Source organism: Leptodactylus fuscus, chromosome 6, assembly GCF_031893055.1.
Source record: "Leptodactylus fuscus isolate aLepFus1 chromosome 6, aLepFus1.hap2, whole genome shotgun sequence".
Lineage (NCBI taxonomy): Eukaryota > Metazoa > Chordata > Amphibia > Anura > Leptodactylidae > Leptodactylus > Leptodactylus fuscus.
In genome coordinates, this window is record NC_134270.1 from 114,047,401 (window position 1) to 114,191,579 (window position 144,179).

The 144,179-nt window shown below is 43.0% G+C and overlaps 5 protein-coding genes across 8 annotated transcripts in view; 4 read left to right on the top strand and 1 right to left on the bottom strand.

The window, feature by feature from the left end:
• The first annotated feature begins 35,220 nt into the window (after positions 1-35,220).
• On the top strand, positions 35,221-41,837 carry PRR29 (proline rich 29). The gene is made up of 6 exons (XM_075278646.1): positions 35,221-35,289; positions 37,751-37,841; positions 38,163-38,278; positions 39,504-39,703; positions 41,636-41,706; positions 41,806-41,837. Exons 1-6 carry the CDS (start codon positions 35,221-35,223, stop codon positions 41,835-41,837), a joined length of 579 nt encoding a protein of 192 aa, XP_075134747.1.
• An 8,297-nt stretch (positions 41,838-50,134) lies between these two features.
• Positions 50,135-57,121, top strand: TACO1 (translational activator of cytochrome c oxidase I). Its single transcript, XM_075278647.1, has 6 exons — positions 50,135-50,215; positions 51,603-51,878; positions 51,961-52,067; positions 53,119-53,252; positions 54,631-54,808; positions 55,911-57,121. Exons 2-6 carry the CDS (start codon positions 51,623-51,625, stop codon positions 56,109-56,111), a joined length of 876 nt encoding a protein of 291 aa, XP_075134748.1. The 5' UTR covers positions 50,135-50,215; positions 51,603-51,622; the 3' UTR covers positions 56,112-57,121.
• Positions 57,122-58,740: 1,619 nt separating this feature from the next.
• On the top strand, positions 58,741-90,373 carry MAP3K3 (mitogen-activated protein kinase kinase kinase 3). The gene is made up of 16 exons (XM_075277084.1): positions 58,741-58,956; positions 68,640-68,761; positions 69,388-69,428; positions 77,206-77,305; positions 78,326-78,439; positions 79,261-79,378; positions 79,589-79,722; positions 81,408-81,481; positions 83,929-83,996; positions 84,495-84,587; positions 84,827-85,018; positions 85,475-85,623; positions 85,819-85,950; positions 86,852-86,981; positions 87,212-87,389; positions 88,119-90,373. The coding sequence occupies exons 1-16, from the start codon at positions 58,848-58,850 to the stop codon at positions 88,345-88,347; spliced, it is 1,983 nt and encodes a 660-aa protein (XP_075133185.1). The 5' UTR covers positions 58,741-58,847; the 3' UTR covers positions 88,348-90,373.
• An 11,887-nt stretch (positions 90,374-102,260) lies between these two features.
• On the bottom strand, positions 102,261-132,265 carry LIMD2 (LIM domain containing 2). 4 transcript variants are annotated; one of them, XM_075277082.1, is made up of 5 exons: positions 132,239-132,265; positions 109,699-109,777; positions 106,810-106,854; positions 106,579-106,718; positions 102,261-104,968 (listed from the first exon to the last, which is right to left on the bottom strand). In XM_075277082.1, the coding sequence occupies exons 2-5, from the start codon at positions 109,738-109,740 to the stop codon at positions 104,806-104,808; spliced, it is 390 nt and encodes a 129-aa protein (XP_075133183.1). In that variant the 5' UTR covers positions 109,741-109,777; positions 132,239-132,265; the 3' UTR covers positions 102,261-104,805. The 4 variants fall into 4 exon arrangements, with proteins under 4 accessions (XP_075133183.1, XP_075133181.1, XP_075133182.1 ...); XM_075277080.1 differs by lacking the exon at positions 132,239-132,265 and adding an exon at positions 120,825-120,941; XM_075277081.1 differs by lacking the exon at positions 132,239-132,265 and adding an exon at positions 119,652-119,738.
• Positions 132,266-132,360: 95 nt separating this feature from the next.
• RNF113A (ring finger protein 113A) overlaps positions 132,361-144,179 on the top strand; it is a 16,361-nt gene continuing 4,542 nt past the window's right edge. Inside the window, exons 1-8 of the mRNA XM_075277090.1 lie at positions 132,361-132,523; positions 138,892-138,974; positions 140,720-140,821; positions 141,101-141,208; positions 141,600-141,709; positions 142,089-142,195; positions 142,576-142,665; positions 143,078-143,171. Of these exons, the coding sequence (XP_075133191.1) occupies positions 132,376-132,523; positions 138,892-138,974; positions 140,720-140,821; positions 141,101-141,208; positions 141,600-141,709; positions 142,089-142,195; positions 142,576-142,665; positions 143,078-143,171 (842 nt within the window). The 5' untranslated portion in view covers positions 132,361-132,375. The remainder of the gene's footprint in view (positions 132,524-138,891; positions 138,975-140,719; positions 140,822-141,100; positions 141,209-141,599; positions 141,710-142,088; positions 142,196-142,575; positions 142,666-143,077; positions 143,172-144,179) is intronic.

Below are 144,179 nucleotides of genomic sequence, written 5' to 3' on the forward strand. Positions count from 1 at the left end.
CCCACCCTGGGAATCATATCTTATGTATAAAACTGTATATAAATGTAATGGAGGTACTTTTGTATTTACACGCAGAGGGGAGGTTCTTGTGCCCTCTTATAGGGCCTGCCACGCATTTGATTGGCTAATTAAATATCCGCCTGTCCTACCAGCACACAGGGGCAGAAATACCCCACATTGTGCCGCTGTTAGGACTAAGGGAAACAAGATTATCTTCATAATCACTCGTTCTCAATAGCAGCTTGCTGCCTAGCCCTTACCTCTATTTTTTTCAGTCCTGGAGCCCTTCTGGCTTTTGCTTTGAACTAAGTCCCTCTTACCTCTAAATTTTGGATATGTGTTCACACAGCAGAAGTCCTCCAGCAGCTGCAGAATGTTTGGTGATGGGGCCCCTGCCATGTGGGAAAATGGGGCCCAGGAAGGAAATATACTGGTTGACCTGACTCTGCACCTAGATGCCATCTCTGTCACCCAGTGTGTCTACAGTATAAAAAAATAAACTTGGAAGTTTTACAATTAATATACCAAGTAAATCCTGGTTGAGATGTCATACAATGAGTTTTTGTGTGATGTACCATGAGTGTACTGTGCCATCCCGGGGTGTGCAGAGGGCCCACGTGGATTAGGGGCCCACCAGCGGATTCACCTATTTACATGTGGGCCAGTATGAGCCTGATGGGCACTAAAGCATTTGGATCCTTTCCATAAAAAATCTTGCATTTGCCCTTGAGAACATCAGTGTATATATGCATACCTCCCAACCGTGCCGATTTCCACGGGACATTCACGATTTGGGTGACATGTCCCGCGGTCCCGGTTGGAGGGAGGTATGTCCCGATTTCAACTCAGATCTGCGTCCAGAGGGGACATGAATCTGGGGGCAGAGATGGGGGACATGAATCTGGGGGCAGAGATGGGGGACATGAATCTGGGGGCAGAGATGGGGGACATGAATTTGGGGGCAGAGATGGGGGACATGAATCTGGGGGCAGAGATGGAGGGACATGAATTTGGGGCAAAGATGGAGGGGACATGAATCTGGGGGCAGAGATGTGGAGACATGAATCTGGGGGCAGAGATGGGGGACATGAATCTGGGGGCAGAGATGGGGGGCATGAATCTGGGGGCAGAGATGGAAGGACATGAATTTGGGGCAAAGATGGAGGGGACATGAATCTGGGGCAGAGATGGGGGGACATGAATCTGAGGGCAGAGATGGGGGGACATGAATCTGAGGGCAGAGATGGGGGACATGAATCTGGGGGCAGAGATGGGGGACATGAATCTGGCGGCAGAGATGGGGGGACATGAATCTGGGGGCAGAGATGGAGGGGGGACATGAATCTGGGGGCAGAGATGGGGGGACATGAATCTGGGGGCAGAGATGGAGGGGGGACATGAATCTGGGGGGACATGAATCTGGGGGCAGAGATGGAGGGACATGAATCTAGGGGCAGAGATGGAGGGGACATGAAACTGGGGGCAGAGATGGAGGGGGACATGAAACTGAGGGCAGATGAAGGGTGTATATGAAACTGGGGGAGAGATAGAGGGGGGACATAATTTACGGGTGACTGTAGGAGGATTATACTGTGTGTGGGCACATGAAAAATTAACGAGTAGGCGGAGTCAACGCAAAAGTGGGCGGGGCTAAATTTGCCGCAGCGCGCTACACGCGCCGCACATTTTGTCCCTCTTTCAGTTTTTCAAAAGTTGGGAGGTATGTATATGTATACATCATATTGCACGTGTACAGCTTTAGTACTGATGATATACATGGAATATTCCTTTGACATTACAGCTGCATACACTGTATCTTAACCGGCTGTCAAAATATTGTTCTGCAGTCTCTGTAGAGCTGGTACATGCTGAAATTCCTAAAAAGTTCAGGCCTGAAGAGCCAGCGACTGGCAAGACAGACAGGTCACTGATTTGTATTATAACAGCTGCACATGATGCTGGTCTGCCCAGTGGTAGTCGCTGCCCCTTGCAACTTGTAATAACAGATTGTTAGTCCTTAGAAGATCACAAAAAGCTGCAAATACCTTGTATTGTAAAGTATTATTCAGCAGATTAAAAGCAATGGTGGGATCACTAATATCATAATTGTACATGTTCACATCCATATTCTTAGATTCATAGGGGCAGCAGTGGAGGGTAGCTAGGGAGTCTGTTTATCCCTAAATGTCTGTACATTACAAAGTCATCCCATTCATTTCAGTGTACACAATGTAATACTTTATTTTCCCTGTGGTAGTGCTGCAGGAGAATTAACTCAATGTTCCAGGTTCCCCCGAGATTACAGATGATCCCTGGGAAAACCCTATGATCAGCATGTTTTTAGGGGACCCATCTAACAAGAAAGGTTATACCAAAGAGCCCAATCCGTTTCACCATACGTATAGGGCATATCAACAAGACACATATTCCTAGTGTTGAAATTGGCCCATGTCCTACATTAGTTGTGTTTATATTGGTTTACACATTCACTAAGTGATGTTCTTATGTTAATATAGGGAGAACTAACAAACCATGTGTTTTGAGGAATCCTTGTACATACATCACTAACTAAAAGACGAACCAGAGGTGTTGTCCATAAAAACCAATCAGATTTCAGCGGCCACCTTTCTAATATAGTGCAATGTCTACATCTCCTTGATAGCATTCCTTCAGGAGACTCACACACACACACACACACACACACACAGTATTATATGCTCCTCAGTACACACCTCCACTGTATTATATGCTTCTCAGTACACACACCCCACTGTATTATATGCTCCTCAGTACACCCCTTCACTGTATTATATGCTTCTCAGTACACACCTCCACTGTATTATATGCTCCTCAGTACTCCCCCTCCCACACAGTATTATATGCTCCTCAGTACACACCCCACTGTATTATATGCTCCTCAGTACACCCCTCCACTGTATTATATGCTTCTCAGTACACACCTCCACTGTATTATATGCTCCTCAGTACTCCCCCTCCCACACAGTATTATATGCTCCTCAGTACACACCTCCACTGTATTATATGCTCCTCAGTACTCCCCCTCCTACACAGTATTATATGCTCCTCAGTACACACCTCCACTGTATTATATGCTTCTCAGTACACACACCCCCACTGTATTATATGCTCCTCAGTACACCCCTCCACTGTATTATATGCTTCTCAGTACACACCTCCACTGTATTATATGCTCCTCAGTACTCCCCCTCCCACACAGTATTATATGCTCCTCAGTACACACCTCCACTGTATTATATGCTCCTCAGTACTCCCCCTCCTACACAGTATTATATGCTCCTCAGTACACACCTCCACTGTATTATATGCTTCTCAGTACACCCCCCCCACACACACTGTATTATATGCTCCTCAGTACACCCCTCCACTGCATTATATGCTTCTCAGTACACCCCCCCACTGTATTATATGCTCCTCAGTACACCCCCTCCACTGTATTATATGCTCCTCAGTATTCCCGCCCGCAGTTTCATGTCCCCCATCTCTGCTCCCAGTTTCATGTCCCCATCTCTGCCCACAGTTTCATGTCCCCCCATCTCTGCCCCCAGTTTTCATGTCCCCCCATCTTTGCTCACAGATTCATGTCCCTCCATCTCTGCCCACAGATTCATGTCCCCCATCTCTGCCCCCAGTTTCATGTCCTCCCATATCTTCCCCCAGATTCGCGTCCCCCCATCTCTGTCCAGTTTCATGCCGTTCTCCCTCCCCCTTCATCTTCCCCCAGTGTCATGGGCTGAGAAACCAAAAAAAATTGATCCATCACTAGGAATCCGTAGTGAAAAATAAGTTAAAACTTCATCTTTATTGAAGTTTTATCTTATTTTTCACTACGGATTCCTAGTGCTGGATCAATTTTTTGGTTTCTCTTCTTATGCAACCAGCGCTGCCGAGGGAGCTTTGTTCCATGCACTTGCTTAGAGGATCCTGTTGAAGCAAATATTTCCGGTACGCCGGCATCTGACATGTGAGTGGTGTTACTTTGTCTTTTTTGGATTTTCATACAGTTTCAAACTGTGAGCAACTTTTCTATTAGTGTCATGGACCCCCTTCATTATGTTCCCCTCAATGTTTAACACAAAAAACACTTATACTCACCTACCAACCTATCCCCCGCCGCTCTCACCGTGGTCACTCACATAGTTGTAGGCGTGATGTGACGTCATCACATCGCGCCTACACATGCAGAAGCTGGAGCGCAGCGGTAAGGCAGGAGCTGAGCTGTGACAGCTCCTGCTTTACTCGCTTATGTATTCAACTCATCGGCGTCCTCCGGATGCTGATGAGTTGAAACCGTGACATACCTCCCGCTGACTGAGACCGCGGGACAGGACACCGAATCCGTGAATGTCCCATGGAATCCGGGACGGTTGGGAGGTATGTTTATCACCACCTGGAAGGAAGCTCCCTATATATCAATGTGCAGTTTTCCTGCAATCTAGTGATCTAGCCAATTTAGAATATCTTATACAAAAGGAAGGAAGACCCATCCTCAGACCGCTGTTTCAAGGCAATCGTCTCTCACCAGTCCAAAACTGTGGCACTACAGCAAGGTCTATTTTTTCTACCAAGAATTACATATCTGCAATTATTATATACTACTGCAGTTAGTTCATTGCCTCATAATCTGTGTTGTTACCATTACACATATACTGTAGGATATATCATCAATAGATATAATAGGTTATTTGTCAACTCTTGCCCCTAGTGCTAGACCTTTGGACCTCTTTATTTGATCACAGTCAGGGCCTACTATATTTTCATCTGGTGCTCCAGCTCAACCTTGAGTATAGTCATGATATGACAATTAAAGTATATTCAACTAGAATTTGGCCATGGTTTAATAATCCAAGTGTAATGGGCTGATTACACAATGAGAAGTTCTGTTTTAGTAAATGGATTGAGATTATTTTACAACTCTGTTTCTTTATGCCAGAAAATTGGCATAGATCGATATAGTTTTGGCACATCTTTCATGTACATCCTTCTTTTTGCACCAAAGATGCACCACTTTATTTCTATGAAAGTGGGGGGACCAGCGCTAAAATTAGAATGGTCTAGGGTGGGAAACAAATTTACTGTAACCCATGCTGGAAAACTGTTGTAAACTATATCAGAAATCTCCATTAGTCTTTGACTAGAGTAGATTTTAATTGTGCCAAATGGGACTGACCCAGAATTATTAAGAGGCTCTAAACAATTCATATTTATTTCGTACCAGTAAGGAAATTGATAAAGACTGGTCAACGAAACACCAGTCTTCTTAAATTCCCCGTATTATCTGTAGTCTCTTACATATATCAGACCAAGACATCCTAGGTCATGTATCAGGCCAAGGTCCATGCTAAAGACTCACCACAATAATGCCCATGTTTGGCAAAAAAACTGGCGTACATGATATGATAAATTCCCCCAATGTATATAAGAATGTTGAAGAACTTACAATAAAATATGTAACTGTAGGGTTTTTTTTCTAAACAGGTCCAAATTTCTGTGTCGATTAATATTATTTGTCTTTATAAAGGTCAGAGCTCCTTTTTTCTAATACAAACATTCAAAATGGAATGGCAGACATATATACAGAGGCATAACTACCGGGGTAGCAGCAGTAGTAGATGTTTTTTTTAAGTACGGTTGTTACTGACTTGAGTAACTTGGGTAACTTGGGTCCTATATGCATACCGATGCTGGATCCCGCACACGGCCGCCTGCGCTTCTCCTTATGTGGAGGCCACTGTGAGCAGGAGTCGGGATTTCTAAGTAAGGCTGCAGGCCCCACTAACACTATTATTATACTCAGAGTCTTTTCAGACCCCGTATATAATGATCAGTGGCCCAGGGGAGGTGAGAGAACATAAAAAACAGTGTTACTTACCTCTCTGGGCACTCCAGGCAAGCTTCAGGCCTACTTGAGTGATGTCTCTGACGTCACATGGCTGGGGCATGTGTCCTTATGTTTAACGACGCAGGCCCGGGTCAAATTATGTCCCAAACATCATTGAAGATGGCTGACATCAGCAGGGACTGAATTGGAGCCAGGGAGAGGTAAGTAACAGTCTTTTTTATGTTTGTATCCTCCCCTGGATTTCTGATTAGTATACTCTGGGGTCTGAAATGACCCCAGACTATAATAATTGTACATGGGTGTCCACAATGGGGCATAATACTGTGTGCAGAGCCCACTATGGGGTCCATGCTAAAGACATGCTAATACTGTGTATGTAGGAGACACTAGGGGAAATAATACTGTGTGCAGAGGCCACTATGGGGCAATAATACTGTGTACAGGGGCCACTATGGGGCATAATATTGTGTGCAGGGGCCACTATGAGGCATAATACTGTGTACAGGGGCCACTATGGGGTGTAATACTATGTATGTAGGAGACACTATGGAGCATAATACTGTGTGCAGGGGCCACTATGGGGCAATAATACTGTGTTCAGGGGCCACTATAGGGCATAATATTGTGTGCAGGGGCCACTATGGGGCATAATAGTGCATGCAGAAATGCTGGTGGTTCAGTTGGTGGGGGTCTTCGGTGTCGGTCAAAACTTTGCCATGGGGCCCTGCCATTCCTAGTTACACCACTGCATATATATTATATATCTATTATATATTGTTCATTTATTTTTATCAGATTCTGCTGTTAGATTTTTTTTTCTTTTAAATCCTGGAATAACCTCTTTATCTAATGTCAGTTGGCTGTCACTTTTAATTTTAATGCTACTAACCTAAATGTATGAGCTCCTTCTAGGAGCAACTGCCAGGGCCAGGGTCTTGTAATTTCCCTTGTGATTCTGTATTAGAGAAACAAAACTCCAATCCTTATAGAGAGATACTACGAAATGAATGAGTAAAAATACAAATTCTCTTGGTCCTTTCTTGGAATTACATTGTAATTTATCTGCACTCCCCAAACATTTATGTGATTTAACCATTTAGCCTATATGGGTATTCCCATCTTGAACATTTGCTTAGCAACTTGATTAGCTCCTATAGATTAGAGTGAAGAACTGTGCATTCATGACTACCAAATCCAATCTATTCCCCTTGTCCTCAAGATAGTTGCAGATCCTAGAAATGGAACCTACATCTATGAAACACTTAAGGGCTAGTTCACACGTGAGTATAAGGGGAGGTTTTTGACAGCGGAATTCGCGTCCAAAACCTCCCCTTATAATGGTGGTCTATGGAGACCGCCGGGCTTCTGTTCTCCGCTAGCGGCGAGCTGCTGCTAGCGGAGAAAAGAAAGGACATGTCCTTTCTTCAGGCGGAAGCCGCGCTGTCTCAGTCGCGCGGCTTCCGCCCCCCGCAGCTCCCTCCTATGTCGGCTCATTCATTTGAGCCGACAACAGAGGGTTAAGCCGCGACAGCGATGGTCGCGGCGAGCGGGTTTTGACAAGAGAGAGACGCGGCTCGCCGCGTCTCTCTCTGTGTCAAAACCCGCGCGGGCAGTTCACGTGTGAACTAGCCCTAAGAGTTCCCACAATGCACTGGTAAAAAGAGTCATGCAAAATTCTGAAATTATCTTTCTATCTGAATAGGGAATCAAAGAACTTTTTATGTAGTCATGTCGATAAATTGTCCAAAGGTGTTCCCTTTAAATAAAGTATCATAGTCTCATAGATATGCAATAGCTTGGTGCATAGGGTTTGAATTGTTAATACAGCGGTTACATATTAACACTGCACGTGTTCAACAATCATTTATGCAAACAGTACATGGGAAGGTTTGTACATATGAGTGATAACAGAAAAAGGGATTATTCCCAGGAGACTTACACTATACTATAAATAACATCATTATATATATATATATATATATATATATATATATATATATATATATATATATATTGAGGTATATATCTCCCAGGTTCCTCACATATGTCTGGTGATTGTGTGGCTGGTCTCAGCCGAGGGACGGCTGGACTCATCACTGGCCCAAATCAAAAAGCTGTGGAGCCTTTATTATGGGCTGATCCTTGGAGACAGTGGAGGTGCCTGGATCTGTCCAAGAGGATTAGTGTCTGGTGAGAGCTGTATGCTATTTTCTTTTGTTTGTGTGGCTGAAGCAAACCACAAGTATAGTTAGGTCTGTCTTTGTATTAGAGCTCAGACGAGCAATTTTGATTTGTGTTTTGCGTGAAGTTAATGCTTTATTTTGTTTCTCTGTTTTTCCAAAATAAACATAATGGGGCAAAAACCGTTTGCACCAGATTTTATGTCACTGCCTCTAACTGTTTGGGTCGGCTCTGCTGCTGCTACAATGTTATTCTCCCAGAAGATAGATATATATAATTTTTTTTAATTTTTTGTCAATTTTGTCAACAAAACGAAGTGAAGGAACTAAAGAGAAATCAAAGTTATATTAATATTTGGTGTGATCGCCCTTTGGAGGAAGTCCTGGAAGTGGTGAACTGGCCCTGACAGAGCCCTGATCTCAACATCATCCAGTTTGTTTGGGATTATATGAAGAAACAGAAGAGTTTGAAAAAGCCCATATCCACAGAAGATCTGTGGTTAGTCCTCCAAGATGTTTGTGTGAACTTTAATTGTATTGAAGTATTTAATAATAATTATCGAAATGGCATAGTCATATAAAAGAAAACAAATCTAGAAGGGGAGTGAATAAATGCAGTAGTAAGGTAGTACAACCAGAGGAATCCAGTAATAAGAAATCAGAGATATCTGACTACCAGAAAATATAGAGAACATGCAGGATATGTAGTTGTGAAAAATATAGTAAATTAAGACACAAAAGGAAGGAACATGGGGGGACTAATAACTAAAATTGTACATCCCACCATATTACTTATGGTGACATTTGTTCTCAGGAAGTTTGAGATTGTCAATACGTATCCCAGGGGTGCCAAATCAGTTGGAGCTGTTCCAAGGAGTGATTAAGAGATGAGCCTACTGGGGTGTGGTCATTGAAACATAGTAACACACAGCTATTCTTTAAGAATTCATGTCCTTTTTAATACATATTTATTTGGTGTTTATTCTGATACATAGATGTTCAAGAGATGCAATTAGTGTGGGGGGGGGGGTAGTGTAGTTATCTAGTCCTACATCCAATTTTCCCATCTGAAACAGTTTTGAAATTAACCCTTGTATCAGCATTTGTAATGGAGATGCTGTTGTGGTTTTAATATTGAGATTTAATAAAAGTTATATTTTATTTTTATTCGCCTTCACTGTGATAGTACATAATACAGAGGACATCAGAGTCTTGGCACATCACATTTACTGTGTATCTGATACAAACGGGGTCATTATTACTGTGTAGAGGCAAAAAGGAGACATTATTACTTTGTCAGAGGCATAATGGGGAACACCAATACTGTGTGGGGCCTAAAAGGTGCACTATTACTATTTGCAATCACAATATTATTTTGTGGGGAATAAAAGGTGGTACCTTTACTTTGGGACCCAATGGTCCCCCTTTTACTGTTTTTGGGAGAGCTGTTTCTGTGTGAAGTTTAGTTATGACATCATTATTAGAGATGAGCGAACACTAAAATGTTCGAGGTTCGAAATTCGATTCGAACAGCCGCTCACTGTTCGAGTGTTCGAACGGGTTTCGAACCCCATTATAGTCTATGGGGAACATATACTCGTTAAGGGGGAAACCCAAATCCGTGTCTGGAGGGTCACCAAGTCCATTATGACACCACAGGAAATGATGCCAACACCTCTGGAATGACACTGGGACAGCAGGGGAAGCATGTCTGGGGGCATCTAACACACCAAAGACCCTCTATTACCCCAATATCACAGCCTAACAACTACACACTTTACACATTCAAAAAAACCTCTATCAAAGTGGGAAAATACCTGGAAACCTTCTTTACTCCCCAAATGGATGGACACAAACCCCAATTTAAGCTCAACAAACAGTAACAACCACCCCTTTAAACCATGACAACCACAGATGGCATAGGCAATGGGAAATCCTTTAGTCCTCACCCACAACTGTCATTGTGTGTGTGTGTGTGTGTGTGTGTGTGTGTGATGTGGTAAGACCTTCCAAAATTGACTTTTCTAGCCCTTAACATGAGCCCTTCCAAACAAAGTTACAGGACCTTAAGCTGAGCTAACAGCAGCAGAGATTGAGGCCCTTGGCATGAGTAGAGCCTTGTACCAGCAGTGTTTTTGGCCCTTAGGGTGAGTTGAGCCTTGTACCAGCATGTGTCCCTTAACATCAGGCGGGCCCTAAGTTCTGCGCTTTGGACAAAAGTTCCACATTAACTAGGCTGAATGGTACAAACCTTAGTAGGTCCGAGAACCAGGAACAGGTCTTGCAATGGCTGTCAGATAACGCTTAAAGCACATTGTCCACCAGCCAGTCAGCCTCTACCTCCTCTCCTCCTCTTACCCAACAGTCTTGTCCTCCTTCCACCCAAAATTCCCAATCTTCCCAGAACAATAACCCCAACTGTCCCTGCTCCCCAGAGCTGTTCTCCCTTCCTTTGACTGTACCGCAACCTGCCCCTCCATTTCGCGATTCCACGGACCTAACAGATGAGTATCTGTGTCCAGATGCTCAAACACTGGAGTCTCCTCCATCTCCGTTCGATTTGGTGGCGGATGACCAGCAACCCACCCTCATCGACAACGATGAGACGCAGTTGCTGTCAGGGCAGCCAGTTGACATGCGCATTGTGCAGGAGGAAGAGGCGAGACAGGAGTTGGAAGAGGAGGTGGTGGACGACGAGGACACCGACCCCACCTGGACAAGGCGGATGTCAAGCTGGGAAAGTAGTGTGGATGTTGAGGCAGGTGCAGCACCAAAAAGGGTAGCTAGAGGCAGAGACATGTCCTGAGGCAGAGGTCAGCTGCTTTGCCGAAGCCAGGCCAGACCCGGAATGTCCGAAGATGTTCCCTTTTGTACCCAGCCCAGAAAAACTCCCCCATCGAGGGCACATTTCTCGAAGGTGTAGAGTTTTTTCAAGGAATGCACCGAGGACAGATATAGTGTCGTCTACACAATTTGCCTCTCGAAATCGAGTAGGGGCCCTGAGAAGAGCAACCTGTCCACCACTTCAATGCACCGTCATTTGGAATCCAAGCACTGGAATCAGTGGCAGGCAGCAACGGCAGGACAAACGTCGCCCGCCGTTCATGCCACTGCCTCTGCTCACAGTGCTGGCGATGCACTCCAGAGGATGAGCCAGGACATCACTTCATCTGCCTCCGCCACTTTGTTGACTTCTCCCTCATCCTCCCCTGTTTCTGTCTTATCTCCTTCTCCTGCACCATCAAAGGCACCATCAGGTGCTTCTTTACAACAACCCACCATCTCTCAGACATTGGAGCGCCGGCAGAAATACACCGCTAACCACCCACCCACGCAAGCCTAGAACGCCAACATCGCTAAACTGCTGGCCCAGGAGATGTTGGCGTTCCGGCTTGTTGAAACTCCCGCCTTCCCGGACCTGATGGCAACTGTGGCACCTCACTATGCCGTCCCTAGCCGTCACAACTTCTCCTGGTGTGGCGTCCCCGCTTTGCACCAGCACGTGTCACTCAACATCAGGTGGGCCCTTAGTTCCGCGCTTTGCTGCAAGGTACACTTGACCACCGACACTTGGACAAGCGCCTGTGGTCAGGGATGCTGCTTATCTTTAAGGACAGGCAGGGTGAATGTGGTGGAGTCTGGTCCCGGGGTGCAAACTGAGGTACCCTATCTCCTCTCCCTGGCCAAAATTCATGGCAGGAGTAGACTGAAACCCTACGACACTGCAACCTCCACCCCAGCTACTAGCGGCAAACGCTAAAACACTGGTGTGGGGAGATGTCAGCAGGCGGTGCTGAAGCTCATCAGCTTGGGGGACAGACAGCACAGTGCCTCCGAGGTCAGGGATGCCATCCTGGCTGAGATGGCATTTTTTTTCCCTGCTACACCTGGGGCCTGGCATTTTTATGCCTGTGATAATGGCTGGAACCTGGTAGCGGCTCTGGAGCTTGCCAGCCTCCAACACGTTCCATGTTTGGCCCACGTCTAACTTAGTGGTGCAACGTTTTTTGAAAACATACCCAAATGTACCGAAGCTACTGTTGAAAATGCGACGCTTGTGCGCCCACTTTTGCAAGTGTACAGGAGTCGCTGCTAGCCTAAAAACACTCTAGCAAGGCCTACATCTGTCCAAACACAGGCTGTTGTCCGTCATTCACACACGCTGAAACCGTACAATACCATATCTTGAGCAGGGTGTGTGAGCTGCACAGACCTTTGATAGAGTTCCATCTACAAAACCCAAGGGTTCCTCAAAGTCAGCTCCCAAAGTTTCTGCACCATGAGTTTCCAGGGGTAGCAGAGTTATGGCTAGGGGCAGAGGCATGGATAGGGATGATGTCTAGGGGCAAAAGCAGTGTGGATGTGGAGGCAAGCTAAGCAGAAAAAACTGGGGGTACAAGCAGAGGCATGGACTGGGGTGATATCTAGGGGCAAAAGCAGTGTAGATGTGGAGGCAAGCTAAGCAGCAAAAACTGTGGGTACAAGCTAAGGCATGGACTGGGGTGATGTCTAGGGGCAAAAGCAGTGTGGATGTGGAGGCAAGCTAAGCAGCAAAAACTGGGGGTACAAGCTAAGGCATGGACTGGGGTGATGTCTAGGGGCAAAAGCAGTGTGGATGTGGAGGCAAGCTAAGCAGGGAAAAAGGTGGCTAGAGGCAAAGGGATGTCCAGAGGCAGAAGACAGCTGCATGACAGAAGCTAGACCTGAGCCAGCAAGGCCCAAGATGCCCTCTTTTCTAGCTTCCTTAGAAAAATTCCCCCATCGAGGCCACGTTCCTCGCTGGGGGAGATAATTTCTAAATGTATAGGTCGAGGACAAACTGAGTGTGGTTTACACACTTTGCAATGCGACTCCCCATCTCCCAGGCCTTTCATTCCAGGCTAAAGTACAGCACAACCCACCCACATGCCCAAGGCTTCAACAGCCTCATCTCAAAAATTCTGGCCCAGGAGATGTTGGGGTCCCGGCTTGTGGACACTCTGCCCTTTTTGGGCCTGCTGGCTACTGCGCCACCTCACTGTGCCGTCCACACCAGCACTTTTCCCCAAACATGAGGCGGTCCCTAAGTTCAGCGCTTTGCCCAAAAGATCCACGTGACCAGCTACGAATGGACAAGTGCATGCGGACAGGGACGCTACCTTTCAATCTTGGCACAGTGGTTGAATGTACTTGAGGCATGGACCGGGTCGCAAAATGTGGTGGACTGACTTGTCTCCCCACACAACATTCCTGGGAGGAGGGCTGAAACACCACCCTCCTCCTCCGCTGTTAGATTGACCCCAGCTACGAGCTGGAAACGCTGCAACACTGGTGTGGGGAGACGTCAGCAGGCTGGGCTGAAGCTCATCAGCTTGGGGGACGGACAGCACACTGCCTCTGAGGTCAGGGATGCCATCCTGGATGAGATGGCAATTTGTTTATCCCCGCTGCCCCTGGGGCCAGGCTTTTTTGTCTTGTTGGAGGGCTCTGGAGCTTGCCAGCCTCCAACACGTTCCATGCCTGGCCCACGTGTTCAATGTAGTGGTGCAACGATTTTTAAAAACATACCCCAAATTAGCTGAGCTAAGGGTGAAAGTGCGGCACTCGGACACCCACTTTCCCAAGTCTACAGTACCTGGAGCTAGCCGCAATACACTCCAGCAAGGCCTACATCTGCCTGAAGCACCTACTGTTGTGCGAGGTCACCACATGCTCTAACCCTAGATACCGTATGTTGAGCAGGGTGTGTGAGCAGCAGAGACCTTTGATGGAGTACCAGCTACAAAACCCAAGGGTTCCTCAGAGTCAGCTCCCTCACTTTCTGCACCATGAGTTTCCATGGGTGGCAGACTTATGGCTAGAGGCACAGGCATGGATAGGGGTGATGTGTAGGGGCAAAAGCAGTGTGGATGTGGAGGCAAGCTAAGCAGCAAAAACTGGGGGTACAAGCAGCCGGTGGCATCATCACTGACAAGCACAGCTGTCTGTCAGCTGACAGGCTGACTTTCACCAAAATGAACAGACAATGGATAGACTCATCATATACATGTCAGTTACATGACAAATTTAGTGCAATTTGCAAGTCCAAGATGGGTTGGAGATCTGCAGAGAGGAATCTCACCACCTCTTGCGGGTGCCATCATTTGGAAGGCAAGCCCTGGGCTCAGTGGGTGAGAGCAAGCGCAGGATAATCGTCGTTTGGCCTTGCGGCCACTGCCTCTCCCACTGTTGACAGGGCTGGCGCTGCAGTCCAGACCAGCAGCCAGGACACCTCCACATCTGCCTCTGACACTTTGGGGAGTTCACCCTCATCCTCACCTTTTCCTGCCACTTCTCCTTTTGCCCGCGCCATCATGCGCCTCTTCCCAGCAACTCCCCATCTCCCAGGCCTTTCATTTCATGCTAAAGTACAGCGCAACCCACCCACATGCCCAAGGCTTCAACGGCCTCATCTCAAGAAATCTGGCCCAGGAGATGTTGGAGTCCCGGCTGGGGGACACTTCCCTTTTTGGGCAGAGTGTCTACTGCGCCACCGCACTGTGCCGTCCACACCAGCACTTTCCCCCAAACATGAGGCGGTCCCTAAATTCAGCGCTTAGCCCTAAAGTTCCACGTGACCAGGTACGAATGGACAAGTGCATGCGGACAGGGACGCTACCTTTCAATTTTGGCACAGTGGTTGAATGTAGTTGAGGCGTGGACCGGGTCGCAAAATGTGGTGGCCTGACTTGTCTCCCCAGACAACATTCCTGGGAGGAGGGCTGAAACACCACCCTCCTCCGCTGTTAGATTGATCCCAGCTACGAGCTGGAAACGCTGCAACACTGGTGTGGGGAGACGTCAGCGGGCCGTGCTGAAGCTCATCAGCTTGGGGGCCAGACAGCACACTGCCTACAAAGTGAGTCATGCCATCCTCGATGAGACGGCAATGTGGTTTTTGCCACTGCACCTGGGCCCAGGCATGTTGTCATGTGTGATAATAGCCGTAACCTGGGATCGGCTCTGTAGCTTGGCAGCCTGCAACATATTCCATGCCTGGGCCACGTTTTTAACTCATTGCTGCTAATCTTTTTAAAAAGGTACCCCAATGTTCCTGAGCTACTGGTGAAAGTGTGGCGCTTGTGCGGATACTTTTTAAAGTCTATAGTTGCCGCTGCTAGCCTCTATGCACTCCTACAACGCCTGTACCTGCTGGAACAACGGCTGTTATGCGACGTCTCCACACTGCTGGCACTAAACATATCATGTGTTGAGCAGAGTGTGTGAGCAGCACAGACCTTTGATGTAGTTCCAACTCCAAAACCCTCGGGTTCGTCAAAGTCAACTCCCTCAGTTGCTCAACCATGAGTGGCCATGGGTGGCAGACTTATGTGAAATCCCATCCCATCCATTGCACTGGACACAAAACATTAGCATGCGCTCATCACAACTCCGGATATGGCATCTGCGTTAAGCAGGGTGCAGGGTACAACACAGACCAGGCCCGAGCACCAGGAACAGGTGTTAGAAATACTGCAGCATCCGCCATTTCCTTCCAATTTTGGGGTTTTGGACCCGCCACCGACTTGTCTGGACCTCAGTGGGGATCATGAGACACAGTTGCCATCAGGGCAAGCTGTGGTCATGTGCGGTTTGCAGTAAGGGGGCAGTGCGCAATTGGAAGAGGAGTTGGTGGATGACGAGGCCACCGACCCCACATGGACAGGGGTGATGTCTAGGGGCTAAAGCAGTGTAGATGTAGAGGGAAGCTAAATCAACAAAAAACCTGGGTAGAAGCAAAGGCATAAACTGGGGTGATGTTTAGGGGCGAAAGCAGTGTAGATGTGGAGGGAAGCTAATTCAACAAAAAAACAGGGTAGAAGCAGATGTATAAACTGGGGTGATGTTTAGGGGTGAAAGCAGTGTAGATGTGGAGGGAAGCTAAGCAGCAAAAACAGTGGGTAGAAGCAAAGGCATGCAAAACTCTACCCTGTTGGAAGACTTATTCCTAGGTCTGGAACACGTTAATGGCCCCCCTGGACAAATTACTGCCACTCAGGGGCCTAGTGTCACCAGGAGGGACAAGTATAGGCGCATGTTGTGGGAATACCTGGCCGACACCAGCTCTGTCCTCTCCGATCCCTCTGTGCTCTACAGCCTACACTTATTTTCTCATCTTTTTTTCTGCACTGCACATCTCTTGCCTACTTCCTTTGGGATCTTAGAAGTAGTGGTCCACTTACACAGATGGTAACTTCAGTGCTGGAGTTGTCAATAGACAGTGTAACGGGAGTAGCTGAGGGATCGCTGTCTTAACCACTTTTTGGCACAAAATTAACTTCCAAAGCCAAATATGGTGCAAGTATATGATGCAAGGACACCTACACACCTATCTCTGACACATTGGGGAGTTCACCCTCATGCGCCCTTTTGGCCTGCACCATCATGCGCCTCTTCCCAGCCACTCCACATCTCCCAAGCTTTTCATTGCAGGCAGAAGTACAACACAACCCACCCCCATGCCCAAGCCTTTAACAGCCTCATCGATAAACTGCTGGCCCTGGAGATGTTGGTGTTTGTTTATGCTTCTGGATACCCAGGCCTTCCGTCAGCAGATGGCAGCTGGGGCACCTCCCTATGCTGGGCCTAGCCGTTACTACTTCTCTTGGTGTGCTGTCCCTGCCTTGCGCCTGCATGTGTCCCATAACATCAGTCGGGCCCAGAGCTCTGCGCTTTGCTGCAAGGTCCACTTGACCACCGACACATGGACAAGCGCCTGTGGTCAGGGATGCTGCAGTGCTTATCTTTAATGACAGGCAGGGTGAATGTGGTGGAGTCTGGTCCCCGGGTGCAAACTGGGGTGGCCTATCTCCTCTCCCAGGCCAAAATTCATGGCAGGAGTAGACTGAAACCCTACGACGCTGCAACCTCCACCCCAGCTACTAGCGGCAAACGCTGTAACACTGGTGTGGGGAGATGTCAGCAGGCCGTGCTGAAGCTGATCAGCTTGGGGGACAGACAGCACAGTGCCTCCGAGGTCAGGGATGCCATCCTGGCTGAGATGGCATTTTTTTTCCCTGCTACACCTGGGGCCTGGCATTTTTGCGCCTGTGATAATGGCTGGAACCTGGTAGCAGATCTGGAGCTTGCCAGACTCAAACACGGTCCACGCATGGCCCACGTTTTCAACTTGTTGGTGCCATGTTTCTTTGAAACCTACACCATTGTGCCTGATATACAGGTCAAAGTGGGGCCATTTTCGTAACTGAGAACTAGCCTCTGCTAGGCAGAAAACATTCAGAGCACACTCCTCTCATCTTCACACCGTTGGCTGGCGGAGGAAGACGAGGGGGTTGGAGTGGCATCTGATGTCCCTGTCCCACACGAGGCTAGAGGGTGCACTTCAGTGCATCCCATTGCTTCACCACAAATGGTGTGAAGGGGAGTGGAAAATGGAGGAAATGGAGAGTGACCCTTACATTTGGGGCCAGCAAAGGCATGCCAAGTAACACACTGGCACACATGGCTGGCTTCATCTTGGGTTGCTTTTCAACACATATTTCACATAATGAAGAACAAATAATACTGGATTTTTACAAGCCTCGAACCCCGGTCTAGGTCTAATGTCTGTTCCTTTCTTATATTAGGGGAGAGGGAAAAAAAATTACTTCAGTGATGCGTTTAGCGTACATAGACTGACTATTAATGTGTATCCCACTTAGTGTTGTTAGGGTTACACACCGTCACAACCTGGCTAAAGCTTCTATAGCTGTTAATAAAGTCAACATAACTTTACGGTATCCAAAAAGACAGCTGGTACCGACAGAGAGCAAGACAAATGTCAACCAAAGCTGTGGGCTCTGAACACCCACAGTGACTTTGGTGTCATCATCATTATAAGGGAGCGGGTGGTAATAAATAACTTGGCAGTGCCTAAAACCCAAAAAGCTTATACAACTATATTTACACTAAGATACACAAATGACACTTTTTAGTAGCATGTCATGAGACAAGCTGATAAGATCTTCCTTTGTGCAGTGCTATTTGAAAGTTAAACGCTGCCTTCATTTTAATTCTGGAGAAGGTGCAGACATTAGATTTAGAACATGTTGTCTTCATTGTCCAAATCCTCTATATAGGTAATGTGTTTTTCGGGCCGAGCTGTCTGGGAACAAGCTGGTACAGCACTGACAACCAGGGTGAATATGGCAAGAGCCTGAGATGTAGGGTGAATGAATCCCCAAATTATTTGGGGAATTTCCACTCATAAACTGGCACTATATGGCAGTGGCAGGACTTGAAGGTATTTGTAACACCAATACATTCTTTGAATTCCCAGTCAGACAATGGCACTATATGGCAGTGGCAGGACTTGAAGGTATTTGTAACACCAATATATTCTTTGAATTCCCAGTCAGAAACTGGCACTATATGTCAGTAGCAAGAAATGAGGGTATTTGTAACCCCAATATATTCTTTAAATTCCCAGTCAGAAACTGGCACTATATGGCAGTGGCAGGACTTGAAGGTATTTGTAACACCAATATATTCTTTGAATTCCCAGTCAGAAACTGGCACTATATGGCAGTGGCAGGACTTGAGTGTATTTGTAACCCCAATATATTCTTTGAATTCCCAGTCAGAAACTGGCACTATATGGCAGTGGCAGGACTTGAGTGTATTTGTAACCCCAATATATTCTTTGAATTCCCAGTCAGACAATGGCACTATATGGCAGTGGCAGGACTTGAGTGTATTTGTAACCTCAATATATTCTTTGAATTCCCAGTCAGAAACTGGCACTATATGTCAGTAGCAAGAAATGAGGGTATTTGTAACCCCAATATATTCTTTAAATTCCCAGTCAGAAACTGGCACTATATGGCAGTGGCAGGACTTGAAGGTATTTGTAACACCAATATATTCTTTGAATTCCCAGTCAGAAACTGGCACTATATGGCAGTGGCAGGACTTGAGTGTATTTGTAACCCCAATATATTCTTTGAATTCCCAGTCAGAAACTGGCACTATATGGCAGTGGCAGGACTTGAGTGTATTTGTAACCCCAATATATTCTTTGAATTCCCAGTCAGACAATGGCACTATATGGCAGTGGCAGGACTTGAGTGTATTTGTAACCTCAATATATTCTTTGAATTCCCAGTCAGAAACTGGCACTATATGTCAGTAGCAAGAAATGAGGGTATTTGTAACCCCAATATATTCTTTGAATTCCCAGTCAGAAACTGGCACTATATGGCAGTGGCAGGACTTGAAGGTATTTGTAACATTAATATATTCTTTGAATTCCCAGTCAGAAACTGGCACTATATGGCAGTGGCAGGACTTGAGTGTATTTGTAACCCCAATATATTCTTTGAATTCCCAGTCAGAAACTGGCACTATATGGCAGTGGCAGGACTTGAAGGTATTTGTAACCCCAATATATTCTTGGAATTCCCAGTCAGACAATGGCACTATATGGCAGTGGCAGGACTTGAGTGTATTTGTAACCCCAATATAGTCTTTGAATTCCCAGTCAGAAACTGGCATTATATGGCAGTGGCAGGACTTGAAGGTATTTGTAACACCAATATATTCTTTGAATTCCCAGTCAGAAACTGGCACTATATGGCAGTGGCAGGACTTGAAGGTATTTGTAACACCAATATATTCTTTGAATTCCCAGTCAGAAACTGGCACTATATGGCAGTGGCAGGACTTGAAGGTATTTGTAACACCAATATAGTCTTTGAATTCCCAGTCAGAAACTGGCACTATATGGCAGTAGCAAGAAATGAGGGTATTTGTAACCCCAATATATTCTTTGAATTCCCAGTCAGAAACTGGCACTATATGGCAGTGGCAGGACTTGAGTGTATTTGTAACCCCAATATATTCTTTGAATTCCCAGTCAGAAACTGGCACTATATGGCAGTAGCAAGAAATGAGTGTATTTGTAACCCCAATATATTCTTTGAATTCCCAGTCAGACAATGGCACTATATGGCAGTGGCAGGACTTGAAGGTATTTGTAACCCCAATATATTCTTTGCATTCCCAGTCAGACAATGGCACTATATGGCAGTGGCAGGACTTGAGTGTATTTGTAACCCCAATATATTCTTGGAATTCCCAGTCAGACAATGGCACTATATGGCAGTGGCAGGACTTGAGTGTATTTGTAACCCCAATATATTCTTTGAATTCCCAGTCAGAAACTGGCACTATATGGCAGTGGCAGGACTTGAAGGTATTTGTAACACCAATATATTCTTTGAATTCCCAGTCAGAAACTGGCACTATATGTCAGTAGCAAGAAATGAGGGTATTTGTAACCCCAATATATTCTTTGAATTCCCAGTCAGAAACTGGCACTATATGGCAGTGGCAGGACTTGAGTGTATTTGTAACCCCAATATATTCTTTGAATTCCCAGTCAGAAACTGGCACTATATGGCAGTGGCAGGACTTGAGTGTATTTGTAACCCCAATATATTCTTTGCATTCCCAGTCAGAAACTGGCACTATATGGCAGTGGCAGGACTTGAAGGTATTTGTAACCCCAATATATTCTTGGAATTCCCAGTCAGAAACTGGCACTATATGGCAGTGGCAGGACTTGAAGGTATTTGTAACCCCAATATATTCTTTGAATTCCCAGTCAGAAACTGGCACTATATGTCAGTAGCAAGAAATGAGGGTATTTGTAACCCCAATATATTCTTTGAATTCCCAGTCAGAAACTGGCACTATATGGCAGTGGCAGGACTTGAGTGTATTTGTAACCCCAATATATTCTTTGAATTCCCAGTCAGAAACTGGCACTATATGGCAGTGGCAGGACTTGGGTGTATTTGTAACCCCAATATATTCTTTGAATTCCCAGTCAGAAACTGGCACTATATGGCAGTGGCAGGACTTGAAGGTATTTGTAACACCAATATATTCTTTGAATTCCCAGTCAGAAACTGGCACTATATGGCAGTAGCAAGAAATGAGGGTATTTGTAACCCCAATATATTCTTTGAATTCCCAGTCAGAAACTGGCACTATATGGCAGTGGCAGGACTTGAGTGTATTTGTAACCCCAATATATTCTTTGAATTCCCAGTCAGAAACTGGCACTATATGGCAGTAGCAAGAAATGAGTGTATTTGTAACCCCAATATATTCTTTGAATTCCCAGTCAGACAATGGCACTATATGGCAGTGGCAGGACTTGAAGGTATTTGTAACCCCAATATATTCTTTGCATTCCCAGTCAGACAATGGCACTATATGGCAGTGGCAGGACTTGAGTGTATTTGTAACCCCAATATATTCTTGGAATTCCCAGTCAGACAATGGCACTATATGGCAGTGGCAGGACTTGAGTGTATTTGTAACCCCAATATATTCTTTGAATTCCCAGTCAGAAACTGGCACTATATGGCAGTGGCAGGACTTGAAGGTATTTGTAACACCAATATATTCTTTGAATTCCCAGTCAGAAACTGGCACTATATGTCAGTAGCAAGAAATGAGGGTATTTGTAACCCCAATATATTCTTTGAATTCCCAGTCAGAAACTGGCACTATATGGCAGTGGCAGGACTTGGGTGTATTTGTAACCCCAATATATTCTTTGAATTCCCAGTCAGAAACTGGCACTATATGGCAGTGGCAGGACTTGAGTGTATTTGTAACCCCAATATATTCTTTGAATTCCCAGTCAGAAACTGGCACTATATGGCAGTGGCAGGACTTGAGTGTATTTGTAACCCCAATATATTCTTTGCATTCCCAGTCAGAAACTGGCACTATATGGCAGTGGCAGGACTTGAAGGTATTTGTAACCCCAATATATTCTTGGAATTCCCAGTCAGAAACTGGCACTATATGGCAGTGGCAGGACTTGAAGGTATTTGTAACACCAATATATTCTTTGAATTCCCAGTCAGAAACTGGCACTATATGTCAGTAGCAAGAAATGAGGGTATTTGTAACCCCAATATATTCTTTGAATTCCCAGTCAGAAACTGGCACTATATGGCAGTGGCAGGACTTGAAGGTATTTGTAACACCAATATATTCTTTGAATTCCCAGTCAGAAACTGGCACTATATGGCAGTGGCAGGACTTGAGTGTATTTGTAACCCCAATATATTCTTTGAATTCCCAGTCAGAAACTGGCACTATATGGCAGTGGCAGGACTTGGGTGTATTTGTAACCCCAATATATTCTTTGAATTCCCAGTCAGAAACTGGCACTATATGGCAGTGGCAGGACTTGAAGGTATTTGTAACACCAATATATTCTTTGAATTCCCAGTCAGAAACTGGCACTATATGGCAGAGGCAGGACTTGAAGGTATTTGTAACACCAATATATTCTTTGAATTCCCAGTCAGAAACTGGCACTATATGGCAGTAGCAAGAAATGAGGGTATTTGTAACCCCAATATATTCTTTGAATTCCCAGTCAGAAACTGGCACTATCTGGCAGTGGCAGGACTTGAAGGTATTTGTAACCCCAATATATTCTTTGAATTCCCAGTCAGAAACTGGCACTATATGTCAGTAGCAAGAAATGAGGGTATTTGTAACCCCAATATATTCTTTGAATTCCCAGTCAGACAATGGCACTATATGGCAGTGGCAGGACTTGAGTATATTTGTAACCCCAATATATTCTTGGAATTCCCAGTCAGACAATGGCACTATATGGCAGTGGCAGGACTTGAAGGTATTTGTAACATCAATATATTCTTTGAATTCCCAGTCAGACAATGGCACTATATGGCAGTGGCAGGACTTGAAGGTATTTGTAACCCCAATATATTCTTTGAATTCCCAGTCAGAAACTGGCACTATATGTCAGTAGCAAGAAATGAGGGTATTTGTAACCCCAATATATTCTTTGAATTCCCAGTCAGAAACTGGCACTATATGGCAGTGGCAGGACTTGAAGGTATTTGTAACACCAATATATTCTTTGAATTCCCAGTCAGAAACTGGCACTATATGGCAGTGGCAGGACTTGAAGGTATTTGTAACATCAATATATTCTTTGAATTCCCAGTCAGACAATGGCACTATATGGCAGTGGCAGGACTTGAAGGTATTTGTAACCCCAATATATTCTTTGAATTCCCAGTCAGAAACTGGCACTATATGTCAGTAGCAAGAAATGAGGGTATTTGTAACCCCAATATATTCTTTGAATTCCCAGTCAGAAACTGGCACTATATGGCAGTGGCAGGACTTGAAGGCATTTGTAACCCCAATATATTCTTTGAATTCCCAGTCAGACAATGGCACTATATGGCAGCAGCAAACATAGTGGGTGTATATAGCCCCAATTCTATTGCTAGGGTACTTGCAGTGTATTTCTGGGGTGAAGGTGGGGGGGCACACCTTTGGAACGGGGATCGGGGGTATATATAGGGTATACGGGAATACACTGTCAGTGTATTCCATTCAGGATCCTGGGAAAGCTGGGTTGCGGCGATTGAGCCCGTCAGTGCCACGTTACACTGACAAGCTTCTCCCTGGAATTTAGCTCTTATAAGAGCTGTTGGTTGTCTTCTCCTTCCTATCCTAGCCTGTCCCTGCCTACCCAGAATCTAAGCCCTAGCTAAATGGACGGAAACCTCCGTCCCCGGTGAATTGCAAGCTCAGAATGACGCGAACCTGGGCGGCGCTGTTCTTTTAAATCAGAGGTCACATGTTTTCGGCAGCCAATGGGTTTTTCCTACTTTTTTCAACGTCACTGGTGTCGTAGTTCCTGTCCCACCTACCCTGCGCTGTTATTGGAGCAAAAAAGGCGCCAGGGAAGGTGGGAGGGGAATCGAGTAATGGCGCACTTTACCACGCGGTGTTCGATTCGATTCGAACATGGCGAACAGCCTAATATCCGATCGAACATGAGTTTGATAGAACACTGTTCGCTCATCTCTAATCATTATATTAGAAATGCAGTTCTACTTTTAATTTTGCCCATGGCCACACGGGGGAGTTCACATGGAGTGACATGCCGCGTGATGTGGCACGTATATGCCGTGTGAGATTTTGAGTGCCGTATACACTCCCATTGATTTCAATGGGAGCCGTGATTGTATACGCGGCGCTAATTTGCGGCTGTGATTTTGCGGCCACAAAATCACAGCCGCAAAATAACGCAGTGTATACAATCACGGCTCCCATTGAAATCAATGGGAGCATATACGGCGCTCAAAATCTCACACGGCATATACGTGCCACATCACGCGGCACGTTACTCCGTGTGAACTCCCCCTATTCTAAAGCCGGCCCCTACAAATGCTATCTTAAAGCATACACCCCTTTAACAACCTTCACCAAACCAGGGGCCAATTAACTTAAGTATGGCCAGCCTGGCAAAGCTGCAGAAAGCTGGGTCATTTATTAATCTACGTGAGGATCATGCAGCTCTAAGAAAGGGATTTTACGTAATAATCCTTAAATACAAGGAATTTTTGTGCCTCTCTTGTACCTTTCACACTTTCACCTCGACATGTGTCAATTTTGGCATGAACATTGTAAGTAAAGTAATGTTCACTTTATTCCAGCCTCAGTTTTAACAACTGGTTATATTTAACCAAGGTGGCACGTGACAACTCTGACCACACTTACAATACCTGTGATAAAAAGAGGCATCAGGTGTATATGCACCCTAAAATTGCAAATATCTTGTCTGCCAATATTAGCTGATTTCATAGTAATATGGTTGTTATAGGTCTTTCTGTTGATAATGAAGGTGACCACGCAACCCCAAATACACAGTGCCCCCTGCAATGATATACGTCGGGCTGAGTGTGAACTATACGAGGTAGTAAATATCGCAGAACCCCTAAATCAGGACACTCACAGGAAGATGTATAACCAGTCCCAACTGTTGGTGATATCTGTTTGTCCTCTGATGCCACCAGCATTTGATTCTTCTTATTTGTGAGAACAAGAAAGTTTAATTTGACAAGTAATTCACAAAAAATGATATAGAATATAAAATTTAGAATATAGAATATGGATCCTAGAAAACACTCATTATCGTTTTATAAACATAAGGAAAGTTCAATTAGGTAAAAGGAGGCTTTGCAGATAAAATAATATCTCTTACAGAACGAATGAATGGATATACATGCTTAGATGCAATCTGTCCCCTTGTAGATCAAGGAATGTTATCCAAATTCAGATAAGCGCATACGCCAGGAAAATCAAGATGTTACAGAGGGAGTGTGCCTCCTATAACATACTATTATTTCCAAAATAAATTGCTCATATACTGAGTTATGTATCTAATATATTGGTATGATCTACAATAAGGAGATCCATCCGTCTGTTATTACATCTAACCCAATATGCGGCTTAAAAAGTATTTCCCTAAATAAGGACTCACAGAGTGTAAATTCATCCCATTAGGGATACGCTGTGAAAACGTACTCCTGAGACAGTGTTTCCTACGCTAAATATTGCTTGGTATCCTTCAGGCATTGCTCCTAGCTCCAACACGTTTCCTCAGCCATACAAGGAATATCAGGGAGAAGGCATAACTGCCAGATTTAATAACAGACGGATGGATCTCCTTATTATAGATCATACCAATATATTACATCGATAACTCAGCATATGAGCAATTTATTTAGGAAATAATAGTGTTATAAGGCGTGCACTCCCTCTGTAACATCTTGATTCTGTTGGCGTATACTGATTGCATCTAAACATTTATATCTATGTCATTATCAATACAATTTCAAGCTTTTATTATATCGGTTTCCATTTTATATCTAAAAAGCCTCCTTTTCCCTAATGAAGTATACATAGATAATGAAGGTTTTCTAGAATCCATATTATTTTTAATGGCATTTTGTAAAAGTTAAATTTTCTATTCTATATCTTATTTTCTGAATCACCTGTCATATAAGGGCTCGTTCACACGGGGGGCAAATCTTGGCACCGAGAGTGACACGGGGAGCCGCGTCACTCTCCGGTCAAAACCCGCTTGCCACAACCGTCGCGGTTGCAGCTTCCTCCTCCGGAGTCAGCTCAAATGAATGGGCCGACTCCGGAGGTTGCTGCCGCCTAAAGAAAGGGCAGCTCGCTTCTTTTTTCCGCTAGCAGCAACATGCTAGTGGTCTCCATAGACCACCATTGTATGGAGGCGGATTTTGAGGCGAAATCCACTGTCAAAATCCGCCTCCTTCCCCCCGTGTGAATTAGCCCTAAAGCTTTCCTGTTTTGGCTTATTTTTTATATGCTTCTGCTGAAGGTGTGTGTGATATTTTGACCTCTATATAAATCTAAATTCCTCTTTGTCAGATATCAAAGGTTTAGAATCACTGACTATTCTGCATTCACCACCTAGTGATCAGTTCTGCCATTGGCAAATGTTTATCCACCATAGAATCCCACACAATATTATATTGCTTCTAAAGGTTTCCTCTTAGTCAGGGCCAGACATCGGGGTGGAGTAAAGGGTACATGCCATGAACCTTCACTCCCCACAAATATCTCATTATTATTGAGGGTACTGTTCACATGTTTTGAGGGGCATTACCTGTGTGGCACTGTAATTTTTAAGGATATGAAAGTACTACTAAATATGAAAAGCCAGCCATTGTACTGTGGGCACCTGAAACAGATCAGAAGATAATTTTGCATGGAAGGTTAAGATTTGCTGCAAAATTGAGAAGCAAAAGATGCCTCGGCAATTGTACAGAGGTCAATGGTCTCTGGGAGAAGTCTTCACTAGGACTCTCTTTTTGTATGGGTGGTGTAGGCAATGGTCATCTCTAGGACATCCACCTCTCAGGTTTCCTTGCAAGAGATGGGCTATGACAATTCCCCAAATGTTCTATGTGTAATGTAATGCAGATAAAGTCACAATAAGTGAGATGGCAATGGAGCAGTTCTGTGCAGTAACTAGAGCAAAAGAGGCACAGTTCTTATAACATTACAAATACAACATTAGAGCTAAAGGATAAGTTTATTGGAGAAAACTGTACAGTTAAAAAGAAGCTCTAGCACCATTTTGGTCTGCCTCTAGCCTGGATACAAAATGAGATATGGTAGGGCATGTAGGGATACAGGTTCTGCATGGTATCTTCTGGCATATTTACCCACAGATGTTACACTTACAGTTGCAAAAGCCAGTGTCTCAACTGGGCCCATAAATGCTCGATCGGCAATAAATTTGGTGACCAGACAGGCTAGGAAAGTGTTGCAGTCTGGCGGAGATATTCCTGGGAAAGCTTTGCTGTGTGTGGGCAGGCATTATCCTCCTAAAAAATGCCATATGGAATTCCCATCTTAAGAGGCAACACATGCAAGCTGCAGAAAGTCCTGATCATATTGCTGACGCTGGGTTCACACCAGCATTCAATCTCTGTTTTCAGGTATCCGTCTTCTGCATGCAGAAGACGGAAACCTGTCATGCCGAGTCCGGCCATGAGCGCCGGTGAGCGTATTATTTGCTCTGCAGCGAAACCGTTTTTTTTAAAACCGGACACAGAGTACTGCATGTCCGACTCTGTGTCTGGTTTAAAAAAAAAAACGGTTTTGCCGCGGAGCGCATAAAACGCTCACAGGCGCTCACGGCTGGACACCTTTCAAACCCATTCAAATGAATGGGCTTGAAACATGCCGGCAGGTTTCCGTCTCCTGCCTCTGTTTTGTGCAGGAAACGGAAACCTGCATAACAGAGTACGGACGCAGATGTGATCGAGCCCTGAGCTGACTTTGAGGAGGCACATCATTGGTCCAAGAGCAGGAAAATGGTGTTGGAGCAGTGGTTACATACACACGGCGAACAGGCTCCAGACCGACCACCAGTACAGAGAATTGTTCAAGCACAAGCAGCTATAACAGTTTTCTTGTCCATCATTTAGACACATGTTGCATCTTCTTTACATGCCCCTATCTCTGCCTGAACCAGATACAAGAGCATAGCAGAAGCAAATTTATTTACAATGCCTTGAGCTGCTATGTCTGGAACCATTTTGTCTTTAGCAACAAATCAAGGTTGACTTAGTGACTTGTGCTGGACATCCTGTGGCTTCATACTGGCATTTCTCAAAATAAAAATATTAAAACTCACTCAACCTTCTTTTACATCAATCACAAATAAAAATACAACAAACAAAGACAATTTAGCCATCCTTGTGTGAATATTGCCCAAACTAGAGAAATATTTATCGTGTATGGTGAAGATCACACCAGTACAAAAAAATACCAGAATTGTCTCTCAAATATTGAAAAGAAGTTATAAAAAATTTGGAAATTCCCCATACTAAAAACTACATCTTGTGCCACAAAAAAAGCCTTACACACCTCCATACCAAGGAACATTATTAAAAAAAAAAAAAAAAAGGTACAAGTGGTGAATAAAATCATTTTTGCCAATTTTCAAAGTTTTGGATTTTTATAAGGGTATTAAAACATGACAAAAACCCATATAAAAAGTTATCACTGTGATCATGCTGACAAAAAGAACATGTCATTTTTACCACACAGTGACCACTGTAAAAACAAAAGCCTAAATTTGCTATTTATAGATAGAAGACAGGCCTGGTTCACATCTGCGTTCAGTATTTCATTCGGGGAGTTCGCTTAGGGACCCCCCGAATGGAAAACCGGACACATTGACAAGCGGTGAGCAATGAAAGCACACGGACCCCATATTATAATGGGGTTCGTGTGTTTTCCATGCAGTGTCCTCATCAGTCATGCGGAGAGGAAAGTAGTTCATGAAGTATTTTTCTCTCTGCATGTTCTGTGTGGAAAACACAAGAACCCCATTATAGTCTATGGGGTCCGTGTGCTGTCATAAGCTCACCACTTGTCAATGCGTTCAGTATTCTGTTCGGGGGTCTCCAAGCGGACTCCCCAAACAGAATACCAAATGCAGATGTAAACCGGGCGTTACAGTAATGGTTTTTCTGCTAAAATAGCAACCTCTTAGCATTATTATGCCTACATATTATTAATTCTCATTACTGGGAACTTTGTTCTCCTCCGTGGCTAAAAAATGTAGTGTGACCTATGATACACAATGTGCGAAATAGGGCTGTATTAATCTGTATTCCCACAAATATATGGTACAGATAACACACATCTTCAACCTGGAGACTGGTCCCACTGACCTCTGATATACTACTAAATTATCCTAATGCCCACTATTAGGCTGAGACCTCAAGTCGCGACGCACAGAAAAAAAACGCTGCTGGAAAAATGTGGCAAAAACGCATCACATTATGCCTTAAGGGCTAGTTCACACGTGGGCAAAGGGGCGGATTTTGACAGCAGATTTCGCTTCAAAATCCGCCCCTTTACAATGGTAGTCTATGTAGACCACCTGGCTGCCGCTAGCGGAGAAAAGAAACGACCTGCCCCCGGCAGCTCCCTCCTATGTCAGCTCATTCATTTGAGCCGACAGCGGAGGGGAAAGCCGCGACCGCGATGGTCTCGGCAGGCGGATTTTGACAAGAGAGAGACGCGGCTTGCCGCGTCTCTCTCGGTGTCAAAACCCGCGCGGGCAGTTCACGTGTGAACTGACCCTTAGAGAAAACATCAGATATACTGTAACTGACATACTGCCATTTTCAAAAACTCTTCTAAAGAAAAACTGTAATTATATCATGACTTCCAAATTCTGTACAATACACTCATATTAGCTAAATATCCACATTTTCATAGACTGATTAATATACAATGAATGTATGCAGAGCGAGTTTATATTTACCAGGCTGCACCATCAATATTTAACCTAAACTATCACAAGACCATAAAGTTAATCTTAAACTAAAATGTTCTTAAATTTTATGCTTTTACTAGCGAACATCCTTGTTAATTTATTAGGTTAGAGATATACTTTGTATTTTAGATCCTCACTATCTTCACAATCTCTGCTTGCAGTCACTGAACAGGAACATTGCTGGTTACATTCAGAGCCTGACGACCTGTACAGACCCAATAACCCTCATAGCTGAAGCTTTGCTACAGCCATACCCCATCTAAAGAATTCTGGATGAGATAAATAGAAAACAGTACTAATCTTTTTTTGCTTTGACCTGAGAGTTCGCTACAATGTATCAGTAAAGGTAAAATGTATTATCCTGGAATCTGGCCTATTATTTTACTGGGGTTTGCTTGGGAATTAATGTAAATGATGAATCTATAACTCATGAGAGTCCATATTTTACCATCATGTCCTGTATTGTTCAACATTTGCGTAAGTTGTAGGGTATAGAGGCAGGTAGGGATCAGCCTATGACATCTCTTATTGGTGCCCATAAAACATTGATTGTGAGTTTCCGAGGGATTGCCATTGCAGTCAGAGATTCTCTAAATATAAAATTCTGAATAGAAAAAAATAACATTTTTTTGTTACAAATTAAAATTTTTGTAAAAGGAATTAAAAAATTGAACATCTGGACAATAAAATAAAGATTGTAAAAAATAAACAAAAAATTGTTAACATTGCTGATTCTTGTAGATCCCACCTTCCAAAAATGCAACAAAAATTGATCAAAAAGTTGTATGTACTAAGGATGGCTTCAGAAAAAACTACAAGTTGTCCCACAATGAACAAGTCCTCACTCAGCTCTCTGGATAGAAAAGAAAAATGATATGGTCTTTGAATGCAGTATCAGAAAACAAATTCTTCAAAAAGAAAACTTTACTTATTTATACCAAATACTGAACACATTTCAGCAGCTTTTTCCCCTGTGTTCCACCTAAAAGTTATACAACATATTATATGTACCATAATTTAATTTAAAATACAACTTGCCCTCCTATTCCCCAAAAGAACAAACCCATATATGGTTGTGTTAACAGAAAATGTAAAAGTTGTGGTGCTTGAAATTAGATAACAAATTTAAAAAAAAAAAAAAAAAAAAAAAAAAAAGTCCTTCATTGGTTTAGACCCCTAAGGTCAAGTACGGTAATGACACATTGTCTTACATTTACAGAGACACTTTGAATTTTAATGAGTTCAAAGACACTTATTGCAACAGAAGGTGTCTCATTAGAGGTCGTAATAGTTACAAGAAATGTGTTAAAGTTTAAGTTTTTCAAGACATCCTGTGACCAGAGAGTGGAAATTTCCATCAGATCTCTAGTCGGAAGAGCTGGAATATCATACTGATTCTAAAGGATCCTCAACACCTTATATGACACCAGATTGAAGTAGTAACAAATCCTAAAGTAAACCTTATAACTATCAGGCATCTCTCTTTTGCAGGGACAGACCCTATTTTAGACTTTATTATGTCTATATTCATATAACGTTTGTGCTAATATTTGAGTAAAAACTATTCAAGCATATAAATATGCAAACAAATTTTACATGTTCACCCAATGAGCTACAAGTGTCCCTCTTGACAGTCCAAAAAGCTATGAGATATGGTTATACTGTATACTGAGAATGGGATTATTGTATATAGACTAGTACTGAAAGTAGAAGACACCAATAAGCCTGTAAGACGCCCCCTACCATATTTCTTTTATACTGCATTGGGGGGTAGTAAAAGTGAATGTGACTTAGTACTTAGATACTGGGGGGTGGGTGGCAACAATCCACTTTAATGGGACTGAGCAGCTGCTAAATCACATGACTGATGACAGTGATATCAATGGCACAGAGAAGGGTCTGCAACATTTTGTAATGCCGCAGCCTCGTCACACAGCTGATCGGCAGAGGTGCTAGGTGTCAGACCCCCACTGATCACATACTGTTGACCTATCCTATGGGTAGGTCCTCAATATTTAAGTCCCCAAAAACTCCTTTAAAATACCAATATCCTCTTGCAGAGGGGCCAAAACTACGCCCTCTAAACCAGCGGTTCTCAACCTTTGGGTCGCGACCCCGGCGGGGGTCGAACGACCAAAACACAGGGGTCGCCTAAAGCCATCGGAAAATACATATTTCCGATGGCTTTAGCCGCTGAGAAGCCGCGCTGCCTTTGCAGCAGGGTAGCTCCTAGTGGGCTGAAGGACCTGTGATGATGTCATGACCATGTGATCGGACTCTGGTGTGGGCGGAGCTATTCAGTACAGTGCCGAGTTACACAGGAAGGGAAGGCTGCAGTGAGTGGAGACTGGAAGGTAAGATGGAGAGAACAGACTGCATGTGTAAGCAGGAGGGGGGGTGCAGGCTGTGTGTGAACATGATAGGGGGGTGCAGGCTGTGTGTGAGCATAATAGTGAGGTTCAGGCTGCAGTGAGTGGAGACTGGAAGGTAAGATGGAGGGAGGAGACAGCATGTGTAAGCAAGAGAGGGGGGAAGGGGATGCAAGCAGTGTGTGAGTATGATAGTGGGGTTCAGGCTGTGTGTGAGTATGATAGTGGGGTTCAGGCTGTGTGTGAGTATGATAGGAGGGGTTCAGGCTGTGTGTGAGTGTAATAGGAGGGGTTCAGGCTGTGTGTGAGTGTAATAGGAGGGGTTCAGGCTATGTGTGAGTATAATAGGAGCGGTTCAGGCTGTGTGTGAGTATAATAGGAGGGGTTCAGGCTGTGTGTGAGTATGATAGAGGGTTTCAGGCTGTGTGTGAGTATAATAGGAGGGGTTCAGGCTGTGTGTGAGTATGATAGGAGGGGTTCAGGCTGTGTGTAAGTATGATAGGAGGGGTTCAGGCTGTGTGTGAACATGATAGAGGGGTTCAGGCTGTGTGTGAGCAAGATGGGGGTGTTTCAGGCTGTGTGTCAGCATAATAGTGGGGTTCAGGCTGTGTGTGAGCGTGATAGGAAGTTCAGGCTGTGTGTGAGCAAGATGGGGGACATGAATCTGGGGGCAGAGATGGAGGGGACATGAATCTGGGGGCAGAGATGGGGTACATGAATCTGGGGGCAGAGATGGGGGACATGAATCTGGGGACAGAGATGGAGGGACATGAATCTGGGGACAGAGATGGAGGGACATGAATCTGGGGGCAGAGATGGAGGGACATGATTCTGGGGCAGAGATGAGGGGACATGAATCGGGGGACATGATTCTGAGGATAGAGATGGGGGGGACATGAATCTGGGGGCAGAGATGGAGGGACATGAATCTGGGGACAGAGATGGAGGGACATGATTCTGGAGGCAGAGATGAGGGGACATGAATCGGGGGACATGATTCTGAGGACAGAGATGGGGGGACATGAATCTGGGGGCAGAGATGGAGGGGACATGAAACTGAGGGCAGAGATGGAGGGGACATGAAACGGGGCAGATGAAGAGGTTATATGAAACTGGGGGAGAGATAGAAGGGGGACATATAATTTACGGGTGACTGTAGGAGGATTATACTGTGTGGGAGCATGTGAAAAATGAATGAGAATGGGCGGAGTCAACATAAAAGTGGGCAGAGCCAATTTTGTTGCGGCGCGCTCTGCCTCTTTCTGCTTTTCAAAAGTTGGCGGAGAGGCATACTGCCGCTCACGGAAAAAAAAAGTGGGCTGCCCTTTCTTCAGGTGGATTCCACAGCTCGGTGACCCCGTGGCGTCCGCCTGGCGGTAGCAACCTCTGGAGTCACCCCATTAATTTGAGCTGACTCCGGGGGGGAAGCCGCGACAATCGTGGCAAGCGTGTTTTGACCCAAGAGTGACGCGGCTCCCCGCGTCACTCTCAGTGCCTAAATCCGCTATAGATCCGCTATACCACCCCCTGTGTGAATTAGCCCTTACAGTTATGAAGTAGCCACCAAAATAATTTTTTGGTTTGGGGTCACCGCAACATGAGGAACTGTATTGCGGGGTCACGGCATTAGAAAGGTTGAGAACCACTGCTCTAAACAGTTACTGACTCGGTTTTCGTATAGGAGGAAAAGCCATAGGAACCTGCAAGGATGAAGAGGGAAATAAGGTTAAATTACATCCAACCATCGCAAGACAAAGCCACATAGAAACCTAACCCTGTCATTCATCAGGTCTCATTCCAGAGCATTTAGGTGATAAAAAATGCAGATGTTTATTTCAATATCCCTCTATTGCTCACATCACTGATATTATACATTCAGCCAACGAATATAAACAAGATTTCACTGACAGTATAGAGAGCAGAAAATGGTGAGAAATGAGTAACCAAATTATAAGTCAAAGGTGCAATCATAGCAACAGTGGACTGGGTAATACTAGAGGTCTACCACTAGATGTCACTGCTAGTACAATATAACTCGCCTTTAGTATACACGGCAAATCTAGTTCTGATACAATTAAAGGCTTTCATTCACCTGTAAAGTATGGTTGGAACTATAAATAATCAACCCCCATTTTCTCTATTACACACAAACTCCTACACCCATACTCCAGTGAGAAACTACTGTGAGAGCTCTCAATACATAAACAAAGGAAAGAATAGAGATGGTAAAGGGATTCAATTATTTGGATCCCATTTTTTGTCCCTAACACATAGTAGGTTTTTGCTGTCCACTTGAAAAATCGGACATCTTTGTGAACGGACAGTTAAGGACACCCAGGGACAGTAAACGAATGCACCCGATGTCCATTTAAATCAATGCAAAATGTCATGGAAACAGCTAGTGTCCGATGCTAATGTCCGTGCAAGATTTTGTGCGGACATTAGCATCGGACACTAGCTGTCGGACACCGATGGTAGTGTGAACGCTCCCTAACTCCCCTACTCCACAGCGCTCCCTGTGCTTTTAGTCTCTGTGAGAAAGGCGCATTGCAAATGGTTGTCATTGTTATGCATAACAAAGGTATGTTGTTAAATTGGTATGTTGCATGGGAGAGGTTGGTGGGCCTTAAATTCCCAGTGCTAAATTAAAACAAATTTGTGTCTAATACATTCTAACCAAGCTTTCTCTGGCTCCTGAAAAGCAAACTATTTTTCAATTGCTCTATTATTATGCTCCTTAGATAATCATACATTTATCAGTGTGGAAAGCCTGTTGAAGCTGTAGCTGAAGTGTAGCCATATTGCATATCACCCAGCTTTCCCAGGACCAAGAAGCATATGGATAGAATTTTAACATAAGAGGACGGCTCAGGGATGTACAGTGGAGATGTGTGTGTGTAGTGTAATCTGAGCACACAAGTTTTGCTGCATGTGTATACACCATCTCCCTAGAAACCACTTACAGCGGCGCCAGCCTCTACCAGTCTGCTCAATGCTACTCATTTGTTCTGGATTCCCCTCTGACAGTCCTGACTTCCTTCTCCTAGTTGTGTGCCTTAGTGGGTTACCTCTGTGACCAGTATGTTTCAGCCAGGGCCTGCGGATACCCCATACTATACCAACCCCGGAATACAGATTATCTCTCCTCCGGTGAGTCCAGTGAGCCCCTATGTAAAATCTGTTACTGAGCCCCACACCTACCAAGTGTCATTTATAATACTGGTTTCTTCCTTTGTGGGCTCTTGGATCCTTTAAGGAACCAGTACCTGGGGGCTGCTCCGCATCTCCTGAAAGCTACATTCCCAAAAATACTTGTTAATCATGAAGAGGCGATGGCCTCAGTCTCAGCTGCTTCTTCTATCTCAATAGGTGAAGATTCTTCCTGAATACCTGCTCGGGGCTCCGCCTTTCTGCTGGGTTATGTTGGCTTTTTCTACTTTAGGGGCACCACAAGGGTATCTTAGTTTGATTAATTGGAATTTACCCCTCTAGGTCATGACAGAGTATCGTCCTTCACCTCCAGCTTCATAACTTCAGTAGGCAAGACTTCATGTTTGCTACAAGTACACATAAGATGGCACCCTGGTCATAAACAGCACTAAGCTATCTGTCAGACATGAGCACTAATGGTCCATATAGGAGTTTTTCCCGCAGCGCTTTCAGCTTCGATTATACCTATAGGGAAAACGCTGGTGTTTTCGTAGTTAGAATTGACTTGCTGCGATTTCCAAAACCATAATATTTTCGAAATTGCAGCATTTTTGCAATTTTGTGTTGATGGGATTCACCATCCACTTTGCTGGGACTGTAAAATGTTGTGGTTTCGTCTCTGCATTTCTGCCGCGGCCATACCACATCATTTATGTCACAGGGGGCCCCGGCCTAAAAGTGCCTTTTTTCTGCCTCTTTTTTAAAGTTTTATGTATGCGCAAGATTTATTATGTCTTTGTACCTATTTTGAAGGTTTAATCACAGGGCTCATCATTTCACTTTTTTTCGGGTCGGGGGAGGAAAGTGGTTGTTGTTTAGTAACATGTACACTGCATTACGTAAGAAGTAGAGATGAGCGAGTACTGTTCGGATCAGCCGATCCGAACAGCACGCTCCATAGAAATGAATGGATGCACCTGGTACTTCCGCTTTGACGGCGGCCGGCCGCTTAACCCCTCACGTGCCGGCTACGTCCATTCATTTCTATGCGAGCTCATCTCTAGTAAGAAGCAATTGTACTCAGTACATGAGCATTTCACCAGAATTAGTAGAATTGCTAAGTAAATCCAAAAGTAAACTAGAAAAATTAAAACTCAATTTTATTGATATGTACTAAAACCTGGGTAAATAGGAAATATCTCAATATTTTAAATGGGACTTTACACTCACCAGGTATCAAAAAGACTAGATTCACTATAATACTAGTTGGAATAAGTAAATGAATCTAATATCTAAGAAATGGGATATTCTGGTATCAATGTATTCTTCCCAGATTAATCCTCTTTATTACTACTGGGTGAGTGCATTTGGTCTTTGTAGATTCACAACTAAAGGCCAAGTAAAACAATAAAATTTATCTCAAACAGATAGTGGTTGAGATTTAATAAAGATACACTCCTTTCTCCAAACATGGAACAATTCAAACAGCATATAGGTTAGAAACACGCTGCTAATTGTGACTAACAATGTTTGCATTTCACCCAATTATAGGCAGTAAAACCCAGAATCGGGTGTGAAAAAAGTTTAAAAAAAAGAACAATCAAATCTAGATGTCTATCTTAGTCTTAACGCGTTTCACTCAACTTAATGTAGTTCCTCAGGAGACTAATATGTAAATTGCCTAACATGGTATAATAGCATGCTGCCGCTGGTGTCTACAGTAGCACGCTACCGCTCCGGCATTTAGAGGCCGCAATACTAATTTTTTGGAAGTGAATCTTATCTCCCAATCAATATTTATGGAGACACTAAACCCTATATTAGCACGACCTCAAAAATCGGTAATTATGGTAAAAATATCGTAATCCTGCACAACTAAATGGCAACAAAGTATCGTACTAGCCCTGATTCACTGGCTTAGAAGTACCGTGCCCTGCGCTATAACAGCCTTAAGTGCTATCACGCATAATAGCGTGGCTATTCGTTCACAGATGATGGCGGTAAAAACCACTGTTCCCCGTGCCTGGATGGTAGGCACAGGTACTTAGTACACAGCCGGAGGCAGAGCGCTGCAGTGGGTCCCTTTATACCAGTACATGAGCAGCATAAAAAAGACCTGAAATACCTAACAGCAATAGAAATACAATTTCCATGAGCTGAGCAGCAATTTTATTAATTTAGGTGCATAGAATGCTAATGCATAAAAAAAGCACATGCCAAAAAAAAAGGTGCAAAAAATTGTACAAATGATAAACCCCAATATGTTGAAAATCTTGATAATGAATATGGCACGACTGGTGGCCTCACCCAAGTTCTGCCAACCTTCAGAAAAATTTTAACGCCGGTGCAAAATTTCCAATATTTTAATCACAAGTGGAATCAAACCACAGATTTGTTAGGCCACAGAAGTGTTGTAACATTAATGATGACTTCCCCCCATGTCTTTCCTTTTATTCCTTAGGTTTCTCAACAGCCAACAATCATCCAACAGCTTCCAACAGATTTCACCTCGCCTTTGTCTCATCCCATCCGATATGGTCGTGCCAAAGAAGGTGAGATGAACTGAAAAGTAATATACCGCATAAATCCTCTGGTTATCTCACTGAATGTTTCCTATTATTCTATGTTACATGGAGTAACATGGAATAAGTGCATGTATTTCCCTGCTGAACATAACCCTCAATCCTGAAGCAGGTAAGTCTAATCTTCATTCTGATCCCTTACAAAAGCCACATCTGGTTTCCAAACTTTTGTGTTCACCATTGTGGAGTCTTGATGGGTACATAAATACTGCTACCTAAATAAAAGAAGAGCAGTCAGATTTGGTACATCACCTGGTTTTGACTTCTCTCTTGTTCATGTTTTACTCACAGATTTGATAGAATTAATGATGATCCAGAATGCCCAAATGCATCAGGTTATCATGAACAATATGACGATGGCAGCTCTTTCCAGCTTTGGATACGGATCTACATCACCGAGCCCAGTGGTAAGTATCTTCTAAAGCAGAATATTAAAGAATATGTCGGGCCAAGGCATCCCTGTCCCATCCCACTCTTTGCCCTGCTCAGCTCAGGCTCAGAACGAGCAATGTGTTGCATCTTTGGTGCAAGAAAGAACCAAAGATGCACCACATGATCACCCATGCCTGAAAACTGACGTAGATGGGATTATAAATTATCTCATACAAATAAAATGTACCTACCCAGCTTTCCAGGCTCTATTATACTATAGAGCTGCATTCATAAAGTTGCTAGATTCATAATAGAAATTTCCCAGCAGGGACCTGCATTTCGGGATTTGTTCTCAACAATAAGTGTTGTAGTTATATAACTGCCCTAAATTATTGGAGCTCAGCTACATTGCTTGAGGTGTGTATGTCTAGGAGTTTCCAATCACAGCCAGCAGAATTGTGAATCCTGCTCTGGAGTATAATAAAGCCTGTCTGGATCAGTACAGGAAAAGTGATGTAATGTATGTATGTACAAAAGAATAATGCACAAAAGAGGTTAATGGAGTGATGTTACAGAACAGGGAAAACCTACTCACTGATGTCAAAGCACAGACATACAAACAGTAATGTCACAATAGAGGGATAATCTACTCAGTAATGTTACAAATCACACATTATACAATGATGTCATTATGTACACCATGATATCACAATAAAGGAATGTACATAAAATTGTGCAATACAGTGATGTCACCAAGTAAAAAATAATGAAAAAGTAATGCTACATAAGGGAGAGAGTGTATACAGCAGGGTAACCATGGGACTTCATAGTAACTAGCTTAAGCACATGTATCAGTGGAAATGCCTGCTATTCTATCCTGTTAGTTGCACCCATGAATGTAGTGTGTGTACATATTGACTGTACCAGCAGTACTGCTATGGAAAGTACCTTTACCTACAATGTTTTTATAACAGTAAAGTTATGGAAACAGTGTAGCTCAGATGTGCTTTGCTGTTTCTGTAGCTGTTTCCAATCTTGGCAGTGACTGCTGAGAAGGGAATAACCCTTTAATTTGGGATCAGTGCAAAATAAGTAAAGAAATGTATTCACAAAGTTAACTGATTCATTGAAAAGGACTGAGCAGTTCTATCAGGCACAGCTACAATCAACTTTACAGCATAAGAATAAGCTATCAATATAACAGTCCTGGAAAAACCCCTAAGAAAGTCATCTAGTTAATTTCTTTTATGTTTCTTATAGCCAAGTATCTTGCCAGTAGAAATTGAAGAGGAAGAACCGACAGTCTACCACCATCATTATGAGTCATACCCAGCCAGCTATCCAACATACCCAACATATCCCACTCTACCTCCAATGGCGCCTGTGCCACTGCGTGAACCAACCGTTAGACACATCAATCAAGACACGCAGCCGATGTCACCATTACGCAACGCAGACCAGTAAGATGCTAGTTTGATTGTAAATGATTGAAGTCTGTCCTGCTAGTTATCATGAAGACATGAATATAATCTTACATGAAAGGGAATCTGAGGTAGTCTGAAACCCTCCCATAGGCATTAACCTCAGTAGATGCGTAATGTTCCTCACAGTTACTTATGTCATATTTGAAAAAGATACCAGTATTATAAACAATACATGGTAGTTTGGAGGACCATGTTACACATACAATTGTGTGTGTGTGTCAGGTTCGTAGTAGAATGGCACATGGATGACATCCGTATGCCGCCCATGCTGCCATGGACCTATTCACTTCCTCTAGTTAGCCCGGGGCACAAAACAGACAGCTATAGGACTCAGGCTCACTGCCATATGCACAGGCCCATGATGATACATCGACATGTGTACGGGGCCATAGAGACAAATGGGTCAGTGTGCTAGCCGTGAAAAAAACACAGCTAGCAAACTGTCAAAGCACACAGTTGTGTTCATTAAATTGGAGACTAGGAGTGTCAATTTACACGTCTGCATGAGGGGCACCATTAGGTCCACCAGACAATTTATAGGTTTCGAACTCTAGCTACACCATATTAAAGTCCACCTATAGTCAGTCTATACTGCTATTAGTGGGCTCGCAGCCTCATAAAACCACTAGAACCTGGGCTGAGTTGAAGATCCTTCTGTGTATGGTGAACCAGTCTAAAGCTCACCATAAACCTTGGACTTTCCTTGGCTGAAATGGATAATTTCGGCTAATGATTGGTTATAGAAATGCCATGAACATGCATAAGAATGGTCGGCCACTTTTGATCAACCATAAGCCAATGTGAGCAGACTCTCTTTTTTAAACTGACCCGATTATACAAACCAACCCACCATTGATCAAATCCCTGATGTCTGAAATCGAATGTATATGGCTAGTTTAGAATAAGTCATTCTTATATCACAGAAAGAAACTAATTGTGTAAATTGAAATGGGTCCTATTAGAAGTATTGGAAGTATATGGTTTTTGTACACAGTGCTCTTAAAGGGGACATCCTTTAAAGGCTCGTTCACATCTGCGCACGGAACTCCGTTCTGCAGGTTTCCGTTTCCTGCACAAAACAGAGCAGGAGACAGAAACCTGCCGTTATCTTTCAAACCCATTCATTTGAATGGGTTCGAAAAGTGTCTGGCTGTGAGCTCCGGTGAGCGTTTTATGCTCTCCGCGGCAAAACCAGTTTTTTTTAAACCGGAGACAGAGTCAGACATGCAGTACTCTGTGTCCGGTTTTAAAAAAAAAAACGGTTTTGCCGCAGAGAGCATAAAACACTCACCGGCACTCACGGCTGGACTCAGCATGACAGGTTTCCTGACGGAAACCTGATAACGGAGTCCAGACGCTGGTGTGAACCCAGCGTAAACCTCCAAGTAAGGGCTCGTTCACATCTGTGCCCAACTGGGCAGGAAACGGAAACCTGCAGGCATTTTTCAAACGGGTTTGAAAAGTGTCCGGCCGTGAGTGCCGGTGAGCGTTTTGTGCTCTCCGTGGCAAAACCGTTTTTTTTTTAACCGGACACAAAGTCGGACATGCAGGACTTTGTGTAAGATTTTTTTAAAAAAACGGTTTCGCCGCGAAGAGCATACAATGCTCACCGGCACTCACGGGCGGACCCGGTCTGACACGTTTCCATCTTCTGCCGGCAGAAGATGGAAACCTGAGTACGGACACCGAACACTGGTGTGAACCCAGCATGAGGCTACTTTCACACCACATTGAATGTAGGCCAAAAGAATATTCTTTTAGCATCCATTAATATAATAAAACGTCTGTGCACCAAGAGCCTTTCCATTACCTGCGTTAAGCAGACAGGAAGCAACTCTCACTCATAATAATGCATGGACACTAATAATCCCTTTAATATTAATAACAAATTCTAATCTGTCCTTACAGACGGGCAGTGCCACCACCGCCACCTCTGAGTGCCACCGGCACAGTAGGAGCAGACATCCCTCCAGCGTCAGGTACATTAGGCTATAAGACCAAGAAGATGACATTTCATACTGTGTGGAGGGGGCAGAGGCCATTCACTTCTCTAATACATCTGTTTTCTGTTCTTTCAGAATATTATGACCTGACTGAAACAAGAATGTGATGTATCCTGAAGACATCGTCTAAAAATATATATTCTATATTTAATGTCTATATTCAGTTTCTGTAAATATTTTCTGTAACATTGAATTCATCCATTATATGCAATATTTTACTTATTATACAAACACATACACTCACCGGCCACTTTATTAGGTACACCTGTCCAACTGCTCGTTAACACTTAATTTCTAATCAGCCAATCACATGGCGGCAACTCAGTGCATTTAGGCATGTAGACATGGTCAAGACAATCTCCTGCAGTTCAAACCGAGCATCAGTATGGGGAAGAAAGGTGATTTGAGTGCCTTTGAACGTGGCATGGTTGTTGGTGCCAGAAGGGCTGGTCTGAGTATTTCAGAAACTGCTGATCTACTGGGATTTTCACGCACAACCATCTCTAGGGTTTACAGAGAATGGTCCGAAAAAGAAAAAACATCCAGTGAGCGGCAGTTCTGTGGGCGGAAATGCGTTGTTGATGCCAGAGGTCAGAGGAGAATGGCCAGACTGGTTCGAGCTGATAGAAAGGCAACAGTGACTCAAATAGCCACCCGTTACAACCAAGGTAGCCAGAAGAGCATCTCTGAACGCACAGTACGTCGAACTTTGAGGCAGATGGGCTACAGCAGCAGAAGACCACACCGGGTGCCACTCCTTTCAGCTAAGAACAGGAAACTGAGGCTACAATTTGCACAAGCTCATCGAAATTGGACAATTGAAGATTGGAAAAACGTTGCCTGGTCTGATGAGTCTCGATTTCTGCTGCGACATTCGGATGGTAGGGTCAGAATTTGGCGTCAACAACATGAAAGCATGGATCCATCCTGCCTTGTATCAACGGTTCAGGCTGGTGGTGGTGGTGTCATGGTGTGGGGAATATTTTCTTGGCACTCTTTGGGCCCCTTGGTACCAATTGAGCATCGTTGCAACGCCAAAGCCTACCTGAGTATTGTTGCTGACCATGTCCATCCCTTTATGACCACAATGTACCCAACATCTGATGGCTACTTTCAGCAGGATAATGCGCCATGTCATAAAGCTGGAATCATCTCAGACTGGTTTCTTGAACATGACAATGAGTTCACTGTACTCCAATGGCCTCCACAGTCACCAGATCTCAATCCAATAGAGCATCTTTGGGATGTGGTGGAACGGGAGATTCGCATCATGGATGTGCAGCCGACAAATCTGCGGCAACTGTGTGATGCCATCATGTCAATATGGACCAAAATCTCTGAGGAATGCTTCCAGCACCTTGTTGAATCTATGCCACAAAGAATTGAGGCAGTTCTGAAGGCAAAAGGGGGTCCAACCCATTACAAGCATGGTGTACCTAATAAAGTGGCCGGTGAGTGTACATATACTGTGTATACACTGATCAGCATAATCATTAACCCCTTAAAGAGGACCTTTCACCATATCCAGACACAGGCAGTGTTATATACTGCTGGAAAGCTGACAGTGCGCTGAATTCAGTGCACTGTCGGCTTTCCCGATCCGTGCCCGGTGTAAAGCGCTATCGGTCCCGGTACCGTAGCGCTTTACAATCAGAAGGGCGTTTCTGACCATTAGCCAGAGACGTCCTTCTGCCTCGCCGCGCCAATCGCGCTGTGCTGTGGAGCGGGGAGGAACGCCCCCTCCCGCTCCTGATAATACTCGTCTATGGACGAGCTGTGTGAGCAGAGGGAGGGGGCGTTCCTCCCCGCTCCACAGTACAGTGCGATTGGCGCCGCGAGGCAGAAGGACGTCTCTGGCTAATGGTCAGAAACGCCCTTCTGACCATAGAAGAGCTACGGTACCGGGCCATAAGCTCTTCACACCGGGCACAGATCGGGAAAGCCGACAGTGCACTGAATTCAGCGCACTGTCAGCTTTCTGGCAGTATATAACACTGCATGTGCCCGGATATGGTGAAAGGTCCTCTTTAAGCACTCTGACAGTTTTTTTTCTTGGCAGAACTCAAAAAGCCACTTTTTTAATTTTACATCGGTGTAGCTGTTTGAAGGCTAGTTTTTAGTGGGATATCGTATATTTTTCAATGCAAATTTTTTGGGTGGCAATAAGTTATTTGACTAAACTTTATTAACACTTTCCTGGTGGGCTAAAAGAGCACTAATTCTAAGGGCTAGTTCACACGTAAATTACGTGTGGTTTATTTTGGTCCTGAAAAAAACCGCTTCCTAAAGTGTGGACCTTGCCACGCTTTTTGGAGCTTTTTTTGTAAAAAACCGCTTCAAAAAACGCCAGGCGGTTTTACCCTCCCATAAAGTGAATTTTTTGCAAAAAACCGCAACGCTTTTTTTTTTGCAAAACCTACACGGAAAAAAAACGTGTGTTTTTCGCCTTCCATTCACTTATATTGCTTTCTTCAGGCGGAAAACACCTGAAGAAAGGTCATGTCGCTTCTTTTTTTTTTTCTAGCAGCGAAAAACTGCTAGCAGAAAAAAAAAAGCTAGCGGTCTACATAGACCACTATTGTAATGAGGCGGATTTTGAGGCGAAATCCGCCGTCAAAATCCGCCTCTTTGCCTCCGTGTGAAATAACCCTTGCAAGGTTTTTTTTTTTTTTTTTTATTACAGACCTTGCGTCATACACTGTACTCTATAAACAATATATAATTCTCATTGTATGAAAACCGTTCTACTGCATACCATTTTGGAGTACATACAACTTTTTGATCACTATATATTTTTTTTTCCTTTTTTGTGTGGCATTTCTGTCATAATTATTTAGTTGTGTTTTTTGTTTTTGTTTTTTTAAACCCGTGTTTAGCATGTTGGATAAATAATATTTTATTGTAATAGTATGGGTCATTATTACTGATACTAAAGGTATTATTTTTTACTGTAATTTGTTGTTTTTTAATTATTTGAAGCATTTCACATTTTTGAACACTTGTTTCACTTTTTACATTTCTTTATTTTTTTTGTCCCATTAGGAGACTAAACTACTATAAGATCTCCTGATTCCTGAAAGAATACACTGCATTACAAATGTACCATCATTCATTATGACTGTCAGCACATGGCAGTAAGGTCCTGACCTATGCACAGGAGCACTTGAATAGAAGTGGTATTGCACACGCTCCCCAACTACTAGCAGCTTCTGGCACCTTGAGGTTGTTACAACTGCTGATCTGTGTGGGGTCTGGGTGCCAGACCTTGACAGATAACAAACTGACTATAAACGTGGACAACCCCTTTAATCATTCTTATGATTATGTGGGTGCCCCTTGTACCACCAAAGCAGCTCTGAGCTATGGAGGCAGGTGACTGTATGTGTCCTGTAGTATAGGACAGCAAGATGTTTGCAGCAGATGTATTAAATATAACTTTTCACCACCTTCACCAACTTTATGCATCGTTCAATAGCAGCAGCTGTACTGATTCTGCTGAAGTTGTAATTTTTTTTTTCGTCCCCAAGCAATCGGTGTTGTTTGTTTCAGCACCCAATATTCTAATTATGCTTTCTATTGTCAGGTAAGCGGTCCCAGGTTGTCAGTCCTAGCCCAGAACCACGCACCTGACAATACAGAACCTAATTAGCATATTTAATGCTGAAAGTAAAAGCACTGATTGCTCAGGAATGAGCAATCAGTGATGCAATGATGCGGGCTAGAGAAAAAAATTCACATTTACTAAAACCAGAGTAGCTGCACCCAGATATTGCAGCGTTACACAGTACAGGCAAAGTGGATGGGATTCTAGTGAATCCCATGTCCACTTTGCAGTACAAACCGCCGTGCGGACATGCCGCGATTTCCGAAATTTTGGAGTTTGCAGTATGTCAATTATATCTACGGAAACGTCAGCGATTTCCCCATAGGTAGAATTGTAACAGAAAGTCCGCAGAGGACAACTCCACGAACTTTCTGTTTAACGTGCTGCAGGAAGAATTGCTATTCGTTCCCGCTGCACTTTATTGCTGCGGGACTTCCTGTGGGGGCTTAGCCTTAAAGAGGTTGTATAGGCAAAATAAATATTTTTAAAATAGGCTGAGTTAGGAAAATATGAAAAAAAAAATCATACTTACGGTCCGGTCCTGCTGCTCTGGTGTTTGTTTTCTTAGGATCCATTCACACAGAGGCGCTGAATTTGGTGCTGAATTTTCCCGCGCTGAAAAAAACGCGAGACGTTTTTTCCGTGTGTTTTTTTGCGCGATGTGTATTTTGATGCATTTTTTGTCAAAACGCATTGCGGCAGAAAATCTTGTGTAAAAAAATGACTCACTTTTTTTCAGCCCGGAAAATTCAGCGCCAAATTCAGCACCATTTTCCTCCGTGTGAATCGACCCTTATAGTGAAGCTGTATGGCAGTGTTAGAATAACCTATAGAGAACACAAGGTATATACAGTACAAAGCCATGCACCGAGAATTGAGAATCATACCTCCTTTTTATCCAGTTCCAATAAGTGTTATAGATGTATGGGGACAGAGAGATCATAAGCCAGAAAGAGATATACAAATAAATCCTTGCCCCTATAATCAATGTCATTATTTGTGTTTTCTATGGCGTTGCTGCTTGTGTATGGTGTTGCTGTGTTTTACCTATTTTTAGCACAATGTAAGAGAATTGCACAATGCAGGCCTGCTTACAGAGCACAAAATCATCATTCAAGTGCCATAAAGTAACATGTATAGGTGTGTAGTGCTTAAGCAATGTGTTTACCTGATCATAAGTGCTCTACACACATCTCCACCCATCACCAGCATAATACTCATTAACCCTTTCACTGCTAGGGGTTTTCAGATTTTATTTCTCCTCTGGATGCCAGGGCAATTTTCATAGTTTTGAGATGGACAAATAAAACCTAAATTGCAACATTAAAAAAAATCTTACTAACTCCCCATATTTATATATTTTCTTGAAGTGGACACCTGCAGCATTGTCAAAATGCCACTTGGTACTGTATGCGAATGTTGGGGGTCTACACGAACAAGAACCTTCATGCAATTTTGATTTAAAGTGAATGTTTTATTAAACAAAATATGGAAACCAAAAAAAAGTTATATGCACCAAACCTCCTAAAAATAAGAGTTCAGCATGTGCAGAGTTCATTCATATCACAGGTCTCGTTTACTTCTGTGTCAGGAATCCATACGGGGTAATCCGCATGGGGACGCCCACGAAAGGACTACTGAACGCATTTGCAAGCGTTTGCTTGAAGGACATCCTTCCATAAGAAGAAAAGTTGTATCCCCTGTAGTGTTGGAACATAGAGAGATAAGATAATCTTTTAATAGTCCCAACATGGGAAAATTCTGTGTGCTACAGCAACATAGATAATACAATAATAATCTAAAATAGAAATACAAAAGTTCCACAGTAGAGGTATTACAGTGACCATAGGTACAGATAAAAAGGTAAAAAATAGTAAAAGGAATATCATAAACTTAAGGATCTTTCAGTTCTCTGTATGGAATGATGTCCACTTAGCTCGGTTTTGGTTGCACAGCCTAACCGCAACGGGGAGGAAAGACTTCCGAGTGCGCTTCTTCTCACACTTAGGAAGATGATGTAGGGTGATGTGAGGGTGCAAGGAGTACTGTGTGGGGTAGGAGAGATGTGTGGTGCAGGATGTACTGTGTGGGGTGCAGGGTCAATTTACAAGTGAGTGGAGCCAAAATTACTGCGGCGCGCATAGAGCGTCCACATTTTGTCCCGCTTTCTGTCATTTAAAAGTTGGAAGGTATGTTTTTATAGGCAGTGCTTAAATTGGGCCGTAACTCATTTCCGGCATAATTACAAACTGTCTTTCAGCATTCCAGTATAAAGAAATCAAAGCCTCAATAATCAAATGTGTCTGAAGTGGAATACCTTACTAGTGACACACACCGGTGAACTGATTTTCATTAAAAGTGTTGGCCCTCCAGCAGGGGCGTAGTTACAGGGGTAGGTGGAGTAACTCCGGCAGGTAACGGGTCCTATTTACTTACCGATCCTCGCTGCCGCTTCCCTTTTTGCCGAGGTGACTATGAGCAGGATCCAGGATCGGTAAGTAAGGCCGCGGGTCCGCGAACCCCACAAGCACTGCTATCATTATAATGGGGGGGGGGGTATTTTCAGACAACCCCCGCGTCTAATGATCGGAGGGCTAAGAGAGGTGAGGGAACATAAAGAACACTGTTAGGCTTTGGGCCTACTTGGGTGATGTCCCAGACGTCACATGGGCCAAGCTTGTGTCCTTATGAGTCACAACGCAAGCCTGGCTCAAGTGATGTCTCTTCCATCATTGAAGATGGCCGACATCAGCTGGGAGTGCGCCAGAGCCAAGAAGAGGTAAGTAACATTGTTTTTTATGTTTGTATCCTCCTCTGGGTCTCCAATTATTATACTGTGGGTTGTGAAAAGACCCCAGAGTATATTAATTGTACATGGGTGGTCCAAAATGGGGCATAATACTGTGAGCAAGGGCCACTATCGGTCATTATACGTTGTGCAGGGCTCACTATGGGGCATAATACTGTGTGCAGAGGCCCTAATGCAGCATAATACTGTGTGCAGGGGCCACTATGGGGGATAATACTGTGTGCAGGGGCCAATATGAAGCATAATACTGTGTATAGGGGCCCCTATGCAGCATAATACCGCTTGCAGGGGCCACTATGGGGCATAAACTATGTGCAGGAGCCAGTATGGGGCATAATACGGTGGGCAGGGGCCACTATGGGGCATAATTGTGTATGGGGGGGGGGGGGGGAGAGTCGGCCGGTCAGTCAGGGTGGTTGTTTGGGGGAGGGTGTTAATTATTCCAAAGTTCTCCCTAAATTTTTTTCACAATTTAAGCACAGTTTATAGGGACCCTGGTTGTCACTGTGGGGGTACTCTTTCTGGTCACTATGTTAGGGAGCGTTCACACTACCGTCGGTGTCCGACATGTAGTGTCCGCTCCTAGTGTCCGCTCAAAATCTGTCACGGACACTAGGAGCGGACACTAGATGTGTCCGTGACACCTGTCATTCAAATGAATGGGCATCGGGTGCGTTCTTTTGCACTCCGTGCCCGTCCTTCCCTGTCCGCAAGAGAAGATGTCCGACTTCTCAAGCGGACAGAGGAACCCTGCATGCAGGGTTTTTCTGTCCGCTTGGGAAGTCGGACATCTTCACTTGCGGACAGGAAAGGACGGGCACGGAGTGCAAAAGAACGCACCCGATGCCCATTGAAATAAATGACAGGTGTTAAGGACACAGCTAGTGTCCGCTCCTAGTGTCCGTGACAGATTTTGAGCGGACACTACATGTCGGACACCGACGGTAGTGTGAACGCCCCCTTAGGGTCTGTTAACAACCATGTCCGTTTTTTCAAGTGGACAGAGAAATCACACATGCAGGATTTTTTTGTCCGTTTGAAAAAACAGACAGAAAGTGTCAGGTTTTTTTTAACATTGAGGTCTATGGGCAACGGACATATAACGGACAGTAACTGATGGCCATCAGTTAAAGTCCGTTTTTTTCTGTCCGTTTATTTTCTGCACATGCTCAGAAATCATAAACAGCAAAAAAGAAAAAACGGACAGTATAAAAAACGGACACCAACTGATACTAATGTGTCCGTTTTTTTTTAACTGATCCATTAAATGGATCAGTTAAAAAAACGGACACATTAACATCAGTGAGGGCTCGTTCACATCTGCGTCGTCGGTCCTTATTGCAGGTTTCCGTTTCCTGCATAAAACAGATGCAGGAGACGGAAGCCTGCAGGAAACTTTCTCACCCATTCATTTGAATGGGTGAGAAAGCTGTCCGGCCGTGCGCGGCAGTGAGCGTTTTGCGCTCTCCGCCGCGAAACCGGGTTTTATAATCCGGACACAGAGTCGGACATGCAGTACTCTGTGTCCGGATAAAAAAATCCGGTTTTGCGGCGGAGAGCCTAAAACGCTCACCGCCGCGCACGGCCGGACCCGATCTATGGTTTCCGTCTTCTGCCATGCAGAAGACAGAAACCATAGTACGGAGACCCCAGACGCAGGTGTGAACCCACTCTTAGCATCAGTTAGTGTCCGTTAATGTCCGTTTTGATAGGTGTCCGTTTTTTTCTTTTAAACGGACACCTTTATAACGGACACCAACGGTAGTGTGAACGCCCCCTTACTGTGGAAGGAACCCCGAATGATCACTGTCTTTAGAGACACTCTTGCTGTGACTATGGGGATTTATAGTTTGTCAGCCATTGTGGGGGCACTCTGCCTCCTCTCTGCTGTTATCGGGCTCAACATATCTGAAAATCAAGCAGTGAGCACCTTGATCGATAGCAGCGGAACTAAATCACACCGAGCGTGTTTCCCGGAGGGCCGGTGCACTGGCTGCACACTTCCCCCGTGTGACCCGCACACCAGCTGCTCAACAAGGGGAGAGCAGGGAGAGGAAGATGTGAGCTGGGAGGTCAGTGGCCTGTGTATAAGGGGATTGTACAGCACAATGTGGATATTAGGCTCAATGTACATGAAATCAGAAGACGTGTATAGGACTCTAGGCAGTAGGACTGCGTATAATAGTCACATGGTCAGAGTATAGAGAGGACAGCAGCATCACCTTGTCACATGTCTAAAGACAGACTGGTGGTGTTCTTTAACTGAAGGGGTTAATAGTGTCTTGTGAAAAAATGTTTCCTGATTTACAAACTCTCTGCAGTTCTTGTGCCATTGAGGTTCAGGCTACATGATGACTTTGGCTGTGACCTCTATCAGACAGCTAAAGATCATTGTGTTTCCCTGGAACCTCTTCAGTGGATGGAGTACCACAGCGGCCCAGATAGAGCTGTAAAAAAATGGAGCACATTGGTGAAGGAGTAGCAGGGGAATATTGTCGATCTTGGGTAGCAGGACCAGCCAAGCTCACCATGTAACTGTATCCTGACTGAATGCAGTGGTCCCTGATGTGATCTACCAGGTTTGGCAAAAGTGCAAGTCTGGCACATAGTTGAGAGATGTAGTTTTGCAAAAGCCGGAGATCCACAGGCTGGAAACCTCGTCCCTCATGAATGATTATTTGGGCTTCTGTTTGCTAAGCATCCATCTAAAAGGTTTGCTGGTGCTTAATAATCTAGGCCATGGGTGATACATTCACTATACGCTATGATGTCACACTGTGTCACTCCAAAAAGACAAGCATTCTGGATAAAAAATTAAAAAAAATCCATATCATTTTTTTTTTGTTTGGTCTGTATCTGTGAGCTGCAGAATGCATCAGCAAAACCTCTTCTTCAGAGATGCAATTTATTTCACTGGCCTCTATCTTATATCAATTATGTGAATAGCAGACACCGCATGTCTATTTTTTTTCTGGCAGTAAAGCAGCACAATTTGTCACCACAAATACCATTATTTTGTTTTATTTTATTTTTTTCTTATATAACGCTAACCTATTCTGCAGCACTTTACTACAGACATTGTCATCGCTTAGTGTCCGAAGTAGGGCTCACAATCTAAATTCCCTATCTGTATGTCCTTGGGGTGTGGGAAGAAGCTAATGTACCCAGAAGGAACCCATGTAAATGGGAAGAACATACAAACTCCATGTAGAAGATGTCAGATTTGAAACCAGGACCCTAGAGCTGCAAGGCAATGGGAGTCCATGTGGCTGTTCACTATTATGTGGGACTTTGTATCTTGTACACACGGTTATGGGGAATTTATAGCTTTATTAGAGAACCTTTACAGTCAGTAAAAACTATTTGTCACTACCCATTACTTATGTCTATGTATTGTGTGGCACACTAAGGTGTTCCATCAAACAGTGTTTTGACTTTTTTTTTCTTTCATGTTCACAGGGTAAGCTGATAGTGGTACTATGTCTCTAGTGTTGGGCAGGTTCTGTTTCTCCTTCCGGAGCCGTCTCTGGAGGTCATTGCCTGGATGTCAAGAAACGTTGGATAGACTACATTGTCCTGGTATTGGCCCTCAGGTGGCAAGTCTTCACGCATCTGCCGTTGCCTCAGCTGGACATAATAAATGGTCAAAAGTAAAGCATATAAAGGGTCCAAAGGATGCAGCCAGAGCACGTCTTTTTGCCAAGCTAACCATGATGATCAAAGTGGCAGTTAAAGGTAAACATAAGAATATAAGGGATCCAATATCTGAGATTGATTGAGATGGACACAACATGATATTTTCGTGTTCTCCTTACAGAAGCGGGGCCAAACCCTGACTTCAATCCATTCTTGTACCAATTAGTTGAGCAAGCCCGTCAAAGAAACATGCCGAAAAGTTCCATTGAGGCTGCTATTAAAGGAGAGGTAAGAAAACAGAGTCTGAATCAAGAAGTCCTGACTCATCACATCTCTCATCTGAATTTTAAAGGGAGTCTATCGTGTCCAAAATGAAGGTTGAGATGAACCTATATTCAAATAGCCGTTATGAAGGCTCCATGAACCATATTCATTCTGGGTGTGAATAAGCGCACAGCGCATTGGTTAGATTTTGATCATGCCTACGTCAGGAGCTGCTATTGATGCAGCTAAGAAGATAATCCCCCTGTACACTGTGGAGCTCACTTACATATCAGAAAATAAGGAATTTACAACAAAACCACTTGGAGGATCATCAAACAAAAATTTTGCCTCAAATAGCCTTCCTAAATGCTATTTGAACATATTCTTGTCTCACTCTTCATTTTGGTAATGATAGACTGCCTTTAAAAATAACTGAAGGAGACACAATGAGAGCAGGCTGACTAGTTGCTTATGCAACCATATAATGAGGAAAGCCTCTAATACAAAGCGTGTTTTTGTCAGTCAGTAGAGGAAGAGATGGGTCATTAGACTGCACTATATTCTTTAGCCCTTCTTCTTGTAGGTCCCTTCCATAGAAATGAGTTGGGTAGAGTTGGGATACCACACACACACACTCAGGGTGTGGCTTTAGTGTTTTTGAAAACGATTGTACCTATGTTACTTTTGCTCTGTTAAACCCCTTAAGAAGTTTTTGTGATTAGATTTGGATGACGGTACATCTATGGTTTGTTTCATCTATCTCCGGTGACCCCAATAAAATGAATAGAATGGTGCGTGTTGTGTGATCAGCCGTTCGATTCAAAATTTGGTTACAAAGAATTTAAATTCTTGTGATTGGTGGGAGTCCCAGCAGTCAGCCCTCTACTGATCAGCAGGTTACCCTTTATTCAAAGATACAGAATAGGGGGTAACTTGCTCTGATGGGAATACGCCAGTAGTTGGACCCCTACCAATCGGCAAGTTACCGCCTATGCTTAGGTTGCAAGGTATCTTCCTCTGCGTAGAATACCCCTGTGTTCATTTGTACACTTTTTTTTTCCCTTATACCCTCCAGGAAAAATCGAAACCTACATCCTATGCGCTGTATCAAGCTAGAGGACCCGGAGGATGTTCCCTAATTATTGAACTCTTGACTGATAACACCAATCGTTCTTTTGCAGAATTGAGACTCCTGCTCAACAAAAATGGGTACGCTACTGTAAAAGCATATTAACTATATATATAATTAATATCAAAAATGCTAATTTTTATTATGATCATTGTTAAAAGAGGACTTTTCCTATCCTCTAACATTGTGTTATATACTACTGCAAAGCTGATAATTTGCTGAATTTATCACACTGTCAGGTTTGCCAGTGTCTGCCCTGGTTGCAGAGATTATGATTTTGGTACCAATATCCCTGCACTCTCAGAGGAACCAGACTCACAGCTCATGACACTGTCAGCTTTGCCGTGGTATATAACAATTACGATGTTAGAGGACATTTCATTACATCCAACAAGTCCAGCTCTTTACATATGTCTGATACAGTTTAGGCTCTATACTGTCACAGGATCAAGTAAGGAGGGTAATTCTGAGCTCTGCCTCTGAATCACTGAGAAAATTCGATCAGTGTTAGAATCAGTTGAGCAGCGCCTATTTACAGATACTAAGAACTAGAATTGGTGGAGGTGGTAAAAGGTTCTCTTTGAATGGGTTATCTGTGTCCCTTGACAATGAGCTCATCGCTAAGTATCCCACTGCTGTGACTCTCAGTTATGACCAGCTGTTTGAAAATCTGGCAGTAAGAATTCACATTCCCTGTAGCGCCACAGGGAAATGTAACCATTACACAGCGCACATTGAAATCAATGGGATGTCCATGTATTGCAGGACAGAGCTGAACAGGTCTTTCATCTTGAGAAATGCTCTTTGTAATCGCTCTTTACTGTAGATCTTACATAAAACACCACTTTTTATTAGCTGAGATCCTCTATTAGAGTATATAGATAGTTTAGACAACCTATTCAAGGTTTGTGTTTATATTTCTTTTAAGGAGTGTACCACCACCAAAATGCTTCTAAACGACTAATATGCTGTTAGGATAGTGTTGGCATACTATGTGTAGCAGAGTAATCATACCTCTCTTGTCTCAAAGTGCTTACCATTGAAAAAAAATTTACTTTTATAAAAATTTTCAGAAGTTATATTCACCTTCTGGACCTTAGCCACTCTGTTTCTGGTAACAGTCTCTGTCCACAAGATTCAGCTGACATGATACTAAATTTCACCAGCTACAACTGTTCACATTGGAAGCTATAGTACTGTTTGTAAATGCAGCTGTACCTGATAAATCCTATATTGGGGTTCATTGTGGTTTCTGTCAATTTTATGTCAAGAATCCTGCATACTGAGCGACAGTTGCCATCAACCTTGACAAAACTACTGACAGAACCTACAAAAGTAGTGTGAACACACCCATTCATTGCAGGTTTACATGATCTTCGTTGTATTACATCTATCAAGACTTTTTTGAACAGTTTTCACTTTGCATCAAAAATTGTTGTCTTTTTTAATGGTTTACAGAGGGACTCACACTGATGTTTTGCATTGCTTTGACAAAAAAGGAGTAGTGACTATCCAGACCCAAGACCGAAACGGCAAACCTGTGCAAATGGAGCAGGCTCTTGACTGGGCGATACAAGCAGGAGCTGAGGATGTCCAAGAGGTGCAGGACGAGGAGGAAGAGAATGATATATACAAGGTAGGAACACAAGATGTCCTACTTATGGGACAATGTTGCTAAGTTTTATTGAATGGACAGAAGTACATGAAATAATGGGAGAGACAGAAACAAAATTTAAGTAGAAAAAAATATATTGGCTACGGAACATAAATGATGGCTATATATAACCTGGCAATGGGAAAGTAATAAAGTGGATAAACTAGGGCTGGATGATTATGAGTTATATAAAAATTGTAATTCATCAGGCATTTTACCTAGGTTGCGATTAACAATGATTATTTAAGCCACGCCCTTTTAAGCGAAGCTTGCAAGATTCCTCTCACGAGGTTCAACCAGTGGTTTTGTTCAAACACATCCAGATCAGTATTATGTATTATTATACTCTTCTGACCCCTGAATATAATATGCTGAGGCCCATGGGAGGTGAGCAAACAAAAAAAAAAGGTTTTACTTACCTTCCCTGTGCTTCAGCTCTGTTCCTGGTCGTCTTTTGCCCTCCTGAATGGTGTCAGGGACAGCTGAGGCCTGTGATTGGGACCCCGGAGTATAATAGCAGTTCCAGATGTTTCAGTCTGAATGAACCTACAGTTAAAATCTTGCAAGTACTGTAATAACCAAAATAACCTACATGCACAAATTCAGGTTGGTTTTCCAGATTGATGGTCAGTCTTGTTTTTGTTTTTTTTTTTATTGACTAATTGCCCAGCCCTAGGATAAACCATTCCCAAGAACTAGATTGGTGCATGCAAAATTGAGTAGACCACACCATATTAAACTAGTTGTGCAGAATAAAAAATATTTTTTACCCCCCCCCCCCCCCCAAAAAAAAAAAAAAAAAAAAAAAAGAAACTGTGAGTCAGTGTCAGTGAGGTGTATATGGTATTGCAAGACAGTTGTTTCCATGAAGTTGAGCTTCTGTGGTTAAGGTCGGCCTTGTTCCTGGAAGAAAGCAGCCATGTTTTTTTTTTTTTTTTTTTTAAATCCTGGGAAACCTTAAAATAAGTCAGAACCTTTACTCCTGAATATCATCATTGTTCTCAAATTTGTAAATGCTGATAGAGCAATAGAGGATCTGGAAATTCTTGTTGGTGATGTTGATGTGTTTTTTTTTTTTTTACAGTACATCTGTGATTTATCTTCACTACGAGATGTCCGCAGCCAGCTGATCTCCTTTGGATTAGTGCCAATCTCTTCTGGGCCAGAGTATTTGCCGAACATCACTGTGCAACTCTCAGACACTGATAAAGAAAGGGTCTTCAAACTCTTGGAGTTGATTAAAGACCAACCAGATGTCATGCGGGTCTATGACAACATAGAATAGCAAGAACCCCAGGATGTGCAGCCGGCTGTATGAGCCAAGTGTAAGGAACATTAAAGCCAAAAATCTAATGACTTATAGTGTGAACTAAATGGATTACAAGTTTCATTGCTTACAAAGATCTACATGGACACCATTTTGAACTGTCGATTGGCAAATGTGCAGTTATAGCTCAGCAAAGTTACTATACGTGGAAAGCTGATTGGTGGCTGTGTTGGTGATCAAATTAAATGTCACCCTGCTTTCCAGCCCACAGATATAATTACAAGGAGTAGCTGAATAGGATTTCAGTCCTATCAGGAGAGACTGACTCAAAAACTTATGTGTTGGTCATTTCTAAATTATAACACATTTTTAACTCTTTATAGATGAGACCATCTGAAAGTTGGTAACAATAAATTAAAAGTGCACTATGTCCATTTACTATACTTTATACATCTCAATGCTTCAGGATCAAGTAGTAAACCCTCATCTTTATAGGACTGTCAAGAGATATTGTTCAGCTTTTCTTTGGTAGTCCCATAGAGATCAAAAGTGGGGAACACTGAAACCTTTTCTCTTGATCATGGGGTTGGATAGGAGGATTACTTGAATGCCCATTTAACAACTTGCCAATTACCCACTGAGGAAATAAATACATGCAGGCGGTGGTTATCTCTGCAGAGATAATAACTGCATGAGTGTGGAGTTGGCTGTTAGTGACAGCCAAACTCTCTATAGAGAAGGCAAGGACGATTTATTACTGCCCCTGCCTCCTCAATTGTTGTATGAATAGCACTTCATGAACGCTGTGTGTACAGCCATGGAGTCGCTAGGATGCAGCTTCCTGCTGACACAGAAATCATAAGATCTGCAAGGCACTCAGGTCAGTTGTGCAGCTGTACAATAAGTGCTTGGAGGTTGTATTCCTCCAGTAACCGAGGCTAAAGTATCAGCTCCAGTTACAAGGAAAAACAGCAAAAAAGTGAAATGCAGCAAGGAAAAAAAAAAACGCTGCGGTTTAGAGTACCAGCTAGGTGAAAAAGGTTCTGGTTAATCTCATCCACACATTGGCCCATATTTACTAGAGATGAGCGAGTATGCTCGATCGAATACCTCGGCCGCATAGCTCCCGACGGCAGGGAAGGTGGGAGGGACAGTAAGAATTCGAAGCCCCGAAAGTGTTTTTGCATCAGAAGCTATGCGGCCGAGGTATTTGATCTAGTATATTCGCTCATCTCTAATATTTACTAATACTGTCTAAATGTTAGACAGTGCAAACTCAGACTACGGTCACAACTGCATTGCGTGACCATTCGGGGATTCTGTCCCCCTTTCTGCTTAGAATATGCAGAGAGAAAAATACTGCAAGCAATCTGGGGTCCATGGGTAAAAGCTTTTTAAGCAGATAGGGTTTCTGTTTTTTGGGTCCCCAAGCGGACCCCAAGAACGGAAACCTGAATGCTAGTGTGAACCTTGCATCAGACTAGACAGTCTTAAACTGCACCAGATTAATCAGTGTCTGATTCTGTTTGATAAATCAGTCTAGTCTAAGTTTACGCCTCCTATTAACTGGTTCTTGGTGCACTTTTGTCACACAGAGGCGCAATTTAGGCCACGGTCAAGTTGAAAAAGTATTTAAAACACTTGAAAAACCTGGCCCACAGCACGCTAGACAGTTTTTTTGGTGCAAAATGTGCCAGAAATCTGGCACATGTTTCTTAATCATTCCCATTGTGGGGAAAAACAGGTACAGAAAAGCTTAATTTGCAAAAAAGCACAGTACAGAGGACGGCTTCCCGGAGGTCAGTTTTAAAACCCATTCATTTGAATGAATTTTAAAAGCAAACCACCGGTGTCCGTATGCAGCCTCTCCAGTGAAACCATTTTTTTGGCTGGACACAAAGTCCTGCATGTCCGACTTTGTGTCCGGCCAAAAAAAAAATGGTTTCCACACGGAGAGGCGGCATACTGACACTGGCGGTTTGCTTTTAAAATCCATTCAAGTGAATAGGTTTTAAAACTGACTGCCGGGAAGCCATTCCCTATGCAGTTTCTCTGGGGAATAGGACGGAGACCCAGTGGGTGGACACGGGCGTAAGTGTGAACGCCCCCTTCCATGTGTTTTTTTCCTTAGTAGTTTTTAGCTGCGGTTTGCTACTTGGGACCTCAGAATAAGACCCGTTTCATAAATCTTCTGCCATTACAATGCCCACCTCTTAACACTATATCTGCAATAATAATAATAAAATAGGACAAAGACAAATTGCATAAAACTGTTTCACAAAAAAGAAAAGTAAAAATGATTTAAATAACCCGAATGATAAAAGGTGTTTAATTTTGTGGTCTTAATTAACAGTCGCGTCTGAATCACCCTTGTTGTTCTGACACTTGGGAAAGCTGGGTGACAGTCTCCTAGGCGCCATAACGAGATAGGGTTTGTAGACTATGGTTACTTTGCTGTCGCTATGGTGATACAGTGACCGCCCAGTGTCAGAGAAACCTGTCATCGGAAACCCCGCCCACTGCCTGCGCTGCGTTCCATATGCGGTCCATGTAAAGATGCGCGCTTCTATTGGCTGCTTATCGTCCCGCACTCCGGTGATTGACAGCTCTATAGTCCTGTACTAAGTACTTTTGTGCGCATGCCTGAGGCCTTGGTATCTCGAAGACTGAGGACACCCGGATATGAGGTGACCCGGAGACGCCCGCGGGTATGACAAGACACCCGAAGAGAAGTTTGGGGAGTTTAGGCCTTTGATGTTGTCAGTGCGTAGAGCATCTCGTGAAGACCTGGGACCTCTTACTGAAGGCCTTAGGCGCCGGGACGCGGACAAAGCCCGGGACGTCGGCCCCTGTACCGCCATGGGTGAGTGCGGAGCTTCCTTGGGCACTGAATTATGCCAGTTACTTGCCCGACTCTATTCTGTGTTATATAGTAGGTACCTGGCGGGCCTTACACTGTGCTGTGCCTGATGTGTCTGCTGATCAATGCCCCAACCTCTGCCCTGCAGAATCCTGCACTCCTTCCATCTATGCCCTGCAGAATATTTCACTCCTTCCATCTATGCCCTGCAGAATATTTCACTCCTTCGTCCTCTGCCCTGCAGAATACTGCACTCCTTCATCCTCTGTCGTGCAGAATATTGCACTCCTTCATCCTCTGCCCTGCAGAATATTACACTCCATTATCTTCTGCCCTGCAGAATACTGCACTCCTTCAATCTGTGCCCTGCAGAATATTGCACTCCTTCATCCTCTTCCTCCTTCAATCTGTGCCCTGCAGAATACTGCACTCCTTCATCCTCTGCCCTACTGAATATTGCACTCCTTCATCTTCTGCCCTGCAGAATACTGCACTCCTTCAATCTGTGCCCTGCAGAATACTGCACTCCTTCAATCTGTGCCCTGCAAAATACTGCACTCCTTCATCCTCTGCCCTGCAGAACACTGCACTCCTTCAATCTGTGCCCTGCAGAATACTGCACTCCTTCACCTTCTGCCGTGCAGAATACTGCACTCCTTCAATCTGTGCCCTGTAGAATACTGCACTCCTTCATCCTCTGATCTGCAGAATATTACACTCCATTATCTTCTGCCCTGCAGAATGCTGCAGTCCTTCATCCTCTGCCCTGCAGAATACTGCACTCCTTCAATCTGTACCCTGCAGAATACTGCACTCCTTCATCCTCTGCCCTGCAGAATATTATACTCCATTATCTTCTGCCCTGCAGAATACTGCACTCCTTCATCCTCTGCCCTGCAGAATATTATACTCCATTATCTTCTGCCCTGCAGAATACTGCACTCCTTCATCCTCTGCCCTGCAGAATATTGCACTCCATTATCTTCTGCCCTGCAGAATGCTGCAGTCCTTCATCCTCTGCCCTGCAGAATACTGCACTCCTTCAATCTGTACCCTGCAGAATACTGCATTCCTTCATCCTCTGCCCTGCAGAATATTACACTCCATTATCTTCTGCCCTGCAGAATGCTGCAGTCCTTCATCCTCTGCCCTGCAGAATACTGCACTCCTTCATCCTCTGCCCTGCAGAATACTGCACTCCTTCAATCTGTGCCCTGCAGAATACTGCACTCCTTCAATATGTGCCCTAAAGAATACTGTACTCCTTCAATCTGTGCCCTGCAAAATGCTGCACTCCTTCAATCTGTGCCCTGCAGAATACTGCACTCCTTCACCTTCTGCCGTGCAGAATACTGCACTCCTTCAATCTGTACCCTGCAGAATACTGCACTCCTTCATCCTCTGCCCTGCAGAATATTATACTCCATTATCTTCTGCCCTGCAGAATACTGCACTCCTTCATCCTCTGCCCTGCAGAATATTATACTCCATTATCTTCTGCCCTGCAGAATACTGCACTCCTTCATCCTCTGCCCTGCAGAATATTGCACTCCTTCAATCTGTACCCTGCAGAATACTGCATTCCTTCATCCTCTGCCCTGCAGAATATTGCACTCCTTCAATCTGTACCCTGCAGAATACTGCACTCCTTCATCCTCTGCCCTGCAGAATATTATACTCCATTATCTTCTGCCCTGCAGAATACTGCACTCCTTCATCCTCTGCCCTGCAGAATACTGCACTCCTTCAATCTGTACCCTGCAGAATACTGCATTCCTTCATCCTCTGCCCTGCAGAATATTACACTCCATTATCTTCTGCCCTGCAGAATGCTGCAGTCCTTCATCCTCTGCCCTGCAGAATACTGCACTCCTTCATCCTCTGCCCTGCAGAATACTGCACTCCTTCAATCTGTGCCCTGCAGAATACTGCACTCCTTCATCCTCTGCCCTGCAGAATATTACACTCCATTATCTTCTGCCCTGCAGAATGCTGCAGTCCTTCATCCTCTGCCCTGCAGAATACTGCACTCCTTCATCCTCTGCCCTGCAGAATACTGCACTCCTTCAATATGTGCCCTAAAGAATACTGTACTCCTTCAATCTGTGCCCTGCAAAATACTGCAGTCCTTCAATCTGTGCCCTGCAGAATACTGCACTCCTTCACCTTCTGCCGTGCAGAATACTGCACTCCTTCAATCTGTACCCTGCAGAATACTGCACTCCTTCATCCTCTGCCCTGCAGAATATTATACTCCATTATCTTCTGCCCTGCAGAATACTGCACTCCTTCATCCTCAGCCCTGCAGAATATTATACTCCATTATCTTCTGCCCTGCAGAATACTGCACTCCTTCATCCTCTGCCCTGCAGAATATTGCACTCCATTATCTTCTGCCCTGCAGAATACTGCACTCCTTCATCCTCTGCGCTGCAGAATACTCCACTCCTTCAATCTGTGCCCTGCACAATATTGCATTCCTTCATCCTCTGCCCTGCAGAATACTGCACTCCTTCATCCTCTGCCCTGCAGAATACTGCACTCCTTCATCTTCTGCCCTGCAGAATACTGCATTCCTTCATCCTCTGCCCTGCAGAATACTGCACTCCTTCATCCTCTGCCCTGCAGAATACTGCACTCCTTCATCTTCTGCCCTGCAGAATACTGCACTCCTTCATCTTCTGCCCTGCAGAATACTGCATTCCTTCATCCTCTGCCCTGCAGAATACTGCATTCCTTCATCCTCTGCCCTGCAGAATACTGCACTCCTTCATCCTCTGCCCTGCAGAATACTGCACTCCTTCATCCTCTGCCCTGCAGAATACTGCACTCCTTCATCCTCTGCCCTGCAGAATACTGCACTCCTTCCTCCTCTGCCCTGCAGAATACTGCACTCCTTCCTTCTCTGCCCTGCAGAATACTGCACTCCTTCCTTCTCTGCCCTGCAGAATACTGCACTCCTTCCATCTCCAATGAAGCACTGCCCCACCATTTGCTCTAAATGAAAAATTAGCTCAAAAGGTTCTAGCCAGTGTGCTACAGAATGTCAGGCCAGCCCAGCTGTGCCTTGCAAAGCCTTGTGTTGCTCCCATCATTTACCTTGTCGCACAACTCACTAGTCCAACCTGTGCCCTGCAGAACAATGCTCAAGCCAAGCCTGTGCCCTGTGGGGCAATAGACTAGGCCAGCCTATGCCTTGTGAAACTTTAAACTGTGCCCTGCAGGATGGTACTGTTCCCCAACTTGTCCCCTGCTGAACCTTGCCCTACCCCAACATGTTCCAAGGAACATTCTGTATTAGGCACACCTATGCTTTGGAAGATGGTGAGCTGGGTCCCAACACCTTGGGCTTCGTATTCAGTTTTGCTGTTCTAGAGTTGTTTGCTTTATATGATCCTAGCAGTTTTATTTGAGTTCATGCATCGGGCCATGTTTTATCTTATAGTTTTGCTTATATGGTGTGTTACTGCATATTATCTCTGAATTCTGATCTACTGTAAATGAGGTCACTGGTTGTGTCTTTGTGTCGCTCAGGTATACAGTATAAATTAGGGCAATGGTTGTGGCTCATTATATACTATAGGCAGAGGTCAACCTACATTTTTTTGCGAGTAAAAGTACTCCTTATTATTGTTGAGCATTTTTCACCATTTGCACTAATGGAAATAAATATATTGGCATACAATTGTAAGCAGGGGAACCAGTGCTATTCCTGTCTTCCATGTGTCTGTAGTGAATTTAAGGTTTTGTTTTTGCACTGTTCACTGTGCAGTAAAAATGACACATTCTGTGTATTCTTTGGGTCGGCCTGATCACAGAATACAACATTTCTATTTGTTATGCTTTAATGTCTGTACAAAAATGGAGGTGTGTTAAGGCGTTTTTTTGTTTTTTTCGCATACCATTTTGGTGAACGTCTGACTATTGATCACTTTTTGTTCAATATTTTGATCTGTTACCACTACAGCATTCATCATATGGGATAAATATTTTTATAGTTTGGACATTTAGAGGCACAGCGATGCTAAATTTATTTATTTTTATTTAAGGCCAAGGGAAACAAAGAGTGATTTGAATTTTTAGATATTTTATTTAAAAAAACAACTTTAGGGGCCGGAAATGCCGCTGGGAAAATCACGGCGTTATTCAGTACTTGCAAAGTGGATGGGATTCATGCAAATCCTATCACCACTGCGGAAAAAATCCCAGCGCATACACGCTGCGATTTCCAAAACCGTTGAGGGTTTGAAAATCGCAGCATGTCAATTATATCTATGGAAATGCCGGCGGCTTTCCCGTATATATAATGGTAACAGGAAGTCAGCGGAGGAAAATGCCATGAACTTTCTCTTCAAAGTGCTGCGGGAACAACCGCAATGCGTTCATGCAGCGGTTCTTCCCGCAGCACTTTAGCGCCGCTTTTCTGGCCTGTGGGCCTTAACCTTACAGTCTATGGCTGTGTTCACACTGAGTTTTTTGGCAGCGGATTTTGACGCAGAATCCTCCTCAAAATTTGCCTCCAAAAACGGCTCCCATTGAGCAACTCTTAGTAACAGATGCTAAATACATTTTGCACTGATTTATTTTGTATGTTGTTTGTGTGTATGTCCATAAGCGTCATATGATTATGTGTATCTCATTTTGGATATCAGTGGAAAAACCTGTGATCAGTTGTAATGGATACCTGGAGTAAAGCTGTATCTAATCCTTCCCCGTGTACTACTGTGTTTAGACGCAAGTATCTAATCCTTGTTGGTGTGGTACTGTGTGCAGATGCATGTATCTAATCCTCCCCCATTTGCTATTGTGTGAAGAGGCGCGTATCTAATCCTCTGGCAACTGAAACTGTGTGCAGACGTGCGTATCTAATCTTACGGCGTGTGGTACTGTGTGCTGAGATGCGTATGTTATTCTCTGACATGTGGTATTGTGTGCAGAGGCATGTACCTAATCCTGCCCCATGTGGTACTGTGTGCAGACGCAGGTATCTAATCCTCACCTATGTGGTATTGTGTGCAGTGGCGCGTATCTAATCCTCTGGCATGTGGTACTGTGTGCAGAGGCACATATCTAATCCTCCCCGTGTGGTATTGTGTACAGTGGCGTGTATCTAATCCTCCGGTGTGTGGTATTGTGTGAAGACGCATGTATCTAATCCTCCTTCGTGTAGAACTGTGTGCGCGTATCTAATCCTCCGTGTGGTACTGTGTGTAGATGCGTGTATCTAATCCTCTGGCGGTGGTACTATGTGAAGACATGCATATCTAATCCTCCGGCATGTTGAACTGTGTGCAGATGTGTGTATCTAATCCTCCCATGTGTGGTATTGTGTGAAGAGGTACGTAGCTAATCCTCCCCTATGTGGTACTTTGTGCAGACACACGTATCTAATCCTTCAGCTTGTGGAACTGTGCAGACGTTCATATCTAGCCCTCGGTCATGTGATACTGTGTGCAGGTGCACGTATCTAATCCTCCCCTGTGTGGTATTGTGTGAAGAGGCACGTATTTAATCCTACGGCGTGTGGAACTGTGTGTATATGCGTGTTTCTAATCCTACGGCATGTGGTACTGTCTGCAGACGCGCGTATCTAATCCTCCCCCGTGTGGTACTGTGTGCTGAGACGCGTATCTAATACTCTGGCTTGTGGTATTGTGTGCAGAGGCATGTATCTAATCCTTCAAAGTGTGGTACTGTTTGCAGACACACGTATCTAATCCTCCCCTTGTGGTATTGTGTGAAGAGGCGCGTATCTAATCCTACGGCATGTGGAACTGTGTGTAGACGCGCATATCTAATCCTACGGCATGTGGTACTGTGTGCAGACGCGCATATCTAATCCTACGGCATGTGGTACTGTGTGCAGACATGTGTATCTAATCCTATGGCGTGTACATCTGTGTGCAGACGCACATATTTAATCCTCTGGAGTGTGGAACTGTGTTTAGACGCGCGTATCTAATATTACGGCATGTGGTACTGTGTGCAGACGTGCATTTCTAATCCTCTGGCGGTGGTACTATGTGAAGACATGCGTATCTAATCCTCCGGCATGTGGAACTGTGTGCAGATGCACGTATCCAATCCTTTGGCATGTGGTACTGTGTGCAGACGCATGTATCCAATCCCCCCTGGCGTATGGTACTGTGTGCAGACGCGCATATCTAATCCTCCGGCGTGTGAAACTGTGTGCAGATGCGCGTATCCAATCCCTTGGCATGTGGTACTGTGTGCAGACGCGTGTATCTAATCCTTTGGCATGTGGAACCGTGTGCAGACGCACGTATCTAATCCTTCAGTGTGTGGAACTGTGTGCAGAAGCGCGTATTTAATCCTCTGGTGTGTGGGACTGTGTGCTGATCTGTGTATCTAATCCTCTGATACGTGTATCTCAGTTTGGATATCAGTGTTGTATTGTGCATGTGGCGTGACCGTGTGTATTGCAGTTGGAATATGAGTGAAAGACTTGCAGGTTTGTATTGGCTAAGGGGGGGGGGAAGGAGGCATTGTGTTTAGAATGCTGTATCTAAGCAACAGTACGTCCAAGCGAGTTGGAGTCTCGTCTTTAACCTTCCCGGATATCTGAAGTATCTCTGTACCAAATTTGGTGAAGATCGGTCTAGTCGTTTGGTTTGCAATAGAGAACAGACAGACAGAAATTCATTTTTATAATATAGAGAGATTTCATACGGGGCCACACGGTGGCTCAGTGGTTAGCACTGCAGCCTTGCAGCACTGGAGTCCTGGTGTTCAAATCCCGCCAAGGGCAAAAAACCATCTGCAAGGAGTTTGTATGTTCTCCCCGTGTTTGCATGGATTTCCATCCCATATTCCAAAGACATACTGATAGGGGAAAAAAAATGTACGGTACATTGTGAGCTCTGTGTGGGGCTCACAATCTACATAAAGAAAAAAAAAAATTTTTTTATAAAATGTTGGCTTCTTTTTGTGAAATCTTGCACTTTTTCATTCTTTTTCTTGATGTTGTACTGAGAGCAGTACAATGCTTGGTATATACCGGTAGGTGTCCGGGCCTGTGTATAATACGCAGAAGGTAATGCTTTTGGGTGTCATTTCAAACAGACATATCTCATGTAATATAAAACCTAGAGAAGTGCTTTTTGTGTCATATGAAAGATAAGATTCTCCTCTCAAAATGTTTGTCTTTGTTTTCAACTGGTGATATCTCTGAAGTTAATACATTGTCTGGGTTAGCATATGTATATGCAGCTGTGTTTTCTACTAGTGATATCTCTAGAAATAACACAGATAGAACTGCAATCTCCTCTTTCATATGGTGTTAAAAGGCCCAACGTTGTGGAAACACAGCAGAAAAAAACCCGCTGCGTTTCAGAGTACCAGCAAAGTGACTGAGATTCTGGCTAATCCCATCCACATTTTACCTGTGGAAACTATTTCACCAATAGATTTAACAGGGGAAGAAAAACTGCAGAGAAAAATGCAACAAAAATACTACGGGGAAAAAAATAACACATTCCGTTTTTTTTCCCCACAGCGTTTTAAATGCGCCTGCAACATGGGGCTTTATCCTAAAATCAGTTTTGATAAAGCTCCAAGATATAACTGCTTGAAGTGACAACACCCCCTTCCCCGCAACCTAATCTTCCCTTCATTGTGCAAGGGCCGATTCCTCCAGTAAAATCATTGTATAGCTCTCAGGTCTTAATAGAAAAATAAGGGAAAAAATCCTGATCCTCCAAAACTTGTTACTCAAGTATATTACTACATTTATTGATGTCACAAATGCCGGCAGAAAATTGTTCAAAAGTTGTTAGAAAATTTAAGTCCTCTTTACTAGAAGCAGAAACACACCTTAGTAGCCACCAATGAAGCAATGCAAAAATAAGCAGCTTTTTATTGATATGCAAATTAGGCTGCGTCGGCACAACCATTAATGTCCGTTGCTGTCATCCTTCAAAGGATTGTAACAGTGGATGTTAGTTGTAGCAGGATAACGGATATAGACACAGCCTGTCCGCCGGTGTCCATCTCCATTGACTCTATTGTAAACAGCACAACAAGCATTTTTCCACCACGTTGTTTGCTTTTGTGATGGAAGAAAAAGTCCTGCAAGCAAACATGATGGAAGAGAGCTTGAATGCAGATGGACACACAACGGAGCGGCTCTGTCTGCATCTGCCATTAATGTCCGTTGCTCTCATCCTGTGAAGAGCATGGAGCATTAAATAATGGTATTGTGAACCCGATCTGTCAGATTTGCCTTCAAATAACTTGCTTTTAAAAATTTTCTGAGATAACCCTTCTAGAAGTGCCCTCCATAGCGGTTGGAGCTAGGTTGATGACGCTAGGTACCATTGTGACTGACTCAATAATTTGATATCTAGAAAACAATCAAAAGGTAAGGGCCATTTCAGATACTCCAGCTTTTGACCATGTTTACTAGCCCAATGTAGCTCAGCTGAACACTGCATGTCCATTCTGTTCAGCCAAGCCATGGTCAGACCACTAAATGGGGCTGATACAGTCAGGAGCGCCCTTCCTCACAGTAGCATCTATTGCGCTGTAATGTGAGAAGGGGCGTTGCTTACCACCCAGCCGTGACGCTGAGCCCCCCAGTACTCGTCTATGGACAAGCACTTTCAGGAGGGGAGGGAGGTGGTCCTCACGGCTCTCACAGTACAGGGCTATAGATGCTATTGTGAGGAGGGGCGTTCCTTACTGACTGTCAGGAACGCCCTTCTGACGGTGAAGAGATACGGTACCAGCACTGATAGCTCTGCACCTGGGGCACAGAACATGAAAGCTGACAGTGTGCTGAATTCAGCGCACTGTCAGCTTTCTAGCGGTATATAGAACTGCATGTGCCCCTGGAGGTGAAAGGTCCTCTTTAAGGCCAGAAACCCTGTGGCAAAAAACTGAGTTTATCAGTACCTGTAAGTTCTGGCTAATCTCATCCACACATTGCAGAAAAGCTGTGGTTTGAAGAACACTTGCACACAAATGTCAATTATACCTACGAAAATGCTGGTGTTTTACATACAGGTATAATAGGGGCACAGAGTCCACAGAGAAAAACTCTGCTACTTTCTGTGAAAAACACTGCGGAAAAAAGAACACGATTTGCTGCTTTTTCCCACAATGATTTTTTCGCTGCAGCCTGCTACCATTGCACCCTGTAAATATAGAAGGTTATTGTCTGCTGTAAAGGCTAACTCAATTTTGTAGTGACCCAGATATTGACCTTAGAATACATGCCGCCAATGCCTCCATGGCGATAAGAGAGGGCACCGTGACAAATTCCATTACACGGAGGGAGTGTGTCTGATATATGCTCATTTACCCTACTCTAGCAATCACATTAGCATACAATTCAGCAGTTGTAGCCATTTGATAAAGATAGGGACAAATCCCATTCTAGTTGCCTTTGTACTATTCTCTCTCTCTTTTTTTTTTTTTTAAACACGTAATTCAGTTTTTTTCCAAAGTGGGGTTCTCCAGCTGTCGCATACCTGCAACTCCCATCATGCTCTGAAACCTTAGGCTCTGTGGCCTCCATACAACAATCTAATGTTTCCTATGCTTATTTACAGGTTATCGATTAATTCTAAGTTTCCATGTAGTGGGAGAAGTATTATCTATTTATAGGTTATGGATAACGTTTGTTGCATGTGATAATCGGCTTCCCTTTTTGTCTCCCCTTACAGATGAGCAGGAAGCTCTTAAGTCCATTATGAAGGACTTGGTCGCCCTTCAAATGGGAAGGCGACATCGAACTACAGGAATCGAAGGGGTGAAAACAAAGACGAGCAGCCTCCCCAATAAACAGGTGAGACTTCGCAGACAGTATCGATGGCTAATGAGATTGCAGAAAGGGGTCTTAAATGGGACTAAGCGTCAATACCAAAGCCTATGGACAAGAGTGGAGCTATTTCTGGAAATAAAGCAGACCCTTTTATCATGACCTCCTATCTGGAAATGGTATAAGTATTGTAGTCATTGATCAGTTATGTTGTAGGGGGGTGGGTGTACTAGTGAGAAACTAATTCACCTCATGGTCTACTGGCTTCAATGTTCCTGTTGTACACCCAGAAGAAGTGTCAGTGTTGGTCAACCCATCAGTGATACCAACAGCTTGATGGCAGTGCCAAGGAGAAGTGATATGTAGCCTGCTAGTAGATACTGTAGAAGGAGGTTCCAGTTTGGTGATGACGTCCTTTTATTCATGGCCAGGAGGAGTTACTGATGATATTGTAGTTGAGAGTCAGTTTACATTACAAGGGTTGACTTATTTAAGTGGCTCCCTTTTAACGTAAATGGGCTCAATGGATTTTAAGAGCTTCACCTATAGGAAAGATGAAGGGAGGGTCCATTTGCAATGCACATTACAACCTATTGACACAAGACCATAAAATACAGAGATGTGTCAGTAATTCACATTTGTTTTCATTGTAGACTGATGTTCGGATAAAGTTTGAATACAATGGAGAGAGACGGTAAGTAAAATTCTTCTTTAAATATGATTTGGCACAAAAACAGACCCTTACGCTGTTGAGAAATACAGGAGCCCTGTGTGGATATAACCTGGTTATCTATCTTTCTGGAATTCACAAGTAATATGAATTTATAAGTTAAATTTGCCATTCAGTAGTCACTCTGTCATTGATCTAATGATTACTCTGTTGCCTTCAACAAAACAATTGATAGAAAAAAATAGGCCATCAATGTTAGAATCCAGATAATCCCCTTAACCTTTGCCAGAAAAGGCATGTAAGTTTCTAATATATTTTGAGGGACTTTCTCCTTGGTTTTGCCTTGCTCCCATTTTCTTTTAATTCTTCCTCTTTTTAAAGTTTTACAAATTTTTAAGAACTCTCTTAAAAACCTGCCCTGATCATGCTCCATTGTCCCAGAGTATTAGCGGTAAATAATCAGTACAGGCATCAAAATGGTAGCGTGACGCTATCCTAAAGCATTAGAATGTATTTTAGAAAGCAAAAAAACTAAAACTTAAAAATCGCGCTGCTTGTGCAGGAGGACGTTCCTGACAGAGTGTCAGAAAGGCCCTTCTGACTGAAAAGAGCTAGGTACCGGGACCGCTAGCTCTTCACCCGGGGCACAGATCGGGAAAGCTGACAGTGTGCTGAATTCAGCACACTGTTGGCTTTCCAGCAGTATATAGAACTGCCTGTGCCCCAAACCATGAAAGGTCCTCTTTAACATCTCATTTTTTTTACCACATGCTGAATGCCATAACAACACCTTCAAACCCCCCCCCCGATGGCAGGATTGCATCTTTTCCCATTCTATCCCACTAGTATTTGTTTTACAGTTTTGTAATACATTAAAAACATCTAAAACATTTAAAAAAAACTAATTGCTGTCATAGTTATGTTAATAGAAAATGTATGGCTCTTGGAAGGCATGGAAGATAAAGATGGAAAATGGCTTAATCCTTAAAGGGATCTTATCATTAAAATGCAATTTTTTGTGACTGACACGTAGGAATAGCCTTTCGAAAGGCTATTCTTCTCCTACCTTTAGATGTCTTCTGCGTGCCGCCGTTCGGTAGAAATCCCGGTTTTCTTCAGCATGCAAATGAGTTCTCTCACAGCACTGGAGGCGGTCCCCAGCGCTCAAACAGCACTGGGGGCAGCCCCAATGCTGCGAGAGAACTCTCCAGCAACGCCTCCATCTTCTCCAGGAACGGCCTCTTCACACGTCGTCTTCCGGCGCTGGAGTGAAACTTCTACGCACGCGCAAGTCGGCTCTGCTGTCGGGCCTCGGGCAGAGCCACCTGGTTTTAAGCGGCCATTTTCTTGTGGCCGCTTACACAGTAAGAGGGGTAAGTGGCCACAAGAAAATGGCCACTTACACCAGGCAGGCATGTGCAGTCGGCTCTGCCCAAGGCCCGACAACAGAGGCAACTTGTGCATGTGTAGTTCACTCCAGTGACGGAAGAAGACGTGGCGCTGGAGAGTTCTCTCACAGCTTTGGGGACTCCCCCAGTGCTGCAAGAGAACTCATTTGCTTACCGAAGAAAAACGGGATTTCTACCGAACAGCGGCGCGGAGAAGACATCGAAAGGTAGGAGAAGAATAGCCTTTCTTACTGCTATTCCTACGTGTTAGTCACAAAAAATTGCATTTTAATGATAGGATCCCTTAAAAGGCACATCAGAGACTGCCCCTTTCCAAATGCAGACACCAGAACGATCTCTTGCTCAAAGAGAATGGGGTCCAGGGTAGTGGTCTCTGTATAAGATGATATACTAATGGGGGTTGTCAGTATGAGAGAGCCCCTTTAGGTCCATGTGAATGATAAGAGAGTATTAAGGAGTTGCTCTGAATGCAGCTCTCCAGTATATTAGTGTAAGGTCACCAAGTGTCTGTGGGACAACCTGAACATATTCGGGGACTGTAGAACTGCTTCCTCCTGTAGCTTGTGTTAATGCTTTTCCTGTAGTAGCAGACACCACTAAGGTCTGCCAACTCTGTATATTAGAGTAAGCCACACGGTGTGGGGTCTTTTAACCCATTTTGAGATTTTATTGCTTCCCCCATGTTAGCACTTGCAAGCTGCGGTGATATTGTCATTTGGTAAATGATAGTTTGTGTGTCCAGCCCAGGAATGTTCACAGCACTGTCAATGGCCTAATTGTGAACCGGCCCTGGCTCCCTCTGATCTCTAACCTGAGTTTCCCTCATCTTAAGGGTCTCTCATTTACAGACAGGAGCCTGGAAATATCCTAGTGCCTGCCAGATCTGACCACAGCTATGCGATGGCCTGAGGCTGAGTAGCAAGGATTTATAGGAGGCAATGGGATAGCGCTTAGTGCTGGCTGAGTGAGGGCCACGAGGAGCGAGCTAAAAGCTTCCTACAAGCGGTGGAAGGTTCAGCCGACTATTAGCAAACACTGGCGTGCTCTGTGGGCCGTTTGGTGCTGGATATTCTAGGAATGTCCCTTGTGGTTTCCTCTCCTTCCAGAGTAACATATCTACTAACAGCCTAATGAAACTCCAGAGCCGTCCACATGACAGCCCATGAAAGGCATTCAGATAAAAGTCCTATAGAGTTGCCAGCAATGTTCTGGCCAAAAACACAGAATGTCAGACGAGGCCTCACTCTCAGTGTCTGCTCCAGGCCCGAAAATCATTAGAGGTTCAGCCATTACACCTTCTGCTCATTAATATTTCCCACCAAGTAGTTGGACTCTTCGGGAAAGGAGGGGAATGAGTAAAAGTAACTAAAAATAACCAAAAAAAAGTTGTACAAATGTGAGCAAATTAAAGAAATACTAAACCCACATTTAAATCTTATGTGCCTATACTGTGTAACAGAATATGAGCTATTACTCCATGGGATCAACCATTTTGTGTTGCTGATGTGGAGTGTAGTCTTCTGTAGTTCACTTGTCCTGTCCCCATAATCCCTTTATATCTCCAGGCCTAAGAACCACTCAATAACTCACTATATGCTGTTCAGTGTAAGGCCAGGGGGCACCTGTTGGATGGGGCTGGTCACTATAGATAGTATCACAGTAGTGTAATTCTATACCATTTTATCTGAGTGTCCCCCCTGGAATTTCCTGCCTTGTGCCACTGGTATTGTATGCAAATGAGAGTCTTCAGGCCTTCTGGTCTTTAAAGCAACATGGAGATTTATATTATATGGAGCTGTATGCCAGAGAATACAGATACCATGTGGATATATAATAATATGGAGCTGTATGCGGGAGAATGTAGCTGCCGTGTGGATATATGATAATACTGCCCACGACTTCGTCTGAGTTTTGTTGGCGTCGATGATCCGCCTATATTCAGCAAATTGCTGCCATCGATGGTTTACTTGCTCCAGTGTTTCAGCACCTCTTAAAGGGGCTCTATCACTAGGTAAAGTCATTTTTAACTAATCACACCTTTGCATCTCCCTTAGAAAGTCTATTTCACACCTACCTTTTGTATGTAGATTGCCTCAGTGGTTTCTGAATAAGTCCGTTTATATTCATATGCTAATTAGACTGGTGCACACCTCTCCCTGCTGTTTTCTATGGGAGGCTGCTGCTGCTGCTGATGATGACTCAGCTTCCTGTTTGATTCACAAACATAGGAGATAATGGGAGAGAGGAGGCTGCTGGGAACTTCCTGAGCTGGCTGGAGGCTCATTAGCATATGAATAAAAACGGACTTATTCAGAGACCACTGAGGCAATTTACATACTAAAGGTAAGTGTGGAATAGCCTTTCTAAAGCCTATGCAAGGATGTGATTAGATAAAAATGACTTTTCCCAGTGATAGAGCCCCTTTAAGCTGTCCTGCTGCTGAGCTTGTTCCTCATGCCGTGTGTCAGCACTGGATGGAACACAAAGCATACAAAAAACCACCAGGCATAAATTGATACAAAAATACAAAATCTTTAATTCAATAAAAATACACATATAACAAAACAATACATATAGAAGATACAGGGAAACTAATATACCTAAAAGCAAAGGCACAAGATGGTATGGAAAGATGTTACAACGAGTATTGTAGCAGCAAACAATGACACAGAGTACATACAATTAGCTGGGTGTGCAAGTGGGATAACCCTGAAACCCCTTGAGACAGATATATAATGACCCATTGAAGTGGCCCTGTGTAACAGTTGGTAATGAAGGGTTAATTGTGCAAAAAAGATACCTGCATGTTATAACCAGAAAGGTCAAATACTTGCCCCCCAAAAATTTTAATTGTCCAGTATATATGCCTGCATGCAGAAAGTAACTCACATGAAAAACCTCATAGAGGGGTTAACTGTGCAATGCATGTGACTGCATGCATGAACCTATAGACAAAAGGACTTTTGCCCAACAATCCAGGGTTAATTATGCATTCTATGTAACCCTATGAATGGGTATGTGAGAGATTCCCCAAATAACTTCCAGGGGTGAACTGCCAAGTTGCATAATCACCACACATAACCCTGCTACACAGTAACCCAATAACCACCATGGATCTAATGTATAAATAAATGTATGAACGCTACTGCTACATACCGTACTGTACCAACTATGCCTGACACCCGACGCGCGTTTTGCCTAGACGGCTTTGTCAAGGGATATGACAACATTTTTGGGGGGCAACATTTTTGGGGGGCAAGTATTTGACCTTTCTGGTTATAACATGCAGGTATCTTTTTTGCACAATTAACCCTTCATTACCAACTGTTACACAGGGCCACTTCAATGGGTCATTATATATCTGTCTCAAGGGGTTTCAGGGTTATCCCACTTGCACACCCAGCTAATTGTATGTACTCTGTGTCATTGTTTGCTGCTACAATACTCGTTGTAACATCTTTCCATACCATCTTGTGCCTTTGCTTTTAGATATATCAATTTCCCTGTATCTTCTATATGTATTGTTTTGTTATATGTGTATTTTTATTGAATTAAAGATTTTGTATTTTTGTATCAATTTATGCCTGGTGGTTTTTTGTATGCTTTGTGTTTATACACACCAGATGGTCTACCTTTTTGAGGTAGTTTGTGTGACATATACTGGATGGAGCACATCAGATAATATGCAAATGCATGTACAAAATGGACTGAGCGTTAGGCTGGTCTTACATGGCCGTAATTTAAGTCCACAAATGGTCCACAATTGAGGGTTTTCAATTGCGGACACATTATATTCAATGTGGCCTCTTACACCACTGGATATTTTATCCGTGGTGTGGTCGGGTCGCAACCGTGGTCTGCAATTTATAGGACATGTCCGAAATGGCCGTGAATTGCGGCACTGCACAGACTTGCCCATAGAACTCTATGGGTGAGTGCGGCAGGACACGGACATCTGTGGAGCCTATGTTGCCAATCAGCAACTAGTGTTGCTGATCAGCAACTTGTGGACCGTACATTCAATACGGTTGTGTAAGACCAGCCTTAGAGAGATAACAGACCTGGCTTTATCAGAACCTGAGATAAGCTGCTGCAGGAGCAGTGTAATATAGTATGTGAACATAAATTCATAACAGTCGAGAAGCCAGGTCATTTACCGGGATAAAAAGTAGCCTATGTGTTAATCGAGGTTACAAACTATCTATGTGCCAAATTTCATTTTGAAATTCTGTCAGCCGTTTTTGCATGATTGAATAACAGACATCCAAACTTTCACATTTATGATATTAGTAGGGTAGGATGGAGCTGTACACAGGAGAATGCAGGTACCATGTGGATATATAATAATATGGAGTTATATGCAGGACAATGCAGCTGCCATGTGGATATATGATAATAATGTGGAACTGTATAGAGGGGAATGCAGCTACCATGTGGATATATAATAATATGGAGCTGCCATGTGGATATATAATAATATGGAACAGTTTGCTCTGTGGGATAATAATATTTCTGATATCGGTATGTTAGTTTAATGTATCTAAACTAGTATTTTTATGATTGAACAGCTCAGTAATATTCAGTGAACAGTGATGATACTGAAGTAAAAATAGTAGAATGTAGTATATATTCTATAGTAAGGTAACAGGACTCTTTTTAACCAATAAAAAAGTGTGACTATGTTCTTCTTATCCTTAAAGGAGTATTCCAACGAATATAATTATATCTATATTTGTAGATAGTTAAAAGCTAAACCTTTTTGCAAATATAAGTAGTTAAAAATTCTGCAGAGTTTTAAAGATTTCCTTTTAGCCATCTTAGTGATGACATCTGTTGTCTTGGATCAGTTGCCAAAGGATACGACCTCAAATGCAGAAACTTCCTACGGTCTTACCTGTATGTAGTAAATAGTAAGGTGAAACCTGTCCTGAAGAAGAGATCAGTTTGGTATTGCAAAACGTTTTTGTGCACAGCATGTATATACACTCACCGGCCACTTTATTAGGTACACCATGCTAGTAACGGGTTGGACCCCCTTTTGCCTTCAGAACTGCCTCAATTCTTCGTGGCATAGATTCAACAAGGTGCTGGAAGCATTCCTCAGAGATTTTGGTCCATATTGACATGATGGCATCACACAGTTGCCGCAGATTTGTCGGCTGCACATCCATGATGCGAATCTCCCGTTCCACCACATCCCAAAGATGCTCTATTGGATTGAGATCTGGTGACTGTGGAGGCCATTGGAGTACAGTGAACTCATTGTCATGTTCAAGAAACCAGTCTGAGATGATTACAGCTTTATGACATGGCGCATTATCCTGCTGAAAGTAGCCATCAGATGTTGGGTACATTGTGGTCATAAAGGGATGGACATGGTCAGCAACAATACTCAGGTAGGCTTTGGCGTTGCAACGATGCTCAATTGGTACCAAGGGGCCCAAATAGTGCCAAGAAAATATTCCCCACACCATGACACCACCACCACCAGCCTGAACCGTTGATACAAGGCAGGATGGATCCATGCTTTCATGTTGTTGACGCCAAATTCTGACCCTACCATCCGAATGTCGCAGCAGAAATCGAGACTCATCAGACCAGGCAACGTTTTTCCAATCTTCAATTGTCCAATTTCGATGAGCTTGTGCAAATTGTAGCCTCAGTTTCCTGTTCTTAGCTGAAAGGAGTGGCACCCGGTGTGGTCTTCTGCTGCTGTAGCCCATCTGCCTCAAAGTTCGACGTACTGTGCGTTCAGAGATGCTCTTCTGGCTACCTTGGTTGTAACAGGTGGCTATTTGAGTCACTGTTGCCTTTCTATCAGCTCGAACCAGTCTGGCCATTCTCCTCTGACCTCTGGCATCAACAACGCATTTCCGCCCACAGAACTGCCACTCACTGGATGTTTTTTCTTTTTTGGACCATTCTCTGTAAACCCTAGAGATGGTTGTGCGTGAAAATCCCAGTAGATCAGCAGTTTCTGAAATACTCAGACCAGCCCTTCTGGCACCAACAACCATGCCACGTTCAAAGGCACTCAAATCACCTTTCTTCCCCATACTGATGCTCGGTTTGAACTGCAGGAGATTGTCTTGACCATGCCTACATTCCTAAATGCACTGAGTTGCCGCCATGTGATTGGCTGATTAGAAATTAAGTGTTAACGAGCAGTTGGACAGGTGTACCTAATAAAGTGGCCGGTGAGTGTATATTGTCCCATAGAACACCCATGGATGACAAGCATTATTAATAAAAGTGGACACTGAGACAGAGACTCCAGCATAGATATGAACATACCTTTAATCTGCACAGGAAACTCATCATGATAAAAAAAAAAATACAGTAATCTGTACAGTTCACTAATTCTTTTTGCTTGTATTGATGTGTCTCTGCAGGATTCTGCAGTTTCCCCGGCCTGTAAAGTTTGAGGATGTAGAGCAAAAAGTGAAATTTGTCTTTGGGCAGCAGATGGACCTACATTACATGAACAATGAGGTAAGTGTAGCCTGAAGTACAAGCACTGTTATTTCATTAACCCAGTGTGAGCTAATGCAGAAAGTTTCGTAATCCAGAAGGTCTAGTAATCCAGCATAGCTAATGTTGAACTTTAATGATCCAGCACAGGTTAGAAAGTAGAAGAACTAATTGTCTATGGCAACTGCCTAAACTTTTTGCCAAAGCTGTTTGTTATTCATGATGCCAGTTATCACTACCATTAGCGGGCAGAGCTGATCTGTACATTATGCCTTGCCTCCTTTTTAGTCATTTTAGTTTGTGGGGATGGTTGGCTAAACAAAGCATTAAAGTATTATGTCCTGACAGTATATGTGTGCATAAAGTAAGTAATCACTAAGGGGTCATTCACACTACCGCTGGCGACCATTAGTAATGTCCGTTGCTATTGTCTGTTACAAGATTTTAGAAAGGGACACTAGCAGAACAGACACAAATCCTATAAAAATTCCATGGGATTTTATCTGTTGTCCATTAGTGTCTGTTTACACCAAATCTGTCAAAAGTCCATTATTTTTCATAGACAATTCTGCATGCAGGACCTTTGTGTCCATTAAAAATAATGGCTTCGTAACAGAGGTCAAGCGCTGTTATTTGTTAACATTGAAGTCTATAGGTAACAGACAGTAACTGATGGGCTTCCGTTATAGTGTCCAGCACTACTGTCCCATTTTTTTCTGAGCATGCTCAGAAATCAGAAAAAAAGCAAAACAAAGAGGACAGTATAAAAACGGTCACTAACTGACATAAACTGATGCTAAAGTGTCCATTTTTTGTGTCCGTTAATGTCTGTTATAATAGGTGTCCATTTGGGGGGGGGGGGGTTTTGGGGGGTTTTTAACGGACACTATCAGAACGGACATCCATCGGTAATGTGAACCCGCCCTGAGAGTGTTTAACAAGGCTGTGATCGCTGGTTCAGAATACATATTGCTATTTGTTGTGTTTTATGCCATCTGATGCTTCCAGCTCCTGGCTGACATCCCTTCCTCCATTTTGCAGCTCTCTATACCCCTCAGAATTCAGGATGATCTTGACAAGGCCATTGATCTCTTAGATCGAAGTTCCAGTATGAAAAGTCTTCGGATTCTTCTTCTCTCCCATGACAGGAACCATGTATGTTCTTATAATGTTTTTTATATGTTGTGTTGTCATTACCGTGCTCAATAAAGGATCACTGACTGAATACAGTTAGGCTTTGCTACAACATGTTCCTGTTTTTCAGGGTGGTATGCGACTTGTTCCTTTATCTGAACAGTTTTTTCACGGGGGCCTGTCAGGTCTATGTGTAAAATTAAACCACCCACGGCTCATTGTGAACTGGTGGTTTAGTGTTCCAAATAGCCCTATTCAAACCCTGTCCGTGGCAGCACAAAAAAATATCTTTATATTTGCCCAGTTTCTGTAGACCCGGTGACCGTGCAGTTCTGCATTGAAGCTGGAGCAGTGCACCTATGAGCATATGTGCAATGAAGTTGAGGTATAGAAACTGCCCAGGTGACATGAGCACCAGAGAGAAGTCCAATGACATCAGAATCATCTGGGGTTTTTCGTTTTTTTTTTAGGACATGGCTTTTTAGGACACCAATCCTCCATAAGAACATGTAGGTGGTTTTGTGTTCCCCCAAAACACCTGACAGGTTCCGTTTAATAGGAGTTTATGTTCCTGTGTTAGTAATCTCCAGTTGTTGGAAAACCACTCTTCTCAGCATGCCCCAACTATCTGCAGCTTGGGAAAGCAGATTAGTTCTGGAATCTGGGTTCTGGAATTAGTTCTGATCCCCGCTGTGACCGGAGAAATAGATGTGCGCGCATGTCGGTCCCATAGCAAGCCCTATTAGCATGTCTCCTTTTAAAAGACCATTTCTACCCATAATGCATCAGTCCAATTGAAGTTTCATTTCACAATGATTTTTTCTTTTTTTTTTTTCTTTTAGACGTCCTCACCACACTCAGGGGTCCAGAAACAAGTGCGAATTAAGGCCTCACAGTCATTGGGTGATGTTAATGCACCATATCATCCTGCGGAGACCCGAAGTCGACACCTGTCTGTCAGTGAGTAACCACCAGGGATTTATTCATCCATTTTTTTTTTTTACTTACATGATGTCCATTTAGGTTCTTACCAGAGAACCTACCATATATTTTCTTTATATACATTAGGTCAGTTTCTGTTACATCATGTACTTCACAACCCATGTAAAATGTCACTTTGAACAAATGTCATATAGGAACGCACGTCTTTGTTTTGTCCTTTGCACACAGGTTCACAGAATGCAGGTCGCAGCTCTCCACCACCGGGCTACGTCCCAGAGAGGCAGCAGAGGATTGCACGACAGGGCTCTTATACCAGCATCAATAGCGAGGGCGAGTTTATTCCTGAGACCAATGATCAGTGTGTAAGTCTGAGCCTGACTCGGAGGCTCGTGTTTGGAAACTGTCAAACTGGTATTTTGGTAATATGCTTGTCTGTGGAAATTTTTGTCATCTTTGGATTAAAGGGGATATCAAAGACTGAAAATTACTGCTGTATCCCCTAAGAACCTCCATTTATCAGCTGTTCTCTTTACACTGTGCGGTTACTTTGCTGCCTATTGCAGCTCAGCTCGTATTTATTTGGATAGCAAAGCTACTACACAGTGTACGGAGTTGACTGCTGTCATTTCTGTACCCTGTAAGGAGGACAGCTTATCGAAGGGGGTCCCAAGTGTCTGCCCCCTTCTAATCTTAAAAGAATGACCTGTCATAACAATAGGCCTTTCACTTTTGGTCTCAAATAACCCCTTTAAATAAATACTAGCTTTTACCCGCGACTTCGTCTGCGGTGAGTTGAGTATTGGGCGGACACAGACGTGTGAAACTGTAAAAGTGCTTTAAAAAGTTTGGTGGGCTAGCAAATGTGATTTGATGTGTTATATTGTGTATGTTGTGATACAGACAATGTGATGTGTTATACAGCCTGTGTACAGGAGTATATATGTATCAGGCACTGTATATAGCAGTGATAGGAGATACATGTAATATATAGTATATACAGCCTGTGTACAGGAGTATATATGTATCAGGTACTGTATATAGCAGTGATAGGTAATACATGTAATTATATAGTATATACAGCCTGTGTACAGGAGTATATATGTATCAGGTACTGTATATAGCAGTGATAGGAGATACATGTAATTATATAGTATATACAGCCTGTTTACAGGAGTATATATGTATCAGGTACTGTATATAGCAGTGATAGGTAATACATGTAATTATATAGTATATACAGCCTGTGTACAGGAGTATATATGTATCAGGTACTGTATATAGCAGTGATAGGAGATACATGTAATTATATAGTATATACAGTCTGTGTACAGGGGTATATATGTATCAGGTACTGTATATAGCAGTGATAGGTAATACATGTAATTATATAGTATATACAGCCTGTGTACAGGGGTATATATGTATCAGGTACTGTATATAGCAACTGTATATAGCAGTGATAGGAGATACATGTAATTATATAGTATATACAGCCTGTGTACAGGAGTATATATGTATCAGGTACTGTATATAGCAGTGATAGGAGATACATGTAATTATATAGTATATACAGCCTGTTTACAGGAGTATATATGTATCAGGTACTGTATATAGCAGTGATAGGAGATACATGTAATTACAATGTGATGTGTTGTATTGTGTATGTATAGTGGAAAGCTATATGTAAATGTGAGTGAGTAGAGTGAGGGCTACTCCTGAGGTGACAGTAAGGAGTGTGCAGGCAGGTTGAGGCAGGAAATGCCAGGCAGTGTGTGTGAGTCTATAGCTGGGGCTAGGAGTCCTGCTTTTGTGAGTCTCCTGCTAGGAAGCCATGTTGTTTAGTGGCACCAAAAGTAGCCTGCAACTCAATCCTGAGGGAAAACTATGTTTGTGGAAAATTGCACGCAAATCCGTCCAGGCGTTTTAGCGTGATTGAGGAACAAACATCCAAACTCACAAACATCCAAACACACAAACTTTCACACTTATAATATTAGTAGGATGTGCAGTGCCGATATGTACCAATAACTTAATTATTTTGATCCAGATGCTGGACCCACTGAGCAGTACAGAGAATTCAATATCTGGAAGCTGCCAGTCCCTGGACCAATCAGAGGGCAGGTATGCATTTTATCTAACCATATTTCTTGATAGAGAAATTTGTGAATGTATAGGAAGGGGATTTATTATAGCAGAAGACTAGAGATGAGAGCAATGGAGAAATGTGATGTTGGTATCATATGATAGCTGAGATTCCTATGCTGCCTAGATTGCAGAAGCAGACCTGTAGATAGAACTAGTTAAAAACAGTCGGGAATGTGAACTGATGCATATAGAGCTCAAGTTCCTGTGTTTTTAACTAATAATATATCAGGTTGTTTTAGAGCTAGTACTGCAATCCTGGCAGCTTATGAAAGCTGAGAATCACTCGGTGGCATAAACCCAGAGTTACAGGCATTTGAAGTGACTATCCCCTTTTGATAAATGACATGGCTGTACAAACTGGCAATACCAATGCGTACAGATTATCCTTGGCAACAGCTCAGTTAGAGGGTTGTTAGAGAAATTTAGAACCCGTTTACTACTAAAAGGAAAAGAAGTCAATGTGTATTACATAAATATAGACCAGACCCCCTCCCAACACATTAGCAAACAAATGGATAATAATATGGGAGTTACACTTCTTTTTAAGGCTGGTTTCACAGAACCACTGCACATTTCACTGAAATCCGCTGTTACTATTTTACATACCGTTTTGCTACAGAAGTGGGAATTTTTGAAATCCACAAAAGAATTGAGATATTGCAGTTTGTTTTTATTGTATACATGTTTTCTAAATCCTACTGAAATGTTTTGTACAGGGGTTAAGGAATCCTAGGTATGATTGCGAGAAAGGACAATATGTGCATGGAGTTTGTATGTTCTCTCCTGTGTTTCCTTGGGTTTCCTCCCACACCCCAAAGACATACTGATAGGGAATTTAGATTGTGAGCCCTATATGGGACAGTGACTATGACTGTAAAGTGCTGTGGAATATGGTGGCATTGTACATTTAAGAGAACTGGACTAGTGGTATATAATCTGCACCGCACATCTGCTGCATCTACCAAAGAGAATCAGTTCTTCCATTGTATTCTGTATATTGACCATGAAGATTTTTGTGTCATCTTTCCCTCGATAAAATGGATATTGGGAGGAAGGTGGCAGTGACAGACCCTTGGCTGTGTGCTGCTGTCGGTGGTAATAAGAAACCTACAGGTCACATTTTGAAGGGGTTATGTGGTTCTTTAAAATTGATGGCATAGCCTTAGTATAGGCTACCAACATTGTGGAGTCCAACTCTTGACACTTCCAGCAATCAGCTGTCTGGAGGGGACCTTGAGGTTCCTGCAATCACCACATACGCTTAAGACAGCCCATCGGTTTTAAAGCGCTAGACACCCTCTTTAATTTTTCTTTGAAATAGAGCTGGGCAATTAGCCAAATGAATTCAATTAACTCTACTTTAATAGGATTTTGTCATGAAATCAATTAATTTAGATGTCAAACTAGTGCTGCCAAGCTCAGCTAGTAGAATAAAAAAAAAAAAAAACGCCCCCTCTGCTCTGCTCTGCTCCTTCTGGTGCTTCAGAGCAGGAAATCTTCAGTTAGTTCCCGCTGTCTGCCCTGTGTGCAAACTGGTCACCACCGAGTATAGAGAAAAAAATATCTTGGGTTTTTAATGAGCGTAAATTGATCATAGCGCTAGTAACTTGTTTCCCACCAATGGTTGGGGAACAGATTAACAGTAGCTGGAATTGGTTAACCCTTTCCTATCATCCACTGCACTACTATGTCATATATTTGAATACATCACCCATTCAGAAGTAGAATATGTGCTGTAACCTCCAGGTCTCCACTATATTAAATTAATCGGTAATGCCATTCTCTCTGTATGCAGGCATAAGGACTGCCAAATCTCCCCCCCCCCCATTCCATTGGCATTCTCATCCTCTGCGTCCACCCCACCTCCCCTTGCCGCCTTCTGCTCTTACCTTTTGTTGCTGGTGCATCTTTCCCATCACAAGACCACGGAACCGTCCAGTTAGTATGACATCCAGGAGCCTTCTGAAGGCTCTCGGACCTGTCATAGCAATATAAGTATTGAGGCCTTTGGCAGGCATGCAAGAATTCATAGACTGCAATGCAATTGTATTGCGGCCTATGGTATAACCTCTCATGATCGCAGGTTCAATTCCCTATTGTGGCTATAAAAAAAAAAATAATTAAAAAACAATAAATGAAAAGAATTTAAAAATATTTATAACCTATCCTGGAGAATAAATTGCTGATAGGTGGAGGTCAGACACCTACCAATCCTGGCAACTGGGGTGTTTATCCCCTATTGTGAATGTGGCTGTGGTGAATGCAGGTGCTGGAAATAGCTGAAGTACAGTACTTCTCTAGTGGTCAAAGTTCACAACAAGGAACAACATGTAATATGGTTTCCCCGATAGTTTATGGGATCAATTATTACCACTGGTACGTTTGCTGCTTTTGAGCTGTTTCTACCTTGTGTCTCTTTTTAGCCCTTCGTTCAGGAAGTCCCGAATGTCGAGAGCTCAAAGTAATCCAGACAATAGGCAGGATTTCTCAGGTACTAGGATAAGTCCTTCATATATCACACCTTAAAGGAGTTTCCCAGACTTCTAACCTTTGGATAGGTTATTAGTCAAGGATCAGCAGGGTCCGCTAAAACAGCAGTTATCCGCAGACTCCATAGACTATAATGGGGTCCGTTGGGTTTCTGCCATTTTTGTACTAAAACAGTCAGAGAGAAAGGACCTCCTTGCAGGACTTTTATCTGACAATTTTCAGCGGAATCTGCTTGAACCTAACCTTACAGATTTTGCTGCGTTTTTTTAGCCCAAGTCTGGAATGGATTTAGCAGAAATGAGAACTACAAAATGCTTCCTTTATATCTCCCATTCCTTTTAAGGCAACTCTTGGCTTTGGCTCAAAAAACCACAGTAAAATCTGCAACAAAACAAAATAGTTTTTCCACAATATATATGTGGCCTTTGCCATATCTAATATTATAATATTACTTTTAAATGTATGTCTTTCTTTTTCCCTCCTGATTCTTTCATTACAGATCGGGAGAATCAGTTTTATGACAAAGCAGGGAAGGGTGGAACATACCCTCGAAGGTATCATGTATCTGTTCACCATAAAGATTACAGTGACGGTGAGTTCTGTCAGTGATTTTAGTTTTGTATGGCCACATGGACATGTAGCCAGTCTGTAATGCAAGTGTAAATTTTACCTCTCAGGTGTCTGGTAAAGTTTGGTGTTTGTTCCTTTGAGAGCTGTAATATCTGTCATGTTTGCTGACTCCCAACTTTACGACAATTATTTATAGAGAAAAAAATGCTGCGTTTGTATGAGCATTCTGTAAGTTTTAATTCAACCCTTATATACTCTTAGGACGAAGAACGTTCCCACGGATCAGGCGCCCTCAGGGCAATCTCTTCACTCTTGTGCCATCTAGCCGCTCTTTAAGCACCAATGGGGAAAACTTGGGCCTGTCTGTTCAATATATGGAAGCCCGCAACAGACTTCGCAGTGCAGACAGCGAAAACACCCTGGGTGTACCGGAGAGGAATGTGCCGACTAAATGTAAGATATGTATAGGCTAGAAGGGTTGTCTCTCATTGATGTGACAGAATAATTTCTATGTGACTGTAGATGGTTGCAGGATGTATTGTACACCACACCTTTGTTCATTATTGGGAGTTTATACCAGGCATTATGCAGTGATCCGATGAAGGTTATTCTTCCCAGAAGGTAGGACACTATAGTTCAGGGACGATATTACTATGCCCACAACATCCCATTTACTCTGATGTTGACAACTCTGGAAGAGCAGCTGCTGGTATTTAGAATTTGTGGCACCCACTGTTTCCATAAATCTGTATTATAATAAATGTGCATTCTGAAATGGGGGTGGGGGGTGAAGAGTCATCTGAGGTGGATGTGTGAATTTAGCCAAAGTGTTAAACATGTTTAGTGGCCCGTGCACAGTATATTGTGAAGGCTTTCATTATGCATCTGGTTTTGTTGCATCTTTTTCAGCTCCCAGTGCTCCTATAAACTGGCGTCGGGGAAAGCTCCTGGGTCAGGGAGCCTTTGGTCGGGTTTATCTGTGTTACGATGTGGACACAGGACGGGAGCTGGCAGCTAAGCAGGTTCAGTTTGATCCAGACAGTCCAGAAACAAGCAAGGTAATTAGAAATCTCTCCTTATTCGAGTTCATGGAGTCAGGCCTTGCTCACACAGTGCAGTTTTATTTATACCTTTTTGGACAGGATCTATTCATTATCTAACACTGCAGCAAACTGTGCTGTGTGATCTTGGCCTGTTACTCTTAAACCCGGCAGGATTTTCTTAATGTGTTTCTTTGTCTGCTGGTCCTGCAGGAGGTCAGTGCACTGGAGTGTGAGATCCAACTTCTGAAGAATCTGCATCATGAAAGAATAGTACAGTATTATGGTTGTTTACGGGATAAAGGAGAGAAGACGCTGACGATTTTTATGGAATATATGCCAGGGGTGAGTGGCACTTATGTGCAGTCATGCTTACATGCATTCTGCTGCCTTTTTGGAAATCATGTTTGCAAACTAATTCTGAATTAAGAGGGAGTTTTTCTTGAAGTCCTGGCACATCTGCAGGTTCCCTGGACAGCCCACTGATTTTAATGAGCGCTTTGTAATGCTGAATTACTCCTGTGGTGGCGCTGCAGGAGTATTGAACACTTGCTACACAGTTTTCACAGAGATTATAGCTAAATTCTCGGAAATCCAAATGGGTTGTCAAGCGCAATATGAAATTATAAAGTTAAGCTTCCATTCAATGAGACACCAAACTCAGCCAATGGATCAGGCTAACACTGTGTGTAGAAGAAAGCTATATTCTCCTAATCTCATAATCTCCTGACTAGAGATGAGCGAACACTGTTCGGCACAGCCGTTCCGAATAGCACGCTCCCATAGAAATGAATGGACGTAGCCGACACGCGGGGGGTTAAGCGAACGGCCGCCGGCAAAGTGTACGTGCCAGCTGCTTCCATTCATTTCTATGGGAGCGTGCTGTTCGGAACAGCTGATCCGAACAGTGTTCGCTCATCTCTACTCCTGACTAGTTAAAGGGTCATCTCTTTAGAAACAGCTGCAGTCAGGGCTGATCATCTTGGGTTCTAGTGGCACTTCTTCCTATCAGTGCATTATGCCTGTGCAAGCAAGGCCACATCACTTGGTTTTTAGTGGTAGCCATTCATATAAATGGCCGTACATGTTATACAAAGATTGGGAGAGACCCCTTCAAAATGAAGCAACTCTCCATCCTATTTTATAGGGGGACCTCATGAGACCATTGCTTTAATATATAATTTTTTTTACATTTTTCTGCATGAAAATCTCTGACATTCAGTCTTTTTTTTTTTTTTCTTTTCAGGGATCAGTGAAAGATCAGCTGAAAGCATATGGAGCATTAACGGAAAACGTTACTCGTAGATACACCCGGCAGATCCTGGAAGGAGTTTCTTACCTGCACAGCAACATGATTGTACACAGGGACATAAAGGGTAAGATCCTGCTGCTGTGTATATTTCTATAACTAATAAAGATGTTTTCATACTACAACATGATATGTTATATCACTAGCCTATGCCGTAATATATACAATTGCCAGTGTACATGTGATCATGTAACTGTATCCGTTTTATATATTCCACCATGATAGACATGGGCAATGATTTAGCTTCTTATCTTTCTTTCATTCCTTTCATACTTACATATTTTTCTTTTCTTCTAGGTGCCAACATTCTCCGGGACTCTGCAGGGAATGTTAAGCTGGGAGACTTTGGGGCCAGTAAGCGGCTCCAGACGATCTGCATGTCAGGAACAGGTATCCGTTCTGTGACTGGAACGCCATACTGGATGAGCCCAGAGGTGATCAGCGGGGAGGGTTACGGGAGGAAAGCTGATGTCTGGTAAGTCACTACCACCTTTTTTCAATGTCATACCAATGCAGAATAGAGGATATTGTTAACAATGAAAGTAGTGCACACGCTTTACAAATTTGGTGTATATTTGCTAAATATTAAACTGTGCCACAAGACTGAAAGTGTCAGACACATGGTAAACAATAGTGGCCAGATGCTGTATAAATAAATGCTCCTCTAGCCATAAGGATGGAGCTATGTCAAATCTGAACATGTATTCTAGCCACAAGGGCCAGGCTTATGTATCTGCCACCATTCTGCTACTTGTTACAACTACAAACATACCATCTTGGCTTTTGTTCACATCTTTTTTTATATTTCACATTCGGTATATTCGCCAGAAGTGGTCCCAGCAAACATGCCAAACTTATCTGTAACCTCATATCTTTGTCCCCATGCACACTTGTAATCTGCTACGTTTCCTATGCAAAGAGTTAAAAAAAAAATAAGTATACCAGTTTATACAGTTTATTCTTCTACAGTGGGAATAAGTTGCTAACATATGTCACTGTATGGTCATATAGTACATATATTGGAAGCTTTCATCAGGGATGGATGTTGAAGAAATATTCTTGAGGAAGCAGAAAACTAGATGTGAACAGATGCTTAACCAGACCACCCTTACCCCTTAAATCCTCTTACCTTGGTTTATGTGTAAAGGAACAGAACTATTTTTAAGTTAGTTTTTAATTCCTCTCCTCCATATCCTTACTACAGGAGCCTGGGTTGTACAGTGGTGGAAATGCTAACAGAGAAGCCTCCCTGGGCAGAGTATGAAGCCATGGCTGCCATTTTTAAAATTGCCACCCAGCCTACCATTCCTCACCTTCCACCAAGCACATCAGAGCAGTGCCGGGACTTTGTAAAGCGGATACTGGTGGAAGCACGGCAGAGGCCATCTGCTGAAGAGCTTCTTCGACATCCCTTTGCCCAACTCACTTATTGAGTCTCCATCAGAATGTTGTCTTTCCCTTGACCATGGATATTCTCCAGAAAGATGAACGTTGACTGTTGAGGGAAGACTCTAGAGCATTTAATGAGACGCAATGACAATCTTCCCTCCGTCCTTTTCCCACCCAGACTGCCTACTGCTGGCTGAGTCTAGAACAGGTTCTAGATCCAGTACAGGGTTGGGTCTCTGTCAGTGTTAGAGCAGCAGAACAATGGATTATTTTTTTACTTAGAAGTGACTGACTCCTGGAAAAGAGTTCCTTATGCTCCAAGCCAGAGATACAATATAGAGGAATGGTGCGTAATGACTTTCAGTAAAAAAAAAAAAATCTGCACCGTGCTCATCCTCCCATCATGAAGGAGTTCTTCCATGTTTTAGACAAGTGCCTTAACACGTCTTCAGCCAGGGAGCATGATAACCATGGCCTGATGGCTTCTTTCTTTTGTCATGAAGGAAAGTCCAAGCATTTCACTGATGGTGAGATAACCAGATGTTAGCAGTATGTATTGAGAGTTAACTCAATATCATGGCGTAAAGTAAGTGTCCTCTTTTGAACAACTTTGGGGCAGATTTACAAATATTGTCCCAATACACTAAGACAGGTTTAAAACACCAGGTTTATCACATTGGCAGATGCTGGATGATAAATCTGGGGTATTATTAGACTGTCTAGTCTAAATTGACACCACCTATGAGTTGGCTTATTTTCCAACAAAAATAAATGCACCAAAATTTTGGCACAGGGTGGCACATTTTACACTTTGCCCATTATTAGCAACCCTGTCACAAAATGTCTAAAACCGTTTACAAATATGTAAAGATTATGCAGCAAGTTTTTTATTGGCACCAATTGTGCCAGAGTTCTGACACACTCTCAATAGTAAACCTGCCCCATTGTGTTTTCATGTCCAAAATTCTTTGATAAGCTTTGAAATACATCTTTATAGGGTGTTGTCTGCCTGCAGCCATCACTGAGGCTTAGGAACTAACTGAATACTGTTTTATTGAGTACAATGCAGACAGTATATCTGAAGCTCCCTCTAGTGGTCACTGCAAGAAGGTAGAATTTAAAATGTAATTTTGTCTGGAAATTGATATATCTCAGAACGACAACGGCTATAAAGATATATTAAGAATTTTGGATCTTTTTAAACACAAAATGGTGTTTGAAGGTGAGACATTTACTTTAAACTTCCTGACCAACCTAACATAATTAGAATGACTTACCTGCAGCCTGAAAGGTAAGTACACACAGCGTGCCTTAGTGACAGGTGTGTGATATGTTTACAGTCCTAGTCCACATGCCAGTTTAACAAGGTATTTTGTGAGTAATGTGTATTAGACCAAGCGTTTTTTATACTTGCACATGAAGTTTTAGTCTATTCTTTGACCATCATGAAATCAAACTACAAAATCACTCTTCCCTTTTGTCACACAAGTGACATGCACACACTGCATTTGCATTGAGCTTCCTGTGGTTGCCATTCCTAGCAACTGTACTGTATGTAGCTATCTTAAAGGGGTGTTATATAAGTAAATGGGTTCTCTGCATTGTTAGATGAGTCTCCATATCATAAGTTTATTCCACAGGGTGCCTTGATGCTGGAACCACAGGGATGAGTTGCATAATGTAGGAACCGGGAGAAAGTGTTCAATCCCCCTCCAGCACCGCACAACAGGGAAAATGAAGTATTACACACTGTCCTGTAATGCACAGATCTACTCTGTAGTGTGACGGTCCTCCATCTTTTATTAACTATAAGTACCCTAACAGGGTATCTTTAAAATGGTGCTTAAAAAATAAACCCTTTAATGACTGTGTTGTAAAAAGTTCTGCAACTTTTTAATACACGTGTTTTACTGTTTCTCCATTTTCAAGATCCCTGCTGTCGGCAAACAGGAACATTATCCTCTGTACACAGCACATACAATACTTCTCATGACTGAGGGTTTGCTGCAGTTGTATCCATGCTGACTACTGATATGCTCTGATACATTGTAGCAAAGTATATGGAAAAGAGAGAGATGAGTGTTGATGAGATATATATATATATATATATATATATATATATATATATATATATATATATATATATATATTTTACAGAGGATTGTGTATGTAATCGGCCTGGACAGATTTCACCCATTTATTATGTAACAAGAATGTTTCTATTCACTGACAGCAGGCAAAAATCTTGAAAATGGTAAGAAAATGAAGCACAAAGTATGTCGCACTATCGTCTCTCGTGGTTTGTTTACATTAGAATGAATTGAGATGGAGGGAGCTCTATCTGCATCAGTCATTCTATCAGCTTTTAAGTCCATTGCCCTGATCCTACTACTGATGAGAGCAATGAACTATAATGATGGTAGTGTGAACCTACCCTTAGAACGTTATACATTGTAGATGTAAAATCTGCACTTACCCTATATGGGAGGAGGGGGTTAATAATCAACCAAAGCGTTTATTATAGGGGGGGGGCAGATGTTAATAGCTTTTATTTCTATGTACATTGAGTATATATGTGAATAGAGATTGGTTAGCTCAGCCTGAGAATCCCATGTGTGATCTGCCTAGTGGTGATACCCAAGGTCTTGCCAGTCTTTAGAGATGCCTATTGCCTATGACATATGCTTCAAAGGAATAAAACTGATTTACTGAATTAAGAAACCCATACTCCTAGGAACGCTACAGATGTAGCAGACATAAGATTGTCATTTTGGGACTGTAATTGAGAATATCAGTCACATATCTTGTCTGACAGGTAAGCTTAGTGCATTACTCATAATGGCCCAGATTTACTGATACTGTATAATAGCTAGACAGTGTGAACTCCGACTAGAAAGTCTTAAACTGCACCAGATTTATCAAAGTGCCTGATGCTGTGTGATAAGATGGGTGTATTCTTAGACCATCGAGTCCAATTTTACACCTCCTATTAGTTAGCTTAAAATTTCTTAGCGCATTTGTGGCGCACAGAGGGGAAGTTAGGCCGTGTCTTTTTTTTTTTTTTGGACAAGTCAGAAAAGTGTCCAAATTGCTTGATAAACGTGGCACACAGCATGCTAGATAGTGTTTTTTGTCTGGCCCCCAGTATGGGACACTCTTGTCACATGCTGGATTAATATAGTATTAATATACTATATACCATAGTGCAAATGTAGAAATCCTTTGACACTGCCTTGGTGCACCTTCTGAGCATCAATAAGTAAGCACTTGTCTTCTGCTCGGCTCCCTTTGCACTTCCTGTATATTTCTGAAGACGTTGTAAGAATCTGCTTCCTGTTTTGCAATGTGGTGTGCACAGATGTATAGAGATTGTTTTTCTGATATACGGTAAAACTTCTTTAACCTGGCATTGCAGCTGCTGGATTATCATTGCGGATTACTGGCCCAAAATAAAATGTGAATCTAAAATTTGCTGCTAGTGCTTTGTTTTTAGAAATCAGAAAAGTCTCAATGGTTAATAGATCTCATCCTGGTTTATGAGGTTCCAGATGATTCGAATTTCTAGATTATAAAATGCCAGATTAAAGGAATTTTATTGTATACTTTATAGTAACTACACGGACAAGCCACATAATGAGGACAGTAAGCATTATAGACTGAACTGGTTGGCTGTAATGCCCACTAGACCAGGCCGGTCTACACATCTTCCACTCAATCTAAATACTCACTATATTACTTAGCCTGTACTGATCCTGAGTTGCAGCCTGTATTACACTCCAGAGCTGCGCTCTCTCTTTTACAATGTGCACTATATGAGTTAGGTCTGCATGGGGACCCAAAAGACGGGAATCCTATCTGCTTAAAAAGTGGGTTACATGCAGAAACGTGTGGACCTTATAGACTATAATGGGATTTTATCATGAAATTGGCAGAGAGAAAGGTCCTCCTTGCAGGACTTTTCTATCCACCAAGTTTGCAGACTCAGCGGCGGAGTGCTCATACTCCACTGTGCTAGTGTAAACTGAGCATAATACATACTGTAGTTCAAGATTAGTACCAGATATTATGAAAAGTATCTGTTCTGTATGGGGGTGATTTTCTGTCTCTCTAGAATCATGTAATAAGTAGAAGCAGGGTAAAAAATATGCAAATCTATTCTCCAGGATGTAATTAGGAGAACAGTGCCTCTGTATGCTGCCATCTAGGGGCAGCACCCTTAACATCATGCATGACTCAGTTAAAAAGCCTACAGACATGATGCGGGGTTTATTGCCAAATCAGTATTTCTATTCCAAAAGGAATAGATTCCCAGCTATGGACACACTCTCCCTAATGTGTATGATTATCCCCTGACCCTGGTCTATAGTCTCTCACTCTGCCAAATTAGTATCCCTGCGCTATGGTCTATGAGGAGGTCCAACAGACCAAAACAGCGCTGTCCATAGCTGGGAATCTGTTCCTTTTGGAATAGAAATACTAATTTGGCAATAAATCCCGCATCATGTCAGTAGGCTTATTAACTGAGTCATGCATGATGTTAAGGGGACTGTCCCTAGAGGGCAGCATACATAGGCACTGTTCTCCTAATTACATCCTGGAGAATAGATTTGCATATTTTTTACCCAGAATCTCTAGCGGAGCAGGAATGACTTGTAAGTCTCCGTACGCCTATATAGGCACACACTCTCCCTAATGTGTAGGATTATCCCCTGATCTAAGTAGAAGCAGTAAATTAACGGAAATTGAGAGGGGCCTATGTGGACAGTTGTACTTTTTTCAGGTAAGTGCCTTTATTCAAAAGCTTTGTCCATTGGCTTCTACTCTGGAGGAAGAGACTAGTTAAGGGGATCCCCTGCTGGTGAAAGGTTCTTCAAAAAAAAAAAAAAAAATGACGGTACAAGGCTGGAAACTGTATTTAACTATTACTGCAACTTGCCATTTTAGATCTAAAATTCTGTGGCAATTATTTGTACACACACGTGTGTGTGTGTGTGTGTGTGTGTATAAAAGTCATATAACCAAAATATTATGGGTACTTCTTGCTTCCACTAGAGGGGACTATTGCAACTCCTATTTAGGGGGCTTGCCACTGGGACCCCACTGATCACGATCAGAGTTGCAGCCACTCCATTTATTCTCTGGGACTGCCAGAGATAAAAGTCCTTTTGAATTAAGTGAACCAGCATTGTCTTCAAGACAGTCACTTCATTCAGAGGAGGGTACAGGGGACACCTGTTCTTGTGATTGGTGGGGGTTCCAGTGGTCAGATTCGGCTAATTTAGTACTTATGCCCTATACTGTGGATAGTAAAGGAGAATATAAGAACTTTGTAATATATCTGAGCCATGGAAAATACTCAGAAGGCTGTTTCCTTTATCACTCAAAAAGGTTTTTGCTAGTTGATCAATATCATATTGGTGAGGGTATGACGCCCAGTACCCTGGAGGTGGCTCAGATTATGTAGCTATGCTCTCTTGAAGTACACGGCTCTGTACACTGTGTAGTAGCCACCTCTGGTTACTGCAGCTTCATTCCCATTCATTTATATGCAGTCACCAGGCATGACCATGACACATAGCTGTGTACTTCTGGTGTCTGTCTAAAGATGATATTGATGACAAATCCTGAGGGTAGCTGATCAATATCTAGGCCATCCCACATCTAGCTACCCCACTTTGCAGATTTTGCTGCATATTTTTTTGAGTCAAAGCCAGGAGTGGATTGGATAGAAGGGAGAGGTATAAGAGCCTTCTATATATTCACCATTCCTTCTGTAGCTTCTCCTTGGTATGTCTAAAAAAAAAAGAAAAAAGATTTTAGGGGCATCATGGATCTCAGCTGTAAATTGAGAGAAATTCGGAGCTTCTTATTGTTTTAATAATTAATCTAAGCAGGATTTTAGATCTAAAATAAGATTGCGTGGAAGATGGTGCAACAACCAAAAGTGAGCAGTTGTAGTCGTATTACCTGGCACTGCCTGCTACCAGCTAGGAAGTCGACTCCTTCTATAGTCTTTGGCCATAATGCAACTGTGTCTATATTTGGCCTTTCTACAGGTCTTATGGCACAGACTATGATGATCTTCGGGATGCTCAGCCAAGACTTGTGGCCATAATATGGACATTACAAGGAGGCCATGTGCATGTGTAATCTCTTCGCTTTATCTCTCTGTGTTATGGAATGTAACAATCTGATAACCTTTTATGTTTTGCAGTCAATGGCAGCTCTGAAAGTAAGGGGTCTTCATGTTGTTGGATGAGTTAACAATCTATGTTTTGCTTGGAACCAAAAAGGTTACCTTTTTCCTTAACCAATTAGGCCTTTAAAATGGAGATGTAAGAAAATCTTTATTTTCTTTAATCCCTGCAGTTGCCTAATCTGGCCTGTAGGAGCAGTATTGTCTGAGAATGTTGCCTAGGCTTCTCCATTAAACTATATTAAACAGGTTTGGTCAGGAAGCAAGGTGTAGGGCTGAGGTCTGTAATTCAGGTCCCTTAAGCTGTTTTAGGACCCAGCTATAACTCCCGGCATGGGACAGCTAAAGGGAAACTGGTTTCTGACCACTAAGAGAAAGAGTTAATGGAACAACAGCCATGATGGGTCCATTGGGCATTTTACTGCCAGCACATTGCTCCCTGGCAGAAGAAAGGGTTACAAGGTTGGTGCATCTGTTAAATGAATATATATATATATATATATATATATATATATATATATATATATATATATATATATATATATATATATATTTTGTTCCTTCATGTGTGGGAACCTGTGCCAAAGGGAATATCCTATTTACTGTATAAATCTCTATAAATATATATATACTGACTTGGGGCTTGCAGTGCAGAGCCCTCACAATGTATCCCGTTTTTATTTGTAATAAATGATCATTTATATTAATATACTTTGGTGTGATCGCGGTGTTCATTTCTACATAAATGTCCGGATGTCAATAAGGAGACCAGCAAAGTGCCAACCAGCTACAAGAATACATTCAACAGAACAAGCTCAGTCAGGGAATAAAATATTACTTTATTATATATAAAAAAAACTAAATATCTTCCCATAAAATGAAGAGGCGCCTTCTTGGTAATCCATTAAAGCCGGTGGATAAATTAACAAACGCTAAACATCCATTAACCCCTTCCCGCCAACAGTATTTTTTGTTTTTCATTTTTGACTCTTTCCCCACTTCCCTTTCCAAACCCCATAACTTTTTTTATTTCTCCGCTCCCAGAACAATATGAGGTCTTAATGTTTGCGGGACAAATTTTTCTTCATGTTGCTACCATTATTTATTCTATACAATGTACTGGGAAGCAGGGAAAAATGCAGAATGGGGGGATTTGAAGAAAAAGGGCATTTGTGCGATTTTCTTACAGGATTCGTTTTTACGGCGTTCACTGTGCAACCAAAATGACATGTCATCTATATTCTATGTTTCGGTACGATTCTGGAGATACCAAATTTATATGATTTTATTTACATTTTAACCCCTTAACAAAAATCCAAAACTGTGCCAAATTTTTTTTTTCATTAGTCGCCATATTCTGACACCCGTAACTTTTTATACTTCTGTGTACAGGGATGTATAGGGTGTCTTTTTAGCAGGGCCGGGTGTACTTTTTCGTTCTATCATTTTGGGGAATTGCTTTTGCTTTGATCATTTTTTATTCAAATTTTTATCAGAGGCAAAATAGTGAAAAATGGCGGTTTGGTTTTTTTCCCGCTATGGCGTTTACCGTACAGGAAGAATATTTTTATAGAGTTGTAGAGCGTTTTCGGACACAGGGATACCTAACATGTATGTGTTTCACAGTATTTAACTACTTTGATATGTGTTTTAGGGAAAGGGGGTGATTTGAACTTTTCAACGGCAAAATGGCAGCGCCCATGCGCTTCCGGGAAAATGGCACCTCGCGCAGCTTTGACAGAGGTGCCAGAAGGGTTAATGCCCACGATCGGTGTGGGCACCGACCATGGGCATTACCGCATGTTGTCTGCTGTATGATGCAGCTGACACCAGATGGCTATGACAGCCACCTGACTCCCGGGCGGCTGCCATAGTTAAACACCTGGTGTCTGCCGTACTAGTACAGCGGATGTCGGGAAGGGGTTAAATAGATATATGAAACCTCTTTGACGTGAGGCTCATACCTGTGTCCGAGGTTCTGTTGGAGAACCCCTGAACAGAAAACTAATCCGCTTTTAAAAAACAAACAAAAAAAAATAAGAATCCTTTAAAAAAACCAAAACCCATAGACTATAATGGGGTTCGCTGGGTTTCCGTGCTCAGTTTGCAGCATTGTTCTCTCTGCATTTTTCAAGCAGAAAGGGGAACACAATCTCCTAATACAGCGGTTCTCAACCTGTGGGTCGCGACCCCGGCGGGGGTCGAACAACCAAAACACAGGGGTCGCCACATACCTCCCAACCATCCCGGTCGGTGGGAGGTATGTCCCGGTTTCAACTGATCGGCGCCCGGAGGATGCCGATGAGTTGAAAACACAGGTGATTAAAGCAGGAACTGACACAGCCAGCTCCTGCTTTAACGCTGTGCTGCGGCTTCTGTATGTGTAGCCGCAATGTGATGACGTGACGTCACATCACGGCTACAACTATATGAGTGCTCAAGACTGAGCAGGCGGCGGGGGAGCGTTGGAAGGTGAGTGTAAGTGGTTTTTTTTGTTTGTTTGTTTTAAACATTAAGGTGGAACATACTGAAGGGGCAGATGAAGAGGGGACGGCATGACATTGGGGGCAGAGATGGAGGGACATGAAACTCTGGGCAGATGAAGGGGGGACGGCATGACACTGGGGGCAGAAATGGAGGGACATGAAGCTCTGGGCAGAGATGGGGGAACGTGAAACTGGGGGAAGAGATGGGAGGGACATGAAACTGGGCAGATGAAGGGGGGTACGGCTTGACACTGGAGGCAGAGATGGGGGGAGACATGAAACTGGGGGCAGAGATGGAGGGGGGGACATGAAACTGGGGGCAGAGATGGAGGGGGGGACATGAAACTGGGGGCAGAGATGGAGGGGGGGGACATGAAACTGGGGGAGAGATGGCGGGGGGGACATATAATGTACGGGTGACTGTAGGAGGATTATACTGTGTGGGAGTACATGAAAAATGAATGAGAATGGGCGGAGTCAACATAAAAGTGGGCGGAACTAAATTCCCTCTAATCTTCAAAAGTTGCGAGGTATGCCTAAAGCCATCAGAAAATACATATTTCTGATGGCTTTAGCCACTGAGAAGCCGCGCTACTGTCTGCAGCAGCGCTATTCAGCTGGAACGCACACCGTTATGGACGCTTGTTCCAAACTGAATGGGGTCACCGCAACATGAGGAACTCTATTGCGGGGTCACGGCATTAGAAAGGTTGAGAACCACTGTCCTAATAGAATTCGAGCACTGGTGTGAGCCCAACCTGACCACACAAAATTGAATTAAAAATTGATGCTCTAGGGGTGTGTGGTCTTCTCAAGTAAGATTGGCAGTATGGAAAACTGAAAATTTGACACAGACTTGTGTGTGTAAGAAGGTGGACTTTGAGAGGTTTCACTGTACTCTATGTTACTTCCAAGAAGCATAAAGCCTCCAACCAGTCCCTCCTGGTCCTTAGTATGGGGAATTAGACCAATAACAATGTCCCACTTTAATACATCTGCTAATCCTTGGACAGATTATCAAATAGTAATGAGATTGGAAATCCACAAACAAGTGTCACTTGAAGATAACCCTACAAGTCTCGCTACCAACTGATGCAGCAGCATGACAGTCTGGGTCCTCGCTATCACATGTATAAGGGTCCAGATGTCCCACTGTATGGCTAGAGTCACACTCCAGTGAATACTGACCGTATAATATAAATTTTACTGTCTTAATGGGGGTTATTCACATGACCATTTATTTTGACATTCCATTGTCACGGACCATCAAAATACAGGTCATGTCCTATTTTTGGCCGTTTTTATGGATCCAGAAAACTGGTGCCCCTTGGATGTTTTTCATGCCCGTTTTCACCTCTTTCGTGACAATGTAGCCTAAGTTTCTCTCAAGACAAAACTCAGTACCATGGGCTTTGTATCTCAGAACAGTTCACCTTAAAGGGATTCTACCATTAAAACTCTTTTTTTTCTAGATAACACGTCGGAATAGCCTTTAGAAAGGCTATTTGTCTCTTACCTTTAGATGTGATCTCCGCCACGCTGTTCCTTAGAAATACCGGTTTTTACCAGTATGCAAATTAGTTCTCTTGCAGCGATGGGGGCGGGCCCCAGCTCTGAACATGCGATGGGGGCGTCCCCACTGCTGCTCCAGAACAGGATCCTGCGACGCCTCTATTTTTGGCTGGATCCTCCCCTTCTCTGTCGCTTTCCTCCTGCGTCACCTCCGACGCCTGCGCAGTTGACTCTGCCAGTGAGACACCAGCAGAGCCGAGTGCGAATGCCGGCCGGTGGCCATTTTTGGGAGGCTGTTCCTGCATTGAACTTCAAGAGCAAGAGCGGCCTCCCAAAAATGGCTGCCATTCGCACTCGGCTGTGCTGGTGTCTCACTTTCAGAGCCAACTGCGCAGGCGTCGGAGGTGACGCAGGAGGAAGACGACAGAGAAAGGGAGGATCCAGCCGAAGATAGAGGCGTCGTAGGATCTGTGGATTTGTCCAATATTCTTTTGTCAGTGTCCCAAGTACTCTGTAAAATATTCTTAGTGTGCTTGTATGATTCTGGGTGTTGGGACAGCAGTCTCCGGTCCCCATTCTCCTCATCACTAGGGGACCTGGCGGTCTGACCCACAGACCCCAACGATATGACACACTGTGGATAAGAGGTTATGTGTCTTGATAGGGAATACCCCTTTAATGACCTTACCATTTTTTATGTTCTTCCACATCACATACCAAGAGCCATAACTTTATTTTTCTGTCACTGGATCTGTAAGGGGCTTAATGGCACTATTCTGTTATTCTATTAACGGTTTCTGGGAAAGACAAAAAAAACAGCAATTTTGCAATTGTCTTTTTATGCTGTAACATTTTGCCCCATTCATTGTGTAGTTTAAATAAGGAGATTAAAGTTTTAATCACTGAGTCGCTATTAAATTAATACCAAATTTATATATTTGCAATATAAAAACCCTTTTCTATTTTTTTTCTCTAGTGCAAGGAAAATAAAGTTGTATTGTATACATTAGTTAATATTTCTGTCTTTTTTACTACACATTTTGGGATGGGGGGGGGGGGATCTTCTTATCGCTGACATAATACATAGCAATACCCTATGTAGTGCAATGTATTATATTGTCAGCCAGTCTATTATTGATGCATGTTTGGAAGAGTTTGTGATTTTGGTGGATTTACTTGACTGGTAATAATACAGCTCTTCATTAGTTATATGAAAAGTCACTGTAGGAGTAAATCTAATAAAACATAACCTTCAATAAAGTTTTTTTAAAAAACATTTTTTTGGCCTTAAAAAATTATAGCACTAATGCAATATGACTTCAAATAGATGTAGGCAATCAGTCACTTTTGTGTTGCCTTTCCATACAGTCATTTGCAACATTTATCCCTGTGCAGCTAACAGATACATTAACAGCCACACACCGTTAACCCCTGATGTCTGGGTTATACACTTGCAAAGGAGTTAGTCAGGTAGCAAGATATTCCTCCCTATGTAGATCACAGTTAATCTTTTCAAGAGCCGCACCTTTGTACCGCGTCCTACCATCAAGGGCGTGGGAAATGCAGTTTTAACTGCAAAATACATCGATCCCGATATACTTACTAATCCTCCTGATGAGCTAGTATATCTAGCGAAACGCGTAGAGGGGAGACCAGGGACCTTACTCTTAGGATGGACCTGGTTTAATGAGCTATAGGAGTTAGCCTAGTCATGGATGGCTTTTAGCTTAGCACTATAATACTCTGGTGCTGACTTAGGGACGGCTAACTAGTACTATACCGTTCCCATATGTGTGTTAGGGATGGCTAATTTCTACTATATTCAGGGGGAATGATACTACGGCTTGTGGAAAGATTATAATTAAAACTACACTGTTTAGACCACAGAGCTTTCATCACCTGTTTAAAAACAATGGCTGCCTAACTAAATAAGATATTCCCCTTGCAAGAGCATTATCCAGACATCAAAGGGTTAATGTGCGGCTCTTGAAAAGATTAACTGTGATCTACATAGGGAGGAATATCTTGCTACCTGACTAACTAACTCCTTTGCAAGTGTATAACCCAGACATCAGGGGTTAACGATGTGTGGCTGTTAATGTATCTAATGTTAGCTGCACAGGGATAAATGTTGCAAATGACTGTATGGAAAGGCAACACAAAAGTGACTGATGATTGCCTACATCTATTTGAAGTCATATTGCATTAGTGCTATAATTTTTTAAGGCCAAAAAAATGTTTTAAAAAAAAACTTTATTAAAGGTTATGTTTTATTAGATTTACTCCTACAGTGAGTGATATATATATTGAGTAAATTACCCGTCAGTGACTCTTCATTAGTTATGCCCTTTTTTTTATTCTTGTATTATAATCTAGAGCTATAGTCAGCACCATTGGAAACAGTCACCTAGCTTGTAGTCAGACATGCCCCTAACCGTAGGAGAGTTTATATAATTTCCTTACATGAAATTACTGCACCGCTCCTAGTATGCCAACAGTAGTTTCCAGAATGCAAGAACAAGCTCTCCAGATATTGAGTTTTCAAAGAATGCTGGGAGAATTTAGCTCTAAAGGGTACACAATTGTGACTGCAGCTCTGGATCAGTAATACACTTAAGACTGTTACATCCCTGTCTATATGTTTGCTATGAAATGGCATACAGTCCTTTAAAGGATAAGGCCCCACCTAGCGTCCTATAAAAAAAATGCTTTCTGTGAAAAGTGCTGCGGGGAAAACCGCGATGCATTGTCGCCGCAGTTTTTCCCACAGCACTTTTCACAGAAAGTCTGCAGAGGTTTCCACTGTGGACTTTCTGCCTCAATTATATCTATAGAGAAAGCACAAAATCACAGCCGCAAAATAACGCGGCATATACGATCCTAACTCCCATTGAAATCAATGGGAGCATTTTGAGCACGTCACCTGCCGGCACACGTGTAAACGTGCCAGATTGCCACTCCCCTTAAATGCCACTTTTTTTTTTTAAATCAGTGGTGTTTTGGCCACAGGCAAACTGCAGTGTTTACATGACATGGGGCCCTGCCCTAAAGGGGTTTTGCAGGTATTATTAATTGATAACCTATCCTTAAGGTAACTCTTTAAGTGGAGATCAGCAGAGGTCCAACAGCCAGGACCCCTATAGATCAGGTGTTTGCAATGCACTTGTGCTTCACAAGCCATGTGATGTCACATTCATCAGCCACATGGCCTGCGGAGCTGTAATAACAAGCACAGCGCTGTCTAAATGTACAACAGTCTGCTTTGGTTTTCAGTGCAGAGGCCACAGTGCTATCCTATAGATAGGTCATCACTTAATAAGATTAGAATACCCCTTTAAATGGAAGAAGACATATTGGTACAATAGCCAGACATATACCAGAATAGATCTTAGCAGAGAGTAGTAGTATGTAGTTTTACTTCCTGCCAAGATCTACTCCTGAACAAAGATTATGGACTTGGCGCACAACTGCAACCATGAGAATGAGCCCTAATACACAAATAACTGAAAACTTCTCACCCCGCAACTCCTCATGGTCATACACTTAGGGTCCATTCACATCGAGGAAAATGGTGAGGAATTTGGAAAATTCTGCTAGTGAAAAAAAAGCTAGCAGCACCCATTGAAATCAATAGGAGGCTTTTTTGTCAGCGTGGAAACTTCCTCGCCATTTTCCTCCGCGTGAATGGACCCTTAGGTGTACACTTTCACATACACAGACACTGGACACACAATGAGGAATAATAAAGACAAACACACAACGCTAAAGCAACTAAAGAAATACTTTATATCATTACCCTGTATTACAGAATAGTCACATTCTGAAGAGATCCTTGAGTTTTGAAGAGATTGAATGCTTTGGGGTGTTCCATACCCTTACAGGTAATATGAAGGCCCTTGCGTAAAGGACAAGACAGGAAGATACCCTGCTGCTAGGCTAAAACTTTGAGGCAGATGCTGAGCCCTGAGTTCAAAAGCTGCTGAAACTTGGGAGAATCTAGAAGCTGAGAGAATGAAGGCAAGTTCGGCCATTTGGTCTATGGTCATATTTACACACTGCTTTTTGGATCCATCATCAGCATGGAAAACCTAAAGGTGCATGTTCTTGGCATGAATGCTCCTTGAATTAGGACAGACTTTCCACAACTGGGATCTGCTCCTTTTCAGCAAAAAAAATATCAGTCCCTACAGGGACTATTAATACGGTGGTGGACAAATACTAAAGGATCCCACCCATTAACAAAGACAGGTTAATGAGCTGATAGGGGTGTGTGTAGCCGTATTCAGGCCATATACTGCGCTCATCCCAAATATTCCCTTCAGTGGACCTTATCAAGAACATTAGCTCATATGGACATCTGTGCTTTTTATACACTTTAATATGGTGTCCTTCCACCATCTCCAGGTCTGCTCCGATTACCGTACAGTCTGAATTATTTTCTCCAGCCCACACACTTCCTAAGTAATCAGTGCAGTCATTTTGAGTGTTTGATATGCTAATTAGGCTCTCTATTGTCAGGTGGGTGGTGTCAAGCAGGAGCAGGCAATCCACCACTGATTAGAGCTCTGAACCACACCCCCTTGTCTGTACTAGCACTTACAAGAAGGCATATCTGGCAACAAAACTAACTGCACTTATTTCTTGGATTAAAAGTGGGGGCTATGGAGAAAAAAAAAAGCCTTCCTGTAGCGGAGTAAAAGATCCACAGAACTTGAGGTGGTGAAAAGTCCCTTTAAATCTAAATATGAAAGTCCCCTCCCCTTTCATATAATAAAAATTAAAAAAAAACAACACATACACCAAAAATCAATGGCTCAGATTTACTAATAGTAGTGCAAACACAGTGACGCAAGTGTACACCACCTTTTACTTGGCTTACTTTGATCCAGAATCATTTGTCACTATTTTGGTGCATTATGATATTTTGCAGCCATGCCCCCTTTTTCCTGAGAATCCACACCCACATATCTGGCATGTCAAAAATTTTCATTCAAGGGGCAACATGGTGGCTCAGTGGTTAGCACTGCAGCACTGGAGTCCTGGAGTTTGAATCCCGCCATGAACAACATCTGCAAGGAGTTTGTATTTTCTCCCCGTGTTTGCGTGGATTTCCTCCCATTCTAGAAAGACATACTGATAGGGTAAAAAAAAAAAAACTGTTCTAACTAGATGCACCACAGTGCACCATGTTTAAGCCATTGTCTAGTTGTAACCACAATAGTAAATCTGGGCCACTGAGACTGTAAAATTTACTATAAGGAACCAACTTCCACTAAAGCCATCATAAATTGTGGTTGCTCCTCCTCCTACCTCATACCTAAGAAGACCTAAAGATCGCTAGGGAACGGTTTTGAAGAGCTGAGCTCTTTGTCAGGGTAGAAGTAAAGCGAAAGGTTGCAGTTCATAACTACAAACACAAGATGGCACAGGAAATCCTACAGAGGCTTTTATTGTACAATCAAGGCTCAGGGATATGTTAAAAACAGTCCGTAAACAAAACCCAATCCCAGTGCAGAATATTGGCAACTCTTCACCTGACAGAGAGAGTCAAACATCCTCGGCCAGCGGTGAAAGAGTTAAGGAATGTTGCAGGTTCTCTTTCCAGCAAAAAGAGAGAAAGTGGTGATTTTTTTTTTAAAAAAAAGGCCGGAAGGAGGTGAGTGATAGGAATCACAAGGTGCCATCTTGACATTGGTATCAAATACCCTGAGGTTGCCGAATAGAAATAGAGAGCACAAAGCTGTCATTATCACGTGCCCCTATCACGGTCAATGCCAAGTCTTCATACTAATCTGTCCTAAGAAAGCTAGAACCCTGGGGAATGAATAGTCAATGTCTTGCTGTGCGATGGGTACAGCTTAGCTCCCTGCTATCCCCCTGAGATTTGCAAATTAAAAAGGCAGCAGGTGTTGGGGATGCCCCCTAACCACTGAAACATGCCCATGCAATAACCTACCATTTACTACTGTGGATAATTTTGTTTATTAATTTGCATACCCTCCTTCACCCACCTCCCACCAGACACATTCAAGAAGCCACCTGGGCCTAAAATTTAAAGGGACAACATGTCTATGCAATGTGAGAAGCAAAGCGATCCTTTTAAGAAATTCTTGGTCCAGGTGGAGTCTTTCACATCTTGCAGTTAAACCCTCCCACCACAAGGAGGGACTAACTGCTTAAGGTAATCGTACAGAAAGTGCCTTTATCTGCCTTGAACCCCCCTCCCCCACTGAGGCACATCAAGATTCCACCCCAAGTGCATTGTGGACGAGAAGTTAAGCCCCTAGTGAGATGACTATCCTGCACCCTCAAGGTGCCTTGTCTCCAGGAGCTTCCTGTTCTTTGTGGGTCCACAGATCCTTATGCGGTCGACGTCCAAATCCTTCATCATAGTTCCCTTTGCTTTTGAAAAGTTGCTGGAAGTGAGGCTTGCAGTAAAATTCTCCGTGCAGGGCAGCATAGGACCCCAGGCTATGACAGATAGACAAGAAGAGGAATAGGATTAAGTCTCTGCTATTTTATGAGCTACTATGCAATCTTAGAAACACCCTTTAAATTATTCCCATCTACGCCAAGAAATTGGTGTAGATGGGAAGAGTGGTTACACATTTTTGGTGGAATGGCCTTTTTTTGTGCCAAAGCTGCACTACCTTCATCTTTCTGCACCGTTTGACACTTTTTACAAAAGTGGGCAGAGCGGTGCAAAGACGGCTGAACCTGACAAATCTACTGTAATTCACACCATAAAATTGGTGCGAGATATACAGCAAGTCTAAGCTGGTCTATGAATGGCATAGATCTCGAATTATTAAGAGACCAGCACCTCTTAATTCAGGCGCAGTTAGCAACGACAGCCTTCAGAAAGGTGCAATAAACCCCCTCATGTAAAGGGGTTGTGCAGGACTTTGAAAACATGGCTGCTTTCTTCTTCACAGGAAGTGACATCATGTCCTTTGGTAATATGGCCATGCTGCAGCTCAGTCCCATTTATTTTAATGGAATGGAGAGGTGACATTGACATGTGACGAACAGACATTAGGTCAACTTGCTGAGAAGAAGAAAGCAGCCATTTTCTTAGAAGTCCTGCACAACTCCTTTAACCAGAGATGTCTATGGGGTGAGGGGGAAGGAGAAGACTTAGGGTGCCTTCACACTGAGTTACGCTCCAAGCATTTTGTCCATTTTACACGTGTAAAATGTAGTAAGCCATGGAGTTCAATGGCTTACACGCGTGTAATTTTGTGTCCGCAAAATTACGCACGCAAGCCATTGAACTCAATGGCTTACTACATTTTACACATGTATTTTTACACGTGTAAAATGGACAAAATGCACGGAGCGTAACTGTGTGAAGGCACCCTTAGTGCTGGAGGAGATAGAGGGAGAGCGATATTAGACTAAGTGAAGAGATAAGATGAGTAAATAACCTCAGAAATTGAGAAAAGAGGCATTTATAATGTATCCCATGAAAGAAAAAAGTTCCTTAGATTACATTTCTGAAGACTTGTTTTAGAACTGAAAGTATAGATTTAGGTGCATTTTATTGGGTGAACCATAACAAGGCCTTACAGGGGTTTACAATTCCCCTCCCATTGTCCCAGACCTTATTGCTCAGTTGAAGGATGTTCGCAGCATGGAATACCTGGCTGCCTCCCTTAATCATGCATTGTATGCCTTTTGGGCTGTGTGGTCATCCTGGGACGCATAGTGTCCTCTGCATGGTCTTTGACTCTTTCCTCCGCCGCCCCCCTTCTTTCTTCCCTTATTTCCCCTCCCCCCCACCTTTTAGTCTGTATTGCTTGTCAATTGACTCATACTTTGACTTGCACATGTTCAGTTCCTTTTTTTTTTTTTTGTAAAATTTACAAAAATGTTAAATAAAAATTACAGTTACAAAAAAAAAAAAAAAAAAGTGACCTAGTAACACAGTGGTCACTAACCGCTGGCCCGCCAGTGCTGCAAAATGCAAGTCTTTCATGGTAAGTGTTGCTATTTTACATGTTGAAGAATATATTATTTAATCTTCAGAGCTGGGAAATAATTCACCTTTACTTTAAGCCATTCTGCAAACATGTACTCACCTCAGTTTGGTACTGCAGTGCTTACAGCAGAAGCATCGGTTGTGGAAGATGTGTTTGTCGGCGACCAACCTCTCCATGGGGTAAACGGTCGTCTGGCAGGATGAGCACAGTTCTTTAACCGCAGGCTTCATACTAAAAGACTGTGCAGTGATAGAGAACGTATTTAGTAAGTGCCAAATAGTCAGCCTAACATACATAAAACATGTCAGGAAAAGGAAGACTTCTGCTCACCTTTGACCTTTGTACAACGCTGGATCCTGGGTTGCACGGAGATTCCTAGAAAGAAAAAAAAATTGAACATACAAAATTAGGAGCCGATTAGATGAAATGTACATCATGCACATCCTGTTTCCTACTTACTCTACTTTGGAAAGGAATCATTCAACTTTTTCATCTTAAACTGAAGGCCCACCATGTTGTATCTTTGGTCAAAAAAATCTGGGCTCAGTAAAAGGTTTTCCGGGCAAAAAAAATCTTTTTTTTTTTTTCTTTAACCACTTCAGTACTGGGCCAATTTGTGGTCCAGGACCAGACACATTTTAGGTTTATTTTGTATGTGTGGTTTTGAGGTCTGTAACATTTTTTTCGCATGTCTCAGTCAACTAATTTTTGCGTCTGTTTTCGGGGACACATAGGGCTTTATTTTTATGTTATTTTTATTTTCAAATGTATTTTAATTTTTTTTTTATATCCGGGAAAATATAAACAAAATAGGAGGGAAATTGTGTCTGGTTTTCAATTTATTATTATTATTTTTTACAGCACAGCAATCGAGATAGCAGGGGGGGGTAATAAATCTGCCCTGCTATCTCTCTGGGAGCTCCGGCTGAAGTTACAGCCGGCTCCCATTGAAGTCAGCTGCACGATCTCCATGCAGCTACTGTGTTCTTACTGGACGAACTGGTACGTCCTGTCAGAACAAGGCAACCACTTCCCGGACGTATATAGTCTATGGGCGGTCCGGAAGTGGTTAAAAAAGGTCTGTTAGTGCTATTAATGGGTTAATACGTGCACCCAAATACCGTTAGCAATGTTTTGAGTGATTTCTGGGTTTTCTGGGAGCTCCTGACATCTTCTACATTTGTTTTCCAGTTATTTTATCCTGCAACTACCATAATGCTACAGGGTTGGATGAGATTAGTGGCTACTACGATCTCCCGGACTTTAGCCACGCAGTTACTTTTTGTTCACACCACTTTAGCGCGAGTGTTAAAGGGGCTCCATTAGCAAAATTATGCTGTATGAGCCTCACATATGCCTGAATAGCCTTTAAAAAGGCTATTCAGGCACCGCTAATCTTATTTTAAACCCCCCTCCCATTTTAAAATAATACCCTAAAAACGAATATGCAAATAATACTTACCCGTGCACAGTGGGCGGTCCTGCACTGTCCGACATCATCTTGCTGTCATGCCTTCCTCTTCTTTCTTCTTCCAGCGACGTCCTCCTGTCCTGGCTCTTCCACGCCTTGATCTTCTGTTCTTCTGGAATGAAGAAGTTCGAGAGCGTACTGCGCGTGTAGTTCTAAGGGGAACTTAGAACTACTACAAAAATGGCCCCGGAGCGTACGCAGTAGCTTTCCGGAGGGAGAAGTACTGTGCACGCGCAGTATTTGAACCAAACCCGTCGGAAGAACAGAAGATCAAGGCGGGAAGAGCCAGGACAGGAGGACGTCGCAAGAAGAAGAAAGAAGAGGAAGGCGTGCCAGCAGATGACGTGCACCAGTGCACGAACCGCCCACCGTGCATGGCAAGCATAATTTGCATATTCGTTTTTAGGGTATTATTTTAAAATGGGAGGGGGGTTTAAAATAAGATTAGCGGTGCCTGAATAGCCTTTTTAAAGGCTATTCAGGCATATGTGGGGCTCATACAGCATAATTTTGCTGATAAAGCCCCTTTAGGGTGCGTTCACACGATGTAAAGTAGAGCGCAATCTAGCATGTATACACGTGTCAGCAGATTGCGCGCTCAAAAAGATCCCATTCATTTCAATGGGAGTTACGAGCGTATACGCCGTGTTATTTTGCGCCCGTGATTTTGCAGGAAGCCTGTAAAAAATACCATATATACTCAAGTATAAGCCTAGATTTTCAACACAGTTTTTGTGCTGAAAAAGCCCCCCTCGGCTTATACTTGAGTCAAGCAAACTATTATTTTTTTTTATTTTTTTTTATTTATTTATTTTTTTTTGGGAGGGGGGGTCTATGACCAGCCACAATAGTAATGTATAGAATCTCACATAAAATAGTGAAATTTAAAAAAAAAAAAAAAAAAAAAAAAAAAAAAATATAATAAAAAAATAAAAAATAAAAGTTCTAAATCCCTCCTTTCCCTAGAATACATATAAAAGTATAAAATTACTGTGAGACACATTCACATTAGGTATCCTTGTGTCTGAAAGTGCCCAGTCTACTGAATATAGGGTATCTGCAGTGCTCCTGTTCCGTCGGGAAGGGGTTAATAGGAGCACTGCAGATACCCTATATACAGCCAGGCTGAATGCCAAGTGGGGGAAGAAAATACAGTCCTCAAGTTCAGGGAAGGGGCAGACAGACAACCAAAACACCCCCTCCCTTTTCCCAGCCCCCAGCAACTACTGCACCCAAAAACTCCGACCATTTTAATTTTTGAAATTTTCCAGTAGCTGCTGCATTCCCACCCACACCCCGGCTTATACTCGAGTCAATAAGTTTTCCCAGTTTTTGTGGTAAAATTAGGGGCCTCGGCTTATATTCGAGTCGGCTTATACTCGAGTATATACGGTATATCTGATGACATCTCACTACCTTTTCTTTCATAAAAGTGGCGTGGGTGGCAGAAAAATGCCAAATTGTTACAGTTACTATCGCAACTGGCATTTACAAAAGTGCAAACCCGAGGTCTGCGACTTTTAGTTAACAGAAATCTGTCACAGCCACTGTAATAAATCTCCCCCGATAGGTCTCAACACTGATGACTAACACAGTACTTTGACATTTGTGTTTTTTGCAATCTGTTTTATGTTTTAGGTCTAACCTTTACAAGACAAAATGTAATTTCTGAGTGGTATATGCACAGTCACTGAACAACAACGTCTTTGTCAGCAGTGGGCTGCAGTGAATGGATGGACTGTACTTACATGGCCTGTGGCCGCTGTGGTAGGAATTTTAGCCTGAAACATCTCTCTGGTTTTCAGCTCAGGTTTATTTAACTCTCATCTGCAAAGAAAAGAAAAATTCAGGATAGGTAGTACATAACTTTTGTACACTATATTCTGTATCGCTCCCCTGGGGTCTACACAGGAAACGCTCCATATGTTGCATCATGTGGTATCCATCACATGGAGTATATCTTATGCACGCTCCAAGATGGCTTTTCACTAAACATGGTCATCGGCCAGAATCAGAACTGGTGAACTACAAAGATTAGTGATAGAGGCAAAAAATATAGGATTGAAAGTGCATATCTGTAACATAGGCGGAAAAAAGTATTACTTTCTCAGGGAACTAGTATAAAGGGGTTAATGGTGCTTGTCAAAGTCACCTCTGTCATTTCCCGTCACCCTGTGGCTTTCAGCATTTCCTGACAGATTACACCATTCTCTTGCACTCATAAACATGTATTCTATAGAACAGACATGTTGCAGATCTATGCCGCTCTCCACATTACAAAGCAGTTCGACAGTAGATAAAAATCAGTTTTTATTAGTTTGCACAATCCCAAAGTTAGGGCAAACTAACAAAGTGAAATTTTGTCACGGCAAACTAAATAACTTCTCCACCCATAATATGACCACCACTCGATGCACCGATTTAGGGAGCTCAGAGTAGTCATTGCTCCCCCCCTCCTTCCTGAGGGAGAGGCAAGTGAAGACCATCAGTTTTTGACAATAGTACCCTGCCTCATAGCAACATTTTATTAAACAAAAATGTCCATTATTTATTATTCTTAATGATATTTTTGTTATAGATGATCCATTTAGGGTGAAATTGCCCTTTAAGGGTGAATTCACACTGAGTAAACGCTAGCTTAGGGTGCATTCACACTGAGTAAACGCTAGCTTATTCTGAACGTAAAACACGTTCAGAATAAGCGGCGTCTAAAGCAGCTCCATTCATTTCTATGGGAGCGGGGATACGAGCGCTCCCCATAGAAATGAATGGGCTGCTTCTTTCACTCCGTGCAGTCCCATTGAAGTGAATGGGGAGTGCCGGCGTATACGCTCCGGCATGAGCAGAGCTTGCCGTATACACCGGCACTCCCCATTCACTTCAATGGGACTGCACGGAGTGAAAGAAGCAGCCCATTCATTTCTATGGGGAGCGCTCGTATCCCCGCTCCCATAGAAATGAATGGAGCTGCTTTAGACGCCGCTTATTCTGAACGTGTTTTACGTTCAGAATAAGCTAGCATTTACTCAGTGTGAATTCACCCTTATTCTGAACGTAAAACACGTTCAGAATAAGCGGCGTCTAAAGCAGCTCCATTCATTTCTATGGGAGCGGGGATACGAGCGCTCCCCATAGAAATGAATGGGCTGCTTCTTTCACTCCGTGCAGTCCCATTGAAGTGAATGGGGAGTGCCGGCGTGTACGCTCCGGCATGAGCAGAGCTTATTCTGAACGTGTTTTACGTTCAGAATAAGCTAGCGTTTACTCAGTGTGAATGCACCCTTAGGGTCCATTCACACGGAGTAACGCGAGGCGTTTTTTGTGCTTATTTTTACGGCCGTAAAAAGACGTTTCCATTGAGTTCTATAGTAAAATACGTCTGTATTTTTACGTCCGTAATTTTACGTCCGTAAAATAACGGACGTAAAATTACGGACGTAAAAATACAGGCGTATTTTACTATAGAACTCAATGGAAACGTCTTTTTACGGCCGTAAAAATAAGTACAAAAAACGCCACGCGTTACTCCGTGTGAATGGACCCTTAGGCAGTAAATACCCACAACAGTCAATGCTTGACATCGGCCTCTGAGCAGTTTCTCAGTCTCAGTTTTCCACCGAGTTGTCTTATTTCAGACATGTCTGGTCAGAGCATGGAATCTGTACACATATGGTTATCAGACCCGGGGACACGAAAGCAAAAACAACTCACATTTACATATTAATAGTTGTACGGTGCTGATCACAATAAAAAAAGGTTTTCAACATCCAGGCTGGAAAATGTATAAAAACTACCACTTTCCTTATACGGTGTAGTGTGATCTTAATATACATAACATGATTTACAACAGAACAAAAATATACCTTTAATTATCTGTAATGACAGTCCTATGCAAATGTATACAGCTCCAATGTACTTACATGTGATGGGAGTGGATGGGTGGGTTATGACTTTCCTTAAAGACTGTGCCAAATACCAGGAATGTGATTATCTATTAGGACATTATGTGGCAAGAGACATACATACGCTGCTTTTAAAGTTGGTCCTCAAACAATGGTTATTAGTTTCCATGTCAGTGAAAACTGATGCCCACTGTATGGAGGATTACACATATATGCTCCTCCAGCAATACATATGGACAGTGCAGTATGTATAAATTACACAGAGCCATGTACCCAAGAGCTAGCAATCTAAATACTAACCTATAAGACATAGAATGCTTCTATCACTGTTGATATGCTTTCCTAAACATTACCCACAGAAATGCCATCTTCCCTGTGTGTGCCCAGATGGCATGTTCTTCTCACATACAAAAATAGCTTGTGATGTGCACAGAACTCAACCACCCACCGGCAGCAAGATCCAGACTGAAGAGGAATAGGAAAAGCAGCAGATGAACATAAGCAGGGGGTGCAGGGAAGGATAGGAAGTGCTATAACCCAGTCAAAGACATAAAGAGAAGAACTCACTGCTGCAGAGCTCACGGCTGAAGAGCAACCTCCACACACTGAGGCTTGAAATTTTGGAGAGAGGATGTTTCTCCACCTCCTGTACATCTGAGTGTGTAAAGCCGCCTCCCCTGGGGCACACACAGGATACACACATCAGACATAACAGCCCTTCCTGGAACCATTGAGTGCACACAGCTCAGTGCAAAGAGACAACGCAACAAAGATAAAAATGAGACTGCGCTGCTTTCAGGTGCTGCTCTACACCACCGCACTCCTCACCACCAGTGACAGGAGGCGCTAGTGCCCTTATCTGCCAAATCTTTAGATTCTAAACGAACCCTCAATGAAGTGAATGGGAGTAAGAAATCTTTCTGCAGGAAGACTACTGTGGAGGATGTTCCATCACAAAATGTTCTATGTGAATATACTCTTAGGGTACATGCAAACAATCTGAACTTACTGTACATGCAGAAATTCCACACCAATTGTGGTGAAGATTTCAGTAAGGATTTTGGAACCATTTCGTTATAAACTGACATGCTGTGGATTTTAGGCCTGGGCCCCACGCTGCAAGAAAACTATGTACACTTTTAGTGAAAAACGCAATGTGTTTTTTTGCTGCCCTGTGGGGCTTTGTGCTTAAAATTCACACCATCATGTACTTGAGAAATAGTATTTCTCATTGCCTGTAATGCCAATTGATTGCAATGCAGATTTTCTGTAATGAAATCAATGCAGAAAATACGCACATAAACCTGACCGTGTGTCTGTACCCTTAGGGCCCATTCACACATCAGAAAATGAATAGGATTCTCATGTGGACTTCTGTCTCCAATTCCTCTCTATTTTCCAGCTCTTGGCTATCACTTGCTGACCAGCCTCAGATGTATGGGCCTAATGGCCAGAGTGTCTCGTGCCACAGGTTCTATGGCATCATTTATTGGATACACTCTGGTAAAAGTAGTTGAGATAAATGGATGGAGAAGATAGTATTGGAAGAACACAGTACAGGGATTCTCTCTCCTTTAAGGTACTTGGGCAGGGCCTCATCTGGCTCCTTTAAATGAAGGCTTTGAGGCTCCTCCATAAAAGATACTTCTACCGCTGCACAATATTAAATCCATTAAGAAACACATGAGGGGGAGTCAGTTACTACAGCCCCCTTTCCCTCCCCCGTTGAACAGGCACATATCTTTAAAGATTTGCATTTTGTCTGCATGTGTTCAATTCAATGTCTCCTTCTCTCATCAAAAAAGGATTACAAACATCTGAGTTTATTGCAGCTTGACGGGTCCAAATGACTAAACTCTTTACCCTGTTTTATTAATAGTTATTCACTTCCAGGTGTGAAGAGGGCACACCGAAATGGTGCCATCGTGTTAAAAAAAAAACCAAAAAAAACAAAGTGGAAATAGGGCAACAGTTATAGCCTGCATCCAGCTCTTTTAACGTAAATGTACGCAAGCCACACCCATTTAGAGGGCTATTTTAGGCTAAGGCCTCACGTTGCAGTAACACAGCTTTTTTTGTTGCAGATTTTGTTGCGGAGCCAAAGCCAAGAATGGCTACAAATGTAAAGGGAAATATATAGGAAGCTCTTATAGTTCTACCTCTTGCTCAGTCCACTCCTGGCTTTGGCTGAAAAAACCGCAACAAAATCTACAACAAAAAAAAGCTGCGTTTCCGCAATGTGGGGCTTTAGCCTAATAGAACTTTTGGTAAGTATGCACATATAACATATTTCCTTCCGTATTTCATTTTTTTCCTCTTACACTGATTATTTTTTATCCTGAAGAAGCTTGTAATCAGAACTAAAGTATATAGATGCCACATAGTTACTTTGTACAGAACTTACTAAGCTATATTAATGTAATGATGGTCATCCTGACAGGTAGTCAAGTGGTTATTAGGCAACACAAAGTATCAGAGCCTGCAAAATATAGGGATGGGGGCGAAACGATGCCATGTATCTAAACTATCAAGGTATAAACTATCTGCCGCCTCGATCACATCAGGATCGCAGAGAAGGTCACCGAGGATAATGTGATCCACATCATTTTATCTAATGCTGTTCTTCTAATGAATTATTGAGGAATAGCTCTTCTCATCACCAGGGATCTGCCAAGGCTTCAGATCTCCAGAACATCACATTAGAGGCAGGACAAGACCTCCTTCAACCTCATATAAAAACAGGGCAGATGCCAAGTCTATTCCCTATTGCATTCACATTAAAGTAATGTATTCCTGAAGCTGTGCACAATGTTTTTTGGAATGCCTTCTTTGCTAGAGTAGAAATGTAGATGTTCTTTTCTCCTAGCTGGATACATCTCTTAGCTATACGTCTCTTTCTGCCTCTCCTGACCAGCTGACCTTGTGAAATATGTTCCTAGATTTCCTGTTTCTTTGGCTGTCTCATAGAGTAAACAAGCATGCTAGACTCCATAAAGCCTTGCATATAATGGGCTCCCAGACGCAGGAAGATCTTTGTGTATGTGTGTGTAGGTCACCGAATATAACATTTGTCTGCATGCTATGGTTTACTGTATCTGATCAGTATCCACATAGACATGGGCTGTGCCTGGTATTACATTCAACTGAATGGAGGTGATCTGCAAAACCGTGCACAGACATGAGTGGCATTGTTTCTGCCGAGAAGCAGACCTTGTATTGTAATCCTGGACAATCCCATTAAGAGAGTGGGGAGGGGGGATGATCTGTAGTCATTGGAACCTATATGTATGACTCAGGTGACACAATGCTACGCAGCATATGGGGACAACATCAGAGAGAGGAAAAAAAAATGCACAGCAATCCTTTCATGATCATTCCTCTCTTTATAGACTGCAGAAGGACCCCTGGTGTTCATGCATTATACTGATATCTATAGAGGTTGCTGGAAAGACTCTTGAATACTGAGCAAGGTGTCCTGTAATGAGCAAGTGAACATGTCTGTTCAGGTCAGCCAAGTAGTTTCAATGGCAGACCCCACTAACTATTTGTCCAGCAAATTTGGAAGCACGATGCAACAGAGTCTACAAATGGATGAGAACGTAGCCTGACCGTGGTGCTGGTGACTATGGATCTGGGCCTGGACCCCTCCCTTCACCCCCTTTTTATTTCTATTCTCTCTTCCTTTCTGTTCTCTCCCTCTTTATACCTTCTTATTCCTATATTCACCCACAATTAGAGAGTGGCTTCTTTGGGGCTCAGTTGTTCTTATCCTTATGCAGGTTATGGGACTTTTTGTCTCAACACACATCCCTTGAAAAAGAGTGCTTTTCTACTGATGTGTAAATAAAAAATAAAAAAAAAAGTCTGGACAGGAGTAAGGCACGAATGGTGCAATGTACTATGAATCTATTGACCTACCATTTATTTAGTCTTGCAGCAAAACTTCCCTAAATTGGCTGCATAAGTGTGGCTGTGCCTGGTATTGCAGCTCAGTCCTATTCAAGTGCATGGCAGAGTGCTTCAGTATCGACAGAGCCGCTACTAAAAGTAAGGAGCTGTACCCGGTGAACTGTGGGCATAGTGCGCTCACTAAAAAGTCAGACCCTCCCTGATAGACAAACTTGTATTACTGGAGAACTCATTTAAACACAATTTATCCTATAGTACTGTATCTATTGGGATAAGTGGTTGGTTCTTATTAACATGTATTTGACGTTTATGAGGATAAAACAGTTGTGACCATAAGTAATTGGCACCCCTGACATTTTTCCAGAAAATAAAGCATTTTGCCCAGCAATTACAAGCTTCTTACACCTCTTGAAGGGCGCCTTCTCCCAACAGCAATTTTAAGAACTCTCCACAGGTGTTCAATGGAATTTACATCCGAACTCATTGTGGCCACACCAGAACTAACGCTTTGTTTCCATCCAATCCTGGGTGCTTTCTGAAGTATCTTTAGGGTCATTGTCCTGCTGGAAGACCCACGACCCATGCAAACCGAGCCTTCTAACACCGAACCCTACATTGAGACCCAAAATTCTTTGGTAATCTTCAGATATCATGATGCCTTATACACAGTCAGTCAAGGCACCCAGCCAGAGGCAGCAAGACAATGCCATAACATCTTTGAATCTCCACCATATTTGACTGTTGGTACTGTGTTCTTTTCTTTGTAGGCCTCATTCCTTTTTCGTTAAAAAGTAGAATGATGTGCTTTACCAAAAAGCTCTATTTTGGGCTCATCTGTCCACAAGACATTTTCCCACAAGAATTTTGACTTACTCACATACCTTTTGCAAACTGCAGTCTAACTTTTATATATCTCCAAATCAGAAGTCGGGTCCTCCTGGCTCTCCTGCCATAACCTTTCATTTAATTCAAACGCTGACAGTTTGCGCTGACACTGATGCACCCTGAGCCTGCAGGATAGCTTGAATTTCTTTAGGAACTTAATTGGGGCTACTTATCCACCATTCAGACTATCTTGCGTTGCAACCTTTCATCAAGTTTTCTCTTCCGGCCATTTCAGGGGGATTATCTACAGTGCCATGGATCGTAAACTTCTTGATTATGTTGCCCACCATGGACAAAGGAACATCAAGATCTCTGGAGATGGACTTGTATCCTTGCGATTGTTGATATTTCAAGAGGCGTCAACAATTTTATCCGTACCATTTTTGGAGTTTTGTGAGAAATTATTTCCAGTTTGCCTTTTTTCTCAGTTTTTTTGTGTTGTTAATACACACAAAGGAAATAAACATGTGTATAACAAAGCATGTGCAACTGCAATAATGTTCCAGGAGAAATACTTCATTTTCTGGATAAATTTCAACCAACACTTACGCCATGACTGTAGCTGTTGCTCAGATGACTAGCTTATGCATCTCTGCTTTACACTCTCCCTAGACAGAAACTTTTTTTTTCCTGCTATCCAGATGTTCACGACTTTACTGATTTTGAATATACGGACTGCTAGAAAGGAGGTGTAACTTGAAGCTCCTGGCTGGGCCTCAATCTAAAATCTGACATTGCTGCCCCCCACCACCACCTCCCTATCCCATGTGCCATTTATAATCCTGGAGTGGTCTTATGCTGGCGATTGATGTTGGAATCCCTCAGTGACCAGGGTCTGTATGTAACCACCAACTCTGTACCCCCTGTAGCTGTGCTCCAGTTGGTTTACACTTGTACCTCTCTACAACATGTTATCCTTCCTATGATTATAAGCAATGTGAGACTGTATCCTCTATGATGAACAAACACATTCCATGTTGTAAATTTATGTGCATTTCCCTTTTAATAAAAGCTATGCAAGTCATCCCTCCCATGAGACTGTGAACGGAGAGGCCCCATCTGCCTTATTACACAGCAAGAGCAACATTATGACTTATGGGAAAAACTTCTGTCCTCCATGTCTAAAACTACCGTAGTACAGATGTGAAATGGAGGAGATACCCAAAGCAACCAATGACATTGCAGTGTTCATCGGACCCAAGCTGCTTCGGAAATTAAAGCTGTGATCTTATTCGTTCTTATAACAGCTCCATTTCAAGTCTGCACTGGATCATCTACACTGCTCTAACAATAGGAGCCTGGACCATAGGTTTCTGGTTGACAACCAATATGGCTGCATTTACAGCTTCAACAGGACTTCTCCATACTGATGACCAGTAAATAAAACGCTGCAGAAATAATGGATTCTGCATCATTATATAACTAGACAGATATGGCCTTCCATAAAACTGAGCCGCATCACTTATGAAAGTTCTTATAGCAGCCATGAGAGTTGGCAACGGTAACCCAGCTGTCTCAGGAAAAATAGAATTTTTAGCAACTTAACACTGGAGGAGGACTCAAAAGGGGATTATTATTAACCCCTGTGTCAGATACCTAGTGTAAAAAAAAAAAAGTCAAAATCTCGGTTTGGCGACTTTTTTAAATGCCAGCTGTAACAAAAATTATAACAGCAACACACATTTAACTTATATAGGAGCAATGCTGCACGCACGGGCTGTCCACTACCAGCTTCTGGCATCCAGAGGCGGCTGTAACACCTGATCTGTGCGGGGTCTGGACTGTGTGTGGTATTACCACGCAGCCCCATTCACTTCAATAGGACAGAGCAGCAATACCAGAAAAGGTGTGATGCTGGAAGGAAGTAGCCATGTCTTTCTAAACCGGGACAATGTCAATTGTCAATGTGTTGTCTAAGAAAGAATGCTAAAAAATACTAATAAGAAATGTATATATTTATAAATTATTATGCAACTGTCCAACACCACTGCTTTGGTGGTCTCCCCGGTATTATTGACTAGTCCTGCTCTGCTGGCATACCCTAAATGTGCACATGACCAATGTATACTACTGTATACAGGCATCACCACTGAGTCAGTGAATGGCTATAGCAGTCACATTCGCATGTGTAGCAAGTCATTTCTGCAGCATACGTCAATAAGTCCAAGAAGATCATTGGATAGCAGGCGATGAAGGGGTTTTTTTTTGTTTTTTTTTTTTCTTTAAAACAACCCCTACTTATAAAACTTCTTGCAAAACTTTGGCCAAGCCCTTTGCGGTGTACACTTTGCTTACCTTATTAAAGATCTAATATCGATGGCTACTGCGGGATCCAGTTATAAGAGCACTGTACTATAATAAGCATGCACAGGCTGAGCACAGATAAACATGAGCACTAGATATAGTAGCAAATAAAGAGATATTGGACTCTGTTCCATATTTTGAAGGTCATAGGATCGGGATGTGGAAACAAAATTATGATCTCAAGGGCTTAAAGCCAAAGCAAAGTCCTGTTGCCAGTTTTAAAGTGACCCATCAAAAAAGCACTGAGGACAGCTTGTGACCCACCAAAAATAAAGGGTGTAGGGGCAATATGACAAACTCCAATGCCTCCCATTGGATGATATTCGTATCTGAAAAGGTGTTTTATGCTTTTCAGTACTTTGTTTCCCTGTGAGAAAAGTGACATTGGGTGTCTGGCAGCCGCTTATCTTTCCTTCTACTAAAATAGTTTGGGTGACACAGCTTTTGATCTTTTATTTAGTCCTTTAAAGTTTCTGAGTTGTCACCCATCCTTTCAAGGCTCCTGAGTGCCAAATCAATAAGTGTCAGACAGCTCAGGTCCATAATGTACAGGAGTATGGGGAAGCTGGGTGACAACCGCTGTAAATGCTATAACACCAACCAGATCAGTTGTCACCCAGATTACTTAGAGATATAACTGAAAAATGGCTAAATACTTTTTATCTCTGAATAGGGCTTTCCTCAAGCTCTCTCTGACATACCTGTATAGGATACAATCACAGACCAAGTGGAAGCGTGCAGGCAGAGGAGTGAGAAGTGAACTTGTCATCCAGTGCCTTATAAAAGATTGGCTATTATAAATATCAATGTGGCTTGTAAAAGGGCTGGATTCACTAAGGCGTGACTTCCCTACCTCTCGCGGGAGCTTAGGCTCAGAGTATACATTACAGTCAAACAGTTTCTATATTTATGCTCAGGGCAGAGCTATTATCATTGCTAGCTTGCAAGAAATTGGATCAAGTCTGCAGTAATGGATCTGGACGAGTATTATGAAACATAAAGCGGATATAGTGTAGCTACATATACAAGCCCATATCATCATGTCCACAGACACACAGCCAGATAAAATGACAAGATATGACAAGATATATTATGTCCAATCAGAAAGTCTCTTAAAAAGAAAGTAATGGAAATGAATGCAACTAATGAAAAGGGGTTTCATTCACTAGAGGGTGTAGCAATTGACATCTGCCGGTACCATATATCTGTACACGTGTCCCTTATTACCATCTGTGTTGGCAGGGATAAAAACCTAACACAATGACGTATACATGCAAACATAATACAAATTCTGCAGATGACCTGGCTGTACAATTCTGTCCTACTCGTACTACATATATAGATGTAGCAGAGGCCAGTTTGTTAGATGTCACAGGGCCAAACAACAGAGATATAGTTAAGCAAAGTTTATCAGATATAGCACTATAGGCAAAAATGATCTTCATGGCAATGCAAAACTCAGCTCTGCTACATCTGTCACTGACTAAAGTTTTCTCCCATCAATGAATGGATACTTACGTATGTCTATTGTCATAGGTGATAGGATTTTCAATCATGTCTAGTTCCCCACAGATATTCTTGCGGTTTATATATAGCTGCTGGCCATATCATGTGTTATCACGACATCTATTGTATTTTGCTTTGCATCTGCTACTATAGGTTTGCATGTTGTACATCTTCAGGTGTCACCAGAATGCTCCTGTTTTGCATGTAGTGATGATCCTCTAGCCATTATCCCATTGTTTGCTTTGCTGTGATGCTTTGTATTTGTGCATTATATGGCTGTGTTCTCCCTGCCGGCACATTTCCCAGGATTTTTGGATACATGGCTGTCTATTCCTAGCTGCTGTACATGCATTGCTCTTTGCACTCACCTCATTCCTGGCCACCCTGCCTCTGAGATGCCGCTTCCTGCCTTGCTTGCTTTTTCTCTCTCTTTCACAACCCTGGTCCTTTGTGTGCTTGTTTCATGCAACAGCCTTCCACCCTCCCCCCTCTTCCTCTCCTCCCCTATTATCTCTCTCCCTCCATCCACGGCCACCCTCCCCCATTGCTTTTCCTCAATACTCCTTCTCCTCTTCTATTGGACCCTCTGAGACTTGTCCTCCTCCCCTCCATACTCTCACTGTCCGGTTTATCTATCCCTTCTGTCTCCTTACCAGAAATAAGAACCAAACATACTGGACGCTCTCAAACAATCACTTTAAATTGTATTTGATCTATTCTGTTATTACAGATATTTGCTTTAAGGTGATACGAGGCCATTGTATATAGTCTTGGACCACAGAATAGTATTAAATCTCACAATGCATCTGCAAAAAGAAAAAAAAAACACCACTAGCAGACTGAACTTTTGTGCTGTCAGGCATGATGTGACAATCTATAGGGGTCAATGTGATTGCTGTGGTTAACAAAGTCTTATATAGAATGCGGATTGATGCTTGCAGAGCCAGAATTGTGGCTATTTAAGGCGGAGGCCCCACATTGCGGAAACGTAGCTTTTTTTTTGTTGCAGATTTTGCTGCGTTTTTTGGGGCCAAAGCCAGGAGTGGATTAAGCAGAAGGGGAAGTGTAAGAACTTCCTATATATTTCCCATTCCCTCTGTAGCCATGGCTTGGCTTTGGCTCAAAAAACCACAGTAAAATCTACAACAAAAGAAGCTGGTTTTCCTCAATGGGGGGACTCAGCGTAAAGGTGACTTTTAGCCTCTATTCACACAGCTGCATTAAAATCAATTCATTTCAATTGGGTTACTAGCACGACTTTTTGATGGTCAATTTTAACAGACCGTCCAAAATTAGGACATATCCTATTTTTGCCATTTTTCACAGATCCCTCATTAGACTCAAGTCTATGAGAGATCTGTGAAAATGGGTGTCCCATGGATGCAAGATGACCATTTTTTCACTGCTGTTTTGCATTATGGCCGCCTGAATATAGCCTTAGGCAGCAATATATGAAGACCGGACAAATCAATGGCCCAGATTTACTAGTGTAGTTACAAATAGACACTGGCACAAACATGGTGAATCTTTGGCTCAGTGTGATACATCTAGTTTGGGCTATAATCTTTCTACTTGCTATACATGTGGGTGTGGATTCAGACAAAAAGGTGGCGTTACTTATATGTGCCATAATATTGTCGAATCATTGTGGCTCAACATAAGTTAACAGGTTGTATAAACAGAGACCAGATTTATCATCTAACATCAGCCACTGTGGTAAAGCTGACATATTTTCAGATTGCCTGTCTGACTATTAGTAGTTCTGGGTCTAAGTAGACAGACATAGCTGATGAACACACAGAGCCCAGAGTCAGGTATATACCTTCACATTTGGTTCTGATGAACATGTATGACATTATACTAAAGGTAAGTTCACACGGAGGAATCTGCCATTGATTTGTGAGGGAATTCCACCGCCAAATTCGTGGTAGATTCAGTCCCGAATCTGCCTCCCATTGTTTTCAATAGGATGCAGAGATCGGAGCAGGACGTGGAAAAAAAAAAATCTGAGTCTCACTTGATATTGCTGTTTGGGAGTCTCTGCCAATTAGGGCCATTCATCTGGATCTAATCAGTAGGGGAAAGCCGCAACGGAACGCCAATGTGCTGCAACGACAACCTAGTGGCCACATATGGCGGCGGAACATGCAGAGGAATTTATCCTCATTTTCTATGATCTGAACCTAACTTAAAATTTCAGGGCTCTGGGGTTGGGGGTGCTTTATGAAGCCACAGCCTAATAATGTCTTGAGAGATACAGCTTAAGGTTACTGGGCCCCAATGCAAATTTGATACCAATCTCCTCCAGCAACAAAGATACTGGAAAACAAGGGGCCCACAACTGCTCTCACACAGGGGCCCTCAGCTGTCTGTGTAGCACTACAACCTCTGCATCCCCAATAGCGCAGCCAGTGTATAATACTTCCCCCAGATATGTTCTCATGTAACAGTTACATCATCCTCTCTCGGTCATGTAATCTACAGCCGCATGCACTCAGCAGGTTTCTTTGCAAACAGTCTGCAGCCTATATAGAAAAGGCAAATGCACAGGGCATAGGAGCGCACTAATATGTCTATAAATGAATGAAGCGCTGTGCCGTCTGGCTGCTCCTCTATGGACTGAAGGGGCAGCAAATGCTTTGGTTTCCATGGAGATCAAATAGATGCTCCCATTATTCGGAGACAGTTACCATGGAGACTGAGGGTGGCGCTTCCTAGACAGGTGTATGGGCGAGGGAGGAAACAAGGGCATAAGGTGACTGGCGGTAATGCGTCTTATACTAACATGGGACTACAGCACATTGGTGTAAGTGCTCGCCTCACCGGCCAGGTAGCCCGGCACACTCTGAACCCACTGCTATATGCTACATTGTAAGGACAGATCACCACACTCAAAGGAGAAGATTTAGTATGAAGTCTACAGAAGATATCTTAAGTAAAATTGTAGCAACCGGGCATTTTTGAACCGCCTTACATTTAATATAATTTACCTGAGTTTGCTGCCACAAATGATCAATGAAGCTGGCATTTTTATCAGCAGAGATGCAGAGTACAGCGGAGGAGCCACCGAATTTATGAACACGTGTACTCCTCATCATAAGTGGGGCGGCTCTTATGCCGGTACTGAATAAGACGACATTATAGACATGTCCCTTCACATGTATTTACTTCTGGGAGACCTGGTCTCACAAGGCTTTGTATGTATTTAACATTCTATACTCTGCTATCAGTATTGTGCCCATACCTATCTGGGGTCAGGTATTCTTTGGTATTTGAACTACCTTGTCCCCCCATTTATATGTATATGTTGTTATGTTATTTGTATATTTTACTTATGTGATTAATATATTTGATAGTTTTATTATAATTTTTCTTAGTTTTTCGGCTTCTAAGATGGCCTAACCTTAGATCTACGGGGGTCCAACATCTGCAAATCACCAGTGCTGAGGCTGCATCAATACCAGTGATCTGCGGGAGTCCCGGGTGTCTGATCCTCGTAAATCTAATATTGATATGGACTAAGGAAAGGCCATCATTCTTAGATAACTCCTATAATAATAATAATAATAAAAAACTTTATTTATATAGCGCCAACATATTCCGTAGCACTTTACAGATCAGAGGACAGATGAACACACAATATGAGACATTACAATGTGACAAAGAAATAAACATATCAAACAATAGGACTGAGGGTCCTGCTCACATTCTATGACTGAGGGGGACACAAGAGGTCAGACGGCTTGTTTGATAGGTAGAGGTGTCTGTGTATTTGTTTGACAAAAAAAATGAGTCTGGCGGAGGCATTCAGGACAGATTGCAGTGGGGAGCTCCTTTAAATATACCTCTGGTGAGAGAGCGATGACTAGTAGACATGCCTCTTTGACACACTGGGAGACATTGTGCAGACATTACGAGAGAGGCGCATCATTGGTCTTAAATAAGAAGGTTAATAATTTTTACAAACTGCCTGCCATCTAGGTCATGCTATCTAGATTGGCAGGAGTTCCAACTAGCATTTTTCACCAGGATAATGCTCCACCACACACTGCAAGGGACTGAGCGCCCACAACCTGGAGATGGAGACGGGGCAACACAGGCAGACGTACAAGCCACGGGAGAACAGACTGTGCCAGCACTGTGACCAGGGGGCCTTAGAAGACGAGGCCCACTTCCTGCTACACTGCACCAAATACTCAGCTGTGAGGGCCGTCTACTACCAAAGATTCTCTGCCCACATCCCAGACTTTATATCTGCAGACAAGAAAAGGAAACTCTACATCCTACTGGGAGAAGAAGAGGCCACTGTGGAGATCGCTGCCCAATACGTGTCCAGCTGTCACCAAACAAGAGGAAGATGAGACCCAATAGACTGTTATACCCCAAATCAGCCCCCCCCATACTCTCCCCCCCACACACACACACACTTTACTAGCTTTGGCAATGCCAAATATCCATTTGGACGTGCCAATAAAGTCTATTTGATTTGAGTTTCACAGTTGCCAGATTTATTGCCAATGAAGCATTTATGGGACCATCTGGGACATCAGCTTCAGCAACCTAGGAATGTACATGGTCTACCTACCCAGCTGCAACATCTAAGGGCAAATATGCCACATAACATAAATGACCTGTATGCCCACCATGTCGAACATATCTCATCTTATATCCAGGCCAGAGGTCGCTCAACAGGGTAGAGGGTTATACAGTTTTTTTTCTAAATAACTTATCCTTTCTCTCCAATATTGTCATCAATTATATATATATATCAACCTAACATTCACACATGGAAAATTTCACTCGATTTCAACAACTCCTCCTTAGTGTATTTTGTCAATAAATGTACATAAGTAACCAAATACGCTGCAGGGGAAAACTCTCTCATAACAGGCAATATAAATACCACAAACATGTCATAACACAACCATAAGGGTATGTTCACACAGGGAATTAGTAAAACCTGAAAACTGCAGCTCTAGGAATTTCTAGCTGAATATTTCTGCTTAACCAAATTCTGCCATGTAATCTGCAACGGAATCTACTGCAGAATTAGCAGATTACACACATTCTTGGCAGCATTTTTACTTACTATTCACTTCAAAGGGAATTATCAAGCGGAATTCACTCAAAGATCGAGCATGAAGTACACAAATCAGCTAGAGCAAAAAAAATCATTGAATGAATTGGGGAAGATTTCAGGTGGAATCCGCTACAAATTCGGCTAGAAATTGAGTTGTGTGAACGCAACCTATAAACAGATGCGTATCAGTACACTACATAAGCATGAACTCAACATAAAATAGCATCATAAAGTTCTTAACTGCAACGAACACTAGGTCACGCCTATCCTATCCTACTATTATAAATGTGAAAGTTTGTCTTACTATCCTATCCTATCCTACTAATATTATAATCCTACTAATAATAATATAATATAAGATATAACATATAATAAGATATATAAGATAACATATAATATTATTAATGTGAAAGTCTCAATCACACAAAAACGGCTGAACGGATTTACATGAAATTTGCCACATACATAGATAGGAACCCCAATTAAAACATAGGCTACTTTTTATCCCGATAAAGGACATCACTACACGACTGCAGTGAAGGAATGTAGGTTCACACAACACTAAAGGACCTGTGATGACATCTTCACAGGTCCTTGAGCCATTCTAGGATAGGATCATGCTAGGCAGTGGGCGGAGCTACACACTATTTTGTCAGCGGAGCTAGATAGGATGAAGCTGGACAGTGTGAAAGCTGATGAAAATAGAATCTCATGGAAGATCAGGAGATTACAGAACATGCAGGCTGTGTGTGGGCAAGAGGAGTATATCAGGTGTAGAGTTTCAGTGAGTACGACGGGGAATGTGTTGTTGTGCCTCTGATGGGGGAGGGAGAGAACTTTGGCACATTTCAGCAACATGCGTTCAGCCCTTTGTAACACAGAAGCTGCTCAGACAGTCACATAACAAAACCCCTGTAATCATAATTGCCCGATGTAGAAGAGCTTACGCAGCGCTGTAGCACACCTCTGTAGGCTCTCCATATGCAAACAAGTACGTACAGCTGGGTATCCTACGCATATGCAGCAGAGCCAAGACGCGGGAGCAGGTTGATCGAACCTTGGCACACTTCAGCAACATCCATTCAGCCCTTTGTAACACAGAAACTGCTCACACACTGACATAAGAACAACCCTATAATCCAAATGGCCAGATGTACCAGAGCTTAAGCAGCGCTGTAGCACAGCTCAGTACGCTCTCCATATGCAGAGATGTACATACAACTGAATATGCTGCGCATATGCTGCAATGTAGCAGAGCCGAGACGCGGGAGCAGGCTCATCATCCACAACATCAATTGGCTAAATATAAGTGGCTCAGCGCCAACACCAACTTGCAGACGAAGTCGCGGGCATATGCTAGTAACAGACATAAAAGCATTCTCATTTAACACAGCAAACAGGCCCTAAGGGTGTCTCCCCCTAATTTACAACACACAAACAATGTTGAGGTTCCCTGGTCAGAAAATTGCCGCAGTGTTCATTGTACACATAGGTGAAAAGAGAGAGAGGTGCCAAAATGAATACCATGGAGCTACAACTATGCCTGTAGATATTTATAGAACGTAAGCTCTTGCGAGCAGGACCCTCACTCCTGTTGTTTGATAGGTTTATTTCTTTGTCACATTGTAATTTCTCATACTATCTTGTTTATATATCTTCTGATTTGTAAACTGCTGCAGAATACGTTGGCGCTATATAAATAAAATTACTATTATTATTATTATTAATAATAACCTGGTGGCTACACAATAGTGAAGTCAATCAATATTATTCACCAACAAATAGTACCAGTGTTACACCATTGCAATACATTTAAAATTGTTACTGGTTTTCATCTATGGTAGCTCACAGAGGGTATGATCACTCCACAAATTCAAAATAATTCACAGACAGGATGATAATTCTAAAACATAACCTTTATTATTACTATTTAAAACCCCAATGTCATATTAAAATGGAACACCCATAATTATGGCAAAAGTAACTCCTTTGTGTGTCGGTGCACCTCTAATGCTGGATTCTCCTCCATCAATACATTCCTCAGATATGCTAGGGCTACAGTAAATTCTTCTTGGATAGATCCAGCATTAGAGGATACACAAAGGAGTTACTTTTGCTGTAGTTATGGGTGTTCCATTTTAATATGACGTTGGGATTTTAAATAGTAATAATAAAGGTTTTACAATTATCATCCAGTCTTCATCTTATGGGGAATTAAAATACAACATTTTTGGGGTTTACCCCATACATGTGAAGCAATCCAGATCTAACCCTCAGCAGAGTGCTCTTATACTCACTTCATTATTTACCAATCCTTCCTTTTCAGCCCTGATGTTCTTCACTTCTGCTTTCCGCTGTCCTCTACAGTAACCATGCAGACACTGTGTGAACACTTTTTTTTTTTTTTTTTTTTAAAAAGGGGAACCGTTCAAGAAGAGAAATATTGTATTATATTTTACAGAAATGAAGACAGTAGCAATTGACAGCAGTAAAAGATTAATAAGCATGCTAGATCAAACCCGCTTGCTCAATTCTTCTCCTTTACTGCCAATGCCAATTTAGAAGTAACTGATATAAAGGGACAAACTCTTTAGAAGAAAGTTTATGAATGGTGTTTTATACATCACACACATTTATTAAAAGACACATGTTTGGAGCATTTTGGACTGTCCAAAAGTCATAAAATAAAATGTGTGCCTGGGCAGGAATAGATCTGCACCAAAGTTTTCTGGCTTTATGCTTAAAGGGGATGTCCGGGATAAAATGGAATTCCTACACTAATCTAAACACCCTCCCCCACCTACTGTCTAAATGACATACTTCAGAAAAAATGTATAGTTACTCATATCCCTGGGGCGGTCATGTGATACGTCACATTTTCTGATTATCTAGTGACGTTCGGTTTCCAGAAACGGTCATCACCAATACTCCTCCCCCTCTCCACCCCATCATACTTATATGTCTTCCTGTCCAGACTTCTCTTCTCCGGGAAAGCCGAGACTGTCGCATTTTGGTCCTATTCTGACGCTGCTTCCCGCGTCAAAATCAGGACCAAAATACGCCATCCCGTGCCCCGTATGAACTAGCCCTAAGTATGATGGGATGGAGGGGTGGGCTGAGTTAGTAGGGAAGGGCTGGTAGTGGCGGGATAACTGAGGAGACAGAGAGGGGGTGTGAGGGAGGAGGAGAGGAAGTAGGAGAGTGAGAGGGAAGTAGTGTGAGTCAACCTACAACTACCATTAGCTAAGGCAGTAGGAAGCTACACCATGTGCAGGAGATGGCAGGAGCTCCCAGAGACACCCAGAAATCACTCAAAACATTGCTAAAAGTATTTGGGTGTACTTACTAACCCATTAATAGCACCAAGACCTTTAAAAAAAAAAAAAAAAAAAAGATTTTTTTGCCTAGAAAACCCCTTTAAATAGGACTTTTAGGACTGCTAAAAAGCTGACAGTTCCCCCCCACCCCCTCTGGTGTCAGAGATATCACTGTTAGTTTAGTTTTGGCACAGACATCCCTACCATTGTCTTACCATTGCGGGTCTTACAGCTCAACGTCATTGCTGAGCTGTGAGGAATATCATCCTGACGGTACTCTTCTATACCCTTGTACGGTTACGGAGGAATTCCTTACAGCACCCTGATGACACTGACCTGTAAGGCACACCCTACTGACAGTGGAGGGATATCGGTGCCGAAACCAAGGACACTGATATCTCTGACACCAGGGCACTGATATCTCTGACACCAGGACGCAGTCCTGAATGCAGGACTTTATCTTCCTTACAAAAGTAAACAAGCATGATGGAAGATAGCATCCATCATGTTGTTTACATTAGTGTCAATGGGAATGGACATAGAATCAGTCTATGACGGTTCTCTACAAAAGTTTAAAGTGCATTGCTTTCATCCTAGGACAGAAGACAGAAACTGACATTAACAATGGTAGTGTGAACGCCCCCTTACATGTTAAATATTTGCATTAGGCAAATTCGCTTTAAATTTTGAATGTAATCTGCAACTCATATCTGCTGCAGTTTAGCATGTATAGTCTGGAGGCGCTGCCAGAATGCAGTCATCAGACCCCACAACAAGGTGTCAATACGGCACTCAAAAGCCAATGATGCTCACCTGTCCATCCCTCGTGAAGAAGCCACGGAGACCCTCCCTCCTGCCTGCAAGGAATGGACTGTAGACCAGAGGTGTCAAACTCATTTTCACTGAGGACAACATTATGGTTGTCTTCAAAGGGCCAATAGTAATTCTGCAACTGTGTAAGCATAGCTATTCCAGTTAGGCGTAGTTACATTTATAGCCCATTGAAGACAATCAAAAGACCTTAATAGTGACCTCCCCCCCACCTCCAAGTAATGCTATTACCTGCAGGCTGTAATAGTTCCCTAATAGAGTCCCTCCACATAGGTAATGCTATCAACTGTGGTTGGGCGCTATTACAGTAATAGTGCCCTTACAGTGCCCCCCACATAAATAATGCTAATTCCTGTGGGGTGGCACTATTACAGTAATGGTAGGTCAATAGTGAACCAAGCAGATAATAAGTAGTTCCTCCCTCACATACTACTTAATGCACTGTATAATTATATTATACTTACAGTGAGGTCATGCGGCAGGCAGAACCTCCTCTAAAACACAGCATGTGTGCATCTTATATTTTCCACCCGGCATCTTGACCCCTAGTCAATGCTACTGCTGGGAAGAAGAAGATGCACAACGACATCACTTCTCTGTAAGTAGAATAATTGTACAGTTCAGGTCTCTCCCAACTTGCCTGACCTTGCTGGTCGCTGCCTTCTACAAGTGGCCCTTCAACCACAAGCTGGCCATCTCTCTATCTTGTCTTGACCAGTCTCTTTCCCCTTCAGATCATGGGAGTGGCTCTTAAATTGGGATCCATCTCCCGTTTTGAGTAGCTGGTGTAATGCCTGACATCAAACAGTTCACACCACGGTGCACCTTAGTTCTACCTATGAGGAATCATCACACAATCAAGTTTGTGAGAGTGCCAGAACACTGAACAACTGATGACCTGCACCAGAAAAAGCAACATGAGCATGTATAAAGTGCATCAACAAACACAGGGCAAGTACGTCATAACACTCAATATGATACAACTCGGAAAAATCTAGTACACCAACTTGTGACACACTAGCTTGGCTAAAACTGTGCTCCCGCCATGCTAACAGTCATATTCAGGGCAAGAGTTTAACATCTGTACCATTCATACCTAACAGAATCTGAATGGTGTTATTGTGGGTTACTAGAATATCCATACAAGTCAGTGGGGTCAAACTGTATGCCTTTGATTTTATATGAAATGTTTTTTCTTCATTGCAAATTTTGCATGCTATATTCATACCTCCCAACCGACCCGGATACAGCAGGACAGTCCGAGATATGTCCCAGTTTCAACTCATCTGCATCCAGAGGATGCAGATGAGTTGAATGCAGTGGTGAAGTAGGAGCCGTCTGCAGACAACTCCTGCCTCACCACTGTGTCCCCTGTGAGTCCGGCCTTGGGAGCTATAGGCACAATGTGATCACGTCACTCACATCGTGACTAAAGATTCTCTGGAAAATAGATTACAGACTGCGCAACAGGAGAGCAAGGAGAGTATCAGTGTGTTTTTATGTTAAACTTTGGGGGCAGACAAAGGGGAACATTAAACTGGGTGGCAGATGAAGTGGGGACATTAGACTGGGGGCAACTGGAGGAGGACATGAAACCATAGGAGTAGTTGGAGGGGGACATGTCTGCCTCTACTTGCCCCCCGTTTAATGTCCCCTCCAGCTACTCCTACGATTTAACGTTCCCCTCTACTTGCCCCCGTTTAAAGTCCCCCACCAACTCTATACACGGTTTAATGTCACCCTCCAGCTTCCCCATAGTACAATGTCCCCTCTAGTATCCCCCAATTTAAATTTCATATTGTAGGGGAACATAATAATGTGTGGGCATATAATGTTAGAGTGAGTGTATGAGCATTATACTGTGTGGGGGCACAAAGAAAATTTAATGAGAATGGGTGGAGTCTGCATAGAAGTGAGTGGGACTAAACTTGCCATGATGCGCATAGCGCTTTGCACTTTATGTCCCTCTTTCTAGCCTTGGGAAAGTTGGGACTAGGCATGTATATTGTATGCTATAATATGGCATCTTTTGCTTCTTAGGGGTAAACACTTGGCATATGCTGGTGCTTAGCATGCCCCTGCTGTATCCATAATGCTGGTCACAAATTTTCACATTGAGCTGTGGTTTCAACAAAAATGTCCCAGACAAGTTGTGTGACTAGAACACTTGTGTTACTGCTGTTGCACAACTTTTACAAAACTGAGAAAATACAGTCCCAGTATAGACATGTCTCATGGGCCACAGTCACACGTGACTTCCATTGTGGTCTATGGTGATAAAGTTCAATGCGACTTGCAACTTGAATTTTCTGTCACTTTGCAATACACTGCCTGTGACAATGCGACACATAGAACTGCAATGGGCTCTACACAACACATCACCGTGTAGCCCATGTCTTATGTGACTACTTCCTTCTGTGTCTCTGATTAATAATATACATAAGTAAATACATTCAGCTAATAAAACCATACAAACAATATTAGTGCAGGATATATCTGCACGGCAACTCTAACCTAATACCAACATATACGTATAGAAAACCTGCGCCGCTACCTGTGTTTGGCCACGCTTGCATCTTTCAGGTCGCTGCAATACTACTAGCAGCCTGCAGATGTCGACATTGTGCGTTTAGTCCTCTCTAGCGGCTCTCTTCAGCAGCGGCTCTATGGTCCGGTGACGTCACTACAGCCATGGCTGATACACCTGAAGCTGCTGCTAACTTAAACATGGCTGACTCCGGTTCTTCGACGAAGGACTCCAAGACTCCGGTGTGCAGTTTTATGTTTAAGAAGACGACCCGAAAATTCGCTGGACGGAAGCGGAGAGACGAGGATAGGGGTAGGAGGAAATGGCTGGAAACTTGCGCGAAGCATTCTGGGAAGAGGCGCAGGTTTTAAAGGGCCCTATAATAACCTTCCAGGGATAGTATTACTTAGTCAATTATTTGGTTGCTCTTGGCAACCTGTCAGATAATATCCTTTCCTTGTAGGGTTGTTCTTGTGGCTGCTGTTATAGGTCACATAAGGGATGTCACCAAAGTGTCCTACAAATTGTCATCTCCCATTCCCACGTTGTTGTGTAAAGGTGACGTCACATCACCATATCTGAGGCTCTCATCTGTCAAAGGCTGACAGCAATGGACATGAGATGACAGACGGAGCAGCTTCCGTTTGGTGGCCATCTATTCATACCAATGGCAGGCTAGGCTCACATCTGCACTAAAGTCTCTGCCGCTAATTCTGTGCAAAATCAGCAGAGAGAAAAGTCCTGCATGGAAAGCCATTCTAGTCTATGGTGACCCTATGCTGATCCGAACGCTAGTGTGAATCTAGCTCAAAAAACGTAAAAGAAACCCTGCATGGAGCACGTATATCTTCCATAACAAAAGTACACACACATAAAGGAAGACCTCGTCATGTTGTTTACATTGTAGTCACTAGAAACGACCACAGACGGAGGGGCTCTGCATGTCACTACTAAAGGTGCATGATGGGCACGCCAAAGATGCCACGTAACCCTAATCTTAATTTTACAGGAAAAACTCAATTGTTTAACATATTTCAGCTGTAAAATAGAAAAAAACTGTACAGAAAAAAAAAGCATCAAAACACATGCAGTTTTTCGATGGGTTTAAAGGGTGAGTTTTTTGCAGGAGGATTTTGAGGCAGATTGCGCCTCATAAAATACCTCCCATTCATTTCAATTGGAGTCAATTGTAAAATTTTTCCTCTAGCTGATTTTTTTTTTTCAGCCTGCGAGAATGGAAGATTATAAAGATAATCTGTTTTCCCTTAGCCCAAACAGCAGCACAAGATGGGGTATTTCTGCCCCTGTGTGCTGTTAGGACAGGTGGAACTTTTAATTAGCTAACAGTTTTTCCCCCTATAAGAGGCCAGAGCGACCTCCTCCCCCCTGTGTTAGTCAAAAAGTATAAAAGGCAATATAACAATACAAACATTACCATAAACAATGGGAGGGAGCCTTGTGCTGCTGTTTGGGCTAAGGGAAAACAGATTATCTTTATAATCTTCCATTCCCCCTACGCCAAACAGCAGCACAAGATGGGGATCTAGCAAGTAAAATCCCAACTAGGGTGGGAGATCTTGGCAAGCAGATGCCAAGACAGAATGTCCGAAGGCTGTGGCCTCTGAGCTGCGCCAGTCCAATCTGCAGTGTCTGGCGAACATCAGATGAAAACTCCAGGAAGCAGCGGAACATATCTGCTCTAAGGAGAGCGAGCGTCTCTCTGACCGGGAAGTTGGTCCAATTCCGGTACTGGTAGGTCTTGAGCGCGAAGAGAGCAAGCGATGGCCTCCCTGATCAATCTTGACAGGGTGGCTTTAACACCTTTGTTACGGCCGTAGGTATTGATGAGCAGGTTCTTCGAAAGGAAGCTGTACAATCCAAATATATGCGCAGATATATGCGACCCTAGGACAAAATCCCTGGATGAACCCAAGTTGAACCCTATCAGGGAAAAAGGTAATGAATGGCTCCGAGGCAGCCAAAGCTTGTAATTCTCCAATCCTCTTGGCAGAGGTAATTGCCAACAAGAAGGTTACCTTGTAGGAGAGATATCTCCAGTCCACTTCTGTTAAGAGTTCAAACGGGGGAGAACAAAGCCCCTGAAGAACCGCAGCCAAGTCCCATTGCGGGACAGGGGGCCGCATCTGAGGGCGGAGCCTAGAGGCCCCTTTAAGGAATTACTTTAATAGAGGATCTTGTTATAACCAGGTCCCTAGAAGAGCGGAAAGTGCTGAAACATGAACCTTCAGGGTAGCTGGAGTTAGCCCCTTATCCAGGTCACTCTGTAGGAACTCCAAGACCGATTCGATAGCAGAGTTATTAAGCTGCCTATCCGAGATCCTTTGGTAACTCCTGTTAGTTGAATCCGCTCTTGAATGGGCCAACGTTCTTAGAACGGCCTGGGATAATCGTCTATCTCCGTATACGATGCGGTCAACCTCCAGGCCATGAGGTTGAACCTGTCCAGGTCCTGGCAGAGCTGTCAGTTCAGAATTACCAGGTTTTGGACTTGTGGAAGCCTCCAGTAGGTCCCTTGACTCATTAGGATGAGGTGGGTAAACCATGCCCTTTTTTGGCCAGAACGGCATGATCACTATTGCCGAAGTCTGGTCCTGCCTGAGTTTCGCCAATACCTTCGGAATCATCAGAATAGGAGGAAAAACGTATGCCAGTTTGAACCTCCAAGGTATTGACAGGGCATCTACCGCCAAAGGATTGTCTTCCCGGTAGAGGGAGCAAAACCTTGTCACTTTGGCGTTGTACTGGGTGGCCATCAGGTCCACCTCGGGGAGACCCCACATCTCAGTGAGATGATGAAAGATGTCCGGATTTAGGGACCATTCGCCTGTCATCACCAGGCCTCTGCTTAGCTGATCCGCAAGGATGTTCAGCCCACCTTGAATCTGAACCGCTGATAGTTGTGAAAGATTCCTCTCCACCAGGAGAATATTAGATTTGTCACCTGCAGAAGCGAGGGGGATCTGGTTCCCCCCTTGTTTGCTGATATATCGGACTGCTGTTAAGTTGTCTGTCACTCTCACAGCTTTCCCTTGCAGGTGGGGTGCAAACATTAGAAGCACACGGTGCACCGCAGTGAGCTCTCGCCAGTTGGACAAATGAGCCTTCTCTAAGCTGGTTCCAGGTCCCACGTACCGGGGTCTCCCCCAGAAGCACTCCCCATCTTGTGAGGGAGGCATCTGTGGTCAACAGGGTCCAGGATGTCTGGACCGTGGATTTCCCGTCTCTGAGCTGGGACCACCAAGCCAGTGATCGACGGGTTCTGATGGATAACTGGATAGGCTTCTGTAGCCCCGAAGGACTGTGGTTCCCGACTCTCAGGATCTCGCACTGTAAGGGGCGCATGTGCCATAGGGCCCACAGAACTGCCTTGATGGCTGCGGACATGAGACCTAGGACCTTCATGGCGGTCCTGATAGTAACCTTCCGGGTTGTGGATAGGTGATGAGCCGCTTGACCAATCTTCTCCTTCCAAGGAGGAGGCAGGGAGATCATCATGCTGAGAGAATCCAAGATAAACCCAGAAATTGAATCGGGGTAGATGGAACCACTACCGACTTCTGCCAGTTTATTAGCCAGCCCAGCTCATTTAGGAAAGCCACAGTGGATTCCAACTGTGTGGCAAGCACCTCCTTTGACCGGGCTTTTAGGAGCCATTCGTCTAGTTATGGGACAATAAGATCCCTTGGAGGCGCAGGGCGGCTACGACCGGGGCCACTACCTTTGTGAAGGTGTGGGGGGCCAAGGATTTGCCGAATGGGAGAGCTGTCTAGATAAAGTTGCTTGATGCCCTGGAGAGGGAGGGTCCTTACGTATTTGTCTGGCTTGAACAAGTTGAAGGACCGATGGATCTTGGATAAGCCGTGATCAGGCGGACATATGATGAGACCAAATAGCCTACCCAGCCGATCTAGATGTGCTCTCCTCAGAGAGGGAGGCATAGGTAGTCAACAGGGTCTGGCGTTAGATGGACCATGGCCACTCTCCACCAGAGAGGGATGCATCAGTGGTCAACAGGGTCCAGGTAAACTGGACCGTGGACTCTACATTTAATTTCATGTTCCTCCTATGGAATGCTTCTCTAGATGTGCTCTCCGCCAGAGAGGGAGACATAGGTAGTCAACAGGGTCCGGCCTTAGCTGGACCGTGGACACTCTCCACCAGAGAGGGATGCATCAGTGGTCAACAGGGTCCAGATAAATTGGACCGTGGACTCTACATTCAATTTCATGTTCCTCCTATGGAACGCTTATCTGGATGTTCTCTCCACCAGAGAGGGAGACATAGGTAGTCAACAGGGTCCGGCCTTAGCTGGACCGTGGACACTCTCCACCAGAGAGGGATGCATCAGTGGTCAACAGGGTCCAGGTAAACTGGACCATGAACTCTTCATCCACTTCCACTTTATTCCTATGGAACTTTTCTCTAGATTCGCCCCACTAGTGAGAGAGTCAACAGGGTCCAGCGCTAGCTGGACCATGGACATCCCGTCCTTAAGATGGAACACCACCTGGATGAAAGACAAATTTTGAGGAATAACTAAATTGGCTTGACCCAGACTGCTGAGTTTTTTGTCAGCTGGATGACACAGCCTCCTCCATCCAATTCCTCATTGCCCGTATGGGAATCTCCTGTAGATGCGCTCTCTACCGGAGAGGGCTGTCTCTGTGGTCAACAGGGTCCAGACTATCTGGACATGGACATCCAGCCCTTAAAATGAAGCCCCTCCAGGCCCCACGGGTTGTGATTCCAGGCCTCAGACTTACCTTCTGCAGGCCGCATGCGCTATATGGCCCAAGGGACTGCAACTGCAGACCCTGACATAAGATCCAGTAACCTTTGGCAGTTAGGATGGAAACCCGCTGTATTACCTATAAATAATGCACTGCTGATATGATCTTTTCCCACCTAGAGGAGGGAGATTTTCAAGCAGACAGAGTCCAGCATGAAGTTTAGAGACTTTCTCCATGTGAATGGACCATGAGAACCACAAGTACCTTATTAACTTTTTTTTTTTTTTTTTTTATATCACAAATGCAAAGTGCAACTGGGATTGAACCCAGGATACTGTGGATTCAGGCATACAAGTCTGTAACCCTACAGCTTGAGCCACTAGGGCTTCTATTTCTAAGTAAGACCTCTTATGAAAACTGGGAGAGGGAACCTTACCAGAAATCTGCATGTACTCCTTCACCCAGGAGATGACAACAATAAATGAAGGGCTCCTAGCTGGAGGACCCCGTACTGACAGCAGTGCAGACATGCATAACCTTACAACAAATTGCCTTAGAGCATCCACCATCATGTGAGCAATAAGCAAATATGCACCTAATAAGTAATGACAGTACATAGGTATCTGAACCCTTCTTTTAGGTTCACAGCATATAGTCCCCGCTTAGGAATTAAATGCACATTGAAAAACCGCAAGAAATACAAAAATTTGGTTGGATCTTACCATAATGGCGGTGAATCGACTTCGATATTGTGAAGTTGACAGAGTGCCCATAGCAAATAGAAATTAGTGCTTTTAGTCTCTGCAGTGAACACAGAGGGAAAGCTGAAAGAGGACACGGCTTACCTTACTGCAGGGCAGTAAATGAACTGCAGCTGAAAAAGTCAGTAACCTGCACAAGGCAGGTAAGACAAAAGACTGCAGTATAAACCTAGATCTTTCACTCAGAAAGAAGGGAAAGAGAAGAAAGGATCTAAGACACCTTATTCTAAACCATAGAGGAGGCCACAGCCTCCTCCACCTGTCCAGTCGCACAGGACAGAAAAAAACACAGGGGGGAGGAGGTCGCTCTGGCCTCTTATAGGGGGAAAAACTGTTAGCTAATTAAAAGTTCCACCTGTCCTAACAGCACACAGGGGCAGGAATACCCCATCTTGTGCTGCTGTTTGGCGTAGGGGGAAAAAACAGTTTGCTTACTTGTTTTATGACCCCCATTTGTGTCCACAAGTAAATTAGGAGATGGTTGCATACACAGGTCAAACCGTTTACATGTGTGGGAGTTCTGAAACTAGATGAGGCTGCCCACACCAACTATGTTGAAGCCATGGATAGTAGTAAATTAAGAATAATGACTACGCAGCACCAACACCACCCCAATAGCTCCAGTATTAAAGTTTATTTTTCCTGTAAACGATGTAGCTGAGGCTTTCAAGCTCCACAACACAATTCCTTTAATTTTTACGCTCATGTCAAGTTCCCTTTATGTTTGTTTGTTTTCTTTTTTTTACATAAAAGTGAAACTCCCTTTTACCATTTCTAAATGTCACTTAAACGAAATCAATTCTCTATAGGCTGCGCTGATGACGTCCAAAGAGACCGAAACGGTGCCGTCCGTAGCTGAGAAATTAATTTGGTTATAACCTCGCATCATGCAGCAAAGGCTTCTGGGAAGTCAGGCATGTTGTTCAGGGTGCTTGCAATAGAGGGCAGCATAACAGAGGCACTGTCTCCCTGTTTGCATCTCCCTGTTTACATCTTGGGAGACAGATTTGCATATTCCTCCCATGTTCCTTTGCAGTGGAGCAACTATGGCTGTATAAATCTCCACACACCTGAGAAGGTGGTCTCTCCCTAAGGCTAGACGTTATCCCCATAAATGTCACTGTTTATATATGTGTTGTATCTGACTATTCTACCATTGTATCTGCAGATAGTAGTGCAGAACAAGATGAGGGGGAAGCATCAGTGGTCAGAAGGAAGAAGAAGGAATCCATCAACCACATGGTGCAGAAGGTAGCGGGACACGCTCTTAACTTATTTACAATTCAAAATGAACCGCCCCTTCCTGACATGGCGGATGTTGGGTGTTCAAACCTGCAGCTTGGCCGGGACACCATAGCCAGATTGTTGGCAGAAGCTGTTTGGTTACTATTACAGCCGGGAGCCTAAGGGCTGCTTGCAATGCCAGTGTTAAGTTCCTGTTTAACCTTGCCTCAGGGTTTAATAGGAACTTAGCAATTTTACCATAGACTCAAAATTATAAAAGCATGTATTCCATGAAGTGAATGCTGTAATGGGGATAAAATAAATATCAATGGCTGCATAGGAATAGGAAACTGGCTGCAATGAGAACGTTTACATATGGGGAATGGAATTCATTCTGAGGGTGAGGGTGGCTTAATAGAAGTGACCTGAAGTTGTGCTGCGGCTAAGTGTTTATGGCAACACTGTCTGTTGCAGGTCCTAGCCTTTTTTTTTTTTTAAGCTTTGTTATGGCAGGAAGGAACAGTCTCATGGTGACTCCAGATCACCATCATTATACACAAATTACAGCATTTTCAATACAGTTAGGATGTTGACATTGATGATGGAATGGATCTACACCGTTTTTGTCTGACAAGGCTAAACATGAATTGTCAGGTGTCTAATATAGTTCGTATGTGAAGCAGAGAAATCTCAATGTACTTGTTAGCTGTTAAACAGGGGTGTAGCTATAAGGAGTGCAGAGGTAGCAGTCATTACCAGCACTGGAACCTAAGGGAACCCCTAACCACCTTCTGCCAGACAAAATATACTACTATTATAAATGTTACAATACTTAGGGGCCCCGTTACAAATTTTGCAATAAGACAGTTAGGATTTTTCTTTTTCCTCTGGTCTCCGCTGTTCCTGAGCCATCAACGCTGTTCATTTTGGTGCACTGATATGCCATGTAGACTCTCTACTGTCAGAAGGATGGTGTTAGGCTGGAGCAGACAAGGGGTATGATTCTGAGCTCTGACACTGGCTGCCTCTGATTGGAGCTATAAATTACACCACTTGCCTGACACTGACATTACAGAGCTTGCATAGAACATCAGACACCAATACTAACTGTCCTTGTTGCTCAGGACAGATGGGAGCTAGAGAGAAAATTCCAACTACGCTGGAATTGGTAGAGCAGTGACTGTTATCAGATGCTACGAACTTGAATGGATGCAAGTGGTAAAAGGTCGTCACGTGACCACTGAGGCCAATCAGCAGCTTTTTTTCAATATTCCCTGCTGCTTTAAAAGTTAAATTGGATGTCTATTTTTGTCTGGACAACCCCTTTATGCTGGCAATACACTAAAGATATTTCTCTGCAGACCTTTGCAAATCCATCTAAATTTTGTGAAATCTGATGAGAATCAGCGGTGGTAATACACTCAAGATTAACGGGGGACCTTTCATGTTCTCATCAATATGCAATATTATATACCACTAGAAAGCTGACAATGCGTTGAGTTCAGAGTTGTCTGCTTTCTCTGTATGCGCCCCAGTGCTGGAAATATGGGTGTCGTTAATTTTGTCACCAATATCTCCCCACTGTCAAAAGGACGGGCCTTACAGCCTAGAATCATCGCTGGGCTGTGAGAAATACCAAGCCCCACCCGACAGTACAAGTCTATGGAAGAGTACGCTTCCACTTTAGATTTCTGTTCATCACATAGACACAATGAGTAATAGTAATTAATAGCAGTAGTAGTAATTATATCTGTGTTTGGTTTTGTTTACAGTCAAAGCAAAGAGTAAAGGAAGCAAATTATAAAGCAAGCAGCAGCGAAGAGGAGGAGTCAACCGGCTCCATAAGTGTATCCTATAAATCAACACGGTCAGCGGTGAGATGATCCTCACACCAATCCAGAGTTCTTCCCTCCCTTATACCTAACCTAGTCATCTTCCCTTCCTTCTTACAATACAATGGTAATAGCTCTTTAGAGATCTAAAATCTCTCTTTTCCTCTGATACAGAGCCACAGATCCCCCATAGAAATAATATTAAAGCTATATCCTAAAATTGTATTATTTATTGTGCTGTTTCATATGCAGTGGTTGCAAGAAGATAATTCAGCATATTCGTTTTATTAAACAATTTTTTTCCGTCTGTGGTTTTTTCAGAAACCTGTGGGTCCAGATGACATGGGAGCTACAGCCACCTATGAGCTGGACACAGAGAAAGACAAGGATGCACAGGCGATATTTGAAAGAAGCCAGAAAATACAAGAGGTAAGTAAAGAACAATAAGTGAAAGCTGCCAAAGGTTAGGCAAGCTGTGTTGTGTGTGCTGTACCAATAGCCCTGGAATTAAAGTTCTCAGTATGACCCAAAAGCAATGACCTTGGTCTTTTCTAATAGTCTTGCTGAAAATTCTAGTTCATTGTAGCCAGAGATCACCTACTTGGTCAGATTCATCCCATTTAATAAATAATGTATCTGCCTATTGAAGTCAGCACATAGGATAGGTAGAGAAATTTATTTTATTTAAAAAAAAAAAGTCTCATATAATCTAAACATTAGTGTAGTTATGAAGAAGTCATCATTATTGAAGAAATACTAAGAAAGAGAACCTTCTATTCTTTATTTTATTTATTGATTCACTTTTTGTCTTTACTTTTAGGAAATGAAGGGAAAAGAAGACGATAAGATCTATCGTGGTATGCACAATTACCAGAAATTCATCAAACCCAAAGACACATCCTTAGGGAATGCATCTTCTGGCATGGTCAGGTAATGGTTTCCATGATTTTCAAGTCTATTATTTTTCCTACCAAACTTGGTGTTAAGTACAATATTCAGGATACAAGTTTTAGTTCCTATTAGGATCCATGAGTGATGTCAATTCCTTGGGTAGACCACTTCTGTCTGAGAGCAAGAGCCTAGTCATAAAAGGGATCATTGCATATTTTTATTTCCCTGAACCATTCCCCCTATCACTAATGTTCTTATTACATGACACCGGGATCGCCAAAGAGAGTGTATCCAATGTGAAAGTGATCAGTAGTCTGTAATGTAGCATGTTGCAGCCCTGATCATGTGTACTGCTGCATTTCCACAATGTCCTCCCCTCTCTGTAGTTCAGTTTTACCACTTATATTTCTTAACACAGGAAAGGCCCAATCCGAGCACCAGAACATCTCCGAGCTACAGTACGGTGGGACTACCAACCAGATATTTGCAAAGATTACAAGGAAACTGGATTTTGTGGCTTTGGTGGTGAGTGCTGGCTGCTGATCAACCTAGTATATGTTTATGATTTACCTTTATACAATATGTATTGTTAAAGTAAAATTCTCTTGGCCTTCAGTACCTGATCAGCAGATTCCTGGTTAAAGAACAGTGATGGTGCCAGGTTTCTAGCTGAAGAATATTTCAGCATCTGATCCTTTTGAAGGCTGGATTAGAAGAATTTTACTGTGTTTGGCGCGTCCACTGTCATTATTACTTTTCCTTTCACTTAATTTTTTTTTTTTTTTTTTTTTACTTTAGAGCACTATTTAGAGGTTGGGCAAAATAATCTGCCTCACTTATTTGCTTCTCCCTCAACCACATCATTTTAGATTATCAATGCTTTTGTTTTCACTTTTTTCTTTCAGACAGTTGTAAATTTCTCCACGACCGCTCTGACTACAAACATGGCTGGCAGCTTGAGCGAGAACTGGAGGAGGGTCGTTATGGCGCCAATGGTATGTGGCAATTTTACTGTAAACCTTCTCTGCTGGGGCAACTGATGTCAGTCTTATGGGAAGGGGGATGTTTGACTTCCTTAGGATCAACCTCACAGGTTTAAAGGTTGAACATGAATTTGTCTCCAGCCAACCTTCTTAACTATGTGTTACTATGTGCATAAGATAACTGCCGGACAAATTTAACTATCTTCCTTGCACAACTTTAACAATCATGTGTTCTCTATGTGGAAGAAAGAGGATAAACAAAATTTCTGATGCTTATTGTGCAGAGACCAGTAGGATCAGACTGTTTAAAAGGACACCTGTATTTTTTTTTCTGTTTCCCCTGACACATTTCATGCATTTATTTGATGTCAATACAGGCAGAATTATAAATACCGTTCTACTATTTTTACCTGTTTTTTATCAGATGAGGAGAATTATGAGGTGAGCAGTGATGAAGAAGATCTGCCTTTCAAATGTTTTATCTGCAGAGAATCCTTCAAGAACCCAGTTATCACAAAGTAAGTTAACCAGGAGGCTCCTGTAATATATGCAAGTATGTGCTGATTAGGATTGTCTTTCAGAAAGGTTTGATGTGAGAAGAAAAAGATCTCTAGAAACTAGTAAAATTATGCAATTATTACTGTAAAGTCAGCCATAGACCCCTTTGATAAGTATTTTCATATCACCTCATTGAATCTTAACCCCTTCCCGCCGATGGCATTTTTTGATTTTCGTTTTTGACTCCCCTCCTTCTAAACCCCATAACTTTTTTTTATTTCTCCGCTCTGAGCCATATGAGATCTTAATTTTTGCGGGACAAATTTTTCTTCATGATGCCACCATTAATTATTCTATATAATGTACTGGGAAGCAGGAAAAAAATTCAGAATGGGGTGGATTTGAGGGAAAAATGCATTTCTGCGACTTTCTTACGGGCTTTGGTTTTACGGCGTTCACTGTGCAGCCAAAATGACATGTCCCCTATATTCTGTGTTTCGGTACAGTTCCAGGGATACCAAATTTATATGGTTTTATTTACATTTTGACCCCTTAAAAAAATCCAAAACGGTGTTAAAAAAATTTTTTTCTAAAAGTCGCCATATTCCGACGGCCGTAACTTTTTTATAAGTTGTAAGTGTACGGGGATGCATAGGGCGTCTTTTTTTTGCGGGGCCGAGTGTACTTTTTAGTTCTACCATTTTCGGGAAATGTTATTGCTATGATCACTTTTTATTCAAATTTTTATCAGAATCAACACCGTGAAAAAACGGCGGTTTGGCACTTTTGACTATTTTTCCCGCTACGGCGTTTACCGAACAGGAAAAATATTTTTATAGATTTGTAGAGCGGGCGATTTCGGACGCATGTTTTTAACTACTTTTATGTGTTCTAGGGAAAGGTGGGTGATTTGAACTTTTAATACTTTTTATATTTTTTTTATATTTTTTTTCACTTTTTTTTTATTTTTTTTGCATTTATTAGACCCCCTAGGGGTGTTGAACCCCAGGGGGTCTGATCACTAATGC

Excerpts from the sequence above, each read along its gene's own strand:
- PRR29 (XM_075278646.1), top strand. The coding sequence starts at position 35,221 with ATGTTTCAGCCAGGGCCTGCGGATACCCCATACTATACCAACCCCGGA. Across the intron at positions 35,290-37,750 it reads TACAGATTATCTCTCCTCCG|GTTTCTCAACAGCCAACAAT; the intron begins GTGAGTCCAGTG and ends TTTATTCCTTAG. Across the intron at positions 38,279-39,503 it reads CTACATCACCGAGCCCAGTG|CCAAGTATCTTGCCAGTAGA; the intron begins GTAAGTATCTTC and ends TGTTTCTTATAG.
- TACO1 (XM_075278647.1), top strand. The coding sequence starts at position 51,623 with ATGTCTCTAGTGTTGGGCAGGTTCTGTTTCTCCTTCCGGAGCCGTCTC. Across the intron at positions 52,068-53,118 it reads AGGCTGCTATTAAAGGAGAG|GAAAAATCGAAACCTACATC; the intron begins GTAAGAAAACAG and ends TATACCCTCCAG. Across the intron at positions 54,809-55,910 it reads AAGAGAATGATATATACAAG|TACATCTGTGATTTATCTTC; the intron begins GTAGGAACACAA and ends TTTTTTTTACAG.
- MAP3K3 (XM_075277084.1), top strand. The coding sequence starts at position 58,848 with ATGTTGTCAGTGCGTAGAGCATCTCGTGAAGACCTGGGACCTCTTACT. Across the intron at positions 77,306-78,325 it reads TACATTACATGAACAATGAG|CTCTCTATACCCCTCAGAAT; the intron begins GTAAGTGTAGCC and ends TCCATTTTGCAG. Across the intron at positions 85,951-86,851 it reads TTATGGAATATATGCCAGGG|GGATCAGTGAAAGATCAGCT; the intron begins GTGAGTGGCACT and ends TTTTCTTTTCAG.
- LIMD2 (XM_075277082.1), bottom strand. The coding sequence starts at position 109,740 with ATGTTTCAGGCTAAAATTCCTACCACAGCGGCCACAGGCCAT. Across the intron at positions 106,855-109,698 it reads CCACAGCGGCCACAGGCCAT|GAATCTCCGTGCAACCCAGG; the intron begins GTAAGTACAGTC and ends TTTTCTTTCTAG. Across the intron at positions 106,719-106,809 it reads GCGTTGTACAAAGGTCAAAG|TCTTTTAGTATGAAGCCTGC; the intron begins GTGAGCAGAAGT and ends ATCACTGCACAG.